The sequence below is a fragment of the Adiantum capillus-veneris genome, chromosome 17, assembly GCF_014529385.1.
Source record: "Adiantum capillus-veneris isolate H3 chromosome 17, ASM1452938v2, whole genome shotgun sequence".
NCBI lineage: Eukaryota > Viridiplantae > Streptophyta > Polypodiopsida > Polypodiales > Pteridaceae > Adiantum > Adiantum capillus-veneris.
In genome coordinates this window covers 515,656-659,834 of record NC_140947.1, presented here as the reverse complement: position 1 = coordinate 659,834, position 144,179 = coordinate 515,656, and the positions used below count along the sequence as shown (strand labels likewise).

The following is a 144,179-nucleotide window of genomic DNA, read 5'->3' as shown; positions in this document are numbered from 1 at the left end:
AAATTTCTGAAATTTCTCTTCCCATGCGCAATTGACAAATCACCTTCTCATAGATTCGAGAAACCGCAAGCATAAACTCACTTGGCACTTGGAGTTCTTCCATCCTTCTCCACAAATTGTTACGTGGAATCATATCAAAGGCTTTCTTAAAGTCCACAAAACAACAATACAATCTCTTGCCTTTCAACCGACTTTCCTCCATGAGAACACGAAGAGTGACAAGATGATCAATGGTGCTATGGCATCGACGAAAACCCGCTTGTCCCTTTGCACGCTTGTCATTCTCTTCAGCCCAATCACTCAATTTCATCTCCATTATGCACCCAAACAACTTTGCCATAAGAGACCCAATCATTATAGTCCGGTAGTTGCTTACATTCTTTACATCCCCTCCTTTATGCAAAGGCTTAACCCAATTAGAGAGAGAGAGAGAGAGAGAGAGAGAGAGAGAGAGAGATTCTCATGCATGTGTCTGTTACTGTTGACTCGATTCTAGATTCTTGTTCTCATGGAGGAAAGTCGGTTGAAAGGCAAGCGATTGTATTGTTATTTTGTGGACTTTAAGAAAGCCTTTGATATGATTCCACGTAACAATTTGTGGAGAAGGATGGAAGAACTCCAAGTGCCAAGTGAGTTTATGCTTGCAGTTTCTCGAATCTATGAGAAGGTGATTTGTCAATTGCTCATGGGAAGAGAAATTTCAGAAATTTTTGTAAGCACTATTGGGGTTAAACAAGGATGTCCATTGTCACCAACTCTCTTTGGTCTATGCATCGATCAATTGGAACAAATGGTACTTGACTTTATGCAAGAAGAAGGCATTGAAGTATAATGGAGAGAGAGAGAGAGAGAGAGAGAGAGAGAGAGAGAGAGAGAGACACACAGAGATTCATGCCTGTGTCTGTTATTGTTGACTCGATTCTAGATTATGCCAAATGACCATCGATTGAAATCTGATATCGTCTATTTCAATAGCACTAGAACAGACCTTCTGCCAGACAAAGAAGAGACATAGGATTATGCCAACTGATCATCGATTCAAATGTGACATCTTCTATTTCAATAGAACTAGAACAGACCGATGCCATGTGTGTGTGTGTGTGTGTGTGTGTGTGTGTGTGTGTGTGTGTGTGTGTGTGTGTGTGTGTGTGTGTGTGTGTGTGTGTGTGTGTGTGTGTGTGTGTGTGTGTGTGTGTGTGTGTGTGTGTGTGTGTGTGTGTGTGTGAGAGAGAGAGAGAGAGAGAGAGAGAGAGAGAGATTCTCATGCCTGTTTCTGTTACTGTTGACTCGATTCTAGATTATGCCAAATGGCCATCGATTGAAATCTGATATCGTCTGTTTCAATAGCACTAGAACAGACCTTCTGCCAGACAGAGAAGAGACATAGGATTATGCCAACTGATCATCGATTCAAATGTGACATCTTCTATTTCAATAGAACTAGAACAGACCGATGCCATGTGTGTGTGTGTGTGTGTGTGTGTGTGTGTGTGTGAGAGAGAGAGAGAGAGAGAGAGAGAGAGAGAGAGAGAGATTCATGCCCGTGTCTATTACTGTTGACTTGATTCTAGATTATGCCAAATGATCATCGATTGAAATCTGACATCTTCTGTTTCAATAACACTAGAACAGACCTTTGCCATGACAAAGAGAGAGAGGTTCATGCCCGTATTTGTTTACTGTTGACTTGCTTCCCGATTATGGCAACTGATCATTGATTGAAATCTGATATCTTATGTTTCAATAGAGAGAGAGAAAGAGAGAGATTCATGCCCGTATCTGTTTATGTTTATACGAGCTGAACTCATGCCCATCATTGCACCAGGCACGTCCGCCGCATCAGTGCAGCAGGTTCGCACCAGAAACGATCGCAGCATCAGTGCAACAAATTTGCAAGTCCACAACAGCCACGCCCGCACCAACCAGGTACGCAGAAACAGTGCAACAGGTTCGCAAGTTCACATCAATTCAGCAATTCCCAGCAGGTTCGCAATTAATCATCGATTAAAATCTGATATCTTCTGTTTCAGTAGCACTAGACCAAACCTGTGCCATGAGAGAGAGAGAGAGAGAGAGAGAGAGAGAGAGAGAGAGAGAGAGAGAGGATTATGCCATCTGATCATCGATCCATATTTGATATCTTCTATTTCAGTAGCACTAGAACAGACCTGTGCCATGAGAGAGAGAGAGAGAGAGGAGAGAGGAGAGAGAGGAATATGCCAACTGAACATCGATTCAAATCTGAAATCTTTTATTTTAGTAGGACTAGAATAGACCGATGCCATGAGAGAAAGAGAGAGAGAGAGAGAGAGAGAGAGAGAGAGAGAGAGAGAGAGAGAGAGAGAGAGAGAGAGAGAGAGAGAGATAGATTGAATTATCATCCACGGAGGTCAGATATGACCCATGGGAACAAAAACAAACATTACAACCACTTCTTCTAAGTGAGGGCAATCGATACATATCAGTTAAGGACTGAGGGTCCAGCAGAAGAAAAAGCAAAGTCTAAGGGGGCTCCTGTGGGGCAGGAGCAGGGGCAGGTTTAGGATTTCGAAACTCCTGGATGATGGCCTTCCCTCTGCGGTATACTGCCCACTTGACTTTGGCTCGTGCTTCACCCACTTTTTTTAGCTCTTCGCCTTTGTGCTTGATTTGTGTCGGGGTAAGTTCTTCGGCGATCCAAAATTCGGTGTCTCTAAGGAGACGCGATTGCTTGAGTAGTCAGAGAGAGAGAGAGAGAGAGAGAGAGAGAGAGAGAGAGAGAGAGAGAGAGAGAGAGAGAGAGAGAGAGAGAGAGAGAGAGAGAGAGAGAGAGAGAGATTCATGCCTATGTCTGTTACTGTTGACTCGATTCTAGATTATGCAAAATGACCATCGATTGAAATCTGATATCTTCTATTTCAATAGCACTAGAACAAACCTTTGCCAGACAGAGAAGAGACATAGGATTATGCCAACTGATCATCGATTCAAATGTGACATCTTCTATTTCAATAGAACTAGAACAGACCGATGCCATGTGTGTGTGTGTGTGTGTGTGTGTGTGTGTGTGTGTGTGTGTGTGTGTGTGTGTGTGTGTGTGTGTGTGTGTGTGTGTGTGTGTGTGTGTGTGTGTGTGTGTGTGTGTGTGTGTGTGTGTGTGTGTGTGTGTGTGTGTGTGTGTGTGTGTGTGAGAGAGAGAGAGAGAGAGAGATTCATGCCCGTGTCTATTACTGTTGACTTGATTCCAGATTATGCCAAATGATCATCCATTGAAATCTGACATCTTCTATTTCAATAACACTAGAACATACCTTTGCCATGACAGAGAGAGAGAGAGAGAGGTTCATGCCCGTATCTGTTTACTGTTGACTCGCTTCTCGATTATGGAAACTGATCATCGATTGAAATCTGATATCTTCTGTTTCAATAGAGAGAGAAAGAGAGAGAGAGAGAGAGAGAGAGAGAGAGAGAGAGAGAGAGAGAGATTCATGCCCATATCTGTTTATGTTTATACGAGCTTAACTCATGCTCATCATGTCTATCCCAATCTCGAGAAATTCAATGCAATCTCTAGTTTTGAACCACAAGTCCCCAAAATCCTTCATCATTGCATCAAGTTGACATGCATCCAAAGTTCTGCGAAAATCATAAAACCAACCTAAATGGAGCAAATTATGTCAAAACGAGCCTCACCTTTCACATACTTGACATATTGTCCATCATGGGGGGGTGCAATTTCAAAAGATAAGGTAGACATAGGTGGGTCTGGCCCGTGAAAAAAAAGGTCGATTCCAACATGCCGATGAGGCAAACGATGACATTGTCTTGTTTTTCCTTGCATGCCCTGTATTATGCTAATGCGAATTTTGTGTCCTATAGAGAGAACATATACTCATGATACTGGACATTTGGATTGCACAAGCATAACTCTAGCTAGACTACACAGCAAGGTTTGTTATCTCCATCCAACTCCCCATGACTACGCGTTTGCTTGGTGCAACACATAAATGCTACGGGGCAGGGCACAGCTTCCGTTTCTTATAACTTCTGGAGAGACCACAGTGCCAACTCTCCACCATACTTTTGTATGGCACTTCTGCATGCCGTGCATTGTATACTTAGCATCTTCAATTTATGGCGCTTCACTGCAGGATGAAATGTTTAACTATTCACATTCCTTTCCTGTAGCTTGAGCTAAAGATTGGCGTGTAGCTTGGACAATCCGAAAACATCTGTACCACATTTCATGTCAGTAAAGCACTTCATTTCAAATTGCAATTCATTGATGCTTTATCGACTTGTTTGTTTTAGAATTTTGTAGCTTGCTTCCTTCAGTTTGCTTTACTTGCATACTGCTTTCATAACTATACAATCGATGTCGACCAACATCTATATATATATATTAATTATACATACAACTCTTTGAGTAGTAAACACATGTAGTATATTACAATCGTAAATCCACTTTTTGCATCTAACTTTTCACCTAAACGATTGATGCCATACTATATTTGTCCTCATTTCTTCCATAGTAGGCATCAATATGAAGTTCTCAAGGCCTACAAGGTTACAGTCCAAGCGTCACGATGCCAGGAAACGAACCGCAACCAAGTTGAAAGCAGCTCACCATCCATATGCTAGGTCATGGTTTGAAATTACTCCATTATATAAAGATTGGATCATGCAATGTGACATCCTCGCTCACAATCTAGAACTGTGTCCTTCTTGCGTAGTGACAAACCTCACGTACAACAACAAACGAGGCCGTGAGACAAATGACATAGACAATCCTGCTGCACTCACTTCAGTATTGTTGTTGAGCGCTTTGGAACATGCAGAAGTCAAATACTCATGGACGACGTGTACTTCTTGTAAAACAACTATTTCCCATGAAAGATATATTTCCATTTATACACCTGACTACATAGAGCATATTCTCTATGCTCGAAAAATACACACACAACTGCTTAGCATTATAGATGTATCGATCAGTGTGACAAAAACTACACATGCAATAGCACGAGAATCACTAGAGCGGAGGTCATTGCTAGATAACCCACTAATATCTTGGTCAAGTGCTGCTAGTCTACACTCTACAAGTCATGAGCTATCCCCCTCAACCATTTCAGATGTCCTGGCTTTTAATATCAAGAACAATCCCATATTGCAGAGATATAAGTGCATAGCCGAACGACCACACAAAAGAATAGGGTTGTGCATACTGTCTGGAGAGGTTCTAGGAGAAATGATTTGTCGTCATTCAAAGGTACAACCCTTCAACTTGATGGAGCAAGCCCAGAATGAAAACAGCTTCTCGATTTTGGAAACATTGGCTGAGCCATCAAGACGACACGCATGACTTTGGTTCCATACAGCTCTGCAATGGAGATACGCTTCTCAGTCGTGTTGCTTCCTTCATGTACAATGGCTTTCCAAGTCGGATATCAGATTTTAAAGGCATCACAATAAAGTCATCTCTTTTTCCGTTCTTCTTTCCTTATGGACATGGCCAGCACAATAGACAGATTCGATATAGTGACTACATTCAAATGAGAATCCACACCCTATTCTCTTTGTATACATTGTACAAACCATATCTCATGCTAATGTACTAGCTGAAACATGCAATTTTGATCACGAACAGTACAACAACCACCATTCTGCAGAGAGATATCAACAAATACAAAAGAGCACACAAGAATGCAAACGACGAGGAAGCCATAAGGAACATATTTTGCTTCAACCTCCCAGCAACAATTGTTGGCAGTCCATCCTAGCATAGACGTTCATTAAAGGATTTGATCACCATGGTTGATGCATGGGGTTTGCCAAACATATTCATTACTTTCACAGCTGATGAAGTGACCTCCACAAAATGGAATGAGATCCGTGCAATCGAGAGGATAGCTCAGACATTCAACGCTGAGTTCTCTTGGAAATATTGTCCAGTTGAATGTGCATTGCTCTTTCACAATCGATTTAAACAGTTCATGAATCACTATATCTTACAAGGAAGCCAGATCCTAGGCCGAATTCATCACCACCTTATATGGTATGAGATCCAAAACAGAGGATCCCTTCATGCACATGTCATCCTATGGGTGGATGAAAACGACATCGATCAAATAGGATCAGCGATTTCTGCTCATATTCCTATTTCACTTGCTGATGAAATGCATGCAAGCACACTTTGTGAACTCGTCCATGTCTAGATTCCCGTTCCTTTAAGTGGATGTACTATCAACCAACTCACGATGATCGAAATGTGGTTCCATATCATCCAACTGTTCTTCTACTTTGGGGCGCTCATATGAATATCCAATGTGTCACAAATTCATCTTTGTCATATTATCTACTCAAGTACACAATGAAGACTGAAGATATTGGACCATTGAACATATCTACAAAAGCAGCCACAAAATTGGGTTTGGAAGGACTCGACAAGATTAAACTGCAAACTGATAGCTGCTGCTCTTTTGACTAAGCCAATTTCTGCCACACAAAAGCTACGTTGAACTGCTTACAGATTCCAACCATAACAAAAAGCGACGTTGTATTCTACATAGATTTGCCTCCAGAACTCAGACAACATATCATGTCCAAATCATACAATGTTGTGATGCACCCTGTTGATTTGTATTGTGCTAGACCAACCACCCTTGAAACCTTGACATTCTTTGAGTACCACAAAAACCACATTGTCGAAAAACATCGGCAAAGTGCACAATCTACACCTTTGCTGGACAACTATGGCAATGCCATTAAACATTAGAAAAGATTGGTCAAGTTCACAGAATACTATCTAGGACACCACACACAAGCCTTCTTCTATAACATCTTGCTATGTCATGTATGCTTTCGAAGAGAGACAGAGCTTCTATCAGCTCATAATACAATGGGCTCTAACTTCGTAGAGTGTCAGGCAAGGGATCTGGTCCAAAGCAACGAGGACTTGGAGATGTACATTACAGAGTACACACAAAGAAACATGTTAGTCAATGAACAAATTGATCAGCTTGTCCATATGATACTTTAGAAAATCGCAGTGTGAAGAGAAAATGAAACAATTACACCTTCAACAAATAATGACCCAGACATGTACCACTATCGAGTAAAGTCACTAGCCATATTGAAGGAGTTCACTACTGTCAATGACCCAGAACTCACAACAAAATAGTTAAATATATACAACAAATTATCGAATGCCAAGAATGGCTTGCATGTCGTCACGGGGACACCAGGGAGCGGAAAAACACATCTTATCAGATATTTGACATATGAGTATGTCGGACGAAACATGAGTGTCATACTTGCTGCATCGACCGAAGCTGCAGCAACAAGACTTAGCAGCATTGCATCTACAGTCCATTATCAATTCAAGATACCAACAAGGAATCAACAGTATCCCCTCTCTATTCACAAAATCGATGAGAATGATATTTGGATATAAAAGAAGCAGATATTATAATCATAGATGAGTTGTCTATGTTAACACGGACCACTTTTGATCTTATCATAAGACAGATTGTCAATGTAACAAGCGGTACATTGACAGATCCCTTCAACAACAAATGTATTCTCTTGCTTGGTGACCTTGCACAGTTGTCCCCCAGTTTGTAATCACGCACGGGACCTTTGTGAAGCATGCCATATCACAAGCTCGGTGCACTGGCTCCATGCAAATTTCTACAAGATGTCATGCTCCATACGACATGCAATGGCAAGGACCCTGAACTCCTCCAATTCTTAACCATTATTCGTGAAAGAAGACCAACCACAAATGAGATCAATTGTACTTGGGAGCATGCATTATAGATGAATCACATGTTCATGACTACATTAACGACTCACTACAATAATTTGCACTCATAGATCAGATGTCCAACACTACAACAACCTTGCCTTGAATAAATTGTACAATCAAACTAACATTACAAAAGTTTAACTGAAGACGAACGCAGGTAACATAAATGTACTTCAGTAATGGCTCCTAGACCCTACGTTCAACGAGCTGGACTCGATTGCAATTGGGGCTCGTTGCATGATCATTGAAAACATCGACTTAACAATCAATGCAGCAAACGATGCAACATGTACTGTGACCCATAACGCATAACAACGAAGGTCAACTTATATGTATCGTTGTTCTCATTCATTGTACCGGTAAAAAGATGGCACTTTGTCGAACAAAGCGTAAACTAACTGCAATCAATGGCACATGGTTTCACAAATCCACATTCCCCTTGACACTTGCATACGCCATGACCGGACACAAGGCACAGGGTGCAACAATTTCTACCAAAGTTCTTCTTCTCTTTAGAGATGCATTTTCACTGGGGCTTGCATACATCATGTTATCGTGATCACAGATCGTCGAAATCTCCGAATTCTCAATCTACCGACTCCTGATATATTCCACCCTATTCCACTTCATATTATACACGGAACTCATTAGGAAAGTTTTGGTGGCTAGTTGATCATGTACTCTAATAGTCCGTAAAATTTTCATATGACTTTGTTTTTCAGCATTTGTGCAACAAATAGTCTATAAATATATAACTGATGTCTCAAGAGTTCTTCCATGTTGATCTTTTGAAACTGTCATTAACTTGCAACCCTTTCTTTGTAGCATTATCTTGCACTCTACTTTTGTCTCGATTCTTATGAACACTTTCTCAGCGGTTCTGCACAATTCTACTATTGGTTTTTTCAGTATGAACTCTAACCATGTCACCATTGCAGGAAACATAGATAACGAAGTCAATAAAATGAGCAATTCAAAGGTATAATGCTCTATAAAACATATCACATTATGTTCCTCCAATGCACACAAAATATTGATCGCATTTGTATAACCTTGCAGAGACTTGTTACCCTTTTCAAGCAAAACATTGCCTCAAAGAAAAACCCCCAAATCGAACCACGTCAGTATCCAACAGAGAGGCAAATGCACGTGCTTAACCTGGCAGGTTGCAAACTATGTTGAATTGCGATTGTTAATAGACAGATTCGTAAAGCAGCTCGAACAAAACAAGAGCATGGGTATCAAAAGAGCAACAGGTTAGCTCTACACACATGCAATTTTATCTTTTCCTTCTTCTCATTGCTTTGCTGTCTACAATAAACAGTAAAAAAACATGCTTTTTTACAAGGAATTTTTTTTTTGTCCCTTCTAATACTTTTTTTTTCTAGGTCTAATGAAAGAGATCATTTGCAAACTATCTATATAGATTGACGTGCCCGAGGATCTCATGACAATCGAGGATGGTAATCGTTTGCTTCAATTAAAGACACCAATAAAGCCCTACATTCTTGAGATGTTGCACTATGACTACGATGTCGCGCTCGAGGACCTCTTAGATACAACGAACAATGACGCAAGTGAGATCTTCGCAAGCTTCAAAAGACAGTGCAATGACGAGCCACCATCAATTACAGAGCAAAAGCTGACATGGCAACACAACAAGGATGTTTACAAAGCACGCTTTGGAAGTGATTATCCATATGCTTTCATCAACATCGACAACCCACCCACAGGTGACACCACATGAAAAAAATTCAAGAAATACCCCGCTCGATTATATAGTCTAATATTCTCAAGTTTCAGCATGCAATCTTGCTGTAATCCTGTTTCTTTCTTTCCTGCTTTTGCTGTCCAAAACAGGACAACAAGACTCAAGTTCTGCTTCTCAAGCACGACAATCAACCGAGCAAAAAACAACGGACATTGAATACACCGTCTACTCCATCACATGCCGCCAAAATGGACGAAAGTACATAGGTGTCACAAACAATTTTGAAAGACGAAAGGCAGAGCACACTCGACAAACACCTTCAAAAATGCGATCCGACGTTATTCGCTATTAGCCATTCGAAGAAAACTTTATTTTTGACATACTTTCCGTCTCCAAGAATTTACATGTAGCACGTATACTAGAAAAAACATTCATCGGTACACATAGTAGTACAAGTTCGTTTGGATATAATATTCTACAAGCTCATCCCCCTCACTGCAAGAAATACATGTTCTTGAAACAAAACAGAAAGATCTAAATTATCCTTGTCACTGTCGTGCATGTCTCAATGAAATCTGATTTCCTATCCGCTAACACAACATTCTCTCTCTCTCTCTCTCTCTCTCTCTCTCTCTCTCTCTCTCTTTCCTCAATTATTGTGCACAAAAACCATTTGCAAAATTCACAATCATGCGGTTGAAATTAACCTCACATCAATCACTCTTATTCACAACTCTTAATCACAACTACACAAGCATGCAATTAATATACCTACTCCGCATTAGTGTGTCCATTCCGGCACAACCCCTCAATACGACTCCGTATGCACACACACTAACCGCACCTTGTAGAGAGAGATGAAGAGAAGGAAGGCATAGCCCTCACACAGCATGGCCAATGGTGTGGATAGAATAGATTAACTCAAAAAAGGGATTAGAGATCTACCATCACACTAATGCAATCTCACTCCACATAATCAAGGAAAGAAGACTAATAAGAAAGAAAGAGTAATTGATTATTAGAAATCAAGAGCTACATGGGCATGGAACGCCCATAAACCTCATTACCATCCACTCTACAAAGAGGAGTGCTCACCCAAGAATGACTTCTCATTAAGCATAGGGCTCTTTTATAGCTTTGGGCTTCAAACCCTTCAACTATGGGATAAAGTTGAGCTCTCTAGCTTAAACTCGTACAACTTTGGAACTCCTAAATGAGCCCAAGCCCTATACAATGAAAAGGAAATATTGTGCACTATGGCACATCCACAGCTTGGTGCATAACTGGTGTAGCCTATGTTAGCCGCTGCTAACATTCCCCCCTTCCTAATTTGGCGCACATCCTCGTGTGCCGGTGAAGCAAGACACAATGACATGGTAGAAAGCAAGTCCTTGGAAGACATGTTAAGCTGCAAAACATAAGAAGAAGTAATGAGAACAAAGGCCACCAAGAATGAATAAAACATAAAGCACAAATGAACAATCATGCAAAGTCATTTTTTGCTTCTAAAAGATGGGTCAATCATAGTGAAAAACTAGACAACATAAAGCAAAAAAACACCTAAACTATTGAAATTTCAGTTTTATGCATGAAACACAAGCAATCAATTATGACCCTAGGCTAATGCAAGTTCATAAATCTACTAGCCTGAAAACTATGTGAACAATCTTAATAAATCATTCAAGTCTATCATGTCTACGGGCTAAAAAAAAGCTCCTAATCTATTAGTACATTGTCAAAGCTTTTTGAAGCTCATGGAAGTTTGTTTTTATCTATCATTAAAAAAAGTAAAGAAAAATCACAAGGCTACCACCCCAAGGCAAGTCTAGGTGCGACTCTCGGCTCCTTGAACCCTCAAGAAGATGTTCCAAAAGCCTACTAGCCTACCAAGGCGACGGCTAGCCCCTATCAGTCCAGGGCATCGATTTAGGGCCTTGACCAAGCGAGCCAAGGTGATTCCCGGGCCTTGACCAAGCGAGCCAAGGTGATTCCCCTCGCCTACCAAGTGCCAATAAGGCGCTAGGCCTCTCATAGACACAACATAGCACAGAATTTTTATTTCATGTGCCTTAATAGCATTTTTGCTACTTTTTTGGACACTTCTTTGCTTCATGATTCATTTTTTAGCATATTTTTATTCTTCCAACATGAGATGCTAATGGCAATAGGACTAAAGGACTAAAGCCTAAACATAGCCCTAGGTCATGACAAAATGAATGGAGTATTAAGACTATCACTAAGAGTCTAGGACTAATGAGAAATAATCCTACATTAATCTAAGGTCAAGGCCAATTACCTATAATTAGCACACATAAAACCTAATTTTTTGATGATTTAAATTTCACAAAGCAAAGTGTTGAAACTTTATTATGCGTAGCTTTTAAACATGAAAAAACCATAGCTTTTTTTCACTTAACCAAGCATAGAGAATGAAGAGATAAAAAGAGCAAAATCATGGAAGGATTACACCTATTCATGCTCTTTTGAGCATCCTTGAGCAAGCATCCCCTTCTTGTAGAGAAGCCTCTTTATCTTTTTATTTGCAAAAGAAGCTTTTTGAAGCTAAGTGTAAACACAAGCTACAAAAGCCAATTATTGAAAGCCAAATGCACACAAAAAACATTAATGAAAACCTAAAGCTAGGGTCTTGCATACCTGAATTTTCCAAAGGAAAAAAACCCAAGGAAAAAAAGTGCCTTTGGTTATACACATGATGCTCTTTGATAGAAAATTTATGCATACTTAACAACCATGAGAGATAAAATGCTTCTTCATAAGCAAATTTTACAATTTTGTTGACAGGTCAACCTTTCAACAACGCTTCCACAAAGATTCCTCAAAGATTCTCTAAAGATTCCAAATAAAGATGCTCATGAAGTGATGAAGACGAAGATGGATGTTGTAATGTGAAGATACAAGCTCGTGGATATCATCAAATATCCCGTTATTATTATTTTGAGCCATTACGACCACTTTTGTAATGTTTACGGGAACTTCATATTTCAAGTCGGCAATTGTATTTTGGCTAGAGATGCTTGTTGGATGAGCAAAGCCAGCTCACAGTGTTGTAATTAAGCTCTATAGAAGCCTAGGGACAAATCAGGTCATTTTGGCCCGACATTAGGTTTTCTAAGGTTTAGTATATAAACCAAAACCTAAAGCTTTGTAAAGAGACTTCTAAAAATCTGATCTTCTGTGTCGTTGGGAGACTGCGAGAGAGTGAGAGAGTGTGTGTGTGTGTGCCACAGGCGCTACGGTGGTCGGAATCGCAAACGGAGAGCAGCAGTGTGTTGCCCACGAGGAGAGCTACGCGTTGATGCTTACATCACGCACGTTCTTCTGTGTCTTGGCAGATTCACCCGCGAGCTACTTTTGGAGTTTCGATGAGTAACTGTTGTCCGTTTTTGCATTTTAGCATATCCATTCGATTAGAGCGAGTAGAGCTACACATTAGGCACTTTAGTTTTCGAAAACATCGACCTGCAAAAACCGGCCAGACATCCTACATGTTTTCTGCACGGAGGGTATTGGGTAGGTTTCTTTGGTCACGGACCTTAGGGAGAGTGGCCTATTGGTGTTGATAGGATATCCCTCAAGTTTCGTAACATTTCAAGAACGTCTAATGGGCTTTTGGCTTGCTGTAGCATCATAGGAGACTCTCACATTCACAGAACCGATGGCATGTAGATTTGATATCTCTGTAGGAAGTAGTCATTAGTCAGTCGAGTAGAGGTTGACACCCTTTGCTTGCTTCCACGCGCCTGTGGGTCGAGCTCCGTCTTCAGTTGACAATTATATGTTAGGTGAGTTCTCGCTATGCTGACGTCCGTCGCGGCGTATCCGTCCAACATTGGCGTCGCTGCCGGAGACGAGGGCCCTAAGTAGGTGACCGAGACTAGTCCTTGAGGATAGAGGTCCCTCTGGCTTTCCAGAGTACTATTTTAAATTTAGATAGGATCAGAGGGTGGTGGACTCTCTAGGTCTTAGGAGGAGTCTAGTGAGGGTGTGTCTAGCCTAGATCTTTCGTCTTAGGTAGTATTAGGTAGTAGTAGGTTGTGGTGTAGAGAGTAGGAGTTGGAGTGGTAGATGTGGTGGTAGGTTGACTTGAGAGTCCGTGTGAGGCCAAGAAGCAACCAAGACATCAAAATCACCATCTGACATTGATGAGTAGGAGTAGGGTAAGTAGGATATCTTGATTGTTGATCTAGAGTACTTTATGCATGTCTTATTTGCTGTTAGGCTCATCAGAGAAGTCGAAAACACTTAGGAAAGACGGTAATTGTGTTTGGAAGCTGATTTGAAGTCCAAAAGTTTCTGTGATTATTGTTGAGAGCTCTACAGAGCATAGGGAGTACTACTACCAGAAAAAATTTTCATCTTAAGATAGTAGACATCCTACGCGTAGGATGTCTCCGGGGCACTTTTGGCAGGGAATTTGGAGAAACTGAGGTTACCAATGGGTTCAGAGGGTAGGTTTTACCCTAGTAGCATATTGACTTGAGTGTTTTTCCCTATTTTTGTTGACCAAAAGCCAAAAGGCGGAGTCAAAAAACGTAAAATTACAGAAAAGACTTAAATTGAGTGATTTTCGCATGTTTTTGCAATTGTGAAGCATACTTGAACTTGCTGAGAGCATAAGGAAGCATTAGGGACACTTCATTCTGAAAAAATAAGCAGTAGACATCCTACGCGTAGGATGTCTACAGGGTGATCTGGGCACTTTTGGAAAATCTGAGGTTACCAGTGTGTTTAGAAGGTAGGTTCTACCCTATTTTCACCTGGAAAGTGGAAATTTGACCAAATTTTGACTGATCAAAGCCAAAAGACGAGAATTGCCAGACATCCTACCCAAAGTGTGTCCAAGGCTTAATTTTGAGACTAAACCATAGGATGACTCCAAAGGCATGTTCTAAATGTTGTATTGAGTGCATGTGATAAATTTCATCTCATTTGGGTCAGTGAAAGGGAAGATTGAACAGATTTTAGCATTTTTGACTGAAAAAGGCAAGAATAGCTATTTTGGGGTCTTTTGACATCCAAACTCAAATCTAAGCAGTGGGTTGCTGAAGACTAGGGGAATCTTTGGTCCAAGTTTGGGTTCATTCTGAGCAAAAAGACATCCTACGCGTAGGATGTCTACTGCATAATTCTGAGACCAAAATTTTTCTGTGACCATACCATGTTGTCATATAGCCTTAGATAAGCCTCCTAGGCAAATTTGGTCCAATTTGGAGCTGATTTGACTTGGGAATTCATTAGAACAGACATCAGGATTTTGGAACATATTCTTGATCATTTGACCAACCTATAGGTGTCAAAATCAAACTATAGGTGTCAGAATCAAAAAGTAAAAATAGCTATGAGTTTAGCACATCAAGGGGAAGCTACAGTGCAAGTTTGAGTTGAAACAAAGCAAAAAGACATCCTACGTGTAGGATGTCTCTAGGGTCATAAAGTGGTCAAAATTCTATTGTAGCCATATAGGGAGGTTCCAAGTGTCTCAAGGATTCCAAAACTTTTTTCAAAAGTGAATTTGGACCTTGTTTGGCCTATTTACCAAGCAAAGACAAGAATTGTTAGACATCCTACTCTTGGAGTGCACTAGAAGCTTATGCAGCCCAAATCTTGACCTATTGGCATCCAAATTCAATTCTAAGCATACCATTGGGTTGCTGAGCACTAGGAGAATCTTGGGATCAAGTTTGGACAAAATTTGAGCAATTAGACATCCTACACGAAGGATGTCTCCAACTTGATTTAGGACTCCAAACCAACCTATGAGCACACCACTGTGATCAGCACATCAAGGAGAAGCTGGGGTGAAAATTTCAAGTCATTCTGAGCAAAAAGACATCCTATGCGTAGGATGTCTCAAGGCCATTTTTAGGTCCAAATAAAATTTTGAGCATACCATTGTGTTGTAGGACTTAAGGGGAGTCTCTAGACCGAATTTTGTTAAATTCTGAGCATATAGACATCCTACGTGTAGGATGTCTCTAGGCCAGTTTTAGGGTCCAACTGTAGTTTTGACCATACAAGAGTGTTCACAGTGTCACAGAGATCCCAAATCTTATTTTAAAATTGAATTTGGACTCATTTTGACCATTCTAAACTGCATTTCACTATTTGGCCATAACTTTCACAAACGGTATCGGGTCAGAAAAGTCTTTTCATGAAAACGTAGCCTGAGAGCAACTCTACAAATCTTAGAGCAAAACTTGAAAATGCATTTAGTTCAACTTTGAAAAAAAAAACATCGTTTAAGGCCTCAAAATGCATCCGGAAGTCAGGAGTGTCTAAAACCGATAATTCGAAAGAATTCTGAGAAAACGGTCACGTTATTGAAGACTGCTAAGTTAGCAGATTGAAATTATCTTTTGGGAAAACCATTGGTCACCCGCTGGAAGGTGTAAAACCAATCCGCGGCCTAGTGTAAAATTGAGAGTCACTTTCGAGCCCATGGAACAAGTGTGGCCGTCAAAGGCGCATCAAAATTTTTACATTCATTGTGAAAAAGTTTGCCAGCTAAATAGAATTTTGCATATTGTGTGCTAAAGTGAACACAGGTTAGATCGATTTAAGAATCGCTACGAAGGGAGCAGTCGTTGCAGTATAGTTGTAAGTTGCATAACTTATCACAGTGCTTCCAATAGATCAAGGCCTGCTAAAAAGCTCTAGCAAAGCAAGCAGCCAGACAAGACAATATCAACCCTGGCAAGCAAGGGAGCTAAGAAGTTCAAGAAGTTCAAGCAAAGCCCAATTCAGAAAACTCAGAGATTAGGGAATCCAAAAAAGCTGAAGGACCTCAAGCGAAAAAAACCGACACAAGGGTGCTAATAATTTTTATTAGCATTGAGGCAAGCAATTAGAGCTATCACCGAACAGATACAACAAGGGAGTCAAGACGAAAGCAATGGCGTCTCAAAGGAATCAGACCAGCTGAGATGAAGCTTCAAGTACATCCACAGAAATTACAAGAGAGAAAATTTGGATCTATCTGATTGGATACTACAAAGGACTACCATGCTATGAGGATGACAATCGGAATTTGTACATCAAGACAAAGAAAGATATAGAGGAAACTCGGACATCTCAATATATGGAAGTTGAAACATCGAAGAATGTACTACACCCACATCCAGATTTCATGGAAGACTGTCTGGGATCAATTTACATGAGGCACGGAAAACACATCGACAATGAGATAGAAATGTTGTACAAGGATCAACTTACAGAACTCTACGCATATCCTCCAAGTATTTTTCTGTACAAAGCACAAGATGGAAAACGGAAAATTGGTACCCTTTATGGAGACGAAGACGGTCGATACTACAGGGCTGTCACAAGTCAGGAAGTTCCTGTAGAAAACAATCATTACTTTACAGCAGAAGCGTTTGGCTCAAGAGGAGAAGACTACATGTCTAAAGGTGGTAATGTATACCATCTTGTCATGGGTTTACCTCTAACTACGCACTTGGAAGAGTTAACAACGACAACTGTCAATGCAAAAATGAGTGACACACCACATGACACACAACAAGGCACAACACAAGACACCACATGGAAAGACACAACACAAATCTCGTGCACCGCACCAGCACAGGACAAAGCTCAAACACACGAAATTGCACAAATAGGGAATACCCCGGAAGTATCACCTATGAAGATAGCACAACTTCAAAAAGAACTAGCTCGGTCTCAAGAGCTACTTAACAAAGCACAAGAAGTCATATCATCAGGCATTAAATAGATGCGAACATCAGATACGGAACCCTCTCGGATGGGGGGAGTTCAAACTCAACAAAGAGACCCTATCTCTTCAAGAGTGGGATTAAGAAGTCCAGTTTTACAAGAAGCAGTGCCCCTTTCAGGAGCCCAAATGGAATTTCAAGAAGCATTGGAAGATGCCGAGCTGGAGGAGAAACCACTGGAAATTCACAATGCTCAATGTAGAAGGTCAGGTCAAGATGTCATTGTGGTCGACAAATACGATAGGCACTACAAAATAGCCGATGTGAAAAATATGGATGAGTTTAGCAATCGTGGGCAACCTATAAGGCACATACTTGCACCCCGTCCAAAAGCACCATCAAGGGAAATGGAAAACAAAGATTCGGTTCAATCTTCACCATCGGTGCATAACTCGCCAAAATCAAGTCGGAAACATAGCCCTAAGGCTATGCAGAAGCCCCACGTCAAAGACCATATACTAATGAAAGAATTAGCATTACGACTGCTAGAAATCATGGATAGTGATTTGATCTTGTATGCAAGCAATAATGGAAGCTATTTTCAGCTTCTCAAGTACAAGACAATGAAGGATAAAGAGACAAAGCCAGTGGATACACCTAAGTCAGTCGTAATCTACAGGTTCATGCATGCAAAGAAGAGGTCATATCTGTATCTAGATACCACAAGAAACCATTATCAGCAGTATTATGGAGAGATGTCTCGTCCAAAGGGTGCACATGTTGAGATAACAACATATTGCAACCAATGTGCCATTGGTCATTTAGTGAAGGACTGCCCAGCAAAGATCTACATGGAAAAGAAGAAGCAACAAGCCAAAAGCAAAGTTCAGACAGTGACAACAAGGGAACGGAAGCAAGAATCCCCAATGAGATCTCCAGAAAAGAAGCAAATCTTGTCGCAGAGCACAAAAGACAGGCTCAAGACACAGTTGCTTGAAGTCAAGGGTGTCAACGACATTATCATAGAGAATCAGGCTTTCAAAAAATATCAATTGAATCAGCTGATTCAAGATCGCTTAAAGAACCTCAGTGAGGACAAGCCAAAGCATCCACAAGGTGATGAAGATGAAGCTCGCAGTTCAAGGTTCGAGAGCAAAAGAAGCCAAGATTCTCAAGATAGTAAGCAAACCCAAGAAGAGGTGGCAGAGGTAACAACAAAACTTAGTGTCAACTCACGAGACAAAGACATGCAAGTTGAATCAATGGATGAAGCTGAAATTCTACAAGATAATTCCTCTACTGTAGACTCTACAAGGATGATTGAAGAAATCAAAGAGCAAAAGAAGCTAAAACAAGATGTGGCTGAAGTTTTAGAACCCACAGAAGAAAGGGAAATGACCGACTCCAAAATTGACAACCAAGGACAAGCAATGCAGGATATGAATGAATATTTTCTAGAAGAGACTCTACCAAAACCCATGGAACAATGGGAACCAAAGGCCACGGCGACCATTGCATCAAAAGAAGAGAGTCAACCTCAACATCCTGCTACACAAGCTTCAAAAGATTTCCAAGAAGAAAAGTCACCATTGAATGACCTTCAAGTGCTAGAAGAAGTAAATAGTGACAGAGAGCTTCTGAAATCTTCAATGATGGTCATCACGACTAGCTCTCAAGAAAGCCAGTCTACTACCGCTCCAAGATTATCGGCTTCCGACAAAGGCAAAGCCAAAATGAGCCCACAAATGTCCTACCAACAGAAGCAGCCCCTTAAATCAGAGTCTTCAATCCAACCCAGAAAAGTTCAAGACAGAGCTTCTATATCAACTGACAACATTCTTCCACATGAAAGGCAGACTCCAAAGAAAATCTTTCAACCGAAATATCCTACACAACGAGATCACCGTTGACAAAAGTCTTCAAAGGTCTACATTAAAGCTGAAGAAATCAAAGTCAAGGACCCAATATGGATCACTGATCCAAGCCAATTAATGAACGGTAAACACATGGGATGGATATCCTCCCATTACAACTTAGCAGAGCAAGGCTACCATGAAGGTCAAAAGCAAATATGGTTACCAACACCAAAGATCTCAGCTTATGTAGTGGATAACGGATTTGACAAGCACTCCCAAAAGCAACAAAGCTCATATTTATATCGCCAAAAGAGATCAACCAACAAGGCTCGCCAAAGGTACGCAGGAAATTTCAAATCCAGTTGGCCTTCATACCAACATAGCACTTCATCGGTAAATAATCCCAAAAATGGTACTCTTGTACATCTCAATACGACATCAAAAACATCATGGGAAGTGCCATCTACAATTCTTCAAGCACAAGGTTACTATCAAGGAAATCGAAGAATCTGGCTACCAAAGATGCCAGGTAAACATTCTTCAATCAAACGACTTCAGCTTGAAAATAATCGCAATTTCATGGAAGGCAAAATCAAGGACAATGTCCCAGTCAAGGCAAAGGATATCTGCAAAGACACGCTAATCACACGGTGCAGATACAAATGGATGCCAAAAGAACAACACATACCGAAGAAGATTGAAGTCATCTCTAGCTCTCAAGAAATGTCAAGACATGATAGACAAAGTGTTACAGAGAATGGGTGAGCATAAGAGTCGAAGTCTAATTATTTTAATCGGTAGAGTGGCGGAGTAGTCCAAAAAACACTCACGCACATGTACACAGTGAGGAGAGTGAAAAAAACCTTGAGCATCAACAGTCCTTCTTGTGAGTAATGGCAGCTCTTGAAGTCAAATAAATTTTTGCTTCTATACCTACGTTCACTCCTGGAAGCACCCATTCAAACTCTTCTCACACAACATATTGTTTCCCATGCATCTATCTGTGCAAGCATATATAATATCCCATCATTGGACATTTGCATTTGACACGATTTGTGTTCCACCCATGCACTTACACAACAAAATGACGATGACGAAGCGGTAAGAGGTTTCATAAGCATTTGCTCAACAACAACGACTCTGACTTCAAGCTACTAACACTTATCCAATGTATGTCCAGTCAATATTAGTAGCCATACGGCCATAAGTACTTTAACTCAACAAAACTCGATTACATCAAAACATAAGTACATATAGCCTCACATTTAATTGTGACTAAAGGCATTTTTTCCCACTGGGTTTTTCCCTTTAGTCCTATCCAAGTATCCAAGACCTTCATTTTGTAATATAAGCCATATTTTATTTTTTTTATAAAAACATAGAAAAGCAGACCAACAACATCCCCAAACAACTACATGCTCATCAACTAGAAGATCAAAGGGGAGCGGCTCAGAAAATGACTTGCTGCAACAATAAACCAACAACCTATTCACGCTACAACAACCAATCGGAGGGGGAGAGCTATGGCTTCAACTACACTACATGTACAAGAAAAAGGTACCTCTACAACATACAAAGCATCTGGTAGAAGTAACTGCGACAACAAAAGCTTCAACCAACACCAAAACATGAAGCACTCGTCAAGGCCACTGCAGACATAGGGTCTTGTCGGGGACGACAAGAATTCGGAGGCGGAGAGTGTTGACAGGTCAACCTTTCAACAACGCTTTCACAAAGATTCCATGAAGATTTCTCAAAGATTCTCTAAAGATTTCAAATAAAGATGCTGATGAAGTGATGAAGACGAAGATGGATGCTGTAATGTGAAGATACAAGCTCATGGACATCATCAAATATCCCGTTATTATTATTTTGAGCCATTACGACCACTTTTGTAATGTTTACGGGAACTTCATATTTCAAGTCGGCAATTGTATTTTGGCCAGAGATGCTTGTTGGATGAGCAAAGCTAGCTCACAGTGTTGTAATTAAGCTCTATATAAGCCTAGAGACAAATCAGGTCATTTTGGCCGGACATTAGGTTTTCTAAGGTTTAGTATATAAACCAAAACCTAAAGCTTTTTAAAGAGACTTCTAATAATCTGATCTTTTGTGTCGTTGGGAGACTGCGAGAGAGTGAGTGTGAGTGTGTGTGTGTGTGTGTGTGTGTGTGTGCTACAGGAGCTACGGTGGTCGGAATCGCAAACGAAGAGCAGCAGTGTGTTGCCCACGAGGAGAGCTACGCATTGATGCTTACATCACGCGCGTTCTTCTGTGTCTTGGCAGATTCACCCGCGAGCTACTTTTCGAGTTTCGGTGAGTAACTGTTGTCCGTTTTTACATTTCAGCATATCCACACGATCAGAGCGAGTAGAGCTACACATTAGGCACTTTAGTTTTCGGAAACGTCGACCTGCAAAAACCGGCCAGACATCCTACATGTTTTCTGCACGGAGGGTATTGGGTAGGTTTTTTTGGTCACGGACCTTAGGGAGAGTGGCCTATTGGTGTTGATAGGATATCCCTCAAGTTTCGTAACGTTTCGAGAACGTCTAATGGGCTTTTGGCTTGTGGTAGCATCATAGGAGACTCTCACATTCACAGAACCGATGGCATGTAGATTTGATATCTCTGTAGGAAGTAGTCATTAGTCGGTCGAATAGAGGTTGACACCCTTTGCTTGCTTCCACGTGCCTGCGGGTCGAGCTCCGTCCTCAGTTGACAATTATATGTTAGGTGATTTCTCGCTATGCTGACGTCCGTCGCGGCGTATCCATCCAACAAAGTTTTACCATCTCTCATGCATGATTCAAAAGTTTGATTAATTTCTAGCTCAATGAAATATGAAAAACAAGCCAAGAGCTGAAAATAATGCAACTTTTGAATGAAATGAAGTGGCACTCAATAGCCAAATTTTATAATTTAAAGCTTTTCAAAAAGTTGGCTAACAACTAGCTCACATAAAATTTTTACAATTTTTAGAGCAATCTATGAGCTAGAGATGACTTCCAACTTGATGAAATGAAAATGAATGGCTCTCAATAGCCAAATTATGTACTTAAAAGCTCTTAAAAAATTGTCTACACACTAGCTCAAAATGAAAAAATTAACTTTTGCAACAAGGCTATGAGTTAGCATATATACAACTTGTAATCCAATTAATTGGAATGGCTCTAATTAGCCAAGTTTTGCAATCTTTTGCAATGATGACCCCTTCTTGGATCATTTGAAATCACACTCCTGTCCACATCCTTCAAAAAAAGTTCAAATCATTAGTGCTCTTAAGCATTAGAAATTCTACACAAGCACTAAAAATGCACAATCAACCACAAACTCAAAATGATACTACTCTCCCATGGTCATTCAAAAAAATTCAATTTTAGTGCTATGCAAGGTTTTTTTCGTATTCAAATCAAGCACTAAATATACAACCAATGCCAGGCCCAAAGTTTAATGATCATTCTTGGCCATTAAAACAAGCTCAATTTTAATGCTTTCCAATGATTTTTCATTCAATTCAAGCATTAAAAATGCACAAGCAATGTTAAGTTTACGCAGAAAGTACGACCAAGCAAGCACAGCTCATCATCTAGCGTAACTCTCACATGAATCTCACATGCATTTAAGAAGAATTTTTTATTTAGTGCAATGCAACCACCACACTAAACCATGCAGAAGCTGAATTATTGATGCAAGTAAGGTCATTTTTGCATAGACACAATCATAGCATACCGTCAGTGTCCACATCATGCTCTTACATAGCACATATGGCATACATAACAGAAAGATGAGAGAAACCTTATGATTAAGTGAACTTCCAAATCTCCCCAATCAATCAAAATTGGATGGTATGGCTCATTGATAGCTATATATAACACCAATAACCACCATGGGCTTTATCAATGGAAGAGCAAAATCGCACTTTAGGCAATATCCATTTTTAAATCAGTCTCATGGCCATCCGCCCCAAACCGACGCTCGTCTTAAGGGCATTTTGCATGCATGTCAAAAGAAAGTGAGAGGATTTACCATGAAATGCAAAAACCTCTCTACAATAATCTTAAACAATTTTAATTGCCAGACAAGATCAATTGGGATCCACCATCTCTTGATGGGGATTTTGTTTCCATTTTCTTTTTCTTGAAGGGTTTCATTTTCAAAGGGAAGAGGGTGTGAACCTTCCCCTCTTTTTAAAGGATTTTCTTTTTTTTTCTAATTAATTGTTCCTGATTTCTTGATTGCGGACTGCAGCTGCGGGGTGTCGCGAGAGAGAGAGAGAGAGAGAGAGGGTAGCAGGTTGAGTGGCGAGAGATGCAGCCAAGAATAGTGGGATCATCGAGAGCAGGAAGAGCAGTCCAGACGTTGTATTCACACTGTATGTGTGTGTGTGTGTGTGTGTGTGTGTGTGTGTGTGTGTGTGTGTGTGTGTGTGTGTGTGTGTGTGTGTGTGTTGTAGATTGCAGGCCCGAAAAGGCAAGAGTGTGTGTGATGGTGTGGACCAAGCTAGGCAAGCCAAGGCGGGCTAGGTACAGCAAGGCTGTGAGTAGTGTGTGTGTGTGTCTTGATGCGAGCCATTCCAGCGAGTAGCGGGACCAGCGAGGTTGGTGTCCGTTCGTGTGTGTGTTTCTCAGCCAGGCCGAGTTGCTCAGTATGAGTGTATGTGCGTGTTCAAAGCCAAGGCTCAGGAAAATGTGCAGGTGGCATCATTTGTTTGTGTGTGTGTGTTGTGCCCACTACAAGTCGGCAGCAAACTGTCATTTTGGCATTATGCGCCTAATCGGCACGGGCCAGGGCAGCGTGCCTGTGCGGATTTTCTGGGCTGTGAAGGCCTCAGAAGGCACCAAGCTATGAACCAGGGTAGCGTGCAGTGCCGAGTTTGGCAGACTTGAGATAGCGAGCAAAGATAGGACCAGGCCCTAGGGCAGAAAACGACACACCGGGCTAGGTGTGGGTAGCGCCAAAACGGGGCCAGGGTGTGAGGGTTTATTTATTTTTGAAACAATACCTTAAAGAGGTTATGTTCTCACACTATAAACATGAAGTAGTGTATTGGAAAATCTCTCAAACGATTGAGAGTGGGTCAAAATTACCGGGTCTACTAGTGAGGGAGGGAAGATGATGCACACCTCAAAAAATTGCTCATAAAAACAAAATCTTTCTTTTGTAACCTCAAGCCCAATTTTTTGGTGATCTCGATTGAACTATCAATTTTTTTCTTCGCACCCATGCACTTTTTACATACACCATACAATAAAATTTTAGCCCAATTGTTCATCAATTTGTGCTCTATCGATCGCTTTTCATTCACATTGTTGCTCTCAAAACTATCGCTTACATAATACACATACTTCAAACGGGTGATCAAAATTCCTTGGCCCAATTCAATTACAATCTTCCAATCATCGCAAATTTTAATTGCTTATATCACTAAGTCCTTAATCATCCAAACCCTGTCGGATTTGTCATTTTTGGTTTCTATGGCCACACACACGTGATTATGGCACCTCCAAATGCACAAATCACCGAAATTCTTACCATATCCAATCAAATTAGCATACATGACAATGGTAAAATGGAAAATCATTTTCAATTGTGTATCAGTCGAATCATCAATTATACACATAGAACACCAACCATTTTAGGTCTTTTCATCATCACAATTGCCAATCAAGGCCAATCATTCATCTTCAATTTGGACTTTGAATGCCATTGAGTAGGCACACACACCCAAATTTAGACCAAAAATTTATGCAATTAATCCATCAATTCCTCATTGGAATGCACAAATTGCAAACTCAATCAAACATAAATGAATGCATGCATGCTCAATTTCTAAAAAATTAAACTATTTTCACCCAATCAAACAATGCACACACTCAAAAATTAAGCACAAATGATCGAATTTTTTGCAATTGGAAATGAATTTAAGCTTATCCAATGTTTGAATTAGCTTCACATACTCATCATTTACATGATTGCATACTCATGTATCATCAATTGCATCACTTTATATGCATGCACACACTAAAAATTAGATGCACACACTTGAAAAATTTGACAGTTTTTTTTTTCCTCTTTGGTGTGTGCACACACACAATGATTTTTATGCACACACATGATTTTTTTATGAGAATTAAAAATTATTTAGATACACACAAGTTCATTAGTCACAATTTGACTAGCCAAATTTTATTCAAAGTATATCAAATTAGGTGTAAAGTGTAGGTCAATTTGTGTTACACACCTAATTTTATTCAAAGTATATCAAATTAGGTGCCAAGTGTAGATCAATTTGTGTTACACACCTAATTTTAGAAAATAATTAGCAACATTGAATCACATTGATTGATCAAGAATTGACATAGCAAGTAAGTGCACTTACATTGGAATTACACTCCAAGCTATTCCTTTGCTCCACGCGAAGTCGCATCATTGCACACACAAGTGTGTGCACCATCAATTCGGCTCCAAAATTAACCATTTGTAGGTCAAAATCAAACACTCAAACTCATCAAATTAAGCATAAATTGATACAATTAACTTGATTAGAGTGATGATTCCACCTCTTGCACGGGGATGTCACATACTTTACACTTCAAATGTTAGTGGTTAGGTTAGCATGGTTAGTCAAAATTAGTAGAAATTAGCATGAAATTAGGAAAATTAGCATGGAAAAAAGCAAATTAGCAAGGGTTAGCATGAAATTAGTGAAATTGGGGTTGGAATTGGGGGTTTGAGGTATTCATAACTCAACATTATCATCAATTGTTTGCACAACATCATCAAATTAAACCAAAAAATGAGTTACACACACTCAAAAACCAAAAAAAATTAGTAGTGAAATTCTCTATTCTACACATCCTAAACTCACTATCTTAGGTTATCGATCCCCAGCAACGGTGCCAAGTGTAGCGAGGCGTTGTAGCACGACCTAATCGCAACCCACAAAATTATCAAATCCGTAGATCGAGCAACCCAGCTAGGGCATGGAAGCACGAGCCTAAGATGTATAGACATAGAGGATTCAAGGGATCCTTCTTCTCATCATAGAGAGAAGCCATGGAAAGGGCTTCCTCTAATCAACAACACATTCCTACTCACTAATCACTTGCACACAATCATGCGGTTGAAATTAACCTCTCACATCAATCACTCTTATTCACAACTCTTAATCACAACTACATAAGCATGCAATTAACATACCTACTCCGCATTAGTGCGTCTATTCCGGCACTACCCCTCAATACGACTCCGTATGCACACACACTAACCGCACCTTGTAGAGAGAGATGAAGAGAAGGAAGGCATAGCCCTCACACACCATGGCCAATGGTGTGGATAGAATAGATTAACTCAAAAAAGGGATTAGAGATATACCATCACACTAATACAATCTCACTCCACATAATCAAGCAAAAAAGACTAATAAGAAAGAAAGAGTAATTGATTATTAGAAATCAAGAGCTACATGGGCATGGAAAGCCCATGAGCCTCATGACCATCCACTCTACAAAGAGGAGTCCTCACCCGAGAATGACTTCTCATTAAGCATAGGGCTCTTTTATAGCTTTGGGCTTCAAACCCTTCAACTATGGGATAAAGTTGAGCTCTCTAGCCTAAACTCATACAACTTTGGAACTCCTAAATGAGCCCAAGCCCTATGCAATGAAAAGGAAATATTGTGCACTATGGCATATCCACATCTTGGTGCATAATTGGTGTAGCCTGTGTTAGCCGCTGCTAACATGTATATACCCGGCTCAAACCGCTCGGGCACCTTCCATCATGATAAGGTTGTTCTTGCGGATCATCCAAGAACGACTACCAAAAACTGTAGTGTAGCCAAGATCATCCAATTGCCCTCCTATAGAAAGCAACCTCTTTGTAAGCTTGGACACATGTCTGACATTCTGCAACACAAAAGTAGTGTCATTATGCATCTAAAGTTTCACATCACCAATGCCAATAATGTCAAGCTCATAGGAATCACCAAGCTTGACTATGCCATGCATGGATGCATAAGAGAAAAACCACTCTCTATGCGGTGTGACATGAAAACTTGCACCAGAATCAAGAATCCAATTCTGTGCATAACCCTCATCCTCTGCAACCAAAGTATCTAGAGTGAGATCTGAAGTGAAAATGAGAACATCTCAGGGATCTGTTGTCGCCTCTACATGAATCTCTATTGGCATAATGATCATTACTGGAGGAGGAGCATCCTCTACTGCAATAGTAGGTATGGGAGACTTTACCATATTGAGCTCCTCAATCTTTTACCGTACTTTTACCTTTGCCAAAATTATCTTTTTGCATGCTTTTTTTATCTCTTAGGAAACCACGAAAATCCTTTTTGTAATGGCCCTTCTGATGGCAATAGTAAAACTCGACATTTCTAGCATTACGGTCTCTACTTGAGTTCTTGTATCTGTTAGGACTACAAGGATTTTTCTCTCTACTTTTTTTTTTGTATTTGTTCTTGTCACGGCCTCTTGCCTTTGTTGAACTGCCAGCCATATATGCATCTCCATGACTAGCGTCGTCGAGAGATTTACACTGAATCTCTTCAGTGAGCAACGTATCTGTGATAGCATTGAACATTAACTTGCCATTCGAAGTTTAATTGCTGACGGTTGTGCAAAAGATGTCCCATGAACTGGGTAGACAGCATAAGAAGAATATAGACTTGAGTTTGTCGTCAAACTCCTTAAAGTCCTGAGATGTCAGCTGATTGAACAAGAAGTTGAACTCATTTAAGTGACCAAAAACTGTGCTACCTTCTTTCATGTTGAGCTTCATAATCTTTTTCATAAGAAAAAATTTGTTTGATGTACTTTTGCTATCCCATGCTGAGCATAAGCTATCTCAAAGTTCCTTGGTTATTGTCTTCCCTATGATAGTGAAGAACACTGACTCGGCTAGATGTAGATGTATCGTAGCCATGGCTCTCACATCCAAAAGCTCCCACTGAGCTTGCGTATAGTCATCATCATCTGCACGCTCTTTCAATGGTTCTGATAGGCCTTTGTTTGTCAAAACATCTTTCATGCGCTCTTTCCACATGGTGAAGTTGTTGCCATCAACTTACGAATGAAATACTCCTCCTTTTTTGAAGAAGACGCCATCACTGACAAGAGGGTTTGAGAGGTGCCATGGCGAGAAGCTGCAAAAATATGGACAGAGTAACCTTTGTATTGGGAGTAAAATCTCAACCAAAATAGACTCAAAAGTGCCAACAATGAAAGTCACGACTCGCGGGAAGGAAATCCGGCAGAGTCTTCTTTGTATGAAGAGTCAAAACTCAACTCAAAATACGCATAAATGTGCCAACTGCACTAACTGGGCATCTACTGCTATTATGTGACTGCCAACTCGGCGTCGAAAGCATAAAAATCCGTCCAATCCTTGCGAGGATATCCACTCTCAAAAGAGCTCAGTAGCACTAGGTGTGCTCACAGCAAAATGCATCTATCAACGCATCTGTCCGCAGAGAATCTGTTGCTGTCGAAATGAATGTCAAATCGCCTGTGAAAGCGCTATGTCTGGTAATCTAGAGAATCTGGGTGTGAATAGGTTGAAAAACCCCATGTAACTTGTAACCTGCGTGTCGGTGTTGCTATGTGCCGATTTTTGCCGCCGAGCAGAAATATGCTAGTCAAACAGCTGTCAAAGGTATCCAAACCGAAAACTATGCCGTACAACGCGATCGTGCGCTCGAGCCAATGTCGAGTGTCAGTCCTCTATGGTAGAGATACCTTACATGTGCGTGGACAAGCACAATTGTAGATCACGGAAAAAAGTCATCCGCGTGAAACGGGTGTCGGGTCGGATGTTAAAAATCCGCCTGTAATGGGAGTAATGTCAAACCGATGCAAAATGCCGAGGAGAACCGCTAAAGCCGAGCCACTGAATCAATGTCGCAAACTGACGCCAATGGTCGGTGCTCAAAGTCGTGGAGGAGAAACGCGAGAAAATCGTTGAATCAATGTCAAAAATTGATGCCAATAACGCCTCCCGCCGTCGGGTGGGAGTCTCCAATGCCGAGGAGAATGTCAAAGAAATGGACAAATGCCGGGTGATGTCGGGCTTACTCGCCACCTGTAACCGAACACACTGTATTCTCACCCAGCTCGCTTTCTCTCTCTCTCTCTCTCTCTCTCTCTCTCTCTCACACACACACACACACACACACACACACACATTGTGTAAGCCCTTGCTTGCGGTGCTATTGCCTGCTCTACCAAGCCTGCTACACACAGTGAGTGTGTGTGTGTGTCCTTACAAACTCAAGCTGCTGCCCGGCGACTGCTCACGCTTTGCTTTGCAAAACCGGTCGACTCCCCCTCTATTCCAGAGCTGCCAATTGCTAGCTTGGGTGTGTGTGTGTTATGCCCTTTGCCACGCTGTCCACAATACCTGCTCGATGCATTGCAATTCGCTCCTGCCCGATTCAAGCCTTCAAGGGTTCCCCAAAACTGGCTGCTCCTCATTGCTCTCGGGCCCAATTTGATGAGCTTTAGATTGCTGCATATTCCCTATGTACCTCGCTGCCTATTCCCTGTGTGCTAACCGGCTCATATGTTACGATCTCAGCGCTGCCCTGTCCTAATTACGTACTGCTTCAGAATTGGTTCCCGCTGTTGCCTTCCTGTGTATTGCCAATCTCAAGCAGCTTGTCTACTCAAGTGTCTACCTGCAAAGCTTCAAGCTCATCCAAAAGCTTGGTAGATGTGGCTGCACATGCAACTAACTATCGTCAAGTTTCGGGAGCACGGCTCCCGTGCTCTGATACCAATTGAAGGGGTCAAAGTGTGCGTGTGCAGAGTGTACAAGAGAGAGAAGGATGCGAGAGAAGGGGGAAGAGAATTGGGGATGAAGGAGAAGCCCGGCAAAGGGACTTGGGTTAGTGGAGAGGAAACTGAGAGAGTGAAGTCCTCTCACTTTCTCTCTATATATTCATTAAGAAGAAAATGTGAGTAAGGGTTGTTTCCCACGGCCAATTGGCCTACACCCCAACAATACATTCACACAGTGAGGATTGCAAGCCATGAATTGGGTTGCACAGAAGTGCTTGGGAAGGCATTGAAGCATTAGAAAATTGAGCTAGCCTCCAAGCAGACAGTGCTAGGAATTAAAGTAGGGAATCAAGCAGAAGGAAAATCAAAAGGCAACTCTAGGAGACTTGAATGTGTCGCAGCAGAATCAAAACAAGCAGCGCTTGTGATGGTTGTAGTGTGTTCTCTCTCTCTCTCTCTCTCTCTCTCTCTCTCTCTCTCTCTCTCTCTCTCTCTCTGTGTGTGTGTGTGTGTGTGTGTGTGTGTGTGTGTGTGCGCGCACACACTCGACAGAGCATCAACATCAACAAGAGTCAAAAATCAAATTTCTTTTCCTCTCTCTTGAGTGTGTGTAAGAGGGCCTACACACACACACACACACACACACACACACACACACACACACACTCGTCGTGCTATCGAGTACCCCGATCATAGCCTTGCCAATTTCCAACAGTATATATCCCCGATCCCCAATTCGTAGCTTGATTGGATTGTACACAATTTTTCATTGTTGTCTCAGTAGCGGAGGCTCTGCTTGCCTTTACGAACTACGAGTGTGTGTGTGTGTGTGTGTGTGTGTGTGTGTGTGTGGGGCGGGGGGGGGGGGGGGGGGGGGGGGGGGGGGGGGGGGGGGGGGTGCCATGAGCACCCTCCCTTCAAAATTTTGATTGGGCAGCCAAAGTTTTAGGGTTCATGGACGCCCATGTGCGAAATGTAACACCATGGCAGTTGGTTGCCACAACGAAGGAGATCAAGAGCTTGTAGCTCTTGCTATGGTGCTCAAACAATTGTGCCACAACGATGAAAATTTCCCCCCTGCCTAGCGCGAGTCCAACAAGGTTGAAAATGTAGGTTTTTTGTGGTGGTTGACAAGCCCGCTCCTCTTACCACATATGTACTTAATTTGTAGCCCTGGTTAGTGACATTATCCTTGGAATGTAGCAACCTTAGGCATGTCTTAGGCTTGTGACAATCTTGTTTTTCCAGTAGCAAAGTGACCATCTTGTGATTGTTAAAGCATGTCAATGTTTTTTTTTAAAAGCACGATGCACCCATGTAAAAGCCATAGCGCTACGAGCTACATTGCTACAAGAAGCTACTTGAGTCCTCAAGGGCTCCTCAATGGCACTTGTGAGAGCTAGTACTTGCATAGCAAGGAACAAAATCATCTCTTCTATGAAAAAGTCACATGAAAATAAAAATTTCAAAAAAGTATTGCAAAATTATTCTCACATGAAGAGAGATAACACAATCTACACCACTTCTGTTATCACTAGTAGTTGTGAGTAGTGAACGGGAACTAGCCAACATAAGCCAAAAGGTACAACAAAGGTTTTAGTCATTTAGGGGATAATGTTGCGGATTAAGTTAGTAGTAGAGTACTAATTATAATCCTTAGTCATTGTAATTTACTTAGCGACTCTTTATTAAACAAACACTCTAATTGATTAACTTCAATAAAATATCTGGCTTGTGTATGATTTATTCACTTTTTGAATTGCAACAAGAAAAGTTCTAAAATTTACACATCATATTTGACCATACATGTGCTTTATGAACACATCTTTGCTCATTTTTTCCATGCATCAGTGATATTGCCTAATTTCTTAAAATTCTACTTGATTTTGCAACCACACTCTAGCTTGAGTTTCACACCTTGGCAACTCAACATAGGAGTGCCCAAAGATATGTGCCAGATTAGGAGGGTGGGAGTGTTGGCAAGATGCCAACGCACATCAGTGTTTGTGAGAAATTTTAGTGTCACTTCTATATTTTTTAACATCTCCATACCATACATGTGTCATGTGTGTATATTATTGAGCTTGATGGAGTTCTAACTTATATGTAGATGAGACCGGATACTTAGATGTCAATAGAAATTTTTTAGTTTATGTACATTAATCACTTTCTCCCTTCTAATTTCTCATTAACCTTGCTTATGTGCCTAATCAGATTGTTTGTGTGTGGGTGTGTGTGTGTGTGTGTGTGTGTAGAGTATGATTATGCAAGATTATACGTTGTATTTGTTTAGTTTTGGGCTTTCATAAGCTTGTGTGTGCATGATTAGTGTGTGTGTGTATGCAGTGATTAGTGAGAGAGTAGTGTGATTAGGATTGCATTACGAGAGTTTGAGAGACAAATTAAGCATTGTATTTGTTTAGTTTTGGGCTTTCATAAGGTTGTGTGTGCAGGATTAGTGTGTATGTAGTGATTAGTGAGAGAGTAGTGTGATTAGCATTAGATTAGGAGAGTTTAAGTGAGATTGAGTGATGTGTGATTAACACTTCTCTTCTTGCTTAATCCTCTTTATTAGTCTTTAGATTTCTCTTTTGACAGTCCTCTAATTGCACGTTTGGCAATTCTCATTTTTGTTCATTTTGCTTGATTTATGCATTTACTTTGAATTTACAGCATAGGAGAGGTTAGAGATCCCCTAAACAAAGCTATTGAGTCAAACATCAAAACTGACCTACAAAAAATAAGCTTAATATGAATGATCGTGTTTTGTCCTAGCATTGGATAGGAGGTTTGAGTTTATAGAGATATTTTAGTAGGTCTTGCTTACCTTCCAAATTAGTGTGATTCTATTTGAAGCAATTTAGCTCAATGAATTGTTCATATTGGGCTTGGGGCTATGAGACTAGCTTTTGATGATTGAAAATCATTAAAAATTGACGCTTGATAGGAGTAACTTCTAACTGGGTTTTTCAAGGGATTTACAACCGCTCATAGCCTCCATGCACTAGTCAGGTTAACTACATCCCATGGGATCTTCTTCTTATGTAACCATTTTAAATGTGGATAACTTTAACTTCAGCATTCATTCCAAAGCAAGTCTGCAAAAAATGCAGAGTTAATAGTGAGACTTGGAAACTTGGATTTTGAGGGTCAAGAAGTTTATTATCTATCTCTACACTTGCAAGACGTAATCTTGCTCAAAAATCAATGTTAATGATCACTATATTATACATGATCATAGTTCAAGTAATACAATTGTGGCATCACCTACTCTATCTCTTGGGTTTTATATGCTCAATGTATCGGATTCAAAAATGCTTCAAATACAACAGTTCAACATGCACATTTGAGTCATCTCAATTTTTTCAATTCACAAGGATTTTCTATAAACAATTAAACCATAATATACATGGATATCAATTAGATTTACTATTTAGAAAAATAGTATCTCTTCTTTTGAATCCTATCATTAAAATTTTCTACACGAGGTTGGAAACATATTTAGTTCTTTGACAAGGCTTGTGGCATGATTTCTATCGTTAGGGTATGAGTGAGCTATAAAGCCAAGAAACCGTAATTTTTGCAAACAATTTTTGAGCACATACCTTATATATTCACATTCCTCCTAGTCAAACATGTCTTCACTTGAAAGCTTACCCAAAATTCCCTAGAGGTAGGGGGTACCGGCTGGGGAAAATTCTGAAAATGAAGGGAATCTTGGAAGGTGCCATGAGTGCGGAGGCATTGACAGGCGCAATACTGAGGCGCAGGGAGGCAGGTGGCAACCAGTGAATTCTGGAGGGAGCAAATGTTATGTGTTGGGCGAGGAAGGGAGGGGAGAATCGAAATATTTGTTTATGTAGAGAGAGCTAGTCGCAAGGGAAGCAGCAAACCGTGCATGGCTGAGTGGTTAGCACAAAAACTACCCCCTGTTCTGCACTGTCGTGTGCTCGAATCGCACCCCTGATTACTAGCATTTAGAGTACATCGAAGCCGCAAACGTCACCTTCTGAGAAATCTGAGGAGATTAGAAGCAATATGAATTGGAAGCTGCCAGTAGGAGAGTAGAAAGTAGGTGGCTCTTTGTTTTTTTATTCAAAAACCCTCAAGATTGAAAAAAAAAAAAAAAAACTAGGCATTTGGAGCTCAAAGTGCAACGGTATGCACGTAGATATGTGTCTTTGAATAGTCATCGTTGAGGCAACTCTCTTTCAATTTTTTAACAAGGCTAAGACAATCACAATGCCTAAGCATGTTCACAAAGGCAGAGATCAACCTTTGGCCCATGCAGTTCAAAGTCATTGGTGTCCTTTTTAGTGTGTCAATAGTAATGTCTCCTGATTTAATTCATATCGAACCCTACACAATGTATAATTTTCTGTTAGCATTACATCCCTATAGTTAAAAGATGGCAAATTCAATCTTTATTTTGAAGTGTCACTTTTGGGTGCACTTTTTAAAAGCACTCAAATCTGTTTTGAAACATTTGAGTACCCACAGGGAGCTGAAATAGAAGTGCGGACTTCCACGAATGTACTTTTTCAAAGCAATCATTTTGCAAATACACTTTACCTAAATTGGTGAGCTACAATAACCAAACAACTTACGGAGTTCAAGACTAGAGTCGTTAGCTTAATCAGAATATACAGAACTTGAATAGCTTGCATCTTCACTTTCAGTTAAACTATTTGTTACGTGTCACTAGAAGCAGATTTATTAAAAAAAAACATTCAGCTATTGAAATCCCCATATTCTATATTAGCAGTAAACAAATAAAAGCTTTTGAAAGAAGAGAGCTCATAATTTTAGGCATTACCTTGACTGACTAGAAAAGAGCTTAAGAACTCTGCACGAAATCAATTTTCCGTCTTAAAAAACATAGAATACGCTTCAGAAAAGATAACCTAGTTACACAAAATGAAACTTCAGAACAGAATGTCTTAGGGTCAGGGATGGGACGCTTGAAAAGCAGAAAATTATTAGGCCACAATATGAAGGTAATCGCCCCAAATGATTGCAGTGATCTCCCAATATGTAAGATCATATCTATACAAAACCGTCCCAATACATTGAGCAGCTGTATGTTTTTTCTTCAACCTTGAGCAACATCAGACTTGCATTCATGGAATTTCTAAGCACCTTGATTAAGTGGATTGTCTGGTGATTTTTTCCAAAGTTTCCAAATTATCTCGGCGTACTGAGTATGAGTGAGCCCGGGCTTCTCTACCCTTAACCTGGGAAGCTCAGCTTCTTCAAATGCCTGTCGAAACATGCCCACATGTCAGCAAGTACATGCATCGTCCCAACTAAGTGAATTTTGCATCAATCTTTTTTCTACCCTTGCACACAATGTGAAAAGCTTAAAGAGAGACTGCAAAAGCCAGCTACATGTGAAGTGAGGCGAAGACAGCCCCTAGATCACTCCAAACTAAATATAAACAGTATGAAGCCTTTGGGTTTGTATGAAAATGAAAACAAAAATTGAGCACCAAGTGAAACATAGGCATAGAATCAACTGCACAGTGTAACAGTTCCATTAGATTATCAGTGATCAATAGTAAGCCTAGGATTGCAGACAATTTGCTCCGACATGCACACACACGAGCATGCATTTACCAAAATCTCTACCCAAGGCTCTTACTGTAGCTCCAAACATTTTGGAGTGAGGAAGAAAAAAACCAAATTCATGAAGAAGACTCGAGAGAGTGGTATTAAGTAAGAGGCCGTACCAGGAGGCCCTATATACATGGATGATAACTTCACGAAGCTACAAATAGAGCATTCAAAGGCTTGTATGCCCCGAATCATACAACCATGCAAAGAGGGGAAAAGGCCTTCTACAGAGATGTGAGGATGTCCATTGACGGGCTGCCAATCGCATAGGAATTTGCGGCGTCTGAGGCACAAGAGGAACACACATCAGATCTAAAGCTTGCTATTTTTAAACTATAATGGTTCCTGAAGGACACCCGGCCACCCACCTTTTGGTCATGCTGCCCACTCGGGCCCTACAGCAGGCCGCGGCCGGGGAACATCCATATACGGATGGGAACAGCTAGGGACGGATTGTAGTGCTTTTTACAGTGGAGTCGCAGGAAACCGTTCCAGAGATGGCGTTCCAAACGCAAACAGGGTCGGGGATAGTCAGCAGGAACGCGCCAACCATCATATTTCAAAAAAAAGAACAGCCAGCTTTTTTGGGAGGGGTTTTCAACGCCCTTTTAGGGCTATTCCCATTGCCTTGGGACAATTATAGGGCCATTTTTGAAGGGCCACATAGCCTACGAAAGGAGAGCTGGGCCTCCTCAAGCTTCAAGCTTCAAGCCTTGGTGGAAGTTGGGGCCCTATAGAGTCTCACTCTCCAAGCTTCAAGGGCCAAGCCTCCATGAAGCTTGGGACCAAGCCTAGATCCTCAAGCTCCGTCTCTACTCTCTCATTGGTCATTGCTTAAGCCTTACACTCTCTATCATAGTTTTTTCCATACGTTTCCATACCCATACCCATACCCATACCCATACAGGTGCGGAAATATGAAAAAGTATGATTGGCAGGCCTCGGCTGGACCATACGTGACCCCTAGCCCCCTTGAGACAAAAACATGAAGTAATGTGTCCTACTTTAACCATTCCATATTAGCCTAAACTCATCAACAGAACCTATGGAAGACTTCATATGTGGGTATGATAAAGCAAAACTAGCAATAGATTATACTAGCTGCACACAAGCTTGCCTATCCAAGCCTTGACTATCAAGACTAGTATTAAGTCCTCGACTATCCAAGCCAAAAGAAGATTATTCTAAGCTAGAAGCTATGATAAGTCCATACTATCTTCCCAAAGGCCAAAAGCAACCCTAGCTGGGCCTCAAAAATGATTTTTCAAAGAACTTGCAAGTGGAGTATGGAATGTGACATCATACGCTTGTTTTTCATATGTTTGCCAAAGTATGGTATTCTTTCCATACGTGCTATGCTCTCTGTCACGTGACACATCCAACCCTATGTGTCCGTGGACAAGCTACAGCACGACAAGGGTTTAGTCAGTCCAGCCAGTCTAGATTTAGAAGTGATCTGGCACTTTTCTGAGTCTGTTCGCAGACACTTAGTGTAGATGCATATCCTCTGGTTGCACACAGCATGATCATAAGCATTCCCATCAGAATCCATCAAGATCCTTCGGGGGAATTTTCCAGTGCATTTAGTCTATTTTCCCTAGACTAGCACTAACTGGCAGAAAAGGCAACAAGAGCACCTTGCTCAACAGACAACTTCTCAGCAAGACACCCCCCCCCCCCCCCCCCCCCCCCCCCCGCGGGTAGGAGACTTAGCGTTTTCAGCCAAGGACAACCAGCGTTTTTCTCCATTGCAGATCAGCCCCAACGTTTTGCATTGCAGACCAACCCGGCGACAGCAAGACACCGTAGAAGCCAAGCGTTTTTGCAGAAGCACAGAATTCAGCCCTAGCGTTTTTGATTTGCAAGCCAACCTCAGCGTTTTGCGGATTACTGCGACGGAACCTCAAGCAACACCAGCGTTTTCAGTTTTCAGCCTTTAGACACCGCTGATCAAGTCCCGAACCTCGCAGATCTCACCTTCCCGCAGCAGTTCCTCGCCGCACGGTCAGTTTCCGCAAGGTTTACAATTTCAGCCCGGAAAACGCAGATTTCAGCATCTGCATTTTCAGCGCGTTGTCGTTGCACCCTCGTCATCGCCGTCGTCATCGACATAGAGTCAGAATTCAGCAGATAAAGATTTGCAGATTTCAGCCCTTAGAGTTTTCCGATTCAGCCCGTCTCGTCGTCGTCCTCATTGTCGTCAACATCGTCGGCAAGTCCAAGCATTGTAGATATTTGTGCAATCATAAGTAGACCGCTCTCGCCATAGAGAGTGGGGCCTTCGGAGGAGGGCTTTAAAACGTCTCTGGTGTCGTATTCTTCTCTCTCTATCTCTCAGTCTCATGCACATTCACGCACAGTGTCTATTCACTTTGTTTGTGTCCATTGCACTCTCTCACTAAAGGAACGGAAGGCTCTCCCTTCCGTAAGTAAAAGCAACCCTTGAGCACAGTTCGGAGCACTCATCTTGAGCAAAGTTCAAACATTCATTCCGCTGCACCTAACATTGGTATCAGAGCTTTGGCAGTGTTCTGTATCACTCAAAGAAAGAACCACAAGAACCACATAATTTTTTTTGCTTGTTGAGGTCGCACGAACCCAAGTTCGGTTGGGCGTGTCGATTCCTAATCGTGTTTTTGAAGAGTGACAGGAATCCCAGGAAAGAAGGGCTTGTCCAGCCTCCCCTTGTGCCTCTTTTCACTCATTGAGAGTGGACCGTGCACTTAGCGGCCGGCCAATCGACGTGAGGTGGGAAAAAGCAACCTTGGTGTGAGCGCAAGGCCGCCAAGGGGTGCACCTGCGGAAAAGAGCAGAACTCGGGTAAAGAGAAGATTCTTCTCAAACACAGATTGCAAGCGAAAGAAAACCCTCAAGAACATCAAGAACCCCAAGAACCCAAAAACTCAAGACCCCCAAGAACCCAAGTTCCTCGTGAACTTAAGAACCCAAGACCACAAGAACCCACGATTCAGTGGATGGTCATCACTCGAAGCGGAATGGATACTTCGCTTGGAGGTGATGAGCAAGAGAGAGGCAAAGAAGAATTTTCCCCACCAAGAGGTTTTTCCGACCCTCCCCCTTCCCCATCTACGTCAAGGATTACACTCACTCCTATGAAGGAGTTGCCGCCATAGAGCGTCAATACACAGAAAGAGTGGCAGCCATACATCGCGATAACAAAGCAAGACAAGCAAAATATGACCGCGAGACCAAAGCACGACAAGAGGAGCGATCAACACATGAAAGAATTCTTGCGACTCTTTTCTCAAGTTCAGGCACAGATGCAAGAGATTCGGAAAAAGGAGACTCTCTCAGTCTCTTCTTTTCCAAAGCATGACACACATGATTTGCATGATGATGATTTGAATGACAATGATAAGCATGATGTTTTGAATGACAATGATAAGCATGATGATTTGGATGATAATGATAAGCATGATGATTTGCATGATCAACATGTGATTTCTCACAAGCATGATAATTTGCATGAAGATGACGTGATTGTTTACAAGGATGATGAGTTAGTTGATGCTTTTTCTAGCGAAGCTAACCTCGTTGCAGATTCGATCAATCACGAAGGATCGATCTTGGCTCTCAAGCCTAGGTCCAAAGAACCCCTTCAGGAACAACCGATCTTGGTTCTCGAGCCTATGTCCAACGAACCCTCGCAAGAAGTACTATGCATGATTCATACGCACACATTGTTCGAGTGTTTCATTCGTGATCGTTTCTTGTATTTTTGTCAGCATCTTTATGTGATCCCTTTTCCTAGGCATGACATATTGTATATTGAGCACGTTTCACTCATGAATGAGCACGAATGTATGCGGATTGTTCATGAAAAGCTGAAGAGTATGTATGTAAGGAACTCACATTCCATGTCTCTTACTTGGCATGACACATTCGTAGAACGAGCACATGAAAGTATGAGCACCAAGCATGGGCATTTCCGTTGCGAATTGCCACAGTTGATTGCTTTAGATCATAAAAGAAAGATTCGGTCTCATTGTTTGCGTGTGTGTGATGAACGGGTTGGCACTCCGTCTCTTTGTTCATCTACATTGCAGGCACAATCTTTGAAGAAGACAAGATTTTTTCCAATCACTTTACATGGAATGGGTATGTTCATGTTTTTGTGTTGGAAATGGTTTCAGAAATTTTCAGCCATGGAGATTCTTGAAGAAGAAAGAAGCGTGACTCTCGACAAAGTTGAAGCATTGAAGGAGCCACAGAAGACTTTGTGTCGCTTTCGGTGCGGCCCAAAGAAGCAAGCGTTGCAGACCTTTATGAAGTTCACGTACCGCACGACCCACACATCAGAGTGGGTCGGCGAAGAGTCCCTTCCAGGATTTCAGATGCTATTGCCGATCTCTCTCGACGCCATACAGTTCGGTACCAGTACCTCACTTTGAAAAGGAGGGGATGTTACGTGACACATCTAACCCTATGTGTCCGTGGACAAGCTACAGCACGACAAGGGTTCAGTCAGTCCAGCCAATCTAGATTTAGAAGTGATCTGGCACTTTTCTGAGTTTGTTCGCAGACCGTGCATGCCCAGACACTTAGTGTAGATGCATATCCTCTGGTTGCACACAGCATGATCATAAGCATTCCCATCAGAATCCTTCCAGGGAATTTTCCGGTGCATTTAGCCTATTTTCCCTATTTTTTGACATTTTTCACTTATTATTTTTAAGTGACTTTTGTTGAAAAGTAGGTAGGGCAAATTGAGTAAGTTTGTATATAAGCAAACCTAGACTAGCACTAATTGGTAGAAGAGGCAGCAGGAGCACCTTGCTCAACAGGCAACTTCTCAGCCAGACCCCCCCCCCCCCCCCCCCCCCCCCCGCAAGAGACAGCGTTTCCAGCCAAGGACAGCCAACGTTTTTCTCCATTGCAGATCAGCCCCAGCATTTTGCATTGCACACCAACCCGGCGACAGCAAGACACCGCAGAAGCCTAGCGTTTTTGCAGAAGCACAGAATTCAGCCCTAGCGTTTTTGATTTGCAGATCAACCTTTGCGTTTGCGGATTACCGCGACGGAACCTCGAGCAACACCAGCGTTTTCAGTTTTCAGCCTTTGGACACCGCTGATCAAGTCCCGAACCTCGCAGGTCTCACCTTCCCGCAGCAGTTCCTCGCCGCACGGTCAGTTTCCGCAAGGTTTACAGTTTCAGCCCGGAAAATACAGATTTCAGCATCTGCGTTTTCAGCGCGTCGTCGTTGCATTGTCGTCATCAACATAGAGTCAGAATTCAGCAAATAAAGATTTGCAGATTTCAGCCCTTAGAGTTTTCTGATTTCAGCCCGTCTCGTCGTCGACATCGTCGGCAAGTCCAAGCATTGTAGATATTTGTGCAATCATAAGTAGACCGCTCTCGCCATAGAGAGTGGGGCCTTCGGAGGAGGGTTTTACAACGTCTCTGGTGTCGTATTCTTCTCTCTCTATCTCTCAGTCTCATGCACATTCACGCACAGTGTCTATTCACTTTGTTTGTGTCCATTGCACTCTATCACTAAAGGAACAGAAGGCTCTCCCTTCCGTAAGTAAAAGGAACCCTTGAGCACAGTTCGGAGCACTCATCTTGAGCAAAATTCAAACATTCATTCCGCTGCACCTTACACTCTCTATCTACTCTCTCTAGTGTTCGCGAAAACAAGGGTTTAGTGTATTTTTAACCTGCTAAAAATTGCAAAATCCTAGCTAGATTTCGAGATTGCCTTCAAGAAAACTGCAAAATTTAACAAGTTGTTGTGTAACTACCCGCAAATGCTTCATATTTTGACCTAAAAACTGGAAGAGTTTTATGTGTATCCTTATCTTTTTCGGTTAGAAAAAATGTTTGTTCCCCCCCCCCCCCCCTTCTCTCTCTCTCTCTCTCTCTCTCTCTCCACATTGATATAAAAGCAGAAAATTGTTGAGCAATGGAAGGCTTTTCTTGTTGGGTTTAAGCCCTTGTCATGTGTCTGAGCCGTGTAGAATCAAGCTCTATGGTTAACTAATGCATACCACAAGTTTATGTGGAGTTTGCATGGGTCAGTTCGCATGGCAAAAGCAGTTTTATATATGTAATCTTTTAATCAATCAATAGCATGGTTTTTTTGTCAAAGGCTTTCTCTCTCTCTTCTCATCTCGTTTTCTGCTCCTCTGCACGATCATCACACCATGGCAACACCACTCCGTCACCCTCCCTAAGCCTCGCACCCAACAACTGGTATCAGAGCTTGTTCGAGCCCAGCTGCCATAGCCTTGAAGCCGCGTGCGAAATGTCGCCTACGAAGAGGAAAGGCAGGAACTCGACCTGCTCTGAATCCATCTTATCTGCCCTCAATCAATTCGCCTTAGCATGCTAGTGATTTTCCGACACATTATCTCCTGTTAAATCTCCCTCCACAGCTCGCTCTGAGCAGCTTTTGCCATCAACAATGTTTTGTCTTCTGCTACAAAATTCAACATTTCACTTCTTAATTTCACACTATTTTTGAAATACTGGCCACCTAATTTGAGCCCTGCTCAAGAGGTTATTCACACAAGCTAATTGACCTTGTTGCGAGAGTTCTCGACCAACAAAAGATATCCTTGGCCTCGACCTAGAGGGTCTTCCTCCCACCCAAAGATCGGATATTTATGACCTTGCGGTGTTATAATCAACAAGTTGAACTAAATTTGTTGAATTGCGGTCAAAATTTCCTCCACTAGCAAAAAAGCCAACTTTCAGAATCGCCATCAATCTTTACCGACTCTTCGAAGAAGGGTAAATCAAGTTGTAGCCAAAAATTACATCGAATATGGTGTCGGAACTTGACGAGTTCAATGGATTCGGCTTCAATACTCGGCAAATAAAGGTAAAAGGCTATCTCATGCGGAAAAATTTATGGAGTGTCGTGACAACCCTTTCGACCAACGAACCAGACACATCGACTACAATTACCAGAGCATTATCTACAAAGCAACAACGCAAGGACAAAGCATTAGATATTAAAAGGACTTTATTCACTATTTGGATGACGTTCAATCCTCTAGTGTAGCTTGGATAGAATTAGAGAAAGTTTTCTGTCCCAAAGCAAAATACTCAAAAAAAGCCTAAAAATTGGAGTTATATTCTCTTACAATGCGTGATGATAAAAATATTGCAGCTTTAGCTAACATATTGAAGAGCATCCGAACTCAATTAATTTATGTTGAGACCCCCGTGCCAGATGAAGACCTTATAGCTGTTTTCCTTAATAGCTTATCTGCAAAATTTCGTCAAAAAGGACCCACTGCCTTCTTTGGATAGTATTGTTAACTCACTGCAGGAAGAAGAGAAACGAGTATCACGAGTCAGTTCTGCCATAATTCCCACTGCATATGTAGCTAGTGGTTACACTTCGACTGCAACTTCAACCAAACAAACTGTCACGAGACACATCCAACCCTATGTGTCCGTGGACAAGCTACAGCATGACCAAGGTTCAGTTCAGTCAAGTCAGTCTAGAATAGGAAGTGATCTGGCACTTTTGTGAGTCTGTTCGCAGACCGTGCATGTCCAGACACACTTAGAGTAGATGCATATCCTCTGGTTGCACACAGCATGACCATCAGATTACCATCATAACCATCAGGATCATTTTTACAGTGCATAGACCTATTTTCCCTATTTTTGGCATTTTTCACTTATTATTTTTAAGTGACTTTTGTTGGAAACTGGGTAGGGCAAATTAGCAAGTCTAGTATATAAAAAAACCTAGCGCTAGCACTTATGGGCAGAAGAGGCAGCAGGAGCACTTGCTCACAGGCAACTTCTTAACAGGACCCCAAGTTTCTCTAGCGTTTTGCATCACAGCAAAAGAGCTAGCGTTTTTGGATCAAGAACCTAGATCAACCAGCGTTTTTGCATCTGCATCAGCCTGGCGACAGCAAAGGACACATCAGCACCAGCGTTAGTGGTTTGCGCCGGCAGATCAGCAACGTGTTTGCAGCAGGACCCATTTTCAGCCCTAGCGTTTTTGGTTTGCAGATCAACCTCAACGTTTTTGCAGATCTTCGCAACGGAATCAGCCCTAGACTCAGCATATTCGATTTTCAGCAGTCAGTTTCCATAGTAGAACCCCCCAATCTCGTAGATCTCACCTTCCCGTAGCATATCCTCGCCGCACGGTCAAATCCCGCGAAGATTGCAGATTCAGCCCGGAAAACATAGATTTCAGCATCTGCGTTTTCAGCGCGTCGTCGTCGCATCGTCACCATCGACATCGTCACCGACATAGGGTCAGAATTCAGCAGATAAAGATTTGCAGATTTCAGCCCTTAGCATTTTCAGATTTCAGCCCGTCTCGTTGTCCTCATCGTCGTCGTCGACATCGTCGGAAAGTCCAAGCATTGTAGAGATTTGTGCAATCATAAGTAGACCGCTCTCGCCATAGAGAGTGGGGCCTTCGGAGGAGGGTTTGACAACATTCTGGTGTCGTATTCTTCTATCTTTGACTATCAGTCTCAGTGCCTTCATTCAGAGTGTTCATCCACTTTGTTTGTGTCCATTGCACTCTATCACTAAAGGAGCGGAAGGCTCTCCCTTCCGTAAGTAAAAAGAACCCTTGAGCACGGTTTGGAGCACTCATCTTGCTTCCGCTGCACCTTACATTGGTATTAGAGCTTTGGTAGTGTTCTGGATCACTCAAGGTGTAAGGTGTAGCAGAAGTGAATGTTGAACTTTGCTCAAGATGAGTGCTCCGAACTGTGCTCAAGGGTTCCTTTTACTTACGAAAGGGAGAGCCTTCCGTTCCTTTAGTGAGAGAGTGCAATGGACACAAACAAAGTGGTGAACATTGTGAATGAAGGTGCATGAGACTGAGAAATAGAGAGAGAAGAGAATACGACACCAGAGACGTTGTAAAGCCCTCCTCCGAAGGCCCCACTCTCTATGGCGAGAGCGGTCTACTTAAGATTGCACAAATCTCTACAATGCTTGGACTTGCCGACGATGTCGACGACGATGAGGAGGATGACGATAAGACGAGCTGAAATCTGCAAATCTTTATCTGCTGAATTCTGACTCTATGTCGATGGCGACGATGCGACGACAGCGCGCTGAACATGTTGGTTTCACCTGCTGAAAACGCTGGATAGCAAGGCTGAAAACACTGATTTGATCTGCTACAAAAACGCTGATTTGCTCTGTTGCAAACACTGGATAGCAAGGCTATGGCTGCTGATGTAAAAACGCTGGCATGCTGAGGGGGAATCGTTGCTGAAAATCGCTATGTAGCTAGCTGTTTTGCTGCTACAAAAACGTTGGTCTGGGGCTGCTAAAAACGCTAGGTTGCTGGTGGTAAAAATGCTGAATTTGCTGGGTTTTCCCTGCTGAATTGTGTTGCTGCAACCACTGCTGAAAACGCTGGTTCAAGGACCTGAAACGCTAGGCTATGGGGAGGGTTGTCTTACTGAGAAGGGTCTCCAGAGGGCCTGTTGCACTAGGTGCCTGTTGCTCTCCTTCTTCTTCTGCCAAATAGTGCTAGCTCTGGTTTGCTTATATATTATCTTAGCAAAATTGCCCTACCTAGTTCCCAACAAAAGTCACTTAATAAATAAGTGAAAAATAGGGAAAATAGGTTTAATGCACTGGAAAATTCCCCTAATGGATTCTGATAATTTTTTATGGGAATACTGATGATCATGCTGTGTGCAACCGGAGGATATACATCTAATGTAAGTGTCTGGACATGCACGGTCTGCGAACAAACTCACAAAAGTGCCTGATCACTTCCTATTCTAGATTGACTTGACTGACTGAACCCTGGTCATGTTATAGCTTGTCCACGAGCACATTGGGTTGGATGTGTCACGTGACATCCCCTCCTTTTCAAAGTGAGGTACTGGTACCGAACTGTATGGCGTCGAGGGAGATCGCCAATAGCATCCGGAATCCTGGCAGGGAATCTTTGTTGGCCCACTCTAATGTGTGGTCGTGCGGTACTTGAACTTCATAAAGGTCTGCAACGCTTGCTTCTTTGGGCCGCGCCGAAAGCAACACAGTCTTCTGTGGCTCCTTCGATGCTTCAACTTCGTCTAAAGTCATGCTTCTTTCTTCTTCAAGAATCTCCATGGCTGAAAATTCTTGAAACCACCTCCAACACAAAAACATGAACATATCTACTCCATGTAAAGTGACTGGAAAAAATCTTGCCTTCATCAAAGACTGTGCATGCAATGTAGATAAACAAAGAGACGGAGTGCCAAACCGTTCACCACACACACGCAAACAATGAGATCGAATCTTGTCGTGCTGATCTAAATCAATCATTTGTGGCAAAACACAGGAAATGCCCATGCTTGGTGCTCATACTTGCTTGTGCTCTTTCTACAACTGTGTCGTGCTAAGGAAGAGACATGAAATGTGACTCCCTTGAATGCATACTTTTCAACTTTTCATGAATAATCCGTAAACATCCGTGCTCATTCATGAGTGAAACGTGCTCAATGTACAATATGTCAAGCCTAGGAAAAGGGATCACATAAAGACGCTGACTAAAATACAGAAAACGATCACGAATGAAACACTCGAACAATGCGTGCTGACGAATCATTCGCACACATAGTACTTCCTGTAAGGGTTCTTTGGACCTAGGCTCGAGAGCCAAGATCGGTTCTTCCTGTTTGATTGAAACTGCCTAGGGGTTTGCTGTGGACGTTGACTCGAAAGCCAAGATCGATTCTTCGTGATCGATCGAATCTGCAACGAGGTTAGCTTCGCTAGAAAAAGCATCAACTAAAGCATCATCCTAGTGAACAATCACGTCTTGATCATACAAATCATCATGCTTGTGAGAAATCACATCGTGGTCATCATGCAAATCATCACGCTGGTCAGTGTCATCCAAATCATCATGCTCATCATTATCATTCAAATCATCATGCTTATCCCTGTGTATCATGCTTTGGAGAAGACGAGACTAAGAGAGTCTCCTTTTCCCGAATCTCTTGCATCTGTGCCTGCACTTGAGAAAAGAGTCACAACATCTCTTTCATGTGTCGGTCGTTCATTGCTTGTCTTGCTTTGTTCTTGCGATCAAATTCTGCTTGTATTACTTTGGCTTCCAAGCGTGCTTGCTCGCGCTCCTATGGCTGCCATTCTTTCTTCGTACTTACGATCAATTTCTACTTTTCTTGCTTCGCGTTCTAACTTGTTGTCCATAAACATCTGCTCCAACTCCTCCATAGGAGTTAGTGCAATTCTTGGCATAGATGGGGAAGGGGGAGGGTCGGAAAAACCTCCTGGTGGGAAAAAAATTTCTTCGTCTCTCTCATGCTCATCCCCTCCAAGAGAAGTATCCATTCCGCTTCGAGTGATAAGCATCCACTGAAGTCGTGGGTTCTTAAGTTCACGAGGAACTTGAGTTCTTGGGGGTCTTGGTTCTTGGGGTTCTTGAGGGTCTTGACGGTCTTTGAGGTTCTTGAAGTTCTTGCGGATCTTCTTTCGCTTGCAATCTGTGTTAGAGAAGGATCTTCTCTTCACCCGAGTTCTGCTCTTTTCCACGGGTGCACCGCTTGGCGGCGTTGCGCTCACACCAAGGTTGCTTTTTCCCACCTCACGTCGATTGGCCGGCCGCTAAGTGCACGGTCCGCTCTCAATGAGTGAAAAGAGGCACAAGGGGAGGCTGGACAAGCCCTTCTTTCTTGGGATTCCTGTCACTCTTCCAAAACACGACTAGAAATCAAGACGCCGAAGAAAACTTGGGTTACGTGCGACCCCAACAAGCAAAAAAAATTATTGTGGTTCTTTCCTTGAGTGATATAGAACACTGTCAAAGCTCTGATACCAATGTAAGGTGCAGCGGAAGTGAATGTTGAACTTTGCTCAAGATAAGTGCTCCGAACTGTGCTCAAGGGTTCCTTTTACTTACGTAAGGGAGAGCCTTCCGTTCCTTTAGTGAGAGAGTGCAATGACACAAACAAAGTGGTGAACACTGTGAATAAAGGTGCATGAGACTGAGAGATAGAGAGAGAAGAGAATACGACACCAGAGACGTTGTAAAGTCCTCCTCCGAAGGCCCCACTCTCTATCCCGAGAGCAATCTACTTATGATTGCACAAATCTCTACTATGCTTTGACTTGCCGACAATGTCGACGACGATGAGGACGACGACGAGACGGGCTGAATCTGCAAATGCTAAGGGCTAAAATCTGCAAATCTTTATCTGCTGAATTTTGACTCTATGTCGATGACGATGTCGATGGCGACGATGCGACGATGACGCACTGAACATGCTGGTTTCACCTGCTAAAAACGCTGGATAGCAAGGCTGAAAACGCTGATTTGCTCTGTTGCAAACACTGGACAGTAAGGCTATGGCTGCTGATGTAAAAATGTTGGCATGCTGAGGGGGAATCATTGCTGAAAATCGCTATGTAGCTGGCTGTTTTGCTGCTACAAAAACGCTGGTTTGGGGCTGCTAAAAACACTAGGTTGCTGGTGGTAAAAACGCTGAATTTGCTGGGTTTTCCCTGCTGAATTGTGCTGCTGCAACCACTACTGAAAACGCTGGTTCAAGGGCCCGAAAACGCTGGTTCAAGGACCTAAAACGCCAGACTATGGGGAGGGTCGTCTTGCTAAGAAGGGTCTCCAGAGGGCGTGTTGCACTAGGTGCCTGTTGCTCTCCTTCTTCTTCTGCCAAATAGTGCTAGCTCAGGTTTGCTTATAAATTATCTTAGCAAAATTGCCCTACCTAGTTCCCAACAAAAGTCACTTAATAAATAAGTGAAAATAATCAAAAATAGGGAAAATAGGTTTAATGCACTGGAAAATTCCCCTAATGGATTCGGATGAATTCTGATGGGAATGTTGATGATCATGCTGTGTGCAACCGGAGGATATACATCTAATCTAAGTGTTTGGACATGCACGGTCTGCGAACACACTCACAAAAGTGCCAGATCACTTCCTATTCTAGACTGACTTGACTGACTAAACGCTGGTCATGTTTCCTCCATGTTGAAGAATCCTGTTGCCCTCTCTGCATGATGCAGACACTTAGCCAGATGGCAAGAAATTTCTTTTCCTACCCACGTCGGGTAAATTTATTTCCCTTCTCTGTTCACCACCTGCACTCATGAACACTCGGGTCTATGCCTGCAAGCCAACAATGACCTGTTTATGCAAGCTTACACACATGGCAAGTGGTAAAGTTCTCTCTGTCGCAAGAGTAGTTAGAGAGATAAAATTACAACGCCGCACTAATTTTCTGTTAATAATTCTCCAGCACAAGAATTGAGTCTTTCTAAGATTCCATCAAAGTAACCAAACTAGAATAATAGTCTCACATTTTCCTCAAAACCAGTAAAACAATTCTGAGTTCATATAAAAACGGCAAGGATAATACAAATTATCGCTCACACATATGGTGTAGAGAAGATAAAAGTACATAAACAAATTTTCGTCCATAGACGAACGAAGATTTAAATCGTCCGACTCTTATCAACTCCATAGGTGTGCACGTAGTCCGTCTAGTAGCCAAGCCAGTTCTGATACCATGAAACGAATAAACCGAGAGGATTTCTTAGCTACTTTGACCACCTATGGACACACGTCGAAAGAACCACCTGACGGTAGTAGTCATGACTTTCCAAAACATTTATGAAACGAGTTTCAAAAGTTCCGAAACAGTTTCAACAAGTTTATGAAACACCACAACAAAAGTTTCATCAAAATCTTTGAGTGCCAAGCTTAGTGCCCTTTTGTATGAGTTGATATCAGCTGAGTGCAGAACTTCCATCATTTGGGCCATTCTCTCTAGCGTTTTATCTCTATAAAGTCTTTTGTGTCTGGCGTTTTCTTCTCTCTCTTGCGTTTTTCTCCACCAACGTTTTCTCTCTCTAATCTTTGCCATCGATCTCTCTCCCTTGCTCTAGTGCTCCCTGTCCCCTCCATGTTGACAACCTACCTGCAAGTTTGCACTTGCGGATTGCTACCCGTTCATACACAGAGAGTTCTACTTGAACTTTGTCACAGTAGATAGTAGATAGTTTTTGAGTGCCGCATCTTTATCATGTACTCATTCACCAGGTGCTAGGAAGATTCATTCGTGACCCAAAAGTTCTGGGCAGGCATTCTAGAAGCTGACTTGGCTGCCCGTAAACCCCCCCCCCCCCCCCCCCCCCTTCTATTCTCCAATCTGCAATTTTCATGTGGACTCAAGGGGAAGCTCCATATGCGAGTACTAAGAGAGTGTACAATTGTGATCCTCTTTGTAGGAAAACATACTACAAAATTAGCCCACTTACAAATAGAGTATCCCAACATTGACAGATACATTTGCCAAAAATTCAATTCATGTCGGCCAAAGAGATTTTGCAAGACTGTTGAGAGGTCCTCCTAAGCTTCAACACTCATCAACGTGCAACATATAGCTGTATAACAGTTTTGAATGTATGCATGTGATATGAAGATGGCTGCGCACAGTGTGAATTGTGAAACTCTGGCTCCCCGCAAGCGTATAACACGACTGAGCATGTTCACTCTCACAAACTTGCAAGTCTCCCCTTGATAATGAAAAATCGTCTTGCGATAGGAGGTCGTTTTCGAGGAGATCTATCGCGATAAATCTGAGATCCGGTGGTTGTCCAGTCCCGAGAGGAGGTTTGCTCGCGTGCTCTCAAATCAAACTGGTGCTCTATGCGAGTTTTTGGTGCTGAATTCACGCAACGAAAGGAGACGGTTTGCTATTTTTTCTATGTTTCTTACTCATTTGGGGCTGATTTCGGCTGTAATGGGCAGATTTAAAGGTTTTCCTTTCTCTACCTCGACCTACCCTAAATACTCCACCATCTGATATCAATGACATCCGATTGATGAAGGATGCGAAGTTAGGATCAGCTTTCTTCTCTATATGATTAAGTCTCTCCAATGAAGCGGATAGGATAGTGGTGCCTCACGGCACATGGCACCTTCAAAGGATCTTTTGTCCAACATGTGGCCACACTTTGGTACCATTTTCATTGGCAACAATTCTGAAATTCCTTCACACAATGAGAATTCCATGGAATATATGTGCATGAGGTGTGCAAGTTGGGCCTCGAGGTGATTTTCACAGAGGATGCGGTGTCCATTCTAAATTGAGACTCCGGCAAAGAGGTCAGAGGGGGCACAGTGGAGAATAGTCTCTACACACTCCATGCTCTTTCTTCAACAACAAGGATTCCCACAAGTGATTTATGGCATTATAGATTTGGTCATTTGAACGACGATGCTCTTTGGCTTGCTTTTCGTGAGCAAATGCTTAAAGGCTTACCAGATGTTGAAAGTAAGCATGGGAAATACATTACCTGCATTCGTGGGAAGCAACATAGAGAGGCTATTCAAAAGCACTCTACACACCAAGCTACTGCAGTTTTGGAGATGGTTCGCACCGACCTTTATGGACCTATGTAGAATCCGTCCCTAGGCAGAGTTCTTTACTTCATGTAGGTGGTGGAAGGTTTCAGTCACTTTACTTGGATATATTTTTTACAACACAAGTCTAAGGCATTTAGTTTTTTCGAGGATTGGCATGCTCTTGTGGAGAAGGAGAGCAATGAAGTGTTGAAGACAATTCAATCGGACAAATATAAGAAGTTTACCTCCAAAGCATTCATTCAATTTTGTGCCGACCATGGCATCAAGTGAGAGCTTGCAAATACCGGGATCGCCCTTAGAGAATGGAGTTGTGGAGCAGAAGAATAGGACAATGGTTGAGATGGCGCTCACTATGCTTGAGCATCGATACCTGTCAAAGTCTTTATGGGCGGAGGCAGTTGCAACAGCTATTCACACCATAAACTGATCCCCGCCCTCTTCAACTCCAAGAAAGAACCGTGTTTGAGGCTCCAACGTCTCTCATTTTCGGATATTTGAGACCGATGCATACGTCCATGTACCGAACGAGCTACGGCAGAAGTTTGACCCCAAGTCCAAAAGAATGTTTTTTGTCGGCTACAACAGTCTTTCCGAGGGATATCGATGTTGGGTTAAAGGCCCTAAATAACCCCTTTTGTACACTTTATGTACATTTTTATACGTTGTTCAGGTTCACATTGTACCTAGACACATTTTTTAAGGTCACTTATAATAAAAGTGGAAAACCCACAACTCAACTCAAAAACATACAAGCCTCTCTCTCTCTCTGCACTTTCAATCTCTAGCGCTAGCTCTCTATTGCACTGTGCCTTGCTCTACTCGGCCCAATCCTGCACTCCTTCACCTCGTGCATCTACCGGTAGCCCCTGCTTCGCGCTTTCAATTGGTATCACAGCCCTAGGCTTTCAAAACAGCCCTTTGCAGTCTTCTCGAGAGCAAGTTGAATTTGCTCTCCCACGATCAATTTCGCTTCCATCATGAAGCCCCTTGCTTCGAGGTTCGAAAAGGTCACCAAAACAGCCAAAACGGACTGTTTTTAGGTCAAAACACGTGATTTACAGGTTATTATAGGTCAAAACAGCAATACGCAGGTGTACCAATTTATGGGATCACATGTATTAATGTTTTGTGCGAGGATTTGAGTCAAAAGCTGAGTACAGGTAATTTAAATCGCATAATCAGCTGAAAATTCAGACTTGGACAGTTTCATGTAAAGAAATTGTGGCCTATCGTATGCAAAGTCTTGTGGTTGCTCCTATTTGCTGAAATTTTCAGCCTATTGCATCTATCTTGTATACACACTTGTGGTTGAGTTAAGATGGCTGCTGCTTCTTCCGCATCTGACATTAAAAGTTTGATGGAAATCAAACGGTTCGATGGTCAAGGCTTCGATCTTTGGCAAGAATGCATGCAAGGTATCCTTTTCTTAAAGGATTGTGAAGATGCATTAGAACAGAATAAGCCGCCAGGTTTGTCTGACGAATAGTCGACCAGGTTGAATAAGAAGGCTATGACCTACATCAAAATGGCTATCAATGATGACATTTTGACGGACATCAAGCATTTGGACTCCGCTTATGCAATATGGCAAAAACTAAAGGCCAATTATGAGAACACCACGCCTGTGAACCAGGTGCATTTGATGTGAAAGTTTGTGAATATGCAGCTTGATGACTCAAAGTTAGCTACTAAGCATTTGAGTGCTTTTACACGTGTGTTGAGTCAGTTGCAAGATAGTGGGCTTCAGCAATTTGATGATAAGCTGAAAGCTATTTTCTTGCTTATGACATTGCCAAATACTTGGGAAACATTGGTTGTCTCCTTGAGTAACAGTCCCACCCTCACGTATGACGGTGGGAGAGGGTCTATTCTCAATGAAGAGATTAGACACAAGTCTAGTTGTAAGGTGCAGCGGAATGAATGTTTAAACTTTGCTTAAGATGAGTGCTCCGAACTGTGCTGAAGGTTCCTTCTATTCTTATGGAAGGGAGAGCCTTTCGTTCTTAATCAGAGAGTGCAATGGACACAAACAAAGTGAATGGACACAGTGAATGGAAGTGCATGAGACTGAGAGATAGAGAAGAGAATACGACACCAGAGCTGTTGTCAAACCCTCCTCCGAAGGCCCCACTCTCTATGGCGAGAGCGGTCTACTTATGATTGCACAAATCTCTACAATGCTTGGACTTGCCGACGATGTCGACGACGATGAGGACGACGACGAGACGGGCTGAAATCTGAAAACGCTAATGGCTGAAATCTGCAAGCCTTTATCTGCTGAATTCTGACTCTATGTCGGTGACGATGTCGGTGACGACGGTCGGACGACGACGCGCTGAAAACGCAGATGCTGAAATCTACGTTTTCCGGGCTGAAACTGCAAACCTTGCAAAAACTAACCGTGCGGCGAGGAACTGCTGCGAGAAGGTGAGATCTGCGAGGTTCGGGACTTGATCTGCAGTGTCTAAGGGCTGAAAACTGAAAACGATGATGCTTCTTGGTGTTCCGTCGCGGTGAATCTGCAATTGCCGGGGCTGATCTGCAAACCAAAAACGCTAGGGCTAAAAATTGTTCTGTTGTCGCCGGATGTCCTGCAAATGCGAAACGCTAAGCTGATTTGCTGCGTCGTGTTGACGCCGGGCTGATCTGCTGTGCACAAATCGCAGGCTGGTCTTGTGGATGAAAAACGCTAGGGTTGTCCTGCTCATGCAGAAAACGCTAGGCCTCTTGGGTTCTGCTCAGAAGTTGCTTGTTGAGCGAGTGCTCCTGCTGCCTCTTATGCCAATTAGTGCTAGTCTAGGTTTGCTTATATACAAACTTACTCAATTTGCCCTACCTACTTTCCAACAAAAGTCACTTAAAAATAATAAGTGAAAAATGTCAAAAATAGGAAAAATAGGCTAAATGCACTGGAAAATTCCCCTGATGGGTTCTGATGGGAATGCTGATGATCATGCTGTGTGCAACCGGAGGATATGCATCTAATCTAAGTGCCTGGACATGCACGGTCTGCGAAGAGACTCACAAAAGTGCCAGATCACTTCCTATTTTAGACTGACTGAACCGAACTGAACCCTGATCATGTTGTAGCTTGTCCACGGACACATAGGGTTGGATGTGTCACGTGACATCCCCTCCTTTTCAAAGTGAGGTACTGGTACCGAACTGTATAGCGTCGAGGGAGATCGCCAATAACATCCGGAATCCTGGAAGGGACTCTTTGCCGGCCCACTCTGATGTGTGGGTCGTGCGGTACGTGAACTTCATAAAGGTCTGCAACGCTTGCTTCTTTGGGCCGCGCCGAAAGCGATAGTCTTTTGTGGCTCCTTCGATGCTTCAACTTCATCGAGCGTCATGCTTCTTTTTTCTTCAAGAATCTCCATGGCTGAAAATTCCTGAAACCATTTCCAACACAAAACCATGAACATACCTATTCCATGTAAAGTGAGTGGAAAAAATCTTGTCTTCCTCAAAGACTGTGCATGCAATGTAGATGAACAAAGAGACGGAGTGCCAAACCGTTCACCACACACACGCAAACAATGAGATCGAATCTTTCTCTTATGATCTAAAGCAATCAATTGTGGCAATTCACAACGGAAATTCCCATGCTTGGTGCTCATACTGTCATGTGCTCTTTCTACAAATGTGTCATGCCAAGGAAGAGACATGGACTGTGACTTCCTTGAATGCATACTTTTCAGCTTTTCATGAACAATCCGCATACATTCGTGCTTATTCATGAGTGAAACGTGCTCAACGTACAATATGTCATGCCTAGGAAAAGGGATCACATAAAGACGCTGACGAAAATACAGGAAACGATCACGAATGAAACACTCGTACAATGCGTGTGTACTAATCATGCGAACACATAATACTTCCTGTGAGGGTTCTTTTGACCTAGGCTCGAGAGCCAAGATCGGTTCTTCCTGAAGGGGTTCTTGGGACCTAGGCTCGAGAGCCAAGATCGGTTCTTCGTGACTAATCGAATCTACAATGAGGTTAGCTTCACTAGAGAAAGTATCATCTCACTCATCATCCTTGTGAACAATCACGTCATCTTAATGCAAATCATCATGCTTGTGAGAAATCACATCTTGATCATCATGGAAATCATCATGCTTGTGAGAATCACATCTTGATCACGCAAATCATCATGCTTGTCAATGTCATCCAAATCATCATGCTCGTCATTATCATTCAAATCATCATGCTTGTCATCATGCAAATCATGTTTGTCTTGCTTTGGAGAAGTAGAGACTGAGAGAGTCTCCGTCTCCTGAATCTCTTGCATCTATACCTGCACTTGAGAAAAGAGTCGCAAGAACTCTTTCATGTGTTGGTCGCTCTTTTCTTTGATGGCTTTGTTCTCGCGATCAAATTCTGCTTGACTTTCTTTGTTTTCGCGATCCAATTTGGCTTGTCGTTCTTTGTCTTCCAAGTCGTACTTACGCTCTATGGCTGCCATGCTTTCTTCATAGTCACGATCTATGGTTGCCATTGTTTCTTCGTAGGCCTTTCTTTCTGCTTCTCTTTCTTCGCGTTCTAACTTTCTTTCCATAAACAACTGCTTCAACTCCTCCATAGGAGTTAGTGCAATCCTTGGCGTAGATGGGGACGGGGAAGGGTCGGAAAAACCTCCTGGTGGGGAAAATTCTTCTTCGCCTCTCTCATACTCATCACCTCCAAGCGAAGTATCCATGCCGCTTCGAGTGATGACCATCCACTGAAGTCGTGGGTTTTGCGGGTTCTTGTGGTTCTTAAGTTCACGAGGAACGTGGGTTCTTGCGGATCTTGGGTTCTTGGGGTTCTTGAGGTACTTGAGGGTCTTCTTTTGCTTGTAATCTGTGTTTGAGAAGGATCTTCTCTTCACGCGAGTTCTTCTCTTTTCCGCGGACGCACCCCTTGGCGGCCTTGCGCTCACACCAAGGTTGCTTTTTCCCACCTCACGTCGATTGGCCGGCCGCTAAGTGCACGGTCCGCTCTCAATGAGTGAAAAGAGGCACAAGGGGAGGCTGGACAAGCCCTTCTTTCTTGGGATTCCCGTCACTCTTCAAAAACACGATTAGGAATCGACACGCCCAAGAGGACTTGGGTTACGTGTGACCGCAATAAGCAAAAAAAAAAAATGTAGTTCTTGTGGTTCTTTCCTTGAGTGATATAGAACACTGTCAAAGCTCTGATACCAATGTAAGGTGCAGCGAAATGAATGTTTAAACTTTGCTCAAGATGAGTGCTCCGAACTGTGTTGAAGGTTCCTTTTATTCTTATGGAAGGGAGAGCCTTCCGTTCTTAATGAGAGAGTGCAATGGACACAAACAAAGTGAATGGACACACTGAATGGAAGTTGCATGAGACTGAGAGATAGAGAAGAGAATACGACACCAGAGCTGTTGTAAAACCCTCCTCAGAAGGCCCCACTCTCTATGGCGAGAGCGGTCTACTTATGATTGCACAAATCTCTACAATGCTTGCCGACGATGTCGACGACGATGAGACGGGCTGGAATCTGAAAACGCTAATGGCTGAAATCTGCAAATCTTTATCTGCTGAATTCTGACTCTATGTCGGTGACGATGTCGATGACGACGCGCTGAAAATGCAGATGCTGAAATCTGCGTTTTCCGGGCTGAAACTGCAAACCTTGCGAAAACTGACCGTGCAGCGAGGAACTGCTGCAAATGCAAAACGCTAGGCTGATCTGATGTGTCGTGTTGACGCCGGGCTGATCTACTGTGCACAAATCGCCAAGGCTAATCTTGTAGATGAAAAACGCTAGGGTTGTCCTGCTGATACAGAAAACGCTAGGCCTCTTGGGTTCTGCTGAGAAGTTGCCTGTTGAGCGAGTGCTCTTGCTGCCTCTTCTGCCAATTAGTGCTAGCCTAGATTTGCTTATATACAAAATTACTCAATTTGCCCTACCTACTTTCCAACAAAAGTCACTTAAAAATAATAAGTGAAAAATGTCAAAAATAGGGAAAATCGGCTAAATGCACTGGAAAATTTCCCTGATGGATTCTGATGGATTTTGATGGGAATGCTAATGATCATGTTGTATGCAACCGGAGGATATGCATCTAATCTAAGTGCCTGGACATGCACAGTCTGCGAACAGACTCACAGAAGTACCAGATCACTTCCTATTCTAGACTGACTGAACCGAACTGAACCCTGATCATGTTGTAGCTTGTCCACGGACACATAGGGTTGGATGTGTCACGTGACACTAGTGGGGAAGGTGGCAGTTCTGCCTACACTGCAAGAGAGAGAAATCAAAAGCGTGATGCGGGCAATAGTACTCAAAATAGAAGTAAGAGCAAGACAAAGGATAAGGATGTCACTTGCTATCAATGTGGCAGAAAGGGTCACAAGAAACCCGATTGCACCTATTTCAAGAAAGAGCAGGAAAGGAAGAAGGAAACGCAAGATAAGAAGAAGAAAGATGAGAAGAAAGGGGAAAGTGATTCCTCCAACAATGCTAAGAATGCAAATGTATCCTCTAGTGTGGTCATTGAGGAGTTGTCAGACCTTGAGGAAATCTTGGTTGCGGCTTCATGCCCCTCATATTTGGTGATAGCTAATGTTGAAGACATGCTTATCTCGAAGAAAGATGTCATTGACGCATTGCTTAGTGCTAATGATGGCCTATCTCAGTCTTGGATAGTAGATTCCGGTGCCTCTATCCATGTGACTCCATCTTTGGAGTGTTTTGCTACATATACTACAGGCAATTATGGCAAGGTGTACCTTGGTGATAATTTTGCTTGCAACATTGAGGGAATGGGTACCATGCATTTGGCTCTTAACAATGGTCAAGAGTTTGTGTTGAATGATGTCAGGTTTGTACTAGGAAAAGTTTGCTATCTATTGGCCAGTTAGATGCACATGGTTTTACTACTATTTTTGCTGGAGGTTCATGGAAGTTGCTTAAGGTCTCTATGCTTGTTGCAAAACGGTCTAAAAGAGATACTTTGCACTATCTTCGATGCAAAGCTTTTCCTGGCAAGTTTCTTGCTGCTATTAAAGTTGCTTGACATACGGAATTGTGGCATAAGAGACTTGGCCATATGAGCCAAAAGGGTATTGATGTGCTTTCCTCTTTGAAGAGGGTTGATGTAAAAGGCAAAAACTTGGATTTTTGTAACGATTGTCTTTATGGAAAGCAAAAGAAATCTTCTTATTACTCTGGTGTCTCTCGCAAAGCTAATCCTCGATCTTATTCACTCCAATGTATGCACTATGCCTATTAAGTTTTGGTGGTGCATTGTACTTTGTTACATTCATTGATGATTGTACTAGGAAAGGATGGGTGCATTTGTTGAAAAATAAGAGTGAGAATTTTAATGCTTTTAAGAATTTTCATGCTTTTGTCACTACTCAAAAGAGTGCTAAGCTTAAATGTGTCAGGTCGGACAATGGAGGAGAATATGTATCTGCTGAATTTCAGTGTTTTTGTGATGATAATGGGATTAAAAGGGAGTTGACAGTCCCTTATAATCCGTCTTCTAATGATGTGGCTGAGAGGTACAACCATATTTTTGTGAGAGAGTGCGTTGCATGTTGTCCACCCCTAATCTTTCCGGAGAGTTTTGGGGAGAGGCATTGAAAACTGCAGTTCATATTTGCAATCGCTCTCCGAATAGTACGCTGAAAAATGACATTCTAGAGAAGGTTTGGTATGGCAAACCTGCCTCTTATGATCATTTGAGAGTATTTGGCTGTGAAGCTTTTGTTCATGTACGCAATGACTTGAGAACAAAGCTTGATATGAAGTCCATTAAGGAAATCTTCCTAGGCTATGGGGAAGAAGGAGAAATGGGCTATAGAGTGTGGTTACCACAATTTAGAAAGGTAATTCCAGCCGAGATGTAGTGTTCAATGAGGCGAAATTGCTTAAGAATGCTACAAAACCTGATGTTGACAAGAAAACAATTAGATTTCAGCCTTCTGTGCCACCCATTAATGTTGAAAAAGAGCCTCATGATGCATTACCGCAAGCTGAAACTGATAATCAGCCGGTTAACCTTGAGCCAGACAGACAGCTACCTGAATTGGCTGAAAATAATTTTCAACAGTATGATAGAGCTGAAAATGAGTTGCATTATGATGTAGAACCGTTGCCTGAGAATGTAGATCATTGGATACGCAGATCAACTCATTTAAGAAGGCAACCGCAAATATTTAATCCCTCTTTGTATCATGTAATGTTGACAGATGTCACGTGACACATCCAACCCTATGTGTCCGTGGACACGCTACAGCATAACAGGGTTCAGTCAATTCAGTCAGTTTAGATTAGAAGTGATCTAGCACTTTTTGTGAGTCTATTCGTAGACCGTGTATGCCCAGTCACTTAGCATAGATGCATATCCTCTGGTTGCACACAGCATGATCATCAATATTCCCATCAGAATCCATTAGAATCAATTAGGGGATTTTTCCAGTGCATTTAGCCTATTTTCCCACATTTTTCACTTATTAATTTAAGTGACTTCCCAACAAAAATAGGTAGGGCAATTTTGCTAAGAAAATATATAAGCAAACTAGAGCTAGCACTAAATGGCAGAAGAGGCAGCAGGAGCTCCACGCTCAACAGGCAACTTCTCAGCAGACACCTCCAAGAGACCTAGCGTTTTTGGAGCAGAAGCCTAAAGCTAGCATTTTGGGATCAGATCAGCCCTGGCGTGTTGGTGCACAGCAAATCAGCCCCAGCGCCATCGCTACACAGCAGATCAGCCTAGCGTTTTTGCATTTGCAAAACCATGGCGACAGAAAGACCAATTTCAGTCCCTAGCGTTTTTTATTTGCAGCACCACCTCAGCGTTTTTGCAGATCATCGCGACGGAAAGTCAAGGAACATCAGCGTTTTCAGTTTTCAGCAGTTAGTACCCGCAGATCAAGTCCCGAACCTCGCAGATCTCACCTTCCCGCAGCAGTTCCTCGCCGCCCGGTCAGTTTCCGCAAGGTTTACAGTTTCAGCCCCGAAAACGCAGATTTCAGCATCTGCGTTTTCAGCACGTCATCGTCACATCGTCGCCATCGACATCTTCACCAACATAGAGTTAGAATTCAGCAGATAGAAGATTAGCAGATTTCAGCCCATAGCGTTTTTGGACAGCAGTAGAAAGATTGCAGATTTCAGCCCTTAGGTCGACTTCGTCATCACCGTCGTCATCGTCGACATAGCCTAGACTTGCATCAGTCTCATGCATACCATTTGTACCAGATTGTGCAATCATAAGTAGACCACTCTCGCCGACGAGAGTGGGGCCTTCGGAGGAGGGTTTTACAACATCTCTGGTGTCATATCTCTCTTCTCTCTCTATCTCTCAGTCTCATACACTTGCACGCACAGTGTCCATTCACTTTGTTTGTGATCATAGCACTTTCCATTAAGAACGGAAGGCTCTCCCTTCCATAAGAACTAAAAGGAACCTTGAGCACAGTTCGGAGCACTCATCTTGAGCAAAGCGCAAACAATCATTCCGTTGCACCTAACATTGGTATCAGAGCTTTGGAAGTGTTCTGTATCACTCAAGGAAAGAACCACAAGAATCACAAGAATTTTTTTTGCTTGTTGCGATCGCACGAACCCAAGTTCGCTTGGGCGTGTCGATTCCTAATCGTGTTTTTGAAGAGTGACAGGAATCCCAAGAAAGAAGGGCTTGTCCAGCCTCCGCTTGTGTCTCTTTTCACTCATTGAGAGCGGACCGTGCACTTAGCGGCCGGCCAATCGACGTGAGGTGGGAAAAAGCAACCTTGGTGCGAGCGCAAGGCCACCAAGGGGTGCGCCCGCGGAAAGGAGCACAACTCGGGTGAAGAGAAGATCCTTCTCAAACACGGTTTGCAAGCGAAAGAAAACCTCAAGAACCTCAAGACCCCCAAGAACCCAAGTTCCTCGTGAACTTAAGAACCCAAGACCCGCAAGAATCCAAGTTCCTCATGAACTTAAGAACCCACAAGAACTCACGATTGCAAAATGGTCATCACTCGAAGCGGAATGGATACTTCGCTTGGAGGTGATGAGCATGAGAGAGGCAAAGAAGAATTTTCTCCACCAGGAGGTTTTTCCGACCCTCCCCTTTCCACATCTACGCCAAGGATTGCACTAACTCCTATGGAGGAGTTGAAGCAGTTGTTTAAGGAAAGACAGTTAGAATGCGAAGAAAGAAAAGCAGAAAGAGAAGCAGAAAGAAAGGCCTACGAAGAACGAAGGGCAGCCATAGATCGTGAATACAAAGAAGAAATGGCAGCCATAGAGCGTCAGTACGACTTGGAAGAAAAAGAAAGTGAAGCCAAATTTGATTGAGAGAACAAAGCAAGACAAGCCGATTTGATCGCGAGAACAAAGCCCTAAAAGAAAAGAGCGACCAACACATGAAAGAGTTCTTGCGACTGTTTTCTCAAGTTCAGGCACAGACGCAAGAGATTCGGCAAAAGGAGACTCTCTCAGTCTCTTCTTCTCCAAAGCACGATACACAGGATTTGCATGATTATGAGAAGCATGATAAATTGGATGATAATGATTTGCATGATAATTTGCATGACAATGATAAGCATGATGATTTGCATGATCAAGATGTGATTTCTCACAAGCATGATGATTTGCATGATCAAGATATGATTTCTCACAAGAATGATGAGTTGCGGCATGAAGATGATGTGATTGTTCACAAGGATGATGTGTTAGTGGATGCTTTTTCTAGCGAAGCTAACCTCGTTGTAGATTCGATCAATCACGAAGAACCGATCTTGGCTTTTGAGTCGAGGTCCAAAGAACCCCCACAGGACAATTCGATCGATCAGGAAGAACCGATCTTGGCTCTCGAGCCTAGGTCCAAAGAACCCTTACAGGAAGTATTATGTGTTCGCATGATTAGTACGCACGCATTGTACGAGTGTTTCATTCGTGACCGTTTCCTGTATTTTAGTCAGCATCTTTATGTGATCCCTTTTCCTAGGCATGACATATTGTATGTTGAGCACGTTTCACTCATGGATGAGCACGAATGTATGCGGATTTCTCAGGAAAAGCTGAAAAGTATGTATGTCAAGAAGTCACATTCCATGTCTCTTCCTTGGCATGACACAGTTTCCGAACGAGCACATGAAAGTATGAGCACCAAGCGTGGGCATTTCCATTGTGTTTTGCCACAGTTGATTGCTCTAGATGTTAGGTGCAGCGGAATGAATGTTGTATTTTCTCAAGATTAGTGATCTTTATTGCTCAAGGTTCCTTTTAGTTCTTAGGAAAAGAGAGAGCTTTCCGTCTTATGGAGAATGCTATGATCACGAACAAAGTGAGTGGATATTGTGCGTGCAAGTGAATGAGACTGAGAGAAGGAGAGAGAAGAGATACGACACCCGAGAGTTTGTAAAACCCTCCTTCGAAGGCCCCACTCTCGTCGGCGAGAGTGGTCTACTTTGATTGCACAAGGTGTACAATGCGTATGCAATGGACTGATGCAAGTTGGACTATGCCGATGACGACGACGGTGGTGACGACGACGACTTGATGGCTGAAATCTGGGATCTTCTAATCGCTGAATTCGGGGACTGTTTCGGTGCTGACTTGTGGCTGAATTTCACTGCCCTTGACAGGGGTGACTTGGTGATGAGTCTAGCTGTGCATATGGCTGCGTTTTCCCTTGCTTTAGTACCTGCTGTAAAACGCTAATAACTGGCCGTAAAAAAGCTGAACTCCCTGTACCTTGATGCTGCGTTTTTGGGGAGACTCTTTGGCTGAGGAAACGCTGCCACAGCAGTGAGATTAGGGCTGAAATCGCTGGTCTATGGCAGGTTTAAGGGGCTGAATTCTTTGCAGTGTTTAGGTGCTGAAAACGCTGCAGATCTGCAACTGAATGCTGGCATTAGTAAATCCCTTTGCTGCTCCCTTTGCTGCTGCCAGTGAATAGCAAAAACGCCAAGCATGAGGGAGCATGGAGGGCGATGTCTGGCTTTGGAAAACGCCAAAGGAGAGGACCTTATGGTGATGGCTGTATAAGGGAAAAACGCCAGATGAGGGGAGGTATGGCGATGGGGGTCATGAAGGGGGGTATTGTTGAGAAGTTGCCTGTTGAGCGGGAAGCTCCTGCTGCCTCTTCTGCCAGAAAGTGCTAACTTGGGTTTGCTTATATATTAACTTAGCAAAATTGCCCTACCTACTTTTGTTGGAAAGTCACTTAAAAATAATAAGTGAAAATACCAAAAATAGGGAAAATAGGCTAAATGCACTGGAAAATTCCCCTGACTGAATCTGATGGATTCTGAAGGGAATACTGATGATCATGCTGTGTGCAACCGGAGGATATGCATCTATGCTAAGTGACTGGGCATGCACGGTCTACAAATAGACTCACAAAAGTGCCAGATCACTGCTAATCTAGACTTGATCGGACTGACTAAACCCTGTTGCGGTGTAGCTTGTCCACGGACACATAGGATTGGGATGTGTCACGTGACACTAGATCAAAAGAGAGATTCGATCTCATTGTTTGCGTGAATGTGGTAAACGGTTTGGCACTCCGTCTCTTTGTTCATCTACATTGCATGCACAGTCTTTGAGGAAGACGATATTTTTTCCACTCACTTTACATGAAATGGGTATGTTCATGTTTTTGTGTTGGAAGTGGTTTCAAGAATTTTCAGCCATGGAGATTCTTGAAGAAGGAAGAAGCATGATTATCGATAAAGTTGAAGCATTAAGAAGCTACAGAAGACTGTGTCGCTTTCGGCGCGGCCCAAAGAAGCAAGCTTTGCAAACCTTTATGAAGTTCAAGTACCGCATGACCCACACATCGGAGTGGGCCGACGAAGAGTCCCTTCCAGGATTCCGGATGTTAGTGGCGATCTCCCTCGACGCCATACAGTTCGGTACCAGTACCTCACTTTGAAAAGGAGGGGATGTCACGTGACACATCCAGCCCTATGTGTCTGTGGACAAGCTACAGCATAACAGGGTTCAGTCAGTTCAGTCAGTCTAGATTAGAAGTGATCTGGCACTTTTTGTGGGTCTATTCGTAGACCGTGTATGCCCAGTCACTTAGCATAGATGCATATCCTCTGGTTGCACACAGCATGATCATCAGTATTCCCATCAGAATCCATTAGAATCAGTTAGGGGATTTTTCCAGTGCATTTAGCTTATTTTCCCTATTTTTGATATTTTTCACTTATTAATTTAAGTGACTTCACAACAAAAGTAGGTAGGGCAATTTTGCTAAGAAATTATATAAGCAAACTAGAACTAGCACTAAATGGCAGAAGAGGCAGCAGGAGCTCCACGCTCAACAGGCAACTTCTCAGCAGACACCTCCACGAGACCTAGCGTTTTTGGAGCAGAAGCCTTAAGCTAGCGTTTTGGGATCAGATCAGCCCTGGCGTGTTGGTGCACAGCAGATTAGCCCCAGTGACATCGCTACACAGCAGATCAGCCTAGCGTTTTTGCATTTGCAGAACCACGGCAACAAAAAGACCAATTTCAGTCCCTAGCGTCTTTGATTTGCAGCACCACCTCAGCGTTTTTGCAGATCATCGCGACAGAAAGTCAAGGAACATCAGAGTTTTCAGTTTTCAACAGTTTGTACCCGCAGATCAAGTCCCGAACCTCGCAGATCTCACCTTCCCACAACAGTTCCTCGCCACACGGTCAGTTTCCGCAAGGTTTACAGTTTCAGCCCGGAAAACGCAGATTTCAGCATCTCATCGTCGCATCGTCGCCATCAACATCTTCACCGACATAGAGTTAGAATTCAGCAGATAGAAGATTAGCAGATTTCAGCCCATAGCGTTTTTGGACAGCAGTAGAAAGATTGCAGATTTCAGCCCTTAGGTCGACGTCGTCATCACCGTCGTCATCGTCGACATAGCCTAGACTTGCATCAGTCTCATGCATACCATTTGTACCAGATTGTGCAATCATAAGTAGACCACTCTCGTCAGGAGAGTGGGGCCTTCGGAGGAGGGTTTTACAACGTCTCTGGTGTCGTATCTCTCTTCTCTCTCTATCTCTCAGTCTCATACACTTGCACGCACAATGTCCATTCACTTTGTTTGTGATCATAGCATTTTCCATTAAGGTCGGAAGGCTCTCCCTTCCATAAGAACTAAAAGGAACCTTGAGCACAGTTCGGAGCTCTCATCTTGAGCAAAGCGCAAACAATCATTCTGCTGCCCTAACAACAGATAAGGGTGAACCTCTTAAAGAGGCTAAGTAATGTGAGTCGAGCAATAAGTGGGAGCTTGGAATGCAAGAGGAAATGAAATCCTTGTATGCAAATGATACTTGGGATCTTGTGCCATAGCCTAAAGGGAGAAAGAATCTTCCTAACAAATGGGTGTACAAGATTAAAATTGTGGATGAAAAACCCAAGTACAAGGCAAGATTGGTTGCAAAAGGATATGCACAGAAAGAAGGAATTGATTTTCAAGAAATCTTTTCCCCTATTGTAAAGCTTACAATGTTACATGTCCTTTTTGCTCTCGTTGCGGTGCTTGATTTGGAATTGAATCGAATGGATGTAAAGACAACGTTTTGCATGGTGACATAGAAGAGGACATATACATGAAACAACCTAAGAGTTTTGTAGTTCCTAAACGTGAGGAACTTGTATGCAAACTGAAAAGGGCTTTGTATGGTTTGAGACAATCATCAGGGCAGTGGTATAAGAAGTTTGACACTTTTATGTTGTCTCAAGGCTATAAACGCAACCATGCAGATCATTGTTTGTATACGAAAAGGGATGAAGATGGTAGTCCCATCATACTTGTTCTCTATGTTGATGACATGCTGCTTGCCGGGAAACATAAGACTAATCTTGATGCTCTGAACCGTGAATTCAGTATTTGCTATGAAGGATTTGGGTGATGCAGAGCATATTTTGGACATGTGTATTAAAAGATAGAGAGGAAGCTGAAATTGCTATTTTTATCTCAAAAAAGGCATATTGCAAAAGTACTTGACAGATTTAATATGGATGATACTAAGCCTCTTGGAGTACCTTTACCTCCATACACTAAGCTTAGCAAAGCAGATTGCCCAAAGGATGAGGTGGCATTGAAAGCAATGAAGGGAATCCCTTATGCATGAGCTTTGGGGTTCTCTTATGTATGCTATGGTTGCCACTCGTCCCGACATTGCTTATGCAGTGGGAGTTGTTAGTCGATACATGTCGAATCCTGGCAAAGCCCTTTGAGATTCTGTCAAATGCATTCTGAGATATTTGAATGTACACAATCAAAGTGTATTTGTTATGGCAAAAGTGACTTAAAGTTGCAAGGATATTGTGACGCGGACATGGCAGGTGACATGGATACCAGGAAATCTACCAATGGATATGTATTTGCTATCGCTGGTGGTGCAGTCTCTTGGTGTTCTACGTTGCAGAAAATCGTGGCACTGAGTACTACTGAGACTGAATACATTTCAACCACAGAGGCTTCAAAGGAGGCCATTTGGTTGGGCCGACTTGCAAAAGAACTTGGCATGCCTGCTCATACTCCAGTGTTGGGTTGTGATAGCCAGAGTGATGACTATTTAGCCAAAAATACCATGTTTCATACGTGTACCAAACACATAGATGTACGGTACCACTTCATACGACAGGTATTGGAGGATGGTCTAGTCACCTTGACTAAGATCCATACACAAGATAACCCTGCAGATGTTCTCACCAAGAGTCTTGCTAAGGCTCAACATGAGCATTGCATACAACTAGTGGGAGTTGGTTAGCTTAAAGGCGTCATTTATGCCTTTAAGCGAGAGGTTGTTGGGTTAAAATCCCTAAATAACCCCTTTTGTACACATTATGTACATTTTTATACTTTGTCTAGGTTCACATTGAACCTGAACCTGGACACATTTTTTAAGGTCACTTATAATAAAAGTGGAAAACCCACAACTCAACTAATGTGAGTTTTCCCAAAAACGTAAGAGCCTCTCTCTCTCTGCACTTTCAATCTCTAGCGCTAGCTCTTTGCTGCACTGTGCCTTGCTCTACTTGGCCCAATCCTGCACTCCTTCATCGTGCGCATGTACCAGTAGCCCCTGCTTCGCACTTTCAATCGACTCTATGATCCAATGAAGAAGGACGTTGTACTTAGCCGTGATGTCGTCTTCGACGAGCATATTCCTTCAAAGGGGGGCCTCCGCTCCCAAGTCTTCCACAACAACCACAGATTTGCCGATACTTGGAGATCTAGATGATGACTTTCCTCTTGAGGTCAATGACCCCTCTTCTCCTATCCTTGTCCCTCAAGCTCAAGAGGAGAATGCACCCATTTCGATGATGCAATGATAGCAGTTCTCATCATGGTGGAGAGATAGAGCTAGATGTATCAATAGCTTCTCCCACGGGTTACCGAAGCGGCTATTACAGACCTTGCGAGATGCAGCTGCTTTAGATTTTCCACCAAATTGACGTGATGCCGATACGACACGACATTCTCAGTGACTTCAGATTGCTGAGACAGATGGGACTTTATTACAAGTGAACTATGCTTTGATGTCGACAGTGATCAAGGACACGGACCCTCTGACAGTTGATGAAACCGGCCCGTAGGGCGGTAGGCGTTGGCTTTCACCCGAAATTCTTTACTTTAAACACACACACAGAGCACTTTACAAAGAGAACCTGCGACGGGAGTTAACACTTGAATACACACACGGCTCGGAAGCTAGAATGCTCCGAGCAGACGCCGACAACCTGTAGGCCCCAAAATTGGCGTCCCTTTCGGTATTTCTTTATTCTTTAGGAGGGTAAATTACAAGGTAAGGTCCTGGGAATCCTTCACGTGTATCCACCTAGATACCATTTGATTTGGCCAAATTTCGGCAACATAACAGCCCCAAAACTTGCGCGAAACCAATTCCCCTGCTGGAACTCGCTTGCACTGTCGTATACCCTCTGATTCCTGTCCAAAAACAGTAAATTCAGCACGCTGTATTTACTGGTTTTTGCCCTGTTTTCAGCCCCAAACAGTCCCCTAACTGTCCTTTGCCAGTGGGGCACGATTCCCAATGATCCTGGCGTCCGTATGGCTGAAAAACAGTCAAATTACAGCGCATACACAGCGCTGATTTTGCACCTGTACGGTGAGGTTATGACCCTCACCAGTGCCTGCTTTGGAGCAGCAGTTAGCTACCCCTGTTCCTGCTCAAGGAGGCTCTTGCCTCAGCACAAAAGCATGAACCCACACAACTGTACATCAGTCAAATGAGTAGCCCTCTTGTGGGGCATCACATAACTGCACGTAGGGGAGAAAGAGAGCAGTATGTAGCATGCGGGGCATCACTCCCGTCACCATACTGTGCATAGAGGGCAAGGTAAGCATTCCATAGCTTCTGTACCTGTTGCAATCCGCCTGTGGCTGAAAATGGCGCCCCCTTAGTTGATATGCAGCTCGTTTTTGCCTCCCAGAGTGGCAGAATCGCTCACAAGCTGACACGTCGCCCAGTTTCCAAGTTTGGGCTTTCCCTGCTAAAAATATCTCAACCGGTGCGTCAGTTGACTTCGCGGTAGAGTTGTAAAGTGTTCCCCTAGTCATACCGGAGGTAATGACGCGAACACATTTCGTGGCCCAAAATAGCAGTTCCCTAAATTTTAGGAGATGCTTCCGTTGGGCTCCCACTGGTCTTCTGACCATCTATCCTCATTGGGACCGCATCCAAAAATGCAATGTGGCCCAACTGTCGGATACTTTTTGTTGGTAGTCCCACCTTGACTTTATGCCTTAATTGAGTTCACTTCCTAGTATCCACCAACTTGCTAAGTGCGACGGGGGGACCTATATGATCTTGCTCTGAGCCTAGACATCCTCTTACCATACGAATTCCAGTGCAGACCACTTCCCGTCTGCGGGTGAATCTACCGTTCACATTGGCCATACAATGTTCGACCGTTTGCTACTTCAAAAAGAGGGTCTCAAAATAAATAAAATAAACCCCATTGGAAAGAAACCAACAACCAAGGTTAGCAGTTGCCACATCTCTGTGACATGGTTAATAACTGCCACGTTCTCGTGACATACCCCCCTCTTGAAATCGCAAACGTCCTCGATTGCATACCATAAATACACGCCACTGATGATCTTGTGCTATCAACACTCTTTTATCATCGCATGTATCCGCAAGAAAGGTCGTAACATACATAGATACAAATGACTTAATGAGGCCTTCATACTTCTGCCATTTCTATCTATGGCACTGAATTCATATGTACATTCGATGTACTAGCTCTATCATTACCCCTCCTTTGCACACGTTGGGTTGGGGCATAAGTAGGCTGTAACCCAAAGGCTTCAAGGTAAAGCTGCAATACATTTGGTGACTCTGACAGTTCATGCTCTTCCATCCACTTTGCATCCATAGGCGGATAGTTCTTGAACTTCACCAAATAGCGTCTTGCAACTTGTCCTTTAACTTTTCTGTCCTTATGTGCCAAAACTTGCTCAGGTACCAGGATCTCATCAAGTTCCTCAACTTCTGGCTGATCCTCAACTGGCATATCTTCTGGCACATCACCCACGAAGGGTCTTAGAAGACTCACGTGAAACGCATTATGAATCTTCCACGCATCAGGCAATTTCAGCCTGTAAGCCACATCGCTGATCTTGTCAAGCACTTGAAAAGGCCCATAGTAACGCATGCTGAGCTTAGGAAACAGCCGTTCCTTGCCCTTCATCTTCTTTAATCTTGCCTTTACGAACCTTAAGAGAACCCAATCACCAGGTGATAGTAGCAATTCACGACGGTGACGATCAGCAGCCTTTTTCTGTTTTGCCTGAGTCTTCTCCAAGGCAACTTTAATCTTCTTATACATCTCATCCATGTTCTCAACATATAGATCTGCCTCAAAGATCTTGTCCTTTGTGTGCAAAATGGGAGGAACCTTTTTGCCGCCTTCAACAATTTCAAAAGGTGCTTTGCCAGTAGACGAATGCACTGTATTATTGTACGCATACTCAAGCATAGGCAAATACTGTTCCCACTTGTCCTTATTATCTGACACATAGCATTTCAGCAGATCTAAGACAGTAGAATTGGCCTCTTCTGACTGTCCATCAGTTTGTGGATGAAACGAAGACGAGAACTTGAGCGTAGTACCCATGTTCTCAAACAATCCTCTCCAGAACAAACTGGTCATGCGAGGATCATGATCACTGATAATCGATTGTGGCATACCATGGTACTTAAACACATTGTACATGAACAAGCGTGCCATCTGATCAGATTTTATCTTCTTCCTGACAGGGATAAAATGGGCCTGCTTGCTGAACCTGCAGATAATGGTCCATATACCATCATTCCCTGTTGGCGTCCTTGGAAGATCAAAGATAAAGTCCATAGCAATGCTTTCCCATGGCTTATCCGGAATCGGCAGTGGTTGTAACAACCCTGGTGCCTTTTGCCTGTCAAACTTGACCTTTTGGCAAACTATGCATGCTCGCACAAAGGCATCCACATCTCTCCTCAAGGTAGGCCAATAGAAGAACGTCTCTACCGCTTTAACTGTTGCATCAATGCCACGATGCCCTGCATACGGTGGGACATGACTCTCTTCCATGACCTTATGTCGCAGTGGCCTAGTGACACAAAGTCTGCCATGCATCATCATAAAACCATCTCTGAGGAGGTAGTGCTCGTGATGTTGCCCCTCTTGTAACTGTTCAAAGATCCTTGTAAAATCTTCATCAGCAATATACTGTTCCTTCATGTCATCTAACTCATGATGATAAGGAATTGACACAGCTGAAATTTGTGGCTTTCTTGATAACGCATCAGCCACAACATTCTTCTTGCCTTCCACATGCATAATCTGGAAGTGGAACATGGAAAGAATGTTTGCCCATCGCATATGCTTTTCGGATAACTTTGACTGTGTCAAGAAGTATCGCAAGGTCTGATGATCTGTTTGGACAACAAAATCAGCACCTAAGAGGTAGTGCTTCCAGCTAGAAAGCGCATGAATCACGGCCAAGAGCTCTTTCTCATAGACTTGCATAGTCCTCTCTGGCCCTTGCAAAATTCGGCTTTCATAGGCTACTGCCCGTCCATCTTGCATTAGCACTGCTCCGATCACATTGGACCACAAATGACTTCCTGAGATCTGGCAAAACAATAACTGGATCTGAAGTCAACTTTTCCTTTAAGAGACTAAAAGCTGAAATCTCTTTTTGGGTCCATCTGAAAGTGACCTCTTTCTTTTGCAATGCGTGAAGAGGCGATGCTATCTCTGCAAAATTTCTGATAAACCTTCTATAGTAGGAACACAATCCCAAGAAGCTTCTGACATCGTGCACAGTCTTCAAGTCTGGCCATGTCTTGATAGCTTCGACCTTTGCGGGATCCATTCTTACACCATTCTTTGAGATTATGTGGCCCAGAAAGTGGATCTCTTCAAGGAAGAATTCACTTTTCTTAGGATTGACAAGCAACCTGTGACTGCGCAGCTCTTCGAACACAATGGTCAAGTGACGCCTATGCTCCTCTTCATTCTTCGAATACACAATCATGTCATCGAAGAATGTTCCAACAAACTGTTGATGCGAGCGGAAAATCCGGTCCATCATTCTGTTGAACGTGGCTGGAGCATTTGTTAGCCCAAACGGCATCACTAGAAACTCATAAAGACCAAATGTCGTTCTAAACGCAGTCTTGTGCACATCCTCTGGGCTTATACGAATCTGATGGTACCCACTCTTCAGGTCTATCCTGCTGAAAATTGCAGCACCCTCTAAACGATCGAGAATATCATCAATGCGAGGAATAGGAAACCTATTCTTGATGGTATTCTTATTCAACGCACGGTAATCAATACACATGCGCCATGAGCCATCCTTCTTCTGCACTAGGAGCACTGGGGAGCAAAAGGGTGAAGAACTAGGCTGAATCAGCCCCTTCTCTAATAACTCCTCAACCTGGCCCATAATCTCTTTCTGCTGCGCCGCACTAACCCTGTAGGGAGGTCTATTTGGTGGGCTACACCCTGGCACCAAATCTATCCGATGGTCCTCAGGTCTCTCTGGCGGTAATTGCGACGGTAATGAATCAGAAAAACAGTCACTAAACTTTTGCAAAAATGCTGACCTTTCTTTATCTAACACAGATAAATTTGACTGATCCCTATCTGAGACATCACGTGCAAAAATCAAGTACACAGAAAGATGATTCTTTATTACAGAAGTGATAGCAGAAGCAGATACAATAGGGACTGACTCTCCTTTAAGCTTTACATCCAAGATGTGAGTTTTGCCCCTATGCTGTACAGTGATCTTTTTGTTGTAGGCATCCAAGACTCCATGCACTCGGAACATCCACGGGATCCCCAACAAGGCGTCACAACCTTCCAGCGGCATGATGTAAAACTCTTCAGTGTCCACATACGACTGAATATGCAGACGCAGTTTTCCAATGATGGGAGTAACACACTCTGAGTGGCCAGGACATGCCAACCCTGCCTCTGCGGTGTACCCCATCTCTTCAGCTTTGATGCCGAGCTTCATAGCTAACTCTGGTGAGATAAAGTTGGCTTTGGCACCTGGATCAAAGAAGATGAGTGCCGTCTGATCCCTAACTTTACCCCATGCCCTGCATAACTCACTGGCATCTGTGCTGGGCCTGTCACCCACCATGTCTGGCACTAAACCTGCCGTGGGTTTAGGCTTCTTGCCTTTCTGGTCTTCTTTATCCTCTGAGTCAGCTGGCCTTTTCCTTTGTGGACAATTGATAGAAAAGTGACCAGGCTGCTCGCATATAAAGCATTTGTTCTCAACCATTAGGACCTTCTTTTCCTCGAGCGACTTGCGCACAAAAGGCTTCCTTTTCTGTTTCTTTGCCTGCGCTCCAGAAGTCCCAGCTGAATCCTTGTCTTTGGTGGCCTGTTCTGACCCTTGTGACGCATCAGGAGCCGTTTTCACAAAGGGTTTCTTCGCTGAATTTTTCTTTTGCTGCCCTCCTTTATCATTGCTCGGAAATCCACTGTCCTCTCCTTTCAACAGGGCAAGACCAATGTTCGCAACTTCCATAAGCTGAGTAAGGGTAGCCACTCTATTCTTTGTACAGTAATCGCGAAGCCCTTTAGGCAGCCCACAACAATACTTCTCTATCTGCTCTGTCAATGGCACAAATTTGTAGGAGGTCACTGAGAGCAACGCTTTACAAAACCTCCTATTGTACTCCAGCAAGCTCTTGCACGAAGCTGAAGTAAGCTGGTGCCAATCTGTCAGGACATCGGCTTCAAATTCATTTGATAGCCAAGCAGATGCAAACATTTGCTTGAAGTAAACCCAAGTGGTGGGTGCCTGTCCTTGCATTAACAATGTCGTCCACCATGTAAGCGCATTGTCCTTTAAGAAAGTGGCAGCTTTCCTGACCTTCGAGGCCTCTGTAAAATTCCCTCCCGCATAAGCTGTATCAAACTGCTGGAGGAAAGTGAGTGCCTTTGTCTTGTCCTCGAAACCACTGAAGGTACTGAACTTTACTGCTGCACCACCTTCTTTGTAAGCCTTCGGCTTCTCTAGTGCCCCCAAGTTGTCATACGGAATGGTCTGCAACATGGGCACTGTACTAGGCATGATCGGCACGTGTTGGCCATTCACATTTTGCGTCAGAGGTGCGATATCTGGCTGCTGTCCAGAAAAACCAGCCATGCCAAAATGACCCTGTGGCACCCCAAACTGGCCCTGGTTGCCGTGGAAACCTTGCTGCATGCCGATAGTACCATATGGTTAATAACTGCCACGTCCTCGTGACAGTTGAAGAGGCACTTTAACCACCAAAGTGGAAGTTGGCCATACAGAAAGAGTTTGATTCCATCAAGAAGAATAACACTTGGGAGTTGGTTCCGCGGCCTACCAAGAAGAAGGTGATTGGTATCAAATGGGTCTACAAGACCAAGTACAAATTAGATGGTTCTTGGATAAGCACAAGCCACAGCTCGTTGCCAAGGGGCTTCTCTGAGAGACAGGGTGTGGACTATGGCGAGACCTTTGCACCGACTGCAAGGATGGCGACCATTCGGACAATTTTAGCCCTTGATGTCTTTTTCGGGTGGCCCACTTTTCAGTTTTTGCCTTTGCGACCTTTTTCAGATAGCCCATTTTGCAAATGAATGTAGTTTCAGCTTTTCTCAACAGCGACTTAGAGGAGGTATATGTGGAGCAACCTCTAGGGTTCTTGGATCCAAATTTCAATGGCATCGTTTGTAGGTTGTTGAAGGCTCTCTATGGCATAAAGCAAGCCTCTCAAGTGTGGTACTAGAAGATGTGTCACGTGCACAAGGCGCTGTGTGCCACGTGGACATGCTTCATCAACTTCTAAAATAAATTTCGAATTAACCCTAGATAGGAGTACCAAGAATCGTAGGAGGATTAGTACCGGTAATTGTGTGATCCTGTTCGCAGGACGTGCATGTCCGGACAAGTCCATTAGATTAGGTTTTCAAGTTTTGGAAACCTCTTGCATAGATGGATTGTACAAGCGTTTTGATAGATACGATGGGCATCTGGCATAACATGCATATAGTTTTAGGTTAGAGGAAACCAACAAGCCATTCCTTGCGTCAATCAGATTCTTGTAGTCTATATTATTAAGTTAAGCTTGATACATTGGTATGAGATCAAACACTCTCTCTTGTATGTCGTATGTGCTCATGTTTCCAGTGAGAGAACGTAAAACCTTCGAAGTACTATAATAACTGCTCGAAAATAAAAACTTTTTCTTCCCTTAATTTTTGAGGACGATCATCAAAGAAAAAATAACTCTCTTGAAATAAGACGACTTAACTTTTGAGGACCGTCATCAAAGTAACATATTTCTCTTGAAATAAGAATCTCTCTTAAATTAGGCCCTTTGTGTTCCACCAATTGCCCCATCATGCAAAGAGTAGATGTGGACAATGTATCCACATTATCAAGCGACACTGACACTTGAGTAAGCCCAGCAAGGACTCATTTGCATGCATTAAAAGAGTTGGGATACTTAAATTGGTTGAGAGAGAGCTTGCTAAGGGGAGCCAACACCGGACAAGGACGAACGAAGTGTACAACATTGTTGACAAACGAGGTAAAGAGTGGCCATGAGCCAGCACGGGCATGTTGATAGGAATGTGAGGCGTGTAGTGTGCATAAATCCAAAGAGATATTGAGGAGATGGGGGACAAAGGGCATCAAAACATAGCGGCTACATGAGGATCAATACTTATGGAGCAAGGAAGTACAACACTTGGCATGGGAGGACATCGAGCTAGAAGCATGAAGCAGGGTAGATAGCTGCACTTAGCAAACAGACAAATGGGTTTGGAGCCCAGATGGTGTCAATGAGCATTGAGGTGGTGGGACTGATTCATAGCCCTCGACTTGAAGTGTGGTTACTTTTCATTTTTAAGTCCTTAAAGAAACCCCCCTTTTCTTCTTGAAGTCCTTAAAGAAACTCCCCCTTTTCTTCTTACACAAATTGAAAGCGCATACAACTCTTTTTCTAGATTTCCTACAATCCTTTGGGTGCACCAACGCTTGCATCTTGAAGGCATGGTAAGCTCTGGGTTGTTTTCAACAGTTGCAGAGAGAGAGCATCTCTCCAAATGCAACCACATACACTTGCACCTTAAAGGAATGTGGCATTACACAAGATGCTGATATGGGTAAAAGAATTCACGATGATATTTTTAGTTAGGGATTGTTGAAAGAAAACGTCGTGCTTGGCACTACCTTGGTCGACAAGTATGCTAAATGTGGTGCACTTCATAAGCACAAAAAATGCGATGTCATTGCCTCTTGGAATGCATTGATTGCAAGATATGCCCAACTTGGGTAGGGCCAAGAAGCTATGGGATGTTTTACAATAGGTTTGGATGGGAAAATGAAAGTGATCGTAGTGACTATAATGACCTGAGTTATTGAAACAGTGGTGAGTACAGAGGTGGTAGAGGAGGCTATGCTGGTGGTAATTCACTGCAAAATGGTGAATTCTTAGTACCGTGAGAGGATGGGGAAGGTAGATTTTCACAAGAGGGGATATTTTGTTCCATCCTGCTGCTTCTCCTGTGCTGTGAGCGGCCTTGCTGCCCTGTTTTCAGTCCCTCCCATGAGCTCTTTGCAACCACGAACGTGAAGAGGGCGAACATCCTGCTACTTCTCCTAGATGCAAGCAACAAACCCTCCCTTCCCCCTTGCCAGTGGGGCACTAGAACGGCTCTCTCTCTCTCTCTCTCTCTCTCTCTCTCTCTCTCTCTCTCTCTCTCTCTCTCTCTCTCTCTCTCTCTGTGCAGTGCCCTTGAGCTGTGGGTATGCACTCTCTCTCCTCTCAGCTGTGCAGCACAACACCCCGAGCTACGAGCGCACATCAGCTCCCAGTGGCTATGATTGGACCCCTCAAGTTTCAAAGGCAAGAATTTAATTTTCTGTTAAATGACACTACGATCAATAAGTAAGACCTCATCTTAGTTAACCCCTCATTTGCATTGCACTCCAATAACCGACAACAACATTCTGTAATATTTTGTAACATATATCAAATCCAGCAAATGAAGACACAACAAAGCATTGCAGAGTGGCCTCCCAAAGTAGAGAGTTGAAGGTAAAGATCGAGTATGCTACGACTGTGAAGATGCTTGCAATTGGTGCAATTCTAAGTGGTCAGAAGAATGATCAAGCGCAAAATTCCTTGCAAGTGTTTGATATAGTCTTGAAGCAACACTCAACATAATTGGAGCCCCTCCCCCCCTCAATCAATGTGGATGGAGGGTAGACCCTGAACAAACCGACATGCGAGGCTTCACACACAAACTCTACACTTGAGCGGTGCAACTTCTTGGCTTCTCTAATCTGTGTAGCACTCTTGATGCAATCAGCAAATGAAGACTTTGTTGAGGCACTTTTTTTCCAGTAGACAAGGTAGAAGGGCTCGGCAAAAAGGGCAAGGACAAAGATGGAGAAGATGGCTCTCTGTCACGTGACACATCCAACCCTATGTGTCCGTGGACAAGCTACAGCATGATCAGGGTTCAGTCAATCCAGTCAGTCTAGATTTAGAAGTGATCTGGCACTTTTGTGAGTCTATTCGTAGACCGTGCATGCCCAATCACTTAGTGTAGATGCATATCCTTTGGTTGCACACAACATGATCATAAGCATTCCCATCAGAATCCTTCTGGGAAATTTTCCAGTGCATTTAGCCTATTTTACCTATTTTTGATATTTTTCACTTATTATTTTTAAGTGACTTTTGTTGGAAAGTAGGTAGGGCAAATTGAGTAAGTTTGTATATAAGCAAACCTAGGCTAGCACTAAATGGCAGAAGAGGCAGCACGAGCCAAGCTCACAGGCAACTTCTCAAGCAAGAACTTTGGTGGTTTCCCCTCCAAGCAAGATCCCATCGTTGGCGTTTTTCATCAAGGTGATCCTCGCCATATGTCACGAGGACGTGGCAGTTATTAACCATGTCACAGAGATGTGGCAACTGCTAACCTTGGTTGTTGGTTTCTTTCCAATGGGGTTTATTTTATTTGTTTTGAGACCCTCTTTTTGAAGTAGCAAACGGTCGGACATTGTATGGCCAATGTGAACGGTAGATTCACCCGCAGACGGGAAGTGGTCGGCACTGGAATTCGTATGGTAAGAGGATGTCTAGGCTCAGAGCAAGATCATATAGGTCCCCCCCGTCGCACTTAGCAAGTTGGTGGATACTAGGAAGTGAACTCAATTAAGGCGTAAAGTCAAGGTGGGACTACCAACAAAAAGTATCCGACAGTTGGGCCACATTGCACTTTTGGATGTGGCTCCAATGAGGATAGATGGTCAGAAGACCAGTGGGAGCCCAACGGAAGCATCTCCTAAAATTTAGGGAACTGCTATTTTGGGCCGTGAAATGTGTTCGCGTCATTACCTCCGGTATGACTAGGGGAACACTTTATAACTCTGCCGCGAAGTCTACTGACGCGTCGGTTGGGATATTTTTAAGCGGCGAACCCGAAACGGGAAAATGCTTGAAAATGCGCCAAGTGTCACATTTTGGTGAACTTTCCTCTTGCAGAAAAATGGGCGCTGATTTTTATGCTGGGAGAGGCCTCATTTCAGCTTTTGTCACAGGTTAAGAGCTATGGAGTGCTTTCTTTCCCTCTCATGTACAGTGTGGTGCTAGGAGTGATGCCCTGCACACTACACACTGCTCTCTCTCTCCCCTACGTGCAGTTATGTGATGCCCCACAAGAGGGCTACTCATTTGACTGATGTACAGTTGTGTGGGTTCATGCTTTTGTGCTGAGGCAAGAGCCTCCTTGAGCAGGAACAGGGGTAGCTAACTGCTGCTCCAAAGCAGGCACTGGTGAGGGTCATAACCTCACCGTACAGGTGCAAAATCAGCGCTGTGTATGCGCTGTAAATTCACTGTTTTTCAGCCGTACGGACGCCAGGATCATTGGGAATCGTGCCCCACTGGCAAAGGGCAGTTAGGGGACTGTTTGGGGCTGAAAGCAGGGCAAAAACCAGAAAATACAGCGTGCTGAATTTACTGTTTTTGGACAGGAATCAGAGGGTATACGACAGTGCAAGCGAGTTCCAGCAGGGGAATTGGTTTCGCGCAAGTTTTGGGGCTGTTATGCTGCCGAAATTTGGCCAAATCAAATGGTATCTAGGTGGATACACGTGAAGGATTCCCAAGACCTTACCTTGTAATTTACCCTCCTAAAGAATAAAGAAATACCGAAAGGGGCGCCAATTTTGGGGCCTACAAGTTGTCGGCGTCTGCTCGGAGCATTCTAGCTTCCGAGCTGTGTGTGTGATTAAGTGTTAATTCCCATTACAGGTTCTCTTTGCAAAGTGCTCTGTGTGTGTGTATAAAGTAAAGAATTTCGGGTGAAAGCCAACGCCTACCGCCCTACGGGCCGGTTACACCATACACCCCCCAACACTTGGCATTTCCATCTCCCTCATCGCCAGCAACCCACAGGCTTAGCGTTTTTTATCCCAGATCTTCACCGCAAGGAACCCTCAGCCCTAGCGTTAGTAAAAAGGCCAGATCGCTCTCCCTTCTTGCCTAGCGTTTTCAGCAGATAAGACCTCAACCATGCATCGTTTTTCAGCAATGAAGCAACAGCAGATGCAACCCTAAAAGACCAGCAGATTCAGCCCAAAGAACATCAGTTTTCAGCCCTACAGTAGATGCAGATTTTCAGCCATAAAAACCAACAAGAACCAGCCCCAGAAAGACCTCAGTTTTCAGCCTTGAAGATCATCAGTTTTCAGCCCTAAACCTGCAGATTTTCAGCGACAAGGACTGTCACCAGCGTGTGACTACTATCTATCCTTTTTGTTGATTTCTTTCTTATTATCTATTTACTTTCACTTTTTGGAAACACCCCTCGGGAAATCTAACTACCCTGCATTGCATAGCTAGTGTGGAACTGTCCAGAGGGAGTCCAGGCCTGAGGGCAAGAGAGCACTAAAGTTGGACAAAGACTATGGTTAGCCAAAGTGGGGTCATTGACTAGCCAAAGTGGAATCCTTTGCTACAGAGCCTACATTTCAGTTTTGGGTGTGGCTGCAATGTACAAAGGGGTTCGGATGACCTAGAAAGATACAATGCCAGCATCTCCTAAAATTTAGGGAACTGCTAGTTTGGGACCTGAAAATGTGTTTGCGTCATTACCTCCGGAATGACAAGGGGAACATTTTCTTACTCTGCCGTGAAGTCAACTGGGCAACCGGTTGGAAGATTTTTAGGCGGCAACCTCGAAACGGGAAAATGCTTGTAAATGCGCCAAGTGGCACATTCTGGTGCACTTTCCTCATGCAACAAGAAGTGGCACTGATTTTTAAGCTGGGAGAGGCTCATTTTCAGCTTCTGTCACAGGTTAAGAGCTATGGAGTGCTTGCTTTCCCTCCTATGTACAATGCGGTGCCAGGAGTGATGCCCTGCACGCTACGCACTGCCCTCTCTCTCCCCTATGGCAGTATGTTATGCCCCTCTAGTGGGCTTTTCATTTGACCAATGTACAGTTGTGTGGGTTCATGCGCGATTGCCGAGGCAAGAGCCTCTTGCACATGTACTAGATTAGCTGGCGGCTAATCCCCTGCAGGTACATGTGAATTCGGAGAGGTTTCACGCCAGAAATCTCGTCCGATTCAAAGGGCAAGTAGCCCTACAGGTGCCGGAGCTCGAGGACTTGCTACGGATGCGACCAGCACGCGAAACGGAGCCCGAAACAGTAAATTACAGCCTGCTGTGTATATTTGCAGGTTTAGGGTTTTGGCCCTAAACGGTCCCTAATACCCCCAAGAGGTTCGGGGACGCGAGGGGACCGCTGTACAGGTGATCTGGCGCATTTTCGGGGCTGAAAACAGAGAATTCAGCATGCTGCAGATTCTCGCCAGCAAAGTGCCCGTATGCGTCGGGAAGGTCATTCAATGCGTGGGAATACTGATTGTGAAGGATCCTACCCTCTTTTAAACAATAAAGAAATACCGAAAGGGGCGCCTAAGTTAGGGGCCAATCTGGTGTCGGTCTTCTCATACAGGTGCATTCTAGCAGCCTGTATCCCTTTCCCATGTGTTGTGTCTTGAAAGTACAGGTAGAATAGACGACTAATAATGGGCGAAAGCTAAATCAAGGTTTGAAGTAAAGTCTACCGCCCTTTTTGGATTGAACGGGCCGGTTTCATGGTTCCATCGACGGGATTAAATCACTTTTTCCCATAGAAGTGAGCCTTGGTCAGTTGGGCTTGCAGACACAGGGGATCATAGACCAGACACAGGGAATTGCAATTATGGCTGACAGACTAGATGATGTGACTGAAGAGGTTTCCTCTTCACAGGGTCAACAGACACATGAAGTGGGTGAGTCTTCAAGACCACCACAGACGGATGATGATATATTCAGGACCCAGTTGGCTACTGCTTTGGCTATGTTCACACAAGTAATGCAGAATCCGAGGTTTTTGGCCTTTCTGCAACCTCCTCTTCCGTCTCAGCAAGTTGGGTCACTGGATCATATTCAAAAGCCTGTTAAGGCTCGAGCACAGGTGATTCATACTGCACAGTCAATGGAAACACCTATACACTTGACGGAGAACATGCAGTCTCCACAACCTGTGCCTAAGGTGCAAGAACAGGTGGCCGAGATGCCAGTCTATCAAGCTGTACCAGTTCAGCCCGCCACCTTTCACCAGCCTATAGCTGGTTCTAATGGGCAGGGAAGCAACCTACAGGCTATGCAACAAGTCTTCCCACCACCTTCAGTACACCCTGGCTATTTTGGAGGTGGATCGGTATTCCAGAGCATGGCTGGTCATGCACCTGGAAATCAGTTTTACACGCCAGGAACAGTGTTTGAGGGTGCTCAAACGATGATGCCTAACCCCATGTATGGTGTCACGGGCATGCTACCAGGGTTTCAAAGCACTCGGGGCCAATTTGGGATGCCACAGGCAAATTTTGGTATGGCTGGAATTACAAATCAGCAGCCAAATATGGCATTTCCAGGTCAACTTAATTGCGGTCAGGGAACACAAATGAACCCTAACAGTGTTCCCATGTTTCAGTCACTTCCATATGACAATTTAACGCCGCTGGAGAGGCCAACTCCGTACAAAGAAGGTGGCAAAGGTGTGACATTCACGACCTTTACAAGGTTTGATGACAGGAAGAAGGCTCTCTCATTCCTCCAACAGTTTGACAAGGCCTATGCAGGGGGAAACTTTACAGAGGCTTCAAAGGTCCGCAAGGCAGCCACTTTCTTGACAGGGAATGCGGAACAATGGTGGACAACTTTATTGCTTCAAGAGCAAGCTCCGTCCACATGGATTTACTTCAAGCAGATTTTTGCAGCAGCATGGTTATCTGATGACTTTGAAGTAGATGTCATGACCAACTTAATGCTGCCACTTGCAAGAATCTGGATGACTACAATCGAAAGTTTTGGAAAGCTTTACTTCCAGTAACTTCCCATAGGTTTGTGCCATTGACAGAACAGATTGAAAAATACTGTTGTGGCCTACCCAAAGGATTGAGAAAGTACTGCACGAAGACCAAAGTCACTACTTTGACGCAGCTCATCGAGGTAGCAAACACTGGCAATGGTTTGCTCAAGGGAGAAGATTGTGAATTCAATACTGGCGTCAAGGAAGGATCAGCCAAGAAAAATTCAGCGAAGAAGTATGTTCCCAAGGAGGCTCCGAAAGGGACTCAGGAGCCAGCCAACGCAGGGAAAGACAAAGCTACGGCTGAATCAGAAAAGGGACCAACGAAGAAATGGAAAAGACGTTTTCCTCGCAAGTCGGAAGAGCAAAAGAAGGTCCCGAGGTCAGAGAACAAATGCTTCATCTGTGAGCAGCCTGGCCACATTGCTTACAATTGTCCTACAAAGAAAAGGCCAGCCGATTCTGAAGACAAGGAGGACAGGAAAGGAAAGAATCCCATGGCTGGTCTAGTGCCAGATATGGTGGGCGACAAGCCAAATTCAAATGCAAGTGAGCTTTGCAGAGCATGGGGAAAGGTCAGGGATCAAACAGTGCTTATCTTCTTTTATCCAGGTGCCAAAGCCAACTTTATTTCCCCAGAATTGGCTTCAAAGTTGGGAATCAGACCTGAGAAGATGGGGTATACAGCAGAGGCAGGTTTGGCATGTCCTGGCCATACAGAGGCTGAGACACCCATCATTGGAAAGTTGCGCCTACATATCCAGTCCTATGTAGATGCTGAAGAATTTTACATCATGCCACTGGACGGATGTGATGTGTTGCTAGGTATTCCTTGGTTGTTTCGTGTACAGGGAATCATGGATGCCTCAACAAAAAGATCATTGTACAGAGCAGGGAAAAGACTCACATTCTGGATGTAAAGCTTAAAGGGGAGTCTATTCCCACTATATCAGCTTCTGCTATTACTTATGTAATGAAAAAGCATCTTTCTGCGTACTTGGTTTTTGCACGTGAAGTGTCAGATTGTGATGAATCAAATTTATCTGTGCTAGATAAAGAAAGGTCAATGTTTTTACAACAGTATAGTGACTGTTTTTCCGATTCATTACCGTCTCAATTACCGCCAGAGAGACCCGAGGACCATGCGATAGATTTGGTGCCAGGCAGTAGCCCACCAAATAAGCCTCCATACAGGGTTAGTGCGGCTCAGCAGAAAGAGATAATGGGCCAAGTGCAGGAGCTGTTAGAAAAGAGGCTGATTCAGCCCAGTTCATATATACCTTCATAAGTTCAGAATAGTCTGAACTCACGAATTATAAGAGGGAATAAAGCACTCATAAAACTATAAAAGCAAGGGACACACAAAAAGAAAAGAAAAACAAAAACAAACAAACTAACTAACTAAATCACTTTGATTGCTTCGAAACAAAACTAAATAAAACAAAACATTATTAATTAAAAAATGTTTTCAAAAAAGGTATGTGTAAAATAAGTTGACGCAACTTACTTGGCTTAAAACAAGTACTCAACTTTAAGCAAAAAAAAAGGATAAGACATCTTAAAAACTTAATCCTAGAAATCAAACTTCACACAACAACCTATAACGGAACACATTCTTAAGTCCTCAGGTAAGCTAAATATGAAATCGAAAAATGAATACTACTACAAACCTACGAAGAGCAAAGAACCAAACTTGACAATACGTGATCTCAACTTCACTGCTTGTCCAAACAGGAAGAATAAGATTATCACCTTTATCATGCATAGCTTGGACAACAGCTATGACATCCCTACTCACGTCGCCAATGCCCAAGAGTAGGTGCAGGTTATATAGAGGTCATTCATGCTTTGAACGTACTCTACAAAACCAACGAGCTGAGTTTCTATGACCCTCCGGAGGTGATGGGCATACTCAGCCATGATAAAGGCTAGCAATTGTCAAGCTATAGTGAAAATACTAGAAACGCTAAAGATCAAAACAACAACATAAGGTGTTATTAAGTCAAACAATAAGTCGGCTTTTTAGCTCCCCACTTTTATTGAATTTACTACTCATCCCAGTTCATCTCCATTCTGTTCTCCAGTGTTGTTGGTGCAGAAAAAGGATGGCTCATGGGGTATGTGCATCGACTACCGTGCACTGAACAAGAATACCATCAAGAATAGGTTCCCTATACCTAGAATTGATGATATTCTGGACAAATTACAAGGAGCAGCTATCTTTAGCAGGATAGATCTAAAGAGTGGGTACCATCAGATCCGCATTAGATCAGAGGATGTGCACAAGACTGCTTTTAGAACAACGTTTGGCCTTTTAGTGATGCCCTTTGGTCTCACAAATGCTCCTGCTACGTTCAATAGGATGATGGACAGAATTTTCCGTCCACACCAGCAGTTTGTTGGTACATTCTTTGATGACATGATAGTCTACTCAAAGAATGAAGAGGAGCATAGGCATCACTTGGCCATTGTGTTCAAAGAGCTACGCAGTCATAGGTTGCTCATCAATGCAAAGAAAAGTGAATTTTTTCTGGAAGAGATTCACTTTCTGGGACACATTGTCTCAAAGGATGGTGTAAGAATGGATCTTGCAAAAGTTGAAGCGATCAAGTCATGGCCAGATTTGAAGACGGTGCACGATGTCCGAAGCTTCTTGGGACTCTGCTCCTATTACAGAAGGTTTATCCGAAATTTCGTTGAGATTGCTTCACCTTTACATGCTCTTCAAAAGAAGGCAGTCACCTTTAGATGGACACAGAAAGAGATTTCAGCTTTTAATCTCTTAAAAGAAAACATGACTTCAGATCCAGTCATTGTTTTGCCAAATCTTAGGAAGTCATTTGTGGTCCAGTGTGATGCCTGTTAGCATTGGTACAGTGCTAATGCAAGATGGTAGGGTAGTAGCCTATGAGAGTAGAATCTTGCAAGGGCCAGAAAAGACTATGCAAGTCTATGAAAAAGAACTGCAGGCCGTGATTCATGTGCTCTTAAGTTGGAAACACTACCTGCTAGGTGCAGACTTTGTTGTCCAAACGGACCTTGCGATACTTCTTGACACAGGCAAAGTTATCTGAGAAGCATATGCGATGGGCAAATATCTTGTCCATGTTCCACTTTCAGATTATGCATGTGCAAGGCAAGAAGAACGTTGTGGCTGATGCCTTGTCAAGGAAGCCACAAATTTCAGTTGTGTCAATTCCTTATCATCAAGAACTTGATGATATGACGGAACAGTATGCAAATGATGAAGATTTTGCAAGGGTCTTCGAGTAGCTAATGGATGGACGTCATGAACACTATCTTCTCAAAGATGGGTTCATGATGATGCATGGCAGATTGTGTGTCACAAAGCCATTGCGACGCAAAGTTATGGAAGAGAGTCATGTCCCACCGTATGCAGGGCATCGTGGTATCGATGCTACACTTAAAGCGGTTGAGACATTCTTCTACTGGTGTACATTGAGAAGAGATGTGGATGCCTTTGTGCGAGAATGCCTAATTTGCCAAAAGGTCAAGTTTGACAGGCAAAAGGCACCACGGTTATTGCAACCACTACATGTTCCAGATAAACCATGGGAAAGTATTGCTATAGATTTTATCTTTGATCTTCCGAGAACGCAGACAGGAAACGATGGTATTTGGACCATCATTTGCACATTCAACAAACAGGCTCATTTTATTCCTGTCAGGAAGAAGATAAAGCCAGTTCAGATGGCATGCTTGTTTATGAGCAATATTTTCAAGTATCATGGCATGCCACAGTCGATTGTTAGCGACCGTGATCCACGCATGACAAGTTTGTTCTGGAGAGGCTTGTTTGAGAATATGGGCACCACGCTCAAATTCTCGTCGTCATTTCATCCTCAAACAGATGGGCAGTCAAAAGAGGCAAATTCTACTATCCTAGATCTGCTAAAGTGCTACGTGTCAGAGCATAAAGGAAAGTGAGAGCAGTATTTGCCATTGGTGGAGTATGCATACAATAATACAGTGCATTCATCAACTGGCAAGGCACCTTTTGAGATAGTTGAAGGTGGCAAGAAAGTTCCTCCCATACTGCATACAAAGGACAAGATATTTGAAGCAGATAAGTATGTTCAGGACATGGATGAAATGTACAAGAAGGTCAAAGTGGCCTTAGAAAAGACTCAGGCAAAGCAAAAGAAAGCAGCTGATCGTCACCGTCGTGAAGTGGTAAATTCACTTGGTGATTGGGTGCTTTTACGCTTTGAAAAGGCAAGGTTAAAGAAGATGAAGGGCAAGGAAAAACTGTTTCCAAAGCTCAGCATGCGTTACTATGGGCCTTTTCAAGTGTGCGACATAATCAGTGATGTTGCATATAGGCTGAAATTGCCTGACAGTTGGAAGATTCACAATGCGTTTCATGTGAGTCTTCTCAGACCCTATGTGGGTGATGTGCCAGAAGATATGCCAGCTGAAGATCAGCCGAAAGTCGAGGAACTTGACGAGATCTTGGTCCCGGAACAGATTTTGGCGCATAAAGAAAGAAAAGTGAAAGGCAAGGTTGTTAGGCGTTACTTGGTAAAGTTCAGAAACTATCCACCGATGGATGCTAAGTGGATGGAAGAAGGTGAACTTGCAGAGTCACCAATTGTGTTATCACTTTACCTTGAAGCCTTCGATTTGCAACCTACCTTGACCCCTTGAGTTTCAAAGCTACATGGATTGTCAATGTGACAATGGCTTTTGAAACAAATGATGTACATGGTATTTAAAGTGAGCTCAAATCAAGTACATGTTACATGAATGTTAGAGTTGTACAGATTGTCAGTTTGGCAATTGCTCTTATGGAATGTCCAAAAGTTTGGTTAGTGCTATAGAAGTGAGTATTTCTTGTCTGTTTGTCAAGGATATAGTAATTGCTTCTATTAAAGGGTACATGTGTAACTGCATTCTTAAACTATCGGTTTGGGTATGCTCGAAAGTGTTACTGGGCCCAACGTGTACTATAAGACAGTGGCAAAATGTGTAGCTACCATTTTGTCATTGGAAAGTTAGTGACTCAAAGCAATGGCAGAGTGCGAAGCTACCACTATGTCATTGGGACAGGGTTCACACGCAAGCAATACATGTCTCGACGAGGTGTTGAATACACCAGGGTTGACAATGAGCATGTATGTGTCGTACATGTGTCTGAATACATCAGTGTTGACTGTGAGCATGTACGACATAGATACAAACGAGGACGTTTGAGATTTCAAGAGGGGGGTATGTCACCAGCGTGTGATCCTTTTTGTTGATTTCTTTCTTATTATCTATTTACTTTCACTTTTTGGAAACACCCCTCGGGAAATCTAACTGCCCTGCATTGCATAGCTAGTGTGGAACTGTCCAGAGGGAGTCCAAGCCTGAGGGCAAGAGAGCACTAAGGTTGGACAAAGACTATGGTTAGCCAAAGTGGGGTCATTGACTAGCCAAAGTGGAATCCTTTGCTACAAAGCCTACATTTCAATTTTGGGTATGGCTGCAGTGTACAAAGGGGGTCGGATGACCTAGAAAGATACAATGCCAGCATCTCCTAAAATTTAGGGAACTGCTATTTTGGGACCTGAAAATGTGTTTGCGTCATTACCTCCGGAATGACAAGGGGAACATTTTCTTACTCTGCCGTGAAGTCAACTGGGCAACCGGTTGGGAGATTTTTAGGCGGCAACCTCGAAACGGAAAAATGCTTGTAAATGCGCCAAGTGGCACATTCTGGTGCACTTTCCTCATGCAACAAGAAGTGGCGCTGATTTTTAAGCTGGGAGAGGCTCATTTTCAGCTTCTATCACAGGTTAAGAGCTATGGAGTGCTTGCTTTCCCTCCTATGTACAGTGCGGTGCCAGGAGTGATGCCCTGCACGCTACGCACTGCCCTCTCTCTCCCCTATGGTAGTATGTTATGCCCCTCTAGTGGGCTTTTCATTTGACCAATGTACAGTTGTGTGGGTTCATGCGCGATTGCCGAGGCAAGAGCCTCTTGCACATGTACTGGATTAGCTAGCGGCTAATCCCCCGCAGGTACAGATGAATTCGGAGAGGTTTCACGCCAGAAATCTCGTCCGATTCAAAGGGAAAGTAACCCTACAGGTGGGGGAGCTCGAGGACTTGCTACGGATGCGACCGGCACGCGAAACGGAGCCCGAAACAGTAAATTACAGCCTGCTGTGTATTTTTTCAGGTTTAGGGTTTTGGCCCTAAACGGTCCCTAATACCCCCAGGAGGTTCGGGGATGCGAGGGAACCGCTGCACACCTGATCTGGCGCATTTTCGAGGCTGAAAACAGAGAATTCAGCGTGCTGCAGATTCTCGCCAGGTTTTGCAAAGTGCCCGTATGCGTCGGGAAGGTCATTCAATGCGTGGGAATACTGACTGTGAAGGATCCTAGTACACTTATGCTGCCGAAATCGGACCGGAACAATTGAAATTCAGCCAAGTTTGTGCGGGGCAGCTTGTAGGGAACCACAGCGTTTATTCCCTCTTTTAAACAATAAAGAAATACCGAAAGGGGCGCCTAAGTTAGGGGCCAATCTGGTGTCGGTCTTCTCATACAGGTGCATTCTAGCAGCATGTATCCCTTTCCCCCGTGTTGTGTCTTGAAAGTACAGGTAGAATAGACGACTAATAATGGGTGAAAGCTAAATCAAGGTTTGAAGTAAAGTCTACCGCCCTTTTTGGATTGAACAAGCCGGTTTCAAGGACCCACAAAAAACAGCCCCAAAAACAGCGTTTTTGGCTCAATCGCAGATTTCAGCCCATAGCGTTTTTGGACAGCAGTAGGAAGATTGCAGATTTCAGCCCTTAGGTCGACTTCGTCATCACCGTCGTCGTCGTCGACGTAGTCTAGACTTGCATCATTCACATGCATCACCATTGTACCAGCTTGTGCAATCGTAAGTAGACCACTCTCGCCGACGAGAGTGGGGCCTTCGGAGGAGGGTTTTACGTCTCTAGTGTCGTATCTTCCTTCTCTCTCTATCTCTCAGTCTCATATACTTGCACGCACAGTGTCCATTCACTTTGTTTGTGATCATAGCATTCTCTCATTAAGAACAGAAGGCTCTCCCTTCCATAAGAACAAAAGGAACCTTGAGCACAATTCGGACCACTCATCTTGAGCAAAGCGCAAACAATCATTCCGCTGCACCTAACACTCTCATACCAATTCCAAGCTCTACTAAAGATCTCATTCTGGTTTGAGCTACCTATGGAGTGAACAAGCCTGAAGCGTCGAAGTACATGATCCTTGCAAGTAACTCCACTACCTTGAGTGGATTTTTGCACATTCAATGATGCCTTCGTGACCCTATTCGAGCCTGTCCCCTCAGTGACGATCTCACTCAACTTGCTTGCACCAACGGCAGTGTTGGGACATCAATGTAGAGGTTTCATTTTGTCTGTGTGTATTGTGAGATGTGGCCTATCTTTGATTTTTTCCTGCCGCCGGAGGCGGAGTTAGTCTCACTCGTAATAATAAAGAAATACCGAGAAGGGGTGCCAGTCTTTGGGAACGGTGCATCTGGGGACGGAACTTCGCTATTTTGTGGGAATTCTCCTCGTCTCTCTCTCCCTCTTTTCAGGTTCAGTTCAATCGTTTGGAGTTTCTCACGTGTGTTGTTGTAGATCATCGGCTTGGGGTTGTCCAAGTTTATTACAGTCTTAGATGCAAGGGTCATTGACCTGAGACTATGCTAGATCGGAGATATTGCCTAGATCCTTTCTTTTATAGGCTCATTTACACGATTTAGTGCATCGAGGGTTGAATGGCCTACACGGCTAACGCGTTGGGGATTTTGCCTTGGTTTTATGTCACAAGACGGGCACCACGTGCCAATAGAAAAGAACAGACTAAACAACTTTAAGCACTTCAAATAACAATTGAACTGAAAGAGAGACGACACGCGACGACACGGAGTGGCGGAATTCCACCCCAGAGAGTATTGGCCCCAAACCTTGGCGCCCCTTTCGGTATTTCTTTATATCGCATCAACACAGTACAAGCCGATACTCCAGACTCTGCACCTTCGCCAGGAAGCATGCCAGAGAATGAGTCCTGGCCTCATATTTGAAGGCAAGGCCTTGGCCTGAAAAGCAGTTACAGTAAAAAGCCTTTATACTCAAAAGCTTCTGGTTCAAAAGCAAAGCCAAAAAACTTCCAGCGTAAATCACGGAAATCCGTACAACCTACCACGTCATCAGCCAGCGCAATTTTTGAAAATCTCCCTGCTGCCCTTAGGGTTAGGATTAGGGTTTCTGCAGTTTTAGGGTTTCTGGCATTAGAATTAGGGTTTGCAGGTTTTAGGGTTAAGGTTTCTAGAATTAGGGTTTCAACTGTTAGGGTTTCTGGCATAAATTAGGGTTAGGGTTTTTGCTCTCCGGCAGCCACATCATCACTTTGTGACAGTTTAAACTTTAGGCCCCTCGGCCACATCTGTAAGTTGGCTCCATTCTTTAGGCTTTGACACGTCAGCACTTTGTTACATCTCCCCTTCTTGAAAGAGAGTAATCGTCCACGATTACAGCATATCTACAAAACAACTCAAGTTAGCTCAAAAATTTCCGAGGGTCATTCCGAGGGACATTCCGATGGACAATCAGTTTGCTCTTATTATTAAGGAGTTAGCTTCTCCTTTCTGCTCCTTTGATCAAGGAGTTAGCTTCTCCTTTTGGCTGTTTTGATCAAGGAATTAGCTTCTCCTTTCTGCTCTTTCGATCAAGGAGTTAGCTTCTCCTTTCGTCCAGATCGGAACTCTTGATATTCCGCTGTAGTAAAATTAGCCATCACACCCAGACCGTACTGATCTTCCACGGGTGTCTTGATGCACTAAAAAATTACATACTTAGACAATCTCATCCAATTAGGAATATTCAATGGTTGGCACATCACAATGCAACACAAATGCTTACATATGCATGTTACAAGACATAGAAACATAAAGCCGCCGATGAACACTCCTCCCGCATAACCTAACAAGGTCCGGGCCGGGAGATATTCAACGACTCCCTCATCACTCCTCCCGCATAACCTAAAAAGGTCCGGGCCGGGAGATATAGAGGCCTTTTACAACCAAACACCCGCCAAACCGCAGCCTGCGTCGTTTGGAGGTGCTGAGAGTAACCAGTGCTCAGACTTCTTAATACTCTTCCCGCATAACCATCCAAGTCCGTGCCGGGAGTCACAACAACAATACTTCCCCCGTAAATAATCACAAGGGTCCGGGCCATGTAAAAAAAACAGCACTTTTCAATCATTCAATACTCCCCCCGCAAATAACCACAAGGGTCCAGGCCATGAGTATGAACAAGCATTCTCAAAGATAATTTCTCACTACTCCACCCGGGAGTAAAATCACCAATCATTGAAACCAGTATCAAACCAGAGTCAAACAATTCAAATCGGCACCAAGACAGATTTAAAACACATAGCATCCATTTCAAACAAATTCCAAACAGGATCACCAAACAAGTTCTTTGGAAACTTTAAAAAAAAGCAATCTCGACATCAGTCGAGCTCGAAAAGTCGACCGACTTTCCATCTTGAAACCTGCACCAAAAATTAGGGTTAGGTTCCTTCCATGAGGTCGTAGCCGAGCACAGCATGGTCCATCAGCTCTTGGACAAACAGTGTTTCTTTGGCGGCAATGGTAGTCCCAAGATAGCAATCGCACCGAACTTCCCACGTTATCAACTCGAGAAGAGACATCTACTGAGAGATGTCGTGAAATTTCAAGATATAATCTGCTAGGGTTTCCATGGCAAGCATTTCAGGATACCCCACTCTGCCAGAAGCACTCCGAAGGAAGATATCAGAAACCATATAACTTCGGGCAAAATTTTTCTTGAAAGCTTGCCAAGTCCTTGGAGTATGTTGTTTGGTAGCTGCAGACATCAACATCTGCATGGCATTGCTTTTGAGAAAAACGGTGACTTGAAACAAATCTCGATCCTTCTCTTGCAAGTGATCTTAATTGGATTATGCCCTGTAAGACGTGAGTGGTGTAGAAGGGAGAGCGCCCGATGCGCGATGAAGTAAGGGTGGGAGTGGCTAGTAAGGGTTTGGAGGGCGAAGATACCTCAAATAAAATTCCAATAGCTCTGTCTGCACTTTTGTAGGACCGGTATGCTTTCAGAAAAGCACACGCCTGATGCTCTGATACCACTGTCACAAGACGGGCACCACGTGCCAATAGAAAAGAACAGACTAAACAACTTTAAGCACTTCAAATAACAACCGAACTGAAAGAGAGACGACACGGAGTGGCGGAATTCCACCCCAGAGAGTATTGGCCCCAAACCTTGGCGCCCCTTTCGGTATTTCTTTATATTACATCAACATTGTACAAGCCGGTACTCCATACTCTGCACCTTCGAGAATGAGCCCTAGCCTCAAATTTAAAGGCCGTTGGCCTGAAAAGCAATTACAGTAAAAAGGCTTTAAAACTCAAAAGCTTCTGGTCCAAAAGCAAAGCCAAAAAGCTGCGAGCGTAAATCATGGAAATCCGTACAACCTGCCATGTCATCAACCAACGCAATTTTCGAAAATCTCCCTGTTGCCCTTAGGGTTAGGGTTTTTGTAGTTTTAGGGTTTCTGGCAGCAGAATTAGGGTTTGCAGGTTTTAGGGTTAGGGTTTTCAGAATTAGGGTTTGCAGGTTTCAAGGTTAGGGTTTCCAAAATTAGGGTTTCACCAGTTAGGGTTTTTGGCAGAAATTAGGGTTAGGGTTTCTGCTCTCGGGCAACCACGTCATCACTTTGTGACAGTTTAGGCCCCTCAGCCACATCTGCAAGTTGGCTCCATTCTTTAGGCTGACACGTCAACAGTTTGTTACAATTTACCTAAACACCGGGTGTGGCACGGAAGAGGCGTGGCACCTAAGCTGGTATGGTCGATGTTAATATCCTACTACCTATTGGTATTTGAAATCCTTTCGAAGCTCGGGTTCATGGAGGGAGGAGAAGCAACCTCGGCTTATATCTGGCTCAGGAAAGTTGTAGGCATTCTAGCTCGCTCCCAGAGAAGTGAGATTCCCTCTATTCGTAGTAGGAGAGGATGTGGATAGGTGGACCAGTTGATCCCACACAAAGTTCGATGATTCTACTTAGTTATCTATGGTTTAGAAGTTATAATATACTCTTTTTTTATAGCATAAATTCATGGTTTGCCTGTTTCATCTAGTTGGGCCATTTAACAATTCTCTTTTGTAATTCTCTCATGTCATTTGTGCACTCCATTTCACCCTCCACTATTATTCTCTCCCTCTCTTTCTAGCAAATGCGGTGTACACACGCATTCACCCTTCAGTTGGTCATTGTCTCAACATACTTTCACTCATACACAATCAAGGAAAGCACTAGTCGCTAGGTACCTCTGGGTGCAATCCGAGTCATGGCCTAAACTCCATGATAGGTCGGGTGCTGTAACTTCCTTTCCTATGCTATTGCTTCCGCAATCTCATGTATATTGAAATTGCTATATTGATGAAATGAGTAAATTGTATAATTCTCGCACAGACCACTAGGGAGGGGATCTCTAGGTCACGTTGAGAGTAAGTTTCCACAGACTACTTCCTTTCAGTTCTAGTGGTTCCATGTGCAGCGAACAAGATGGACAGTCTATTTGATGGCTTTCTGTAGCATCTTATCCTTCTCTTGTAGAGCTTGGGTGCAAGGTCGCATCACAAAAAAATTTGACATGTCAATCACTGAAGACGACGGAGGTTAGGCTCCAATATCCTAACCCTAACCAGATTACAGCAAGCGGTTGAGGGACCTAAAACCCTAACTATAGACAAAGAGGGTTAGGATTAAAATGCTAACCCTGACCAACTTACAAAGTTGGTTGAGGGGTGTGAAACCCAAAAGATAAGACCTCCGATTTTGCATGAAGAATGATCAGTAATCCGCCCTTAAAACACAGAAAACCTGCTTACATTACTATTGTACGGATTTCCATAAATCACAGGCGCCGTTGCCAGCTCTTTGGGCGCCTGATTTTGGACAAGTTGCTTTTGGATGTGATAGTTTTTCATGTGAGATGTTTTTGGGGACCAAGGGCCTTTAAATATGTGCAAGGGGCTCTCTCTCTCTCTGGCATCTCAGATTGCATAGAAGCAGAGGAGTTTCCTAGCCTTTGTACCTTGCGGAAGCAATATAAAGAAATACCGAAAGAGGCGATGGGTTTTGGGGGCAGTGCACTCTGGGAGTGGAACTACACCACTCAGTGTCTCTTGCATGGATTCAATAACGGGACAGCACTACGTGCCAACAGAAAGAACGGACTAGAATAGATGCTTAGCACTTCAAACAATTGAACAGAAAGAAAGAGAGAGAATCCACACGAGACACGGAGTGGCAGAGTTCCACTCCCTGACGGCACTGGTCCCAAACCCTGGCTGTGTGTGGCTGATGATAAATACAATGGGGACAATGGGTTGCATATATATCCATCTAAGTAAATTGCCCTACCCACTCTTTGACAAATAAGTCAAATAAATACCTAAAGGCCAAAATAAATAATGGGATCACATTGGGCAGTTCACTTTAGATGCCATAACTTTAACACCTCCAGCCTTAAGCCTCTCTGGCGTTTTCCATCAGCATCAGCCACCTACATTTTGCATCAGCCTCATCATCAGTGTTTTCCGTATCCAGCCATCAGCATTAGCAGATCAGCACCCAATTTGCATCCTCAGCATCAGCTTCTTGCATCCCTTGCATCAGCATTTTCAGCTCTCAGCATCTTCAGCATCAGCGTTTTGCATCCCAAGCATTCCCTCATCACCTACGTTTTTGTAGATAAGTACCATCAGCCTCAGGCCTTCAGTACCTCCGTACCATCAGTACTCCAGCATTCAGTACAAGATCTCATCAGCATTGCATTGCATTTAGCATCAAGAACCATTGTATCAGCATTTGTGCAATCTAAAGCAAATACCACTCTAGCAATAGAGTGGGGGGGCCTTGGAGGGAGGTTTGAGACCCCATCTGGTGCTCTCTCTCTCTCTCTCTCTCTCTCTCTCTCTCTCTCTCTCTCTCTCTCTCTCTCTCACACACACACACACACACACACACAACCTTCATTCAATTCCATTCTCTATTCTCTCTCTATTCATTGCACATCTCTTTCTAAGAATCCTTGTGCTCGTGCGAAGCACTCAGCCTGAGATATCACCATCATACATCGGATGGTAGTATAAGAAAAACAAATGTTTAGCCTTTTCTTGCAGCAACAAGAACTCATCCATCAAATCACTGTGACGGACAATGAATCTGAAGTTCTGAGAGGCCAACTATAAAATAAAACATATATACCTCCAATGTAACAAAACCTGCAATTCCTAAGACAAAGTTTCACTCGGTAATTGTTCAAAAAGAAAAACAAAGAACGGATACCTTGAATGCTGCTCTCAATCTCCTCTCTGGATGGCGATCAGGTGGGAGGTCACTGGCTAGCGTGATTTGAGCAAGGGCAGTGTCAACTGAGCGTGCATCCACGGCCGTGTCATCGCGATTGGTGTTTTCTACAGTGATGAGCCTCTCATACTCCTCAGCATCCGCCATCCTGCGGTCTCTTCTCTTGGCTGTTTCAGCATCTGCCTGAAGCTTGGTCTGCTCTTCCTCCTTTCGAAGCGCAAGCTCAGCAGCAGTGACCTTGGGAGTAGGTATAGAGACTCTGCCCTGCTTCTTATCCACATGTTTGCCATACTTTTCAAGCTCTTTCTCCTCCTGTTCCACGAGTTTCTTGGCCTCCGCCTTCTTGAGAAGAGCTTCGGCACGACGAGAGGCTTCCTCCTCCTTCTTTTTGGCAGCACGAGACTTGGCCCCTTCGGCGTCTTTCCAAAAGGAATCTTCCTTTTCCTTGGCTTCCTTCTCCTTCTTCTCTGCTTCCGCTGCCGCTTTACGGCCACGTGCCTCCTCTGCTTTGCTGTTCACGCCCATCTTCTTCGGCATCGCGACCGAGGAAAGGGGGGGGGGGGAGAGAGAGAGAGAGAGAGAGAGAGAGAGCGCGCGATGAGCAGTTAGCAGACTCGTGGACTTCGACCTGCCTGACTTTCAAGCACAAATTTACAATGCTCGACGCCAGTGGCCATTTTCAAAAGCAGTGCCATGGCCACATAGGATAAAAGTAGCCATAGCTATCGGCAGATGGCTAGTCTTTCCGGAGCTTGGAGGTTGGTCGAATCGCCCTCCAGCTTGGAGACTACTACAAGTAGCTTCATCAACCGACAGCACCAAATATATATGTGCCCTCGATTTCGATAAAAGATGCATTAATTGGAATCTTTTGAAGATGCCCTAAAGGTAAAGGCGCACGAGTAGAAAGAAGCGAGCTACAGGCAAGGAGGGACGAGGCCAACCTAGGCGGCCTCAATCTTTGACGTGCGATGTAGGCGTAGGAGGGACGCTAGTGAGGTTGGGTAGCTCAAGATGCGAGCTGAAAGGGGCCCTATGGCGTCAAGGCAAGGGGCGCAAGCAGGAGGCGCCAGCTAAGGGCGAGCATCAGACAAAGGCGAGGCAGACCATGAAGAGCTTCAGACGTGAAGGGGCAGGACATACATAATTACTTTTTATATATAGATAAGGCTTCAGGTTTGAGACACCGAGCAGCTCTGATTGGGATGGTTAGAGCAATGATTAGTTTATGTCGACGCCTGAGTTCAACTCCTTATAATGAGAGGAGCTTTTGCTCCAAATGAAGAGACTGAAATGAATCTCAAAGGGGATCTGCAGAAGATTTTGGGCAATATAATAACAACGCCACCAGTATGCCCACAAGTTTCAAATAGAAGGCCACATACAGGCAATTTCAAGAGGTTTATGGAAAGGCCATATTAGGCCTTCCAGGACAAGTACGATAGGTGTACAAATCTATAATTTAATATTAGAAGGCTCCCGTATAAGCCTGCTAGTTGTCCAAATGGTGGGCCCTTATCCGTTAATACAACATCCCCATAAAGTGTTTTCAATCTACAGCTATGCAAAGTTTAGAAGATTGCCATGCCTTTTCGATGGGGGTTGCTTCTAGATCAACATATTTCCATTTTCACAAGCTGCAACCAGTTTCGTAGATACTTTACGATTAAATTACCTACGTTTATATGCAGCTGCAACTTGCCTTCCACCTTTTCGTGCATTGTGGGTAGGCCATTTGAAATTATGAGGGCTCTTCGCCTTCTGTAGGGTCCTCCATATGGGGGAACCCTCTTAGCCTTGCCCTAATAGAAGGGCAGTTAAATGCTTCGACTTCGAAGTCAATGGAAACTATATGTGCAAGGCTATCAAGGAGCGATATGGGGTAGGCTTCAAATAATGGCAGTGCATGAACCAACCATAAACTTTGTCTCTATTTGTATTGGCATGCAACCGCCCTAATGTACTTTGCTTCTCGAAATCAAAATCTAAAAGTACATTTTGTGATTTATGAGCGTGCATGTAACCACTAGTTTTCTAATGGGGAAAGTTCATAGTGATCGATTGTGTAACATTTAATGGCCTAATAACTTATGTGTAGCGGAAATTAGCATGAACATAGTGGGCATTTCATTAGAGTAGATTCCTAATGAGAATTACAAGAGTGCTTGGGTGGAGAGAGCAACAAAAAGCATAACACCTAGTTAGATAGCATCGACAATACTTTCAAAAGAGAGAGCAATTAAGCTATTGACAACAGTTGAGGACCGGATTTTCATGGAGCCGGTCCCCCCTCCAAAAGGCTTTGTATTATGGTTTCTCCCATCAAGAGAGACATTGTACAATACAATTCTTTGTGTTCCTTCAAGACTAGCTAGTGCAATGAAGATGGAAACTTCATGCACTAAGCAAAACACTTAACAAACACAACTTGAATTATCCCCTTTCTCAGACCCAAGACCTCGCACACCTTCGAAGATGGTGAGAGCTAGCAGGGTATGAGAGTAGATTGAGAGGAAGAAGGAGTATCTTACGAGAAAGATGTACATCTCCTCACATAATCACTCATATGTAGCATAGCTTAGCTTAGTAATTAGCTTGGTAGAGGAGATGAGCATGCATTGAAGTTTGGCTCTTGGTTGGATTTGCATCCACATGCCAAGAGAGTGTTGATGTAGGCTTCTATCTCACAAGCTTGGAGTAGGTGATGAGTTCTCCATTAAAGCTTGGGAAGAGATAGTCTTCTCTTTCTTCACACATGAGCTTGTGTGAGTGTGTGTGTGATAATGCCTTGCAAAAATCAGCCCCCTCTCTCTCTTGGGCGAGCCCTCTTGCTAAATGCTCTTCCTGAAGCCTCATTGGCCCTCCCCAAGTCAAGCCAATTACAATTAAGCAGCATAAGTGATAGCCTTCTGACATGCGTCCCCTTTCCCCTTTTGTGAGAGCTTTAGGTAATTAAATAATTAAACTAAACTCTCATTGGACCCCTTTGCCTCCTGGCCAATAGGAATCAGGCAAGCCATGGGGCTCCTGAGTGCTCATTGGACCCCTTGGGAGACTGCCCAATAGTCTTCTAGGAGACTTAATTCTCATTGGTTTCTTTTATTAAATGTTTTTAAATTAATTAAACTAGATGTACTCTAGCTTAATTTTCATTGGTCCACTTCAAGGGTCATCCAATAGAAATTGGGCACACCTTGTGGGCATCTGGCCTAGGGAGCTGACATGTGTCCCTCATTCCCTTTGTGTAAAGGGAGCCAGTGTGTGTGTGTGTGGCTTTCTCTCTCATCCCCTACCTTTAGGGCTCGCCCCCTCCCATGTAGGGATGTGCAAAGACTTTTAGGGCACACACAAAGCATCCAATTTTCCCTAGGGTTGACCTTTGGACACAACCTTTGAATTTTGGAACCTTAGCATTTTGGAAGTCTTAATGGGCTGAACCTTAGGGTCTTTTTAGCCCATTGTTGCACATGGCTCTTTTGCAGATGGCCCCCCCTTTGGATCCCTATTTTCCCTCCTTTGGATCCCTATTTTCCCTCCTTTGGATCCCTACTGTGGCCGGTCTGCTAGCTTAACCAATATTCTAGCTTTTTCTCCCCTGGCCTTCCCCACATTAAATGATCAGTTTAATATGAGAAAATCATTTAGGAGAATTAGATATTGATTATTATGAAATTACCTCTCTCTTGAAATCATAGTCGTCCTCGACTATGGTGTAGAGAAGATAAAGCATGTTCATGAGTCCTTTTCTTAGCGGGTAGAGGATCCCTATGTTACCCTACGACAGCATTCCACAATGGATGACTAGTCCATCTGGCGCTTGAGAGGCTGAGGCTGCCGCAAGCATGTCTGCACATTAGTCCTATCAATCTTCCATAGTAGAGTGACAAGGTCTACTTGGTGTTTGGGAGACGTCGTCTCCGCAAACTTGATCTAAGCATGCATACTACTTCATTTTTGTGCACAAATAAAGAAAAAGACAGTCTTATAAGACAAAAATTTTGTTCATTTTTAACATTTTGTACATTTGCTTACTCTTGGGAAGCATTGTAAGCATTGACAAGGTTTAGGTTATCCTTTAATTGTATGCCTTACATCCATCTAGCATCTTCAAAAGGATAATTCTTAAACTTAATAAGATATCGTCGGATAGTCTTACCGTCTCTTAGTACCTTGTCTTCATGTCGGAGAATGGACTCGGGCTGCAGCACCTCTTCTTGGTCCTCGATCTCCGGTGGGTCTTCAATAGTTGGTTCTTGAGCTGGCTCTCCTTTGTAAGGCTTTAATAGGCTCACATGAAAAGCATTGTGTATGAGCCAATGATTGGGCAACTTGAGTTGATAGGCCATCTCATTGATTGGCCTAAGAATCTGAAAGGGACCATAGTACCTTTTTGCTAGTTTAGCATAGTACTTTTGGTGACCCGTAGGATTTTTGCCCATTGTGTGCCTTAATCGAGCCTTGTGAAACTTTAACAAGACCCAATCGTTTTCTTTAAAGGCTTGGGCTCTTCTGTGCTTGTCAGCAGCAGCCTTTTGCCTTTGCTGTGAGATAGAGATAGCATTCTTAATCTTTTGGAAAGATTCTTGTAGGTCTCGGCTATACTCATCTGCAGCGAAGATCTTCCCATGTACCTTAAGTAGCAAGGGACTTTTTGATCTTCCCTCAATTACCTCGAAAGGTGCTTTTCCTGTGGAAGTATGTACAGTGTTATTGTAAGCATACTCCACTAAGGGTAAGTGCTTCTCCCATTGGGATCTTTGATCTACTTCCGTTACATAGGCTTTTAGTAGATCGAGAATTGTTAGGTTAGCTATTTCACTTTGGCCATCCGTTTGTGGATGATAGGCCGAAGAGAAATTTAGCCTTGTCCCTAAATTCTCAAAGAGACTCTTCCAGAAATTACTGGTCATTCTAGGATCTCTATCCGACACTATGGACATTGGCAAGCCATGGTATTTGAAAATTTGTGAAATGAAGAGGGTTGCCATTTGATGGGCTTTGATAGTCTTTTTGACAGGTATAAAATGAGCTTGTTTACTGAACCTGTCTACTATCGTCCATATTCACGTATTCCCATGGATAGACTTAGGCAATCCAAAGATAAAATCCATGGATATGCTCTCCCATGGTGAATTAGGGATTGGCAAGGGTTGAAGCAATCCAAGTTGCTTCCCTCTATCAAATTTTGTCTTTTGACATACCACACATTTGGAAACATACTCTTGTATGTTCACTTTCATGGTAGGCCAATAGAAATATGTTTCAATTCCCTTTAAGGTAGACTGAATCCCTCTATGCCCCGCATACGGGGGAGCATGAGATTCATACATTACTTTCTCACGCAGGGAGTTAGTAACGCATAGTCTATTGCCATAGAGAAGATAACCATCTTGTAAAGTAAATGGTTCTTCTTTCTTCCCTAATGTAAGGGCTGAAATCACATCTCTAAAATCGGGATCAATAGCATACTCATCTATCATTGAAGATAGATCATTGTGAGTTGCTATGGAAACCGCATTCACTCTCGGCCGTCCTGAGAGTGCATCGGCTACTTGATTATGCTTGCCAGCAATGTGAGCAATATGAAAATGAAATTGCGAAAGGAAATTTGCCCACCTCATTTGTTTGTCGGAGAGCTTGGTCTGCGTCATGAAGTACTTAAGACTTTGGTGATCCGTTCGCAGAATGAAAGGAGTCCCCAATAAATAGTGCTTCCATGAGTCTAAGGCATGTAGAACTGCAAGGAGTTCTTTTTCGTATATGCCTAGAGCTTGCTCAACAGGGTCGAGCCTTCGGCTCTCATAGCCTATGGCGTGCCCTTCTTGGAGCAAAACAGCTTCAAGGCAATCACCACAAGCATCACATTGGACCTCAAATGGTTTTGAGAGATCCGGTAGTGTAAGCACAGGTTGAGAGATGAGCTTTTCTTTAAGCTTTTCAAAAGCATTGTTCTCCTTAGCAGACCATGTATACCTAACGCTTTTCTTTGTTAGGTCATGTAATGGTCCAGCAATTTGTGAGAACTTTTCTATGAAGCGTCTATAGTATGCGCACATACCTATAAAGCTTCTTAGTTCATGAAGATTCCTTGGTTTAGGCCATCCTTTTATTACCTCTAACTTGGATGGATCCATTTGGATGCCATCTTGAGAGATAATGTGACCTAAATACTGAATCTCTTGCAAGAAAAATTCACTTTTCTTTCGATTAACATAAAGTTTATTCTCTCTTAAAACTTGAAATATTACCTGGAGGTGTTGCTTGTGTTCCTCCAATGAATTAGAGTAGATGATAATATCATCAAAGAACACTCCAGTGAAGGTTCGATGAGGTCTAAACAGCTTCTCCATCAAGCGGTTGAATGTGGCTGGTGCATTGGTCAAGCCAAAAGGCATGACAATGTATTCGTAAAGACCAAATGTAGTGCGAAACGCGGTCTTTACAATGTCTTGATCAACTATCCTTATTTGATGATAGCCACTCTTTAGGTCAACCCTACTGAAGTAGGTCGATCCTTGTAGCTTATCAAATAGGTCTTCTACCCATGGAACGGGAAACCTATTCTTGATAGTGATCCTATTTAGTGCTCTATAGTCGACACACATACGATATGTGCCGTCTTTCTTTTGCACTAATAGCACAGGTGAGCAAAATGGAGATGAGCTAGGCCTTACCATGCCCTTCTCAACTAACTCATGCACTTGCCGCATAATCTCCTCTTGTTGAGCTTGAGAAACTCTATAAGGAGGTTTATTAGGCGGTGAACTTCCTGGAAGAAGTTCAATTGCATGGTCATCATTACCTCGTTTAGGAGGTAGCTCACAAGGGATGTCGTCAATAAAAACATCTTGAAACCCCTTGAGAAAATTGGATAACTCTAATTCCTTTTGGTTGCTTTTATTTTCTTTTGCTGAAGCACTAGGTTCATTTTGAGAGTCTTTAACAAAAATCATGTACACGGAAATAGAGCTCTTTATTGACTTATTGAAATCTGGTGTATGTACAATGGGGATGGTGTTACCCATTTCCTTAGCATCTATATACATGTCTTTTTCCCTGAACTTAAAGGAGATTCTCCTTTCAGGAAATTTAACATCGGCAGCCAAGCGGTCAAACCATGGTGCCCCTAGGATTACATCCTCATGCTTGAGAGGAGAGATAAAGAAGTCCTCTTTGTCCACATAGCCTTGGACATGAAGCCTCAATTTCCCAATTAAGGGAGTAACTGAAGCTTCTTGCCCCTTGAAGGCACTGTCTGCGGGTAGGACATCTCCCATCTCATAGGATTGTATTCTTAGCTTGGTGGCCAACTCTATAGATATAAAATTGTGAGTAGAAGTTGGGTCAAAGAGAACAAAAGCATCATGTTCTCTTACCTTTCCCCAAGCATGGCATAGAGGAGATCCTTTGTGGTGAGTTTGGTGAGTCTCCTCCTCTTGGATTTCAACCAAGGAAGCTCTAGGAGGATCTTGGCGGTTGTTCTTTTGGGGACAAGCGCGGTACGCATGCCCTTGTTCGCCGCATTTGAAACACCGGTTATCCTTACGATAACGCTCAAGCTCTTCAGGAGAGAGTTTATTCTTACCTTTGTAAACTCCCTTCTCTTTAGCTTTGTTGGAGTTGCCCTCAGGAGACTTTTGGACATTGTCCTTCCCCTTAGGCTCATTGGAACCCTTGTTTTTCGGGGGCTTATTATTTCTTTTTGCCCCCGTTTGGAAATTGATTCGAGAGGCAACCATAGTGTGGTGTATTACCGCCGATATGGTACGTGGTCTTTGGGAGTTGACATACTCCGCCATTTCTTTGGTTAAGCCCGCACAAAATTGTTGCTTTTGCTCTCCAAAATCCAACCTTTTGAAGACAGTGGCTTTGAGTTGTAGGTCCCAAAACTTGTCTACATATTTGTGGATGGATTCATTGGGAGAGAGCTTTAAGCTTCGCCATTCGGTGAGTACTTTGTCTTTGGCATCGGTGGCCAAAAATTGCTTCATAATGGAAGCTCTTAAAGCCTTCCATGTTCGTGGATCTTCACCATTGGCTCGTAGGCTAGACCACCATTGTCTGGCGGACTTTTGAAAGTGCATAGCTACATGGCGTAGCTTAGAGGACTCCGTGAAGCCCTCATCTCCAAACGCCGCATCGAATTGCTGGATAAAGGCCAAGACTTTGTCCGTAGCACCAAAGGTACCATCATAGGTAAGGAAAGAGATACTCTTCCCTCCCTCTTTGAATTTCTTCAACTTGGACGAACTCTTCCATGCGGCATAGGATTTCCTATGGCCTCTTCTTTTTGATGGTTCAAAGGTTGCACCATCACTTTCTTCAGAGGGTGAAGAATTTGAAGAAGGTGGAGAAGAGGGTGACCTCTTTCTCGCCTTTTTCTTGTCTTGATCTTTGTCATCTTCACCATAGTTTTCATAAGAGGAAGAGGATGGAGAAGAGGGTGTCCTCTTTCTCGCCTTTTTCTTCTCTTGCTTTTTATCATCCCTCTTTGAATTATGGCGTGGAGAAGAGTGTGATGGTCTTCTCCGCTTTGGTGGTGATGGAGAGCGTTTAGCCCGCCGTCTTCGTGGAGCCATCTCCGCCGAGGTGGCGGGAGACTTGCTTCTTTCTCGTTCCTTCGGTGGAGGCTCTTGAGTTCTCCTTTGGGAAGGAGATGCATCATCAAGAAGTAAATTCTTGAGCCCTTCATATGGATTCTCTTCTTCTTCCCGAATCGGAGAGAGACCTCTTTTGGTAGTCTCACAAGGAGGCTTCCTAGGTGTTCTCTCGTCATGGTGATGAGCTTGGAGAATCCCGTGAGCACGGAGCTGCCGTTGCACTTCATTTTGGAGAGATGGATTGCCCATGGCTTGTTGAAGCCTAGAAACAAGATAGTTAACAAGCATTGAAGCATCATTAGTAGCTTGCTCATGAGCAAAATCAAAGTTATCAACATTAATTTCACTCTCTTTACTATTGTCATCCATTCTAACAACTTTTAGGTGTAAACTTTTTAGGTGTACTTTGGCACTTCAAGCCCTAGTTGCTACTCCTCTTTACCCCTTTAGAAAAAGCACTCAAGCTACTGTACCCGTGGCTCGAATACCATTAATTGCAAGGAATAGAAGAGAGGGTCTTTCGACACCAAAACAACACCGGCTCCTGTCAAGCTTCTAATAGCTCAATAGTGGTTAAGCCGTAGGGAAGCCTCGTAGGACTCCACTATTAAGACCATAGCTCTCGACGGTGATGCCCCGTTAACTGCACGAAGGCAGGCGCACTGCAAGGCTGAAAAATCCCTATTCTACTTACTCACAGGCAATTAATAATACCAACCATTTGTAGCTAGCTTGAGGACCTCCCTTCTTGAGCAAGAAAAGAGAAACCTTGAGCTATGATACCAATGTAACATTTAATGGCCTCATAACTTATGTGTAGAGGAAATTAGCATGAACATAGTGGGCATTTCATTAGAGTAGATTCCTAATGAGAATTACAAGAGTGCTTGGGTGGAGAGAGCAACAAAAAGCATAACACCTAGTTAGATAGCATCGACAATACTTTCAAAAGAGAGAGCAATTAAGCTATTGACAACAGTTGAGGACCGGATTTTCATGGAGCCGGTCCCCCCTCCAAAAGGCTTTGTATTATGGTTTCTCCCATCAAGAGAGACATTGTACAATACAATTCTTTGTGTTCTTTCAAGACTAGCTAGTGCAATGAAGATGGAAACTTCATGCACTAAGCAAAACACTTAACAAACACAACTTGAATTATCCCCTTTCTCAGACCCAAGACCTCGCACACCTTCGAAGATGGTGAGAGCTAGCAGGGTATGAGAGTAGATTGAGAGGAAGAAGGAGTATCTTACGAGAAAGATGTACATCTCCTCACATAATCACTCATATGTAGCATAGCTTAGCTTGGTAATTAGCTTGGTAGAGGAGATGAGCATGCATTGAAGCTTGGCTCTTGGTTGGATTTGCATCCACATGCCAAGAGAGTGTTGATGTAGGCTTCTATCTCACAAGCTTGGAGTAGGTGATGAGTTCTCCATTAAAGCTTGGGAAGAGATAGTCTTCTCTTTCTTCACACATGAGCTTGTGTGAGTGTGTGTGTGATAATGCCTTGCAAAAATCAGCCCCCTCTCTCTCTTGGGCGAGCCCTCTTGCTAAATGCTCTTCTTGAAGCCTCATTGGCCCTCCCCAAGTCAAGCCAATTACAATTAAGCAGCATAAGTGATAGCCTTCTGACATGTGTCCCCCTTTCCCCTTTTGTGAGAGCTTTAGGTAATTAAATAATTAAACTAAACTCTCATTGGACCCCTTTGCCTCCTGGCCAATAGGAATCAGGCAAGCCATGGGGCTCCTGAGTGCTCATTGGACCCCTTGGGAGACTGCCCAATAGTCTTCTAGGAGACTTAATTCTCATTGGTTTCTTTTATTAAATGTTTTTAAATTAATTAAACTAGATTTACTCTAGCTTAATTCATTGGTCCACTTCAAGGGTCATCCAATAGAACTTGGGCACACCTTCTGGGCATCTAGCCTAGGGAGCTGACATGTGTCCCTCATTCCCTTTGTGTAAAGGGAGCCTGTGTGTGTGTGTGTGTGTGTGTGTGGCTTTCTCTCTCATCCCCTACCTTTAGGGCTTACCCCCTCCCATGTAGGGATGTGCAAAAACTTTTAGGGCACACACAAAGCATCCAATTTTCCCTAGGGTTGACCTTTGGACACAACCTTTGAATTTTGGAACCTTAGCATTTTGGAAGTCTTAATGGGCTGAACCTTAGGGTCTTTTTAGCCCATTGTTGCACATGGCTCTTTTGCAGATGGCCCCCCCTTTGGATCCCTATTTTCCCTCCTTTGGATCCCTACTGTGGCCGGTTTGCTAGCTTAACCAATATTCTAGCTTTTTCTCCCCTGGCCTTCCCCACATTAAATGATCAGTTTAATATGAGAAAATCATTTAGGAGAATTAGATATTGATTATTATGACAGATTGTGTGCTAGAGGATAACTTTAGGAAGGAACCCTAATTTCATTAGACTGCTAGATCGCTACAAGCTTGAAAGACCAAAAGAAGATAGGAGAAACGATACTTTCGATTACAACATACTCAGACACGATGTAAAATGATAGGAGAAATGATACTTTCAATTACAACATACTTAGATACGATGTAAAATGATAGGAGAAATGATACTTTCAATCACAAGATACTTAGGATAGGATGTAAAATGATTTGTTGAAGGTTGCTCGTCCTTTGTGTGGTACTCTCCTGAGGACTAAGTAACACCCATATTTAAGAGGGGGGGAGGCAATGGGATCAAAGGCGAAGAAGCTCACGCGTGAAAGCAGAGGAAATCACAGTCGCAACAGTCAAATCAAAAACTAAACCTGGATGGGCACTAAACCTAAACAGCCTGGAAAATGCATGTTAACTTATAATATAATGTTGTAAAAATGGCTCTGGGTACACAATGCATGCACAGGTCAGGTGGTTAGCCTATGTGTCCCTAAACCCGGACAGCCAGGTCTCAGGTTCAAATCGCCCCGCCGCGCCTCGTTCTTCCTGCTGGCCAGGTTTAGTGCGCCTCGAGATCCCAACTGTTGATCCCATTACTCCACCATGCATTTAATATGGGTGTCACTTAGTTCCAAGGGTGGTCCTCTTGTTGCAAACATAAACAACAAAATGAATGAATTCAACTTTTTTTTTAAACGCATACTTAGTATCAATAACAGTTGTGCACGTTGTACACTACAAAGGAGTGTACATATCATACACATGATCGTCAAGGGAAGATGGCGCTATTCTCCCCTAATAAGATAATCACGAAAAGATGCACCTTGCTTTCATTAGTTCATGGGGCTCATAGTGTTAGGAAGGGAGTATTTTGATAAAATACCATAACTCTCATTAGAAGGGCTTACATCCAATAGAGGGATGCCAAAATATTCCGTATCTTGGCAAATCCTTGAAAATAGCACTTTTTTTTTGTGAAAGACAAAACAAAAATAGAATAAGAGTCTAACCAAAAACAATTCCTAACATGAAATAATTAGCATGAGCAAATAAGAAACTCATTCTTATGATCCGAAGGAAGCAAAAGAGAGCCCCCAATTGGGAAAAGAGGTGGATAGGTTGATGGTGATGTTTGTGAACATGTGTTGAATAATTTAAGCAATCGATCTCCCCCTCTTCTCCCAATAGTGGTATCAGAGCAAATAGGTTCGATTTAAGCGGCATCAGGTTTCAATTTCAAGAAGGAATTCCTCGAATCGACAATCTCTGAATTGCAATTCATCGAATTTTGTGGGAGTTGCCTCTTGCTTGAAGCTTATGTGGGAATCACCTCTTGCATGCAAAACCGGTCTCCTGTCGACCTCACTCCAATTAGGCGGGACTTGCACCACAAGGGGGCGCCCTGACCTGAGGATCATTTCTCTCTACTACCCCAAGCCTTGAATCGGCTTCTGCACGGCCCTGTCAACCTCTCCATGCTCGTACGCTGTCGGATCCAATTTCCTGCACGCCATGCCATTCGTTTTCATACCATTTGTGAAAAGTTATAAAAGGTAAGGCTTTGGTTTTAAAAACAAACACACCCCAAAAGGTGAGGCCTTGGTTTTAACAAAAAAACAAACAAAGCTTTACTTTGCTATTTGGCCGATCACTTCAGTTTCAGTTCTTTTAAATTTAACCTCTTTAAAACCTTAAGTGGGCAGTCATACCTCCCCACCGGTCGGCCGCCAAAAGTTCAAAGCAATCGATTGAAGACGAAGATAATATATTTTTATTCTTTGATTGGCCTCCCACAGCACTCGATATTGCCAATCGCCATTAAATATTACGGCCGATGACCTTTGGTCGCTTTTATTCCAGTCTTCCAGGACTCACATCGAGAGATTGAAGCAGGCGGTGATCAAAGGCCACGCATGATTAGCGACTATCTGCTACGGCAGCAGAGAGCGGATAGGGCGGTGACCATAATGTAAAATTGCCAATTGTATTACCATTAATCTTGGGGATACGGGAGATCGGGCTCCACGACACTCGACCGATTTGTAGATGCACCGTCGGACCACTCACTTTTCTCACAATTTCCTAGCGCATCGCCATTTCGGACTGGACGCCGTCGCAATTTCTCAGTTAAGTACCTTACATTTCTCTTCTTTATTTTACTCTCTTACTCCGCATATTGCATCTGTAAAAATCACCAAATAGCCCTTTTTAAGCATTACCATTTATTTATTTATTAATAAAAAATAATTAAAAAAACAGGCAATCATGGCACACCTTCCTCAGGCACCCACGATTGCTGAACAACTTCTAAAGCTGCAACAATCCCTCACATATGAATGCATGCAAAGGCAAGAACTTGAAGATAAATCATTGCATTCTGCATGCACCGAATCTGCACTGGCACCCAAGAAAAACAAAATTAGAAAAAAAGCCTTCACTTGCAAGGATTTTGATGGCAATAAAGATGCTAGCACGGTTCTGGCATGGGTTAGTCAGCTAGATGACTACTTTCATGATGAAGACTTCCTTGAGCGTGAAATGGTAAAATGTGCATCAAATCATCTCACTAGCAGCGCTGCATTGTGGTGGAACGTCACCAAGCTGCTACAGATGGAAGCGTCGCGGGCCCTGCAAAATAGCAAATACAATATACTACAAGCCATGAAACGAACAAATCTGCATACCTTGAATCACACAACGCATAATCCAAGCTGTACACGAGCAGAGAGAGAAAGAGAGCGTGATAGAACGAGAGAGCACGTGCAGGCGCACCTCCTAGAGCGGAGTGCTACACCAGCACGGCGAGAGAGAAGAGGGAAGAGGAGAGAAGAAACACACAAACACTGGGTGCAATCTCCCCCCGTGCAAGAGTGACCATTTCCCTCTTGCACGTATTTGTTTTATAGATTTCTTGAATGGTCAAATTGGTTACAAACTGGTCGGCCGGTCATAAGTGGCCAAAGCTCATAAAAGAGCACTTGAATAATAAAATGTACAATGTATATACTTTCATTCGCATAGGCCTAGCTCGGTCCCAATCTTTTCCACCTGTCAACTGCAACAAATAATAAAATATCAATTCCATAACACAAACAGCATGGAAAAAAATCACGTACCTGACATGCATTTAAAAAAGTGTTTTTACCTCAATTTTTGCCCACACAATACAAAGCTAAAGCACGACGTCAATGGGATTTAATTCGACAAGGTCGAAATAAAGATGTACAGGGTTACACTGACCATTTTTGGAACTGTTTAATTCAATTGCAAGCTATTGAACATGTTAGTCGCAAGAAATTGAAGCGTAAGTACATATTAGGCTTGACACTACAAATTGGTGCTGAGGTAGATATGTTTGAGCCATATTCTATGTCAAAGGCTATTAATTTGGCTCTCAATGCAGAAAAGAAGAAAGGTGGACAACCCTCTCACATTGATCAAATTGCTAACACTAACCGTAACAAGAAACCTCCTTTCTCTACTAACTTTGACAAAAACAAACATCAAAGCCGTACCTTTTTCAAGAGACGTAGATTTGACAATTCTCCTACAGCTGCTCAACCTCATACAAGCAACAACAACAACAACAACAACACGTAGCAACAAGGCAACCCAAATTCTTTCAATCAACGTCCTACTCCAAACTCTAATGGTAACAAAAAGGTGAAGTGTTTAAATGTTTTCAGTATGGTCACTATGCAGATAAGTGCCCAAATGATCCTGCTAAGGGCAATGGTCAATCCAATGGCCACTCCAATGGAGTCAACAGAAATTCAAGTCAAAAACCCTTTAACAACAACCGCCCCAACGATGCTACTCTTAACCTCATCGAAGATGCTACTCCCGACAACAATGAAGTGGAAGCTAACTACGGTGAGGGATATGATCCTGATTATGATAACGATGACAACCCATCTTCAGGTACTCTTATATCTCCTCACACTTTGTTTAAAGTGCAAGGCACTGTTAAGGGTGAAAGTGTCACCATTCTGTTAGATGATGGTAGTAGCCATGATTTCATTTCTACACGCTTGGCACAACAACTATCTCTCTTTAAAATCTCATCACCTCACAAGTCAAAATTGTTTTTAATAATCAATATTTTAATTGTAAAACCCAAGTCACTATTGAAGTTTGCATTGGTGAATTTACACAAGCACGGACATTTCTGGTAGCACCATTGCATTGTCTTGATATGATTTTGGGAATGCCATTTTGTCATGAGTTTGACCCGCTGATTAATTATAAAACACGTACTATGTCTCTCACTCATAATAATAAAAATTTATCCATCCAAGCAACACTAGCACATCAAATATTTCCACTCCTCTCTCACACTCAAGTCAAAAGAGCAATCCGAAAATAGGGGAAAACATATCTAGTGTTGGGAAATCAAACTCCTGCTGAAACTGAAACTTCACATAACTCCACACACGATGAATTTCTCTCACAATTTAAAAATTGTTTCATGCATGATCTGCCACCTCGAATTCCACCTTCACGCCCAGAAGACCACAAAATTGATATTATACCAGGTACTGAACCTCCTTGTAGAGCACCTTATCGTGTAACTCCAACCGCACACAGGGAGATACAAACTCAAATCACTGATTTACTTGACCGAGGCCTAATCCGACCTAGTAGTTCACCGTACGGAGCTCCATTACTTCTTGTTAAGAAGAAAAATGGAACCTTTCGTATGTGAATCGACTACATGGCTTTAAACAAGATCACCATTAAGAATAGGTTTCCTATTCCTAGAGTGGATGATCTATTAGACAAACTGAAAGGGGCAAACATATTTAGCAAAATTGACCTTAAGTCAGGGTATCACCAAGTCAAAATGTTTGAACATGATGTCTACAAAAACTGCTTTCAGAACACAAACTGGACACTATGAATTTCTTGTCATGCCATTTGGTTTGATAAATGCACCAGTCACATTCACACGCATGATGAATCGAATTTTCATTGACCATTAAGATTTTGTGATTGTATTTTTTGATGACATTCTGGTATTCAGTAAATTTGAAACAGAGCATAAAGAGCACTTAACACGTGTATTTGATCTGCTTGCACAAAAATAACTTGTATTTGAATCCTGAAAAGAGTTCATTTTTTCATTCTGAAATTGAATATTTGGGACACATTGTATCAGGTAAGGGAATACATGTAGACCCCAAGAAAATTGAAGCCATTCAGTCATGGCCTAGACCCAAAAACTTGCATGAGCTTCGTTCTTTTAGTGGTCTTTGTAGTTATTACAGGAAATTTCTTCGAAATTTTGCTTACAAATCACATTATTTGACTCTCCTATTGAAGAAAAACACACCTTTTGAATGGTCTGATTTACAAGAAAGCTCATTTAATGCACCTATACATGCTTTAACTAATGCACCTGTATTACAATTGCCTGATTTTGAAAGACCATTCTTTGTGTAGTCACTGATGCTAGTGGAAAAGGTATCGGTACAGTCCTTATGCAAGATAACCATCCACTTGCTTTTGAAAGCCGTAAATTCAAACCTTCTGAAACAAATTTCAGTACTTATGATAAAGAGTTGATCGTTGTGGTACATGCATTGAAAATTTGGAAACACTATGTAATGGATACTGATTTGATCATAAAAACTGATCAACAAAGTATCAAATATTTACTTTCTCATCTCTTAATAGATGATAGACATATTAAGCTTTTAATCAAATTTTTCAGCCCAACATTCAATACCAACCTGGTAAAGAAAACGTTGTAGCTGATGCTTTGAGTAGAAAACCCTCACTTAATCATCTATGAACCATTACGGGAACTTCATTTGACACTATGCCTGACACCTATGCACATGATGATGACTTCAAAACGACATGGTTGCATATGCTTGACAATCTGTGCACACATTTCTCGAATACACTATTCAAGAAAACTTCCTTTATTTCAAACAAAAATTGTGTGTGACTAAACCTTTTCGTACATTAATTATTGAAGAATTGCACAAACCACCCTATGTCGCACATAGAGGGCTTGCTGTAACTTTTCAAAATTGTCGTGATTTCTATTGGCCTACTATGAGAATAGATGTTAAACAATATGTTTCCACTTGTTTGATTGTCAAAAGATCAAAGCAGCAACATGTAAGAAATTGGGCCTTTTACACCCTCTCCCCATTCCTGAAAGACCTTGGGAACACATTTCAATGGATTTTGTTACTGGTTTCCCACTCACAGTGCATAAGCATGACATAATTTGGACTCTTATTGATCGTTTTTCTAAACAAGCGTATTTCATTCCTTGTAAGAAAACACTCACAGCACATCAAGCTGCACTTTTGTTTCTTAAGACTGTTTTCCCACATCATGGTTTGCCTAAAGTGATTATTTCTGATTAAGATTCAAAATTCTATAGTGCTTTTTGGACTAATGTGTTTGAAAATCTTGGCACTACAATTGACTTCACTCCTACATTTCATCATGAATCTAATGGTCAAACCGAAGTCACCAATCGCACTATTATTGATTTGTTAAAGGCTTATGTTTCTTCTCAACCTAAGAAATGGGATGATTACCTGCATATTCTACTATTTGCATATAACAACACCACTCACACTGCCACATATAAATCTCCATTTGAAGTTGTATATGGTCACTCTCTTCCTACCCCTGCTTCACGTCTTTCTAATGTTGTGCCAACCTCGCTGATGATTTCACTACTAACTTCCATGATATTTATGCAAGTATGCATTCTAGTATTAAACACTCACAAGAACTTTACACTAAGCATGCTAACAAGCACCGCAAGGCACACCAATTCAAAGAAGGTGATCATGTTTTACTTCGCATTTAAAAATGAAGGATCAAAAGTGTTGATACCAATGTCTTTGTTAAGCTTGCTCCTCATTTTTATGGACCTTTTAAAATTTCAACTGTCATTAATGATGTTTCTTTTCGTTTAGACCTCCCTGCATTTTGGCACATTCACAATGCATTTTCCATTAGTCTTTTACGACCCTTCGGAGGACCCCTACCTACACACCACATATATGAAGACCCACCATCACTAGTAGACCAAGAAGAGCAACTCATCCCTGACACAATAGTTGATCATGAGACCACCACTACCAACACTGATATGGTTTATAACCGTTACCTTTTGACTTTCAAGGGCCACACTAGAGAGGATGCCAAATGGATGCTTGAAAAGTTTTTTTGCAACTTCCCCGACCTTCTCTACAGTTTCCATCACTTACAGTCCAATTGATTTCTCTATTGAGCAACTGAGGACAGTTTCCATCCCTGGTGAGAGGGATGTTACGAGACTGGGCACCCTCCTGCTATAGTGGTTAGTTGCAATTGGGATAGCTGGCGTAATGGTTAATTATGTATTGTCTATTTATTTTCTAATTGAGTTGATGATGATGATGATGTTGTAGAGTGGAATGCGGGGAGTTGATGAAGAGACGTCGGTAATTACTCTTGGCCATTTTATATTTGCACGGTATTTTAGAATTTCATTTCAATAAGTCACTATGGCTTTGTAAATAATTATAGTGAAAACTCCCCTTATGGGTCATGCAAGAACTAATGAGCTTCACTCATTTACAAAAGTGAAGCGGTTATAAAAAGAGGGGCCTCAATTTTTGGCACCTTAAACTCACAAATAATATATTAAATACCAACTCCACAAGAGAGGTGCCGGGGAGTTTGGGGCTAAATTTAGGCCTTTCTCTTGCAGATTCTCTTCTCTACTCTCTTACGCTATGTTCTATTTGTTGTGTACTCTCTAATCAAGTCTCCATCTCTTCCAACTCTCTTACACATTCTTACAAGCTTGTCTATGTCAATTCTATGTTCTGTGTGTGTGTGTGTGTGTGTGTGTGTGTGTGTGTGATAGTTTAGGTGTGTGTGTGTGCGTGCTTGGAAATTGGGGAAAGAGGTGGACAGGTTGATGGTGATGTTTGTGAGCATGTGTTGAATATTTAAGCAAGAGACGTGCTCCCTTGATTCATTTGCATCTGTGCAGCATTCTTTTGCAGCCTAATAGGGCACTCCGCTACTCGATGTGGTCCCCCACACTCGTAGCATTGAAGAGGTGGCCTCCTAGCCTGGGTGTTGATATTTTGACCTCTGGATGCGAGAGCAGAAGCTTGATAAACCGGCTTGACTTGTCCCCAACAATCTTCCATGTAGTATATAGGACACTCTTCCAATGTATCAAGTCCGTAGGCAATACTAGTGTCTATTTCCTCCTCACAGCCATCTGCATAAGCATTTGATGGCTCGCAACCCACTTGGTTCATAGGGGCGACTCTTGGATGCGGGGGCTGCGGTCCTAGCACAGGAGGTGGTAACGGTGTAGCTTGTACAACATTTTGAGATCTAGGGACCATGGCCCCTCTTCTCCCAATACTTTCTCTCTCTCTCTCTCTCTCTCTCATGTGTTGAATACTTTAAGCAACCGATCTCCCCCTCTTCTTCCAATACTTTCTCTCTCTCTCTCTCTCTCTCTCTCTCTCTCTCTCTCTCTCTCTCTCTCTCTCTCTCTCTCTCTCCCCCACCTGTCTCACTGTGACACCAACTTTTATGCTTGCTTGGATAGAGATCAACTTTATATCGATCTAGAGAAAGACATTGTTCCTTTCATGGACAAGGGTGAGGTTATTTTCTTGGTTGATATAAATGCACACACAAGAACTTTGCAATATGACAATCAACCATTTGATATGCCATATGTTTCAAGGAGACTAGTGGGTGTTCTCTTCTCAAGAAACTTACTTTGTGACACTCTCAGAACCTGCTCTGTAGAGTTTTACAGAAACTCGCTTTGTGACGCTCTCTATACCTGCTCTGCAAAGTTTTATAGAAACACACAACTCTCTGGAACTCTATGGTGATTAAAAAGAGTTGTATAAATATAGAAAGTTATTGTTACATATGTACAATAGCAGCAGAATGCTCATTGCAAATGGTGTATCTTGATGGAATGGCACAGAGGAATTTACATGTTTAAAACACAATGGAGATATGTGTGATTGACTATATGTTGTTTTTGGAAGCTATCTTGGATCGCATACAAAGTTATGCACTTGGCCGATGGAGTCCGGAATCAAATAACCGAACTTTATGTATTGATCTCAAATGTACGGAGAGACTCAATACGTAAACTCCAGTCATAGTGTGGAATACTCATCTTTGTGTATAGACTTCAAAGGGGCATGAATGTATATTGATATGGATGTTGAGAAAGTTATGGAAGATAAAGATCCCAAATTATCCAACACTAGAATGCAAGTGGAAACTTTTCAAGCAAGTCATTTGCTCATGTGTGAAGAAATGCTTTGCCGTGAAGCACATGCCTCACAAAGACGTCAATGAAGGTACCTCAACTAAGAAATGGTTTGATATGGAATGTAAAGATGCACGAAAGTGCTTGATAATTTTACATGCAAACAAAGATAAGGAACATTATAAAAAGCATCTACATGCATACAAAGCACTTCTCTGAAGGAAAAAAAGGTAGGAAGTCAAACGATAATTTTTCCAAGCTCAAGAGAAAGCACAAGCATGTGGTAAATTTTGGGCAAGTAGTTCAGAATTTTGGCGACTTGGCTCTTATGGACATGTATATGCATTGCTAGGATCTATATGAGCAACCAAATGTAGAAAAGATTCCATGTCATGGTTCTGTTTCATGTATGCCTTTCGTTTTTGCCATTGGATATGTATATGGAGGGCTTAAGAATTTGGCCACTCACAAGGCGGGAGATCTTCAAGGTATCAAGTCCAAAATTTTGAAATGTTCAAGCAAGGAAACACATTTTGGATATGTAATATGTTTAACATTGCACTTCAACATGGTTTGCCTCATAATTGGAGCACAAATTGTTTCTTAAAGGGGGAGATGTGAACAATGTAATTAGCTATCAGACTATAATGGTTGGTTCTCTTATGGAAAGTTGTTTGGATGTGTCATGGAAATGAAGATGAGTGAATGGGGTGAAAAGAATGTTTTTTGCAAATGCTATTGAGAAAATCCCTTTTAATATTAAAATCCCTTCAATGTAACTGTGGAATTGTACATTTGAGAGCTACCAAATTTGAGTTGTATTTGTAATTGTCCTTTTTACATCGATATACTTGTAATATACCCATGGGAGCTAGAGCTTAGAGACTATATTTTAGAATCCTTAGGTATATAAGTCAATTTTTATTAGAAAGGAGGACGAGGTGTACGAATATGCTACTACAGAGCTCTATTGTAATCAAAATATCTTTCATTCTGGTAAACCAATTTGAATTTTGACAAGTGCATTGTGTTCCTCTCCTCATGCTCTTTCTATTGATTGTATTCACTGTTAGTTTGATGAAGGTTTGTGTCTACACTATAGGAGACTAAATCTACTAGTCTAGTGAGATTTTCAAGGGTAAATGCTAATATTTTGATACAATATTGTTCCTAATCCTTAAGGGGTGTTGTTAGATTGCTTCTATTCATGTTTTGGTGACCTAAAAAATAATGAGTTTTGATCTGTGTACGCTCCAAAATCAGGTTCTTATGGTTCATATATGGTATGATAGACCTTGCCTATAGTCTAATAGAGTATTGAAGCATCAAACTCATTTAGCTAAGAAACCATTGAGTGATTAGTTGGAGTGAGGATTGATAAAATGCTTGATGATTAATTGTTGTGTGTTAATTCATGATTGCTTGTGAGTGAATCTTCTAGCAATAGTTACTCCATTGTGATTGATAACCTAGCCGTATCGGGGGTTTTTTTTTTTTGCAAGCATTTTCTAGTAAGTGCCTTTTGGAATTTGACAAGTGGATGAGAGAGAGAGAGAGAGAGAGAGAGAGAGAGAGAGAGAGAGAGAGGGGTCCACAAATGTCAGGACACCAGCAAGGCCAGACTAGACAAGGGCAGGGTCGGGCTAGGAGGTGTGGAATGGGGAGTCCAACTAGGGCAAAGGGCTAGGGGCATGCCTATATAAAGGGTGGCTGGGTGGTGGACTGTCATGCTCTAGTCACCCCTGTCTTACATTGGTATCAGAGCATGGTCTATTTTGGGCAAGAGGGCATGGAGCCACTAAGGTTTTTTGCATGTTCATCTCCTTGAGGGCGTGAAAAGCCGCCTGCTAAGGGAGGAGCCGAAAACACACAGCGTGTGTAGAGCCTCTTGGTCGGGGAGGGAGAGACCCTCGACCTCCGCCATATTGTGTGTGGCTCGGCTTGGCGGACTGGCGTTGCGACAAGGAGCCAAACCCGTCACTGTAGCGACGCCCGGGGAGCATCGCACAAGCATCTCTCTCTCTCTCTCCCTCGCTCTCGGGGCACTGTTGGTCGCCATAACCGACTGCAGTGCTTCTATTTCACACTCAAAACGCCCTAAGGCCTTTGTCCTTGGGCAATTTCCTCAATTAAATCAAGCAAGGGTGCATGCCCACCCGGGCACACACCCCGTACACGGGATTTGAGACCGGTTGTCGGCCAAGATTCGACATAAGTATCGGCAAGGGGCCACGAAGTTCTTCGGTAAGCCATCACTTCTTGGCAAACTGTCAGAATTTCAGAAATTGCAAAAATTGGTAGCATTCAAATTTTGACGGATTTGAGTTTTTCGAACAAGTATCTATTGCAACTTCTTCCTTTGGGAAGATTAAGTCATCTACGACATTTCAAAGCGAACAATTACGTCTCAAGCAGTACAAGTTTTTGTCGGCATATTTAAGCCTAATTGATTCAACTATCAAGAGCTCGTGGAATTCCATATACGGCCGACTACTCTCAATTTTGACGGAGTTAGCACGGCTACTATACTTTGCGAGTGCTCTCAATATCAGGTATTTTTTCTGAGTACTTCTTTCACCGCACTGTGTAGCCATGGATTTTGATATCATTATGACATTCAATTGTGAGCAAAGTACTCCTGATCCTACCAATGATGGCCCGCGGCCGGATCCTCTCAAGGAGAGTACCCGCGACGCTATGGCAGGAGAAGATACTTATGAATTGCTCGATATTCAAGAATTTCGTGCACTTCAGACACGCATGACAGTCATGGATGAAAAATTTAAAGCTTTAAATGAAAATGTTACCAAACTATTCACATTAGTAATTCAATTAATGCATCAGCAGTCTAAGAGTCCCGCTGACACCCACATGCATGAGCACATTGACACACAAGGACAAGGCCCAACTACTGATACATTGCATACTCTCACTGCCAAAGAGGTGGATGACTTGTTAAAGAACTTTAAACCACCAGTCTTTAACACTAGAATGGTAACCTTACAGGACATAAAAGTGTCCTTTCAGGGTTTTGGGAAAAAATTCCAAAACCATAGTAGATCCACTCATTCTGAAAAATCCTTTCATGAGCTTATAGTTCAATAACTACTACATATGGAAAAAATGAGAAACTTGTAATTTTTCTCATCCCTTGGTCACTACAAGCCTCTAAAGTTGATGGACCAGTGCATTTTGCCCAAAACAGCAATTTCTTACGGTTGGTTGCATATAAATAAGAGTGGAGATTTTTGTAGGACATGAGATAAAATGCCCCGTTAACTTCAATGGGTTGGTGACCAAAACATATGGTTGCTTTTACCTCACTAATTTTTTTTTGGGCAAAAAAAAAAGGTACAAAAAAGTTGCATTTTTGCCATTCTACGGACCTATCATCAAAGTTTCTATAGTCATGCTCAATACAGATACTATATACATGTTTTCTTAGTTCCCTTTGGGCCTCTGGATTCAAAAGGAGCCATGGAGCATGCCAAAAGGATAATGGATCTCTTACAATTGGAACCTTGGGGGCAATGATAAAGTGTTAAATACAGCAAACATGAAAAAACTGGGTTTAGCATTATGACCTCTAGAAACCCATAGAAACTACTCAATATCTAGCCAAGTTTGTAGTCTATGATTAAATATGGTTACTACCTACAAAATACACACAATTGGCCTAAGAAACTAGCAATATTGAGAAAGTTATACTTGCTCCTCTAAAATGTATCGTATTCTTCAGCAATCAAAAAACTCAACCATCATCATATACTATGCTATATAGCATATTAGGTCCCCCAAAACTCAAGGAAGATTAGCTTTATGTTATACATTACACTTACACAATCAAAATTGAATTTGGATATCAAGAAAGCCACCAAAAAGATCATAAAAGTGCTAATTTTGGCCAAAAAACAGAATTATGCAATTCTTGTAAATTGGTCATAACTTTCAATTTTAACACTTAGCTCTCCCTACAAGCATCAAAACATGTTGAGAACTATGAAGGCCTAACCTCTAGCCATCTAAACCTCACAAACATGAAGTTTAGAGTGGTATAGTTGCCAAAAATTGAAAAAAAACAAAAAACAGGACCCGTTTTTTCACACAGTTTAGGTTCAAAAATGTTGTGCAAGAGTAAGGTTAATGGTGAGATCGATACTCAAAAAAAAAAGCTAAGTTTTTTTCAGCTCATAAGGCAACTTTGTGGATATATAGCACCTAAAAATTCATTTTCATACTCTTCAAATAATTCAAGCAAAATGGTCACTTAACAGGACACAAAAGTGTCCAAGGACATAAAAGTGCCCTGTTACCATTCTAGTGTTAAGGGAGAAGACCGAGACCACAATAAGGATGCAATGAATATCTTTCTCAGCAAGTGGGATGGAATTCACGCCTTATGACGTACTCCGGATGTAGTCAGAGCTCTGCAGACGAGCTTAACTCTGGAAGGCAAGGCCTACAAATGGTGGATGTCTCTCAAGGAGAAGAACATCATACCACAGATTTGGGCAGCTTTTGAAGCCATGTTTAGCAAGGAATTTTGGCCTACAAACGAGGCCGATTGGAATTGGACGGCTTGGGACACATGTTCCATGCGCCAATACCCATCACTCCTAGAATATATCTCTCACTATCGGGACGTTATCCTCAACCTGGAAGGCTTGGATACGTTTCAACAAGTACGAGGGTTGGATACGTTTCAACAAGTACGAGGGTTCATACGAGGTCTGACACCCGAGCTTAAGAAGTATGTCAAGACCCAAGACCCTAAAACACTTGAGGAGGCCATAGTGAAAGCACATATTCATGATGATCCTGATGAGAAGAAAACACATAATAGTCACGTGCCTGCTAGCATACATGATATTACACGCACTCAGTATGGGCACAATAAAAGAAAATTTCTAGTTGCTAATTCACATGCATCCAAAAAACCCAAGGGGTCCAGGGGTCCTCTCTCTCCTGAGGATTTTGATAAAGCCAAGAAAGAAAAGTTATGTTTTCAATGTTTAGTAAGAGGGAATGGCAAAAAGGATTGTCCCAAGGGAAAATCTGCTGCTCAGGGAAAGGAGAAAGCAGTGCACACGGTGCAACTGCTGCCTCTTGAGTCTTCCTCAAGATTCTCTACAAGGGAAGTAACACACACTGAGGTGGTGCATCTTACAGCTTCCATATGGCAACCAACCTTTGGGCCACATGAGTTAGTATGTATGCATGGATATCTGCAAGGGCATAAGGTGTGCATCTTGGTAGATGACGGTGCTACTCACAATTTCATCAATTACGGATTGGTGAAAAAGCTCAAACTGCCTCATATTTATCCTTTTTGCCATGCTCTCCTCATCTTTTATATCTTCTCTCATGTCAATCATTTCTACCATGATTTTCATCATCATGTCAATCATCTACTACCATCTCATTGAAGGGCATACAGTGTGCACCCATGCATGTGTGGGGTATGGGAGAGCGAGGAGACCATGTGGGTGGGGCAAGCCTCAATAAGTGAAGAGCCCATTATTTTATTTGTACATACGAATAAGTGAAGTGTGGGCGGACACAAGAAGTCCAAAACTGGTTGATGACCAGCTTGAGGTGAGGCATACTGCCTTTATTTGAACCAACTCCCACTTAAAGGTGAGTGTGCCAATAAGTGGACCTACTATATGACCTAGTAGAATATACATGAACATAGGTGAGAGGCTCTCTCAACCTATGCCCATTAGCTCTCCCAAGGTACATGCATTGCACCATATACTCTATCAATGTGCAGAAGCACATATCTCCATTGGAATGCACATGCATATCCTATAGTTATCTCGTAATGACCTACATATCTCCATGGGGAATCATGCTAGCGTCAATCATTGCTCAACTAGCAACCCCAACTACAAATTCTCCCACTGTAGTTGATATATTGGGTCTCAACACTAGAAGGTTGTGCATGAGACTCTTAAAGGTTGATGAAAACTACATGATATCTACCAGCCAATCCCTATTATCCATATCAATGATCATTGAAGCCTCTACTATTCTATCCATGGCAAGCACCTAAGTTCTATTTGCATCCTTTGCACCATCAAGACTACTCATCAGATGTTCTAACATCATCATATTAGCCTCTAGAATGAGCATATCAAAAACTCCATATCATCAATCTCCTTAGTAGAAGGCATCTATGTCCTAACAACATAAATCTATTCTATCTTGCTAGAGCATGGCTACTTTAACTCTACGTCTACAAACATGTCCTACATAGAAATCTGGAGATACCCAAAAGAGACTTGTCTCATCTCTTGATAACATGTCTGTAAACAAATCAATATTGAACCGTTTGTAGCTCAGATACATGCAATGGATAGACAAAGCCGCTCCAAGATCCCCTCACAATCACTAGATATATGTAATGCATCTAGAAAGACTACTCTCCAAGTAATAATCCACAGTCTGCAAACTATCCCATTGAAATCAACCTCTCTCTTAGCTGAGGAACATAACACACATGTTGAAGCATATATGATGCACCACTAGGCAATGATATGCATACATCTCTAGCTCCTGCAATATATGCCCAACCATTGGCCAAGTGCATTCAACCAAAACTCCCACTAGAAAAAGTGATATATCACTCACAACATGGTGTGATGTGGAAAATGGAACCCTCATTGGAATAACAAAAAGAAAGAAATGTCACCTATGACAAGCATATAAACAAGAGGAACATAAGAGGTAAATGTGAAATCACTGTCACTGGTATATTGAGCCACCTCTCTAGCATGTGTCAAAATCGTTTTTTCATTTTTCATACATCAATGTCGTTGCCTTATAATTTTAAAGCAATGATGCCTAATGCCCTTATGTGACGATAATGCTAACAACACAAGTATTGGCATGAACGAGATCTCCATCTCTCATGAGTCATCTTCGCAGACTCTAAAACATCATATACATCTGCTAGATGGACATCAATACACCAAAACTATGGTGATCAATATGGGTTGTGAAGTAAGCTTGAATCATAAAAGTCACATAAAGTTGAAATCTTTAAGTGTAGCACCTTCTATTTTTATGCAACACTTGCATAAAAATGGGTTGTGAAGTAAGATTGACTCATAAAAGTCACATAAACTTGAAATGTTTAAGTCTAGCACCTTTGATTTCTATGCAACACTCGCATGGGACACCACCTTGCCTTTACAAGCACTAGTAGCAGTGCCTTTAAATTCTACAGCTAATCACATGTCCCTTCATGAACTTGTCTACCTTGTGTGGGCGTTCTGTGTTTAAAAATCTTTGAGAGATCGGGTTGGCATTAAAGAAGAGGAGAGGAAGAGAGGGATGCCAAAGTTGAACCTATCTAGCCACCCACAATGTGCATGAAAATGAGGAGGGTGATCTCATTTAGGAGAGTTGCTTAGGTGCATCAAGATTCCATGCCACATTGCTTTCATTTTATCCTAATCACTGAATTGCATCGTCACGAGCATCTACCACATTTATACCATGTATGCAGGCATGTTGACTACCCTACCCTACTCATCAGTTCCCATCTCTTTCCCTTTGTAACCATGAAGGGTGTCACCAGCTACCTCCCTCTCTCTGTATGCTTACTGCTTTTTGGTAGCTTTGCTTGTGTAGGAATTGTACAATAAAGTGATTGCTGCCTACAATTGTTTGAGGCCAAGGATTGTAGTCTCACTTTGTTTCTAAATGAAGATCCCAAACCCCGTCAAGTCCAAATCTTTTCATACAAAAATGTATAATTGGTAGTTGGGGTGATGATCTTCTAGATTGTACGTAATTATTATGAAAATGTGATCTCTAACCCCAAGTCTAAGTGAAATTGTCATTTTAAAACCTTGGCTAAGGTATAGAAAACAATTTTTGTTGAAGACCTTTGGATTGTTGTCTTTGAGCACTGTGTTCTCTCCCTCTCTGTTTTGATGCTCATATCTCCCTTGTGGATTGTTCATTTGAAGTGTCTTCTGCTTCTGAAAGCTCTAGATACATAATGATGTAAGGCTCTTACAATGAGTTGTGGATATTTTGTTGCTAATCATCTTGTAACTCAAGATTTAAGCATAGAAAGGACATCAAAGCTAATCTTGTAGGTGCATTTTGGACCCAAATTGACTAGGTCAAATCTACCCTACTAATGATAATGTTTTTTTCCCAAGCAAAAAAAAAAGTGGATTTGAGACCCTAGGCATGTGCATCTAGACTTTTCCTATTTATCCTATAAGTTTGGAATAGTTTGGAGCTTGGTAGCTTAGTCAACTCTCATGATTTTCTTGTCGATGTAATTCCTAGATTTTGGTGTCCAACATACAATTGAGTGTTGCATTTGAGTAGATTAATTTTTTTCCCAAGATATTGACAACCTCTTGTAGCCTCCATGCACTAGTGGTGTCACCTATGTCCCATAGATTGATAATTATTTATGTGGTTCTTGCTATGTCTACATTAATATAAAGTGAGGCTTTACAACACACCCAACATTTGTCATGGCTAACGGGGACAAACTAACCTAAAATATGCAAAACCTCAGCACTTGAATATCAGTATCCATCACTTCCTCTAGGTTTACCTAAAGAAAAACATAATCTTTTAGAAACTGCATAGTTGAGGAGCGTCGTCTTCAGCTATGTAGAGATTTCTTATGAGAAGTCATAATTGCCGAGGACCTTTTAGGCATTGATTAGGTTGTTTTTGACTGGTTGATGAGTTAAACTATGTCAGATTTTGAAACTTGACACTCAAGTCATACGAAAAGAAAAAATAAGTTTATGGACACTTTCCACTACCTATGGTGTGGTTTGATTATGAGTAGGTTAGGTTAAGTAGTCATTACAGTGGATTTTTGATCTATCTCTCTCTAAAGGATCATTAGTGATTTGTTCTTGATACTTTTTGAAATTTAGGTTCTAAACTTCTAAGGTAAGCTTAAAAGGCCATCAAACTGTGTTTCATGTCAAAAACCGATCTTGTGGGAGTTGAAGGAACATTGTGGTAAGTCAAATCAAACCTTGGATAAAATTTTCAATAGTTTGCAAAAGAAGAGATTTCTAGCCAAAAGTGCTTATAATATACTGCAAAAGACTGATAGGCATCAAAATTCAAAAAAGTGCAATTACAAACCTATAGATAATAATCGTTTTTTGGTTGAGGCTAAAACAGATCCTTGGGTTAAGGGTTGTCTTACCAAGGTGAAGGAAAAGGACTTTTGTGAAAGCTCAAGAAATTTTGAGTTCAATTAACTTGAAAGTTGCTGCCATATCTACTTCCATTTCTAATCAACCGGTAAGTGAAGGTATTGATAGGCTATGGAGGGTGCAGGTGGGAAGCCATGGCTGCACAGTCTTGCAGAAGAGCACGAGAGAGAGAGAGAGAGAGAGTAGTCAATACATAGAGAAGTAAAAAGAAGAACAAGCTATTTGATTGATTGATTGCTTGTAAAATTAACCCTACATATAAAGGCAAAAATTGCCATGCATGACTTAACTTGCAACTGGACTAACCTGCATGCTATAGGAGACTCTGCCCACGAGCTAGACAAACCTGGGCTTGCATACCCAACACCCCCCCTCAAGCACAAACCACTGACAATGGACTCAAGACAGATAGACCATGGCAGAGTTCATTCACCTGAAACTATGAGGAGAAGTCCCCCCCTTGACTATAGCATAGGCGTGTGTGTGTACTTCCCTCAAATAACTATCAGTGTGAGACATACCAGAACTCGACCAAACAACAAAGGGTGATCTTACCATTTTATTTTTTGGAAATGTCTATAACCCATACAATTATTGAGCAATAACTGACATAACGGAAACATAAAGACAGACTAAAGAGAAACAAACAATAGGACATCACTTTCTACGAAAAGCATTGGTGCTGCATCGTCTTCATCACCTTCAACCATAATGATCTGTCGCTTGTTCTTCTTAAAGCATTTGTCCGATGGATGATTAGTCTTTCCACAATGTGTGAAAGGATTCTTGGTGAAAAAATCCTAGGTTTGATGATTGCTGCATCCACATATAGCACAAGGTTTAGTGCTAGTAGTAGACCTGGTGGAACTGACATTTGAAGTGCAACCACAGGCTACATATGCAGTTGGTACGGAAGAGCTGATTCGTGGTACTCGTTTCTCTTCTGAGTTAACGATACCATCCAAAGAAGGCAGAGGATCCTTCTCCTTTAAAATAGTGACAATTTGACAAAATTTTGCAGGGAGACTATTCAAAAAAAGGGCTATAAGGTCTTCATGTAGCACAGGGGCTTCAACATAAACTAGTTGTGTTTTGATGCTCTTTTGTCTATTAGCTAAAGCTGCAATATTTTATATCAGAGCTTTGGCACCGAAAAGCTTTATTCCATTTTTAAACTCATTTTGGAATACTTAGCTTTGGCACCGAAAAGCTTCTCTAACTCTATCCAGGCAGAACTTGAAGAATCAACGTCATCCAAATAATGAATAAACTTGTCTTCTAAGGAAGTTAGAATGATACCAAAAGCTTGTTCGTCTTTCCTCTGTTGCTCGAAAGATAATGCCCTTGTAACTGCAGTGGATGTGCCAAATTTGTTGGCGGTCGGCTGCAAGAGGCTTGACCACGTTCCATAGGTTTTTCCGCATCAATAGCCTTTAACTTTGATCTGCCAAGTGTGGAAACCGGTCCCGTTATATTTGTTGACTTTAGACGCCATGTTGAGGTCTTTAAAATAAAAGGTGAAGAGTTTGGTCAGATTTGACTTGTAGCACAAAGATTTTGCAAGGGTGGGAATGCCCATTTGCTTGAGAAATCAAAATAGGTTTAGGTTTTCCATCAACCAACGTCTCACTCGACTTGGCTAATTTTCCTTCAGCAATGGCACAATTTTCCTTCATCAATAGCTTTGTGCCTCCTGCCCCCAAGATGGTGGTCAAATGTCTTAATATTCCACAAAGTTGGCTTTGAAGGTGAGAAGCACCTCTTTCATAGGGGGCGGCCAAGAAAATAATGGGCGGATAGGCTCAAAATAAGCCTTGTGTGAATTCTAATGCAAAGAAATACAAACAACAAGTTCTATTTGCAGACGACACCGACAACGGCTTGCTTCAAAGCAGCGCACAAAGCTCGATATGCAAAGAGCTGTAGTGTCGAGTGTTGATGCTCAGGCCAGGGCACTCTGTTTGATGCTGTCTTTGCTCAGCATTTCACACGTCGATCACCTTCGTGTTCCCCTTTGCAGGCGACGGTTCCCGCGAGTGGGTCGAGCCAAAGCTCTGATACCATATGATAGGCTATGGAGGGTGCAGGTGGGAAGCCATGGTTGCACAGTCTTGCAGAAGAGCACGAGAGAGAGAGAGAGAGAGAGAGAGAGAGAGAGAGAGAGAGAGAGAGAGAGAGAGAGAGAGAGAGAGAGAGAGTAGTCGATACACAGAGAAGTAAAAAGAAGAACACGCTATTTGATTGACCGATTGCTTGTAAACACTACAACAAAAAAAGGTGCCTTTGATGCAGATTTCGACGCGAGACGTCAAAAAGTGCGTCGAAATATTCATCCCTGTGAAACCGTTGAAATACGCGTCTATATCTATTTCAAAAGGATTTATTTTCGATGTTTATTTTGACACCCTTATCGTCGACGCGTATTTCGACGACCATATCAATTTTTTTTTCCTTGGGCAGAGGACAAGCAGCCTGGCCTATGCCCAGTGAAAAGATGGACACAGCCACAACCAAACTGCCTGTCCTTTGCCCAAGAAAGCGAGCAACACCAAAATCAGCCGTGCTCCCGCAGAAATTTCTGCAGAATTTCCTTCGATTTAACATAAACTTAAAAAAAAACCATATATATACGCCTCATACATGATATCCATGTAGGATCTCACATGAGATTTAAGGCACAACTTGATGGAAGAAATGAAACGAACTTTGCGCAAAACCATAACCAAATTAAAACCATAACCATAACGAACTTCATATATAACGAACTTTGTGCAAAACCATAACCAAATTAAAACCATAACCATAACCATATTGATCAAAACCATAATGATAACCATAACCATAACCATAACCATAACCATAAACAAAACAATAACCATAACCATAACCATAACCATAAAGTTAAACATAACCATAAACAAAACAATAACCATAACCATGTCTATACAAGAACAATAACCATAACCATAACCATAACCATAAACAAAACAATAACCATAACCATGTTTAAACAATAACCATAACCATGTCTATACAAGAAAGAGACACAGACATGTGTCTGTGTCTCACAAAACATATATAGAAATCCACTGATGACTCCGCATCACAACCTGCACATAAAATGACAAGTCACAAAATTAGTATGATATTACTTCACATATACTTAATTAATTAAATCAACTCACACATATTAACGTCTCACCTCAATCGATCAGCGAGACTCTAAGGCCTCCCAGTCTACAAGCTCTCCTGCGGGCAGCAAGATCATTCAATACTTCATAAATGCCTCTTCGATATGCATCTATCTCCTCCTGGCGTGTCGGGGCTCGATGCATTGCAAGATTCTGCGTTTATACAAAAACCAAAGTAATTAAGAATACATGATTTATCATGTTTTTGAAAAAAACGCCATAGCTAGGATTTATTGGAAACTCACAAACTCATAGCGAAAGGTGTCGAAGCCTCCGTTGCCAAGATGAGATGTGCCCCTGGTCATCTGTCGTACCTCAGCGGCTTGACGCTGTTGTCTGAACCGCGTGTCTGCTGTCTGCTCATCCTCCCTGATCTGCTGCCACGTCTCGTGTGAGATGCCCGAAGGCTTCGGTGAGCCGGTCCTGAAAGCCTGACGAGCTGCATCTCGACGATGTTTCACAGTGTCTGGAATTGGAGCTGATCTCTTGAGACAGCTAATTCCAGTGTTGAAGGATTTCAGCTACTTAGAGTAGGAAGAGTCAGATAGCAGACTAGACAGAAATCAGTGACTAAACTGAAATATGAATACTGAAATGAGAATCAGACTTAAAGACTGGAATAAATTTCAGACTCAGATTCAGAAGACTGTTGAGAAGTCAGTATCACTGGAATATATATATATCATGATTGAGATTACAGTGAATATGATTACAGAGAGAGAGAGAGAGAGAAAGTGTAGCCGATAATACTGCCACTGATGCTCAAGTGCAATTATAGCTCAAAACGCTAATACAAGTGATAACAATTGCCAACCCGATATCAAAGTAATGGGCCCTATTTATATGCTTCGAGTTTACCGTAGTAATTACTTTAGTAATTACTAAGTGATTCATTGCCCATCTTCTAAGAACACGTTCCCACATGGTGACGCGCCAGCCATCTACATCCTTCCCTTCTTTCTTGAATTTTGGCAAGATTCCAATTTTTTTGAAAAATCCATTGTCTGGTTCTGATGTGGAACTGAAAAATCCATCGTCTGGTTCTAATGTTGACAATCCATCTTCTGGTGAATTGTCAGAGTCTGACATTGAGAAGATGGTGAAGGATGCAGAGCTCTAGAAAGCTCACAGATTGCGAGAGACAGCTGAAAAAGGCCAACGTGAAGCTGTCATCTCTCCTTGCCTGCTGAGAAGAAAAGTCGCCCTGAATTCTGAGATAGAACTATCCAGTATCCTTCCATTGGACCGTCTTTCTTTTGCCCTTGCTCTTTGACCGTGTTGGTGCCTGAGAAGTTCTAGCATCAACGTTCTCCTTCTGAATCAGTCGGTAAATGGCCTCCTACTCAAGCTGATCCCGTCGGTCTGTGGTCATCTCTACCTCATAAGGTATGAGTGAATGATAGGTTTTAGTGTCAGGATCATAGAGTGTACGCTTGCCCTTGGTCAGTCTGGTTCTTGCCAGTTTATGACAATGCGAAGCAGTATGGATCCATCCTTGTGGAAGAGGCTGATTTGTTTTAACGCGTGCTTCGAACAGAATCTCAGCCATCTCCCTATACTGCGGTGCTAGACCCGGCTTTGCTGCAATGTCTTTCTCAGGTATTTTGGAAGATTCGACTGTAAGCTATAGTAACTGATTAGTAATCCTAGTCAATCCTCTGACCTGAATCTTCCACTGGCCCATACACAGCTGAATCCTCTGTAGCTCTTCCTTTATTGCCTGGATATCATTGATTTGAAGAACATCATTGAACAATGTCTGCCAAGTCTTCCATTCTATAGTTGATCGCTCATACCAATCCTGAAGCTCATCAGTTATTTTGAAATATGTGAGTCGATCAACTGGTTCTTGATGTTGAGGATATAGTGCTGGAAAAAATCTTGGCAACTCAGTTTCTCTTGCTGGAACAGCATACAAGAGAACTGGAGAATCAGACACAAATTCCAGGAAATTCAGAACTGCCTGGTTCTCTTGTTGCATCATCTTCCTAGTAATTCTTACTAGCTGGAATAAGGTGCAGAGAGCAGTTGCTTGTGCTCCAACGGACATGCGAGTTTGAGGTCCTCTGCTAGTGGCTGTCTGGTCCTCCAGGATGGCTTTCACTCTTTGGTCCAAAACACCTCTGGCAGTTTGCAGTTGAACCAGAACATCCTTAAGTTGGACCCTCACCTCCTTCATACAGCGGTAAGTTGGTTTGTTACCCAGCAGAAGTTCCAGTTCTAAAGCTAAGGACTGAAAATCTGCAGTAGATTGTCTTTGCCAGTACGGGTTTACCACTTTCTCATCAGCATTGAGTATCCATTCTGGAACTCGTTCCAACAGCTGAACTGTACTGGGATGCGTAGGTAGTCTACAAGCTTCCTTATCGTGAAAAGCAGTAGATTTCCAATGTTCCACCATTTCCCTGGCTCCTACATATAGTATTTGGAACCTTTCTAAATCAGTCCACAGAGTATCATCCTCCAGATACTGTCTGGTGATGGAGGCCTGTTGATGTCTCAGCTGCTTATTTAAGGTAATGAGTTGTAGTGAATGCTGATGATCCTTCACTGGTCCTTCATCCTGAGCCTTCATTTTCCCTTTAGCCTCTCTGCTGTGATGGAACTCATTAGTTGGCTCATCTCCAGTGTTACTGGGCTGCTGTTCTTCAGTCTGCTGATGACCCGACTGTTGTTCTGTTTCCTGTCTTTCCTGCTGTTCCTCAGTCTGGTCTGGTTGGTCTGGCTGTGACTGGCCTCCTTCATCTGGCCCTGTCCCATCAGTACCTGGTCCTGGAGGTGGAGATGGTGGTGGGGCATCATCATCATCCTGTGTATGCCCGGTTTCTTGATCATCCTCCTCCTTATCAGCTTCATCTTCTTCTTCTTCTTCATCCTCCTCTGGGGATGTCTACTGCTCAATATAATCCATGATGGCTTGGTTCATCAGAGCATTGTTGAACTCACTCACCTTGTCCTGCAAATCACTTTGCAGACTTTCCATCAAGGATTTTAGATTTTCTAAATAAAAAACAGCATTGCCTGCAGGGTTCAAAATTTCAGATAAGATATTGTAGATGTATCTGTCCGTCAGTGAACGCTTCAGAGCTGTATGGTGTAATAACAACTTTCTAAATTCTGCCCGCTTCGTTCTGAGCCCCATTTCAGCTCGCTTGACAGCTCTCGATGCTTCATTCCTTTGACTCTTTATGATCATAATTTCAGACTCAGCTTTAGCTAACTTTTTGTTCATCAACTCCTGAGCTCTCTCTAACTGACCTTGCAATACCCTGTGTTGTATGTTTTGTGCTTCCTGGGCTTTCTGGAGTGTGGCAATCTGATGCTGTGCTTCTGCCAATTCAACTTTAAGCTTTTTAACTTCATCTTCTGATCCAGCAGCTTCCACCAATTGTCCCATACAGCTGACAATGGTATTCCAAGAGGACTGTATCAGTACTGAACATCTGTCTTTAACCGTTGTTGGATCAGAATCAACTGGTTCATATATTGCCACAGGAGATGCATAATCAGTTTTGGTGAGTGAGAGATGCCCTCTCAATTTTTGAGTTTGCATTTGCTGTAGCTTATCCTTTTTAACCAGTTGCAGAGGGTTTTGAGAAATGACAGGAACTGTTTCAGACATAGTTGACGACGCTGGACCTTTCCCCTTATCCAGTTGATTCCTACCTTTGTCTCCTGACTGATCTGGTACCTTCGCCTCAGTGACTGGCTTTACCTGATCCTGCCCAGATCCAGTAGCAACTGTCTGTTTGACAACTGTCTGATTAGGTACAATTGTCTCAGTGCTCGCTGCCTTTACCTGGCTTTCGATGTGCTTCAAGAATTCACTGCTTTTGGTCAGTGTAATTCTTGGTTTCTTTGAACTACTAGCTTCCTCTGCAGTAGCTTTCCTTTTCAGGTCCTTGGAAGTTGTTTGACTGTCCGTTTCCTCGTCGTCTGAGGACAGTTCAATTTTCTTTGGTTCAAAAATGGGCTGCTCATTCCATGCCAGCTTCACCTGCTCATTAATATCTGTAGCAGTAGCCCAATACAGAAATTGCCAGACATACCATGCCTTGAAAACAGTTTGAGATTTCAACTTGGCAGTCTGTTGAAGTACATTATGCGAGAGTATTTGACACAGGTTGATATGGACGTGTGGATCCAGTATCTTGGCCAACAACATAGCAAATAATTTTTCTGACACATAAGTTGGGTTATTCTTAAGACTGACTGCTTCGGCTACAAAACTGCAAGCAGTGGAGGCTTCTAGTCCTGCTACTGGAACTCCTTGAGCACTTGCCTTGCGCTTCTTTCGAGCTACTTCATCCTCCTTTAGAGCAATACTTATTTGCTGCGCAGTTGCCACCGATGGTTTAGGCTCATTAGGCATTCTAAATGCAAATGCAATGGCTTCTGGTGTCACGGACACCCTCCTATTATTTATCATAGCACTGCTGTTTTCTGCATCAAAAGAATCAAGAACTTTCTTGATGATCCCTGCATCAAAAGCAATCCTTGTCGCTTGCAATACAACTCGGAGATCCCAGAGTTGTAGCAGAGTCATTGCATGATCAGTAAAGACATATCGTTGGATTTTACTGTATGGAAGAACAGGAAGGCTTTTTTGCCTCAGTAATTATAGCCTGGGTTTCTGCAAGAGTTTCCTCCATCTTCTCTGATCGTTTCCTTCTACCCATACATTGTGAGGTCGACGACGATGAAACAGGCGAAGGCGAAGAGGACCTACTTGTGTTAAAGCCATTGCCTGATGTCGCTGGTAAGGTTGTCTGACAGTCAACTGTCTCGTCGGAGGTCGAAGTTTGCGGTTGTAGTGAAGAGACCTCGTAGCTCGGCGATGGCGAATGGTTGACAGGAGGAAAGCGCCGCGCAGGAGATTTATGAGGAAAAATGTTAACTCTCTTGACTGTTATACGTGTTCGCGCCATAAAAGCTCCACTACTCGCCGCTCCTAGACTTGTGTCCGCCGTCGCTGATGTGGCAAACATGCATTGGACAAGACTGCAACCCATCCTTGTAATACTTATCACTGGCATACCATTTGACCGTTGGCCACTTAAAATTTGGAAAGTGTGTTCATACTGGTTCTGAACTGATTCCCACTCTGGCTGGATCATACTGGTACTGGTTCTTAAATCAGCCTAATCTGATTCTTCAGGTACTGGTTCTGAAGCTGGAACTGGTTGCACATGGAAAAGACCAAAAATATCTAATTCTGGTATCTCTTGATCAACAACCTCCAGTTCCTTAGTGACTTCTTCTGATCCAGTTTCTCTGGTCTCTGAGTAATAAAGTTTGATCTTTGCTCCATTATATACACCTGGCAACATTAGTCTAGATAAGTCTTTTAATCCGACTGTGCCATTGGAAAAGACCCAATCAACCTCAAAAGGTCCTGCCCAGGCAATCTTCAAATTTGGCTTCTTTGGACCCAGTCTTGACTGATATAGAAGCACTAAGTCTCCTTTCTGGAATTCTCGGACTTTAATTCGGCGATCATGCCAGTGCTTCCTTCTTTGTTGAACAATTTCCTATTCCAATATAGCCCTTTGCCTGAGTTCATCTAACTGCATCAATTCATCCAGTCTTTTCTTAAGATTATGGTTGAAGTCTAATCCATACTTTATAGCCATTCTCAGACTGGGGATTACAAACTCCATAGGAACCACTGCTTCAGTACCATAAACCATTCTGAATGGTGTCATTCCAGTAGTTACCTTATAAGCTGTTCTATAAGCTCATAGAGCGGTCTGAAGCTTCAAATCCCACTGGTCTGGTTTCTTTTGCACCACCTTAGTGAGAATAGTCTTAATTGTCTTATTGCTACTTTCAGCCTGTCCATTGCATCTGGGATAGTAAGGAGTAGATTTCCGATGCTTGACTGAAAGCATATCCAATAGGATTTCCATAGTATCATTGATAAAGTGTGTCCCTTGATCGGTCACAATTTCCACCGGACATCCATATCGACAGACAATATTCTCAAACAGAAACCTTGCAGTTGACTTGGCTGTGTTGTCAGGAAGAGCTTTAGCTTCAACCCACTTGGTAACATAACAAGTAGCCATCACGATGTACTTGTTCTTCCTGGGAGTCACCTTATTAAAAGGTCCCATAAAATCCAATCCCCATTTCATGAATACTCCCAATGGTTGTATTGGCATTAAGGGAGTCATGTCTGCAGCTGTTGGTCGGCCCATTCTCTGGCATATATCACAAATTTTACAAAGGCTTCTTACATCAGCAATCATTGTTTGCCACCACAGACCTGCTTGCAGAATCTTCTTGTAGGTTACTTCGTTGGAAAAGTGTCCACCAGACTCTCCATTATGTGCCTCTGAGATAACTTGCATTCTTCCCTCCATTGGAATACATCTCCGAAGTATACCATCCACCCCCAACCGATAAAGTACTCCCCCAATGATGGTAAATTTCAGGATTTTTATGATCAGAGCCTTCTTCTGATTCTGTTTCCAATCTTCTGGAAAGGCACCTTGGGAAAGGAACTGATAAATATCATACCATTCAGGATCCACTGATTCTTCTGCTTCTAGCTGAAATAAATCAGCATCCACTGGTTCATCTCTTAGAGGTGATTCTGAAAATCCTTCTGTACTTCTGGAAAGAAAGTCAGCTCCACAGTGGTTTCGGCTAGGCTTATGGAAAATTCTGAACTCAAATTCCATAAGGAACATCATCCATCTTATGAGCCTGCCTTGAATAATGACTTTGTTAATCAGAAACAGAAGAGCTTGATGATCCACATAAAAATGGAATAACTTCCCCAATAGGTAATGCCTGAACTTTGTAGCGCTAAAAACCATTCCGAGGGCTTCTCTTTCAGTAGTCGTATAGCCTTGTTCAGCCTGACTGAATCTCCGACTAGCAAAATAGACCGGATAGTCTGCTCTGCCATCTGGTTGAGCCAATATTGCCCCCATTGCCAATTCTGAAGCATCAACGTGTACATGAAAAATAATGTCCCAGTTCGGCTGCCTGAGGACTGGTTTACTGGTAATGGCTTTTTTCAGATTCTGGAAACTCTCCTCACACTCAGCAGTCCAATTGAACTTGCTGGTCTTCTTTGTAAGCTCATATAGTGGTACTGCTTGAGAAGCAAATTTGTGTACAAATCTTCTATAAAAATTCACATACCCCAAAAAAGAACTCAACTCAGAAGCAGTTATGGGTGCTTTAGCTTGCTAAACACACTGTATTTTGTCATTGGCCATTTCTATTCCATTGCGGGAAACCACATGTCCCAGTAGCTGTCCCTTCCAAACCAGAAATACTGATTTAAATGGATTCAAGCAAATCCTTTTCTCCTAACAGCGTTTAAAAACCATCTCTAGGAATAGAAGGTGCTGTTCCTGAGCTGAATAGACAGTGAAGTCATCCATGAAAATGGCGAGGAACCGATGAAGAAATTCATTAAACATCTCCATCATACACCGCTGAAAAGTAGCTGGTGCATTGCACAGGCCAAAAGGCATCACCAGATACATGAATGCTCCCCACTCAGTGATGAAAGTGGTCTTGGCCTTATCTTCTGGAGCAATCTGTAACTGGTTATAGCCGCTATAGCCATCCATGAAGCTATACATCTCATATCCTGTGATCTCATCAAGCAACATATCAGTAAAAGGTAAGGGAAATGGATCCTTAATGGTCTGGGGATTTAGTTTCCTATAGTCGACACAAACCCTTAATTACCCATTCTTCTTAGGAACGACAACTATTGGAAATAACCAATCACTGCTTGCTACTTCCGTAATGAACCCAGCCTTGAGAAGATTATCAATCTCCTCCTTGACCTTCTTTGCATAGTTAGGGTTCATTTGGTATCTTTGTAGTCTGACTGGCCTAGCGTCCGGTTTTAGTGGTATTCGGTGCTCACAGACTTCAGGATCTACTCCCTTCAAATCTGTATGTTCCCAGGCAAATACATCTTTATAGTTCTGGAACATTATCCGTGCCTTTTCCTTCATTGTCGATTTCAGGTGCTTGTTGACTTTGATCATTCTGGGATTTTCCACTGATCCCAGGTTCCATTCCTCTACTTCCTGATCATCTGGAAGCAACCAGTTGGGTCCCCCTCCTTTTCGTTTGGTCGACTCTTCAGCGTAGTCCCAAGAAGGCCCATTCATTTATGAATCATTATTCTGATCAGGTGGATATTCTTCTGGACATGCTTATTCTTCCATTATATCAGTATCAGCTGGTTCCTCCATTCTTCCAGTTAGCTGAACGGTTCTTTCCCCTGTATTGACTTCAGTGAATTGGTCAGGGAATTGTTTCTTCTGCTTGTCAGCTTGCTCTTTGTTTAGTAGGACTGCATTCAAATCAATTTCTGCCAAAGGAAAGATGCTCATTGCTGCCAGCATTCGCTCAATTTTCTTAGCTCGGTATTTCTGACACAACTCCTTCGGCCTCAGTTCCTTTTTCCAGCTCCTGGTGTTGTTGGTCTGGATTTTGATTCTGCCACTGGCCCCTTCTATGGTTAAAGTCTGGTTTGCGTAGTCATGAACAACATGTGCTGTTCTTAACCATGGGCGGCCTAATAGCATTCCATATGCGCCCTGCACATCCAAAACTAGGAAACTAGTTTTGAATTTTTCCCTCCCCACTCTTATCTGCATGTTTTCAATCATGCCCGTCGCTTGTACGACTCGATGATCTGCCATTCTTACTTTGAATGGTGCTGGTTTCATGTTGGTGATACCCATTCTTTGCTGAAGATGGGCTCCCATTATATTGACTCCTGCTCCTCCATCCAGTATGACACTTGAGAGAGGTTCCCACTGCTTCCTGACCTTGTAATCTACCTGAATAAGTGGAACTTCATCATCTCAGACAGCCGTCAGGTCTACTGTTCTGGCGTCTGCCTCAGTGTTCCTACGCTGCCTGATAAAGTTGGCCACCTCAGGTAAGGTCTTTCTTATATCCTCTAGCTCTACAGTCAGCTTCTGGATTCTATCACAAATTTTCACCTGAATTTCCTCTTGCTCCTGGTCAGACTGATTGTCAGATCTTGAAGAGCTAGTGTTCTCATACTGCCATTCTTCTTTAGCAGTACTTCTACTCTTTCCTTCCTCTTCCATCTCACCAGCTAGTCTATGTACCATAGCCAGCATGGTCTTTGTCATGGCCGGTACTGATTGATCTTTATCAATCGATTGGGTGGTATCTTCTGAATGACTCTAGCCTCGGAACTTTCTGGCTGCTCTGGCAGCTTCTTAGCTAAATCCTCTGTGATTTTAGCTGTTAGTTCCCGCTGCTCTTGCCACTCATCTACCACCTTTTCCTTAACCTTGGCCCTCCAAACTTCCCTTTGTTGGGCCCACTTGCTGCTGTTGGAGTTGGCTGGTACTTCTGAAATGTCTGGAATCTCTTCAATGATCACTCCTTTGCTCCTGGTAACTACTCTGACTGGGACTGGCTCTGGTGCCTTAGCCTCCGTAGCAGTTGTTACCGGTGCATCTGGACATTGGGCTGCAAAATGACCATACTTCCCACAGGTATAGCAATTCATGCTTCTGGTCTGGAAGTTGCCTCTTCCTCTTCCTCTGCCCATTCCTGGTTGGTATCTGCCTCGTCCTTGACCAATACCATTGGTATCTGGTCCTTCTTCTTGGGGTACTTTGATTAGCTCTGTCTTCACTGGTTCAGTGTAGGCAACCACTCATAGATCATTTCCTTTCTTAAAATGGTGAATTCGGATGCCACAATTATTCCATAGGTGACCGAAGGCTTTGCAGTAGGTACATTGTGGGCATTCCGTGGAGATGTGGTCCTTGGATTTACATCTTGAACACCAAGTCTCCATCTTCCGGACCGGCTGTCTTGTGTGGCTAATCTCTGCAATCTGCCTAGCCATTTCTTCAATTTTCTTGGTCCATGATCCTTTCTTTGATTTGTCCTTTGTCCGTTCATTGGAACTGCTCTCGGAACTGCTGGACGTTGCACTGGAATCAAAAGCTTCAGTAGCCGAACTACTGCTACTGGTCCTTCGCTTCTTGTGGCTTTTTTCTTTCTTAGCTTGCTGTTCGAGTTTTAATGCTCGCTGGACCAGGTCATTGAATTTCTTTGTAGGGGCTGGTACTTCTTGTTCTCTCAGCTTCTTGCTTCTGAACCCATTCAGAAACCATGCCCTTAATCTTTTCTCAGACAAAGGTTCTTGCAGTTGTCTGGTCAGTTCTTTGATCTTTTCTACATAGCTGCGGACTGACAAATTCCGCTGTTTAATATGATCCAATTCACAGAGAATATCCTCATCTCCTCGATTGTCAGAATATTCTAACCTGAAGGCATTAAGTAATTTATTATATGATCTCAATTGGCATGCAGGGTTGGTAATACCATTTCCTTGCTGCTTCCTTCAAGGTTTGTGGAAAGTATTCCCCCCAATCATCTTCATCAATGTTTTTTAGTTCAACATATTGATCAAAAGCTTGTATGTGAACATCAGCATCATCCTTTTTTCCTCCTTTGAACATGGGAAAGGAAATCTTCAGGGAAGCGGAGTAATCATGTCGATTACTGCTAATTCCACCAGTTCGCTTCTTGGCTTCAGACTGACGCTTGGGAGCCTTCTTGCAGTTGTCAGTGTCAGCATCCCAATCAATCTCTGTCTCTGTCTCAGTCTCAGTATCCTCTCTGTTTTGTCTGCTAGAACTTCGGTGACTTCCCTTTCTGCCTTTGATATGCTCATCGTTCTGGCGAGACTGAGAACTCTTGGAACTCTTTGCCTTTCGTGCTTCCCGTTCTTCCCGTCTGCGTCGAGAATGACTGGAATGTTGTGAGTCCTGCGCCTCATCAGCCTAACTATGCTCCTCCGGAGCCTCAGTGTCAGTCATTTTCTCTTGCTTGGGATCAGACTCTCTTCCTGACTCCTCTGGAATGGGGTCCACACGATTGGTAGATTTCCGGCCACGATTGGATTTTGGTGCCATTGCTGAAAACTTCAACTGGGAGAAGAGTCTTTCAGTCAACGAGCTTCAGCTCTAGCCACCGTGATCGCCAAAATGGAATTGGAGCTGATCTCTTGAGACAGCTAATTCCAGTGTTGAAGGATTTCAGCTACTTAGAGTAGGAAGAGTCAGATAGCAGACTAGACAGAAATCAGTGACTAAACTGAAATATGAATACTGAAATGAGAATCAGACTTAAAGACTGGAATAAAGTTCAGACTCAGATTCAGAAGACTGTTGAGAAGTCAGTATCACTGGAATATATATATATCATGATTGAGATTACAGTGAATATGATTACAGAGAGAGAGAGAAAGTGTAGCCGATAATACTGCCACTGATGCTCAAGTGCAATTATAGCTCAAAACGCTAATACAAGTGATAACAATTGCCAACCCGATATCAAAGTAATGGGCCCTATTTATATGCTTCGGGTTTACCGTAGTAATTACTAAGTGATTCACTGCCCATCTTCTAAGAACACGTTCCCACATGGTGACGCGCCAGCCGTCTACAGTGTCCCGTGCAACACTCGTGATCCACCTCCTCGAAAGCTCCTCTGAACCCCAGGCTGATACTCCCTCATGATGGTCTCCACTATATAATTGACTTTGTTGCGATCCTGATCAGGCCAAGGCGTCATAATGGTGGTCGCAAACTGCAGCTCCACGAACTGGCGAACCCGCTGTCTCATCTCAGTCCCGACTCTATCCATGTCAACCTGTCCATCTGCCTGTACAATATAAACCTTGGAGGCACTAGGACCGTGTGCCCCCCAAGGTGTCCGAGGTGTGCTAAGAGGTGTGTCTGGGTAGGACGGGGGTCGTGAGCGAGGAGGGGTCGAAGCATCCGTGGACCCTCCTCCACAACAACCACCACCTCCACCTGACGATCACCGAGATCGGCGAGTGCGCCTGTGCTGCGGACATGATGACGTACCCGCCTTTGCCGTACCCCTAGGTGTCAAAGCGGCCGTGATGGGAGACCTCGCAGGCATCGTACCCATAGGCGTCCCCCCCCATAGGCGTCGGACCCTCGGGTGTGAAGCCCAAAGGCGTGGTACTCGTGCCTCTGGCTACCCAATACTGAGATGCATCTACCATCTGGTTGGGCGTCATCCGTGTGATGAAGCCCATAAATGCATCCGCACTCATAGAAGCAGGATGTGGATACTGGTATGCCATACTAAAGTCCTTCACAAAGAAAGTAAAAGAAAGCGTCAGAACACCTTTGTTTGAATTAAGAAAGAGCTACGTCTTCGCACAAACACTTACAGGCCTCGACTAGTGAGGCATCATCGATAAGATCTTGCACCGTATCATCGTCTACTTCTAACTGTAGACAGAACTCTGCCCCAACTCGTTCTGGCAGATTGTCTTTATCCATTGCATCTTTATCTACAAGTGTCATATCTGCCTCGTCTGCGTCATCCCTTGTATATCTGTCAGCTTCCTCTGCCATACCTTCGTCCATATCATCTAATGTCACAGTAGTATGTGCGCCTCTGGCCGACTTTCCTCCAGGAGCTCTTGCCCTTCAAATACTTGTTTATTTCTTGGAGCAACCTGAATCACAAACCACCATTGTCGCTCTTGAGGGTCCGGTACAAAGATCACTTGCTCGCAATGTGCGGGGAGAGCAAACATGTCGCTCGCATCTGTCCAAAGCTTTGTAGAATCTATCTGCACAAGCTTGTTTCCATCTCTGTGTATCATCGCATTGCGACCAGAAGTAATCACTTGAACCACTTCACATCCAACAAAAACATCTCAAACCGTTTAAAGCTGACTTTCAAGATATCTGACACCAGACCACAGTAATCCAGGTTGCTAGTGCTCTCATTTATGTCTCTGGCACTGGCGCTGCTCTTTTGCATGAAACTAACCATTACCCCACTATCAAACGTGTTTCTTCTGCTATCAATTTGTTGTGTTTTGAAATGCTTTCCATGTGACCACAGTGCCATGTATGTATGATACTTCCAGTCATATCCAATAGCTAGCTCTTCCTCTTCTGGACATATGGGTCTTTCGATTTGTCGAGCTGCTCTCACTGTCTTGTCCAACCATGCCATTGTAGGGAATTCAGGTAGAGGAGCGAGACAGTCTGGTAAGGGTAAGCCTCTAGTCGTTCGGCTTCGCCTGAAATCGCGTCGCTCCCTATTGCGTCTCTCTTTCTCTTCTTCGTACCTTTCAAACCATTTTTGCATCGGCTCTGAATTTAGTATACAGAACTTCATGATCTTTTCTCGCATGGTGTCGTCCATTTTCTTCCGCACCCCTTGCCCCTGCGGCTCCTCTCCCACCAATCTTGCATCCTCCTCATCGCTCCATAGTCGAGGCATTTCTGGGTCAGAAACGGATAGAAATTCGGTCTTCAAGACAAGAGACTTTTGCACCAGCCATCCTTCTGCCATGCTCCCCTCTAGCAATCATTTGGACATACATGAATCTTGTTGTAGTCCAAGCCAACTGAGGTCAATAGTCGCTTTGCGTCAGGCCTAGAGGGGGGCATTTCATTGCCAGCCGGGAGAAGTTGCTCCCGCAACAACCTATTTAAGCCACATTAAATTAAAAGCTCCCCAAGCACATCACCGTTGCAATTGGAAAATCTCTTTTGTAAGTTATGTACCTAAACAAAGCAGTGACGCTTGCATCTGACCACCCGTACACTGACTGCAGATTCAAAAACGACAGACAAGTACAAAGCACAGATATTTTGGCACCTTCATAGATTGGTTAACGTGCCAGCTTTCTCAACATGTCTTTAGGAGATAGGCGCACGTCTTCTGGTGCTACTTCATTAGTGTTCTCCTTGCTTGTCTGGAAGAAGGCATCTAACATCTCCTCCATGCCGTCGTCTTTTGTCTGTAAGCCCTCCTCTGCTTCCATCCTTGGCTCTAGATTGGTCGGACCTTCACGCATAATCCTTTCTCTCTCTCTCTCTCTCTCTCTCTCTCTCTCTCTCTCTCTCTCTCTCTCTCTCTCTCTCTCTCTCTCTCTCAGATGTAGGTGTTATGTTGCAAAAATCAATGCCCGTTCCACAGGAGTCGTATCATAGATTCTGTACGGTTTCTCTAGCAAACTCTCCGTACTTGTGCACATGCTCATTACATATCCTACGCTTGCGTAGGATTTGATACTTGCAGAGCGTGCACGAGCATGCAATCTTTTCCTCCATGTTAGTTGATGACGTTGCCATCTACAATGATTATGAATGTTGTTTTAATATATATACTCCTCACAATGTAAACTACCTCACATTCTCTAGCCTTGCCCGATCTCCACACACCTTGGTCCAGAGGTGTACGGAGATCAGGACCACTGGGTCAAAATCTCGTCTTCATTGGTCAAATCCTATATGGATAGACACATACGTGCTCTCCCAGGTGTACATGACAATGCATGTAGCGGGCAAAACCCCTTTGCCTCTATTAGTTCCATAGTTTCTTCTAGAAGGAGAGAGAGAGATAGAGAGAGTTTCTGTCCTTTTCACACAATTGGTCAGCCAAGCTAACTCTTTCACGCCGAATTTCTCTATCTACTACTATCTCTCTCTCTCTCTCTATCCATCTCCATAGCTATCTCTAGTTAATTCTCTCCTTTTCACACAATTGGTCAGCCAAGCTAACTCTTTCACGCCGAATTTCTCTATCTACTACTATCTCTCTCTCTCTCTCTCTATCCATCTCCATAGCTATCTCTAGTTAATTCTCTCTCTTTCTCTACCTCTATCTCTGGCTCTCTCTCTCTCTCTCTCTCTCTCTCTCTCTCTCTCTATTTCCCTATCTCTCTCTCTATATCACTCTCTATCTCTCTATTGCTCTCTCTCTCTCTCTCTCTCTCTCTCTCTCTCTCTCTCTCTCTCTCTCTCTCTCTCTCTACGTACCCTATCTCTCTTTCTCTCTCTGTCTCTCTCGATCTCGCTCTTGCTATCTCTCTTTCTCTTTCTCTCTCTCACTCTCTCTCTCTCTCTCTCTCTCTCTCTCTATTTTCCTATCTCTCTCTCTCTCTATTTTCTTATCTGTCTCTTTTTCCCTCTCTCTCTCTCTCTATTTATCTCTCTCTCTCTCTCTCTCTCTCTCTCTCTCTCTCTCTCTATTTCCCTATCTCTTCCTCTCTCTCTCTCTCTCTCTCTCTCTCTCTCGTTCTTTAGTTTCTTACACACACATACACACACATTTCTCTCTCTCTCTCTTTGATTTCCTACACACACACACACACACACATTTCTCTCTCTCTCTCTCTCTCTCTCTCTCTCTCTCTCTCTCTCTCTCTCTCTCTCTCTTTCCTACACACACACACACTTCTCTCTCTCTCTCTCTCTCTCTCTCTCTCTCTCTCTCTTTCCTACACACACACACACACACACACACACACACACACGATGTAGCTTGAGAGAGAGAGAGAGAGAGAGAGAGAGAGGGGGTGGGGGGAGATCAATAATACATGTGCTGCAGGTTTCCAAGGGTAGATCTGTGCGCGCGCACGTAGGCGAAAATGACCGCCTGCACGCGGATTTGGTTTTTCCCCCCAATTTTTTGCCGTCGATATACACGTGGAAATACGCGAGGAAACACCCAACTTTTGATAGACATTGCCACGTGTATTTCCACGTCTGTATCGACGTGTATATCGACGAGCAGTATGCCCGTCGAAAAGCGCGTGGAAAGATACGGTGCGTCGAAATATGGAGCGTCGAAAGCTGGGTATTATGTCGTAGTGAAAATTAACTCTACATATAAAGGCAAAAATTGCCATGCATGACTTAACTTGCAACTGGACTAACCTGCATGCTATAGGAGACTGTGCCCACAAGCTAGACAAACCTGGGCTTGCATAACCAACAGGTATGTACATCAAGTCTAATCCAAATTTGTTGAAACTTCTTGATAGGATTTAAAATACTCTACAAGAATTGTGGAAACCATTAAAAATTGAACTCTTGCAAATTTGGACACCTAGATAATAGCCATGCTTATTATCTCAAGCCTCAAAAGTGCAAAATTTTCATCAAAGGAGCATACCACAAGTTAGACCATAGTTTATTGAGCCTAGTTTTTGGGAGAAAAACAATGCTAGAGACTTGTTTGGATGGATCATGCCAAACCAATGCACTTTACAACTTTGAAGGTGATGTATATTTTCAAGATAAGGGAGAAAGGGGCAGTAAACCTTCCCATGCATCTCTTTAGGAAATTTTTTTTGCAACAATTTTGTTATAATGACTTCAAGAGAGGTACGATAGACCAAACATCAAGGCTATTCAATCAAGAATATAATCATGGGAATGGAAACTGAAACAAATCAAAAAGTTGGGCCAACAAAAAGATCTTCTAGTAGTATGGCTAATCAACATGGTAGTATGGC

At 42.8% G+C, this 144,179-nt stretch overlaps 1 protein-coding gene and 1 pseudogene across 1 annotated transcript; one reads left to right on the top strand and one right to left on the bottom strand.

Moving 5' to 3' along the window:
* The first annotated feature begins 8,642 nt into the window (after positions 1-8,642).
* Positions 8,643-9,846, top strand: LOC147436703 (uncharacterized; annotated as a pseudogene).
* Positions 9,847-34,726: 24,880 nt separating this feature from the next.
* On the bottom strand, positions 34,727-95,798 carry LOC147436702 (coiled-coil protein). The gene is made up of 2 exons (XM_086486150.1): positions 95,130-95,798; positions 34,727-35,097 (listed from the first exon to the last, which is right to left on the bottom strand). Exons 1-2 carry the CDS (start codon positions 95,685-95,687, stop codon positions 34,969-34,971), a joined length of 687 nt encoding a protein of 228 aa, XP_086342276.1. The 5' UTR covers positions 95,688-95,798; the 3' UTR covers positions 34,727-34,968.
* Between the last annotated feature and the right edge of the window lie 48,381 nt (positions 95,799-144,179).

Bases quoted from the DNA above. Each gene is read 5' to 3' on its own strand.
- LOC147436702 (XM_086486150.1), bottom strand. From the start codon at position 95,687: ATGCCGAAGAAGATGGGCGTGAACAGCAAAGCAGAGGAGGCACGTGGC. The intron at 35,098-95,129 runs GTATCCGTTCTT...ATGTTTCGACAG, and splicing joins GATTGAGAGCAGCATTCAAG to GCATTTGAAGAAGCTGAGCT.